Below are 133,531 nucleotides of genomic sequence, written 5' to 3'. Positions count from 1 at the left end.
AACTTTTTTGCTTGTTTTAAGTACTTTTATTAAGCAAAATTATCATTATATCCTTATCAGCACTGCAGTGACACTGATGTGATGGTGGTGTGTTAATGTGTGTTGTGCTGGTACAAGTGGATTAGACACAGCAGTGCTGCTGGAGTTTAAGTTAAATAATCTTATTCCTTCTGCCATCTCAAAATTAGATATATAGAGACACATTGACTAGATTTAAGATCATTTTAAATTTGTACAGTGCAAAAGATGCTCTTACTTCCCACTAAGATTGGCTGCCTTCACTTCAACATAGATCATCGTGCGCAGTTGTAGTCCAGTAGGTGGAACCACCAGTGGATATGAAAAGTTTGAATCCTAAGAACAAAATATATCATAGCATCAAAGTTGTGGCAAGGATTCTTTAAAGTAAGAAGAAATTTCGCAGGTAAATTGACTCACATTGTACACACTCATGCTTAGAGTGTTGATAAAGCTTCCGTTTTTGTCATTGGTAGCCACCGACACTGACGATCTGAGAAATGAAAGCAAATGCCACAATGAGTCACTGCTGCATTGCCTTGACTAAGGTCATTTGTTTTAAACGACACTAGGAATGGAAGAAATTAAGTAAAGACAATACGGACCAATGAAGGTCTCTATTTATTTACGACGATTTATTCATCAGCGCATTACAGCTTATGATATATACTATATAACAAATGAGGAGAAGGTATTGTGTGAGTTTATGAAGGTTTGTAGGAAAATCAATGAGCTTGAAACTTACGCCACTATCTTGGTGTTGTTGATGAGGTACTCGAGCGGGTAACGGCAGGAGAAGTGGTAGTAGAGGTCCGTGGAGTAGCTGATGTATCCCACTGAGGAGGAGGGCGTGTCAATGTAGCCGGTGATGATGACTGACTGGATGGTGGAGAACTGGCTGAAGGGTCCAGATGAGCTGGGGATCTCGTTTACTATCTGAGCCCCAAAGAACACAAAGTGACTATCAGAACATTTAAAGTGATCAGATTTTCACAATTGTCCCCTGATCCCTAATGTAGTCAATCATTCAAAACATGTTGCCTATAAAGAATGTCGCCATGGTCATAGCAGCCAAGGAAAATTGGTGAAAACCAATGGTCCCTTTCATCTGTTTAAGGTGAAAAGGACAAGGATGCTAGAATTTAACGCCTTTTGGTTCATCCAGTTTTATAAGAGCACTCTACAAATTATATTTTGTAACTTTTTTTTTCGTTATTGGAGGACTTTTTCTTTTGAACTGTCAGAAATCTGTTGAGGGCCTGGCTTCCACGTGAGACTGCCTAGGCCTCCCCAGGCCCCCCATAATTAGACCCCTGCTTTAAGACAGCTATTACAACTGTTTTAAGCTATGCAACACACCTTTGTTCATTTTGATTGATAGCAGTATGCCATACAATGTCAGAAACTACTTAAGCAGGCCTTGATTGAGATTACTTAAGAATTTGACACAGTAATGTAAGGTAATGAACATGTTTTGACTGTAATGTAATGAACATGTTTTGACTGATGAAATACATGGTAGACATTTGATTCTGTGCCAAAACTCTCCTTTAAAATAAAAAATATGAGAAATACAAGAATATTACATAAGAATATTACATAAATTAGATTTTTGCTGGTGCCTTCTCAGCCTTTATGATTTCACATAGTTTTATATCCATTCTCTTCTGGTTCTCATTTTGGAGCATCACTTTCCATTTATTTACACCAACACCCAAGATGTCCTCACCTGCAGGGACTGCCGGCATGGGTTGGCCTGACTGTCGTTGACAGGCAGTTGGAAGCGAATGACTGGAGGGTTAGCGCTGGTGTCTATGGTGCCTTGACAGAGGCTGTTGTTGTGCTCCCCGTTCATAGCCAGGCTCGCGGGATCAAAGCCGGCCCACTGCGCTGTGCAGAGGTTAACGTTCAGAGTGATGACACTAACCCCACAGTCCACCGTCAGGTCGTCATTGTCTGGGGTAAACAGGGAGAGAATTAGGAGCTGGTAACAAAAACAACATGGTAGATAAGATGAGTGTACATGGGTTTGGGACTCACTTGGGACCCTGTTGTACAGGGAGGAGCAGTTATACAAAGAGAGCGCTGGCTGCAGGGTCACGGCCAGCACTGAGAGACTCAGCCATACCAGCATCCTCAAAATATCTCAGATGTCCTACCTTACTGAGAAAAAATGGGAATTGTTACATTCTTATACACTATTGCAGAAAGTACTATTCCAATTATTACATCATTTGAACTAAGAGACATTATCTACTACACATTCAAATATAAAGACTATACTTTAAGCATCTATGCTCCTAAAAATAAAGGTGCCAAAATTAGTTATTTGGAGCAATTCCACACCAAAGAATGCCAAAAGAACCTTTCAATGGATGTTTCTTATGCAAGACGTGTGAGTGTGAAGAAACTTTTTCAAGGTTAATGAAATTCCACATAATGTACAGGTCCAATTAAAGGGCCAATTAAAGGGGTAACACTTTATTTTACAAGTACACTGTAGCTTTGTAGATGTTCAATTTGTCTTTAATTAAAATTCAACTAAACATCTATTAAACCCTAAATCTAAACCTACTCCTAAGCCCAGCCCTTACCCTAATTGTGTTGAGTATCAATACAAAGTTTGTTAATCATTTTGGTATCTGTAGATCATCTACAGGGGATGATCAAAAGAAAGTGTGACTGATAAATATTGTCAACAACCTTTTGCATCCATATAAGAGCCATTATGATCTATAATAAAGCTGTAGTTTGTTATTCAGCAGTTTTCCTGCAAATCGTTTAACCATTCAAATCAAGCAGTTCAGCGAGTGGGGACCTTACCTTGTGCAGTCTTGAGGTGGGTAGCACATGAGAGGCAGTATGAGATGCTGCTTAAATAGTAGTAGAAATATGATGAGTGTGAATAGGTGTGTTTAAGTACAGGGGAGTCCCACACACCTCACCCCTCCTACTGATCTGCTGTGTTGTAAGGTTATGAACATGAACACTCTGGGTGGCTCCAGGTTGGGTGACAAACAAATGACTGCAATACTGTGTTAGTAGGTTTAGACTTACTTTGACATACATGACACTGATTTCTATATTTGTCACACTAAATGGTTTCAGAATCGCATAGAAAATGCAATATGAGACAAGGGGAACTTGAGGAAACACAAAACTGTTTTTAAATGATCATTTCATTTATTGAAGGAAGTTTTGCAGTGCCTATAACACCCATGTGAAAAAGTAACTGCCTCCTTAAACTTAATAACTGGTTGATCCACCTTCAGCAGCAACAACTGCTACCAAAAGCTTCCTATAACTGGAGGAGGTTTTACATTACTGTGGAGGAATTTTGGCCCACTCTTTTTTTCAGAATTGCTTTAATTCAGCCACATTGGAGGGCTTTTCAAGCATGAAGTGCCACAGCATTTCAACGGGGTTTAAGTCAGGACTTTGACTAGGCCACTCCCAAACCTTAATATTGTGCATTTTGAGGCATTCAGAGGTGGATATGCTCTTGTTCTTCGTGTCGTTGTCTTGGGGTTTTTGTTTGTTTTTAAACATAATTTAATAATCATGTATATAACAATAATTATGTATATAACATAATAACTATGACTATAGCAAACTAGAAGACTTAACCCCACATCAAAAAACATCTGGGACACTAATCTATATGCAGACCCACGTCATGTTCAAATCAGAGATTTCTAATACTTGAGAGCAAAGGCATAGCCAAGGGGTGGCCACCATGTAATAGTTTATTCACGTGGAAATGATGGACAGATTTAAGCATGTACTGAGAAAAACCAAGGTGTTGTGTTTTATGGCAGTAATGTTATGTTTTTTCTTTTTTTGTTGTTGTTGTTGTTTTCTTCCTAGCAGTGTGCCACCTCAAAGAGATTCTTTTTTCTCAAAGAGGGTCTTACCTGGCCACACTACTCTGAAAGTTCTAGCTATGCACCTGCTAGAAATCCACCACCTAACATGCCTGACACCCGACAGGACGTTCAAAACCTGCAGCTCTGGCCATTTAAAAGTGAAAATCTAACAAGCTTGGTTGAACATCAGTTGTGTAAACTCATCCACTCCATTGAGATATCCTACAAAATACTGACGTGAATAAAATACTAAAAAAAACGTACACAAAGGAAAGATGTGCTAACGTTTGTCCCACTAATGTTTCTGTACCTTCACTTGCATTACTTACATTTTCAAATGTATATGGGGATCATTTTGGGTCTCAGTTAGTAAGTCTCCAAAAAGCTTTTTTGTGTTAAGAACATTTTAACTGGCTGAGAGAATGTTCAGTGTGTTGCTCGCTCTACCATTAAGACTCATTTTCGTGCTAAGGTGCTTTTGGTAACCCAGCCCTGGTCATTATTGCTGGTTATTTTAACTTTTGTGATAAATATGAATGAACAAACAGCAACTTTAGCTTGGAAAGAAATAAATCAGTAAGATATAAATTGTATTCAGAGAGTTACCCAAGACTAATTTTGAGTAAGTAACTGGACCGAGCGATATTTTAACAATTTAGTCATTGACTGTCTAAACTGTACAAGGCCTATAATGCAGCCATTTTCAGTTATTGCTGATTTTGAAGGGTTTTTTGCCTTAAGTTTTGACTTCTTTAACCCCATTACATGGCTATTGCCCACCAGCAGGCCCAAGGTGAATAGCTCAGCCAGTTTGCATGGAAGTCCCTGTAGGTACTGCATAATAAGCCTGTGTATGTAAAAGCCTGGGATTTTAAGGGGTAAAGTCATTTGCATACTCAGAGGTCAGTTGATTGATTTGGCCAGTCAAAGAGTGTTAAAACCATAAAAAAGCCATAAAACTCTATTGTTACCTGAAAAACCCAGATACCAGCTTCGGTGTACTTCAGAATTCATCCTGCTGCTGCCATCAGCAGTCACCTCGTCTACATAGAGAAGTGAGCCAGTTCCCAGTCATACGTGCTTGTGCCATCATGTGTTATAGATGAATTTGTGTGCTTTGGATCATGAGCAATTCTTTTTTTCTACACATTTTCTTGTACTATAACTCTGGTACTGGTTAATCTTCATCTCATCTGTCTAACAGACTTTATCCCAGAACTACACAGACTTTTTTATGAACTTTTAAGCAAACTGGAACCTGGCCGTTCTGTTCCTAAGGCTAATCAGTGGTTTGTAGTGAAGCCTCTGAGGTCATGCTAGTGTATCATTCTTCTGTCTAAGCATCCTGCATAGTGATTTTAATCTGTTCAGCATGGTTTTCTTACTCTTATTGATTTCTACTTCTCATTTCTTATTGAGAGAATTCTTCAGTCATCTACTATGTAAAACTTACTTCTCCTAAACCAGGTGAATATGAATAAAAAGGAATATGACTCTTAAAGTTCATTTTGAACTGACGTAAACCCTCCAAAGCTGACATTCCGTACTTTAACCTTATCATTATTGATTTCAAGTTCAGCAGCCCAATTACTTATGCATTGCACTGTGTTAAAATTGGGTAAATTCATTTAGACATCATTTACTTTTTATTGTGGCAGTGGTTTTAAGGAACATACTGTAAGGATTAACCTTAAAAATATGCTATATTGGTCAATATTTTGAGAAAACAGGGCAAGTGAGTAATGTACAATGTTCAGGCACTTCATTCTAAAATTAGATTCCATTTAAACAAATGTAAAATAATCTATAATGTCATGTAAGCAAGCTAGGATGTTGTCTATATCTGTTTAAATCAGTAATCAGAAAAGAAAGAAGACAAGAAATTAAATGATAATCTGGCCATTTGTAAATCTGCTTTCATTTGTTGTTACTGCAACCAACCCTAACCTTCTCTAGTAGCCAAATCCTACTAAATCAAATAACGAGACAATTAACAAGACACGTTAAATGTAGTATCATCTCCTGGGAATGGAAAGGCATGAATGTAGGAGATGTGATAGCATGCTACAATATACACACAACACCAAAAATAACCAGCATTACACTGAGTTTCATGCAAGCCCCCCACTATTGTGTTCCAAGAGATGACTGACTCAAGAAACCCTTGCTATGGGCTAAAATGTCTCTCTGAGTGAAAGGTTATTGTCTGACACAAAACAGACAAAGAAATAAGCAGACGTGTTTCTGCCAAAAAGCCCCTCGGTCAGAGAGCACATTTCACATTGTGCACTTCACCGCGTCACACTTTGACTCTCTTCTGTTTTCCGCTTTGCAGCAGAACTGCTCAGTTGAGCATTAAACTTTACTGCGATCCAATATTAAGCTCAGATTGCATTATTCCAAATGACTGTAGGGGGTCCCTCCCAGTGAGACAGTCATACATCATGCAATTGGCCGGACCAATATAAGCATTAATATCAGTGACGTCTACTGATAGAGGTCAAAAGTTTGTTAAGGGACAGAAGATTTTCTATGTAATGCAATGCAATACGGGCAATACCAGCAAGAACCTAAATGTACCAGAGGTAGAGATGCTCTCAAGTGGCACATGGGCGTTGTTCTGATCACAAACTGCACTTGTTTTTCTATTCTCAAATTGGTTTTGTGATTTCCACTAGAAACTGGCTGGGCGACAGGCTTGCAAAAGCAACTTCACAAAAGAGAACAAAAGTTATGGTGACAAATGTCAGTTAATGAGTCGCCTGTAATGAACCCAGCCAATTGGTTATTTATGAAATGAAATCTATCTGAACATAAAGGACTCTCTGTACCTTTTGTTATGACCTCCGGTGTATTCAGAGACACTCAACTGATATAGAGACGGGTAACAGTTTAAAAGAAAAATCAGAATAGATGATTGGAGAAACAAGAAGAGTGCATGCAGGCAGGTGTACTGCATGATACTATAAAGCAAGTAACACGCTACCCTGCTCTGCAGCATGTATAAAAATGCTGAGCTGACCTCGATTCTGGATCATTATTGGGGCACGGATGGGATAACAACTGTTCAACTGACTAATATTTCAATAGTAACAGTGACTAAAGTTACATCTGCATTCAGGTCTATGGGAAAGCAGCAGTAAAGAGTCTGAAGTTGTGTTCAAAAGCATATATTCAATGACTGTGATGCAAAAAAAACAAAAGATCAACTGTTCCTCAGGTGACTGAGGATGTCAAGACATGATCAGACTGTGTCAACAAGAATAGTCAATCCACAACTACATACAGAGTGAGATAAGTATGAATGCAGTGTATAAACACCTCATTATAAAGCTGAATGAACTTTTGAGAGCTTGTTGGTGCAAAAACTATAGGTGCTGAAAATGTGGAAAAGAGTGCTCGAATGAGTCATCCTTCATCATATTCTTCACAAGTGGGTGAATGCATGTGTGCCATACACTTTCAGGGCCAGATGTGATCTCACAACGAGGGTATACACCTGGGGATAACCTGTCAAACTTTTGGTGCTGGAGTGAGGCAAAGTCTGCCACAAACAAGGGCACAACTGCTCTTAAGCCAACCAAGTTCTTCTAGTCCAAGTTTTCTTTTTTTATCCTGTTTCATAATCGATCAACATTTGAGAAACCATTTTTCGTATAAAACAATATTTTTAAGAGGTTTAACTTAGAAAGTTGTATAAAACAGATTCATGTTTACTTTTTTATATCATTAGCATTATACTACATTTACAAAATATGTATTTTATTTAAAAAATACATTTGTCACAGAGATTTTGGTCACTGGTGTTAACAGGACTCTTATGTTACATTTTAACATAGTATTTTCAACTCTATTAAACTGCTTCTTTGGGTCAAGGCTCATCAGAGAGGAAGCATCTCAAGGCATGAGAAGGCGAGTCCATACTTGCTCATTATATTTCATGAATTTATTAATAATTTTGTTTATCAGGCAGCACATAACTTCTATGTGTCACTGGTGTTATGTGCTTTAATGACTGGATAATTAAACCTGTCAAAATAATGCCATATATAACTTTTATTACTGATTTTAAATAGTTGCACAAGGTCACCTGAGTGCCAGTGAGTCAGCCATTTTACAAAATCCTCAATTTTAACCAGATGGTCACTGGTGTCACTGCATGTCACTGGTGTTGTTCTCATTAAAATTAAGGTGACTAATGTTAATGTCATGAATGATCAAAACACTTAAAAAATTGGGAAGAACAGAAATTGTATCTTTAACAATATTTAAGGCTGTTAGTGCTTAGTCCCTCATTTTGCTAGCCTGGCTAGGATGGCCAATCAGAGTGCAGGAGAGAGGCTGTATAGGCAGTGTAGAGATTCAGGCAAAGCCGCTTACTTGGCATAACAAACAAGAGATGTCCCCTCCTCAGTCCTGAGACTGGACAGTTTAACAACAATTAGTGTTTTGTTTTGAAATATGTCCTCTGCTGCCTACTAAATAACATGATACATTAATTATGTTTTTCTGTTTCCCGGGAAACGTATTCAGTATTCAGTATACTGGACATTTGGACTGAAATGCATGAAATGTAAGAGGTTTTGAATAATTAACATGTTTATAATCACCAACGTAACAAGAGACAAAGCAAGCCCTGAACGTTTTCTGTGTTTACTGTATGTACATTAGCATTAAAAAGCTTCTGAACTCCTTTTTTTTTGATGAAATATTGACTGGATTAAGCGTATCTTACTAAAAATGTTAGAATAATTCTTTTTGCACTGATTTTTTTATGTCAGTAGATCAATTTCCATGTTTATTGTACAACAATTTGATCAAGTACTATATGAAGGTACATTAAACTGTATAAAAAACATTTTTTTGTATTTTTTAGTGCATGTGCATAAAAGAGCTTTGGTAATATGATTATTCAAATTGAATTACTTCAATAAATACAGTCACATTAAATGTAAATGAAAAATAAATACATTTATGGCAAAATGTCATTAGGGGTAATACCAGTCACAAATTAACTAAAACCTTGCATTTTATTTTTGTTTAGTTTTGGGATGAAAGAAGGATTTTTTAAAAATGTATCCACCAGAATTTCCTCACCACTGTCATTGGACAGTACTGACAAGCCCAGCATCGCCCCCTACTTTGAACTCCACTTCACAAGGGGTTCAACTAGTTTAAAACTTTTCCACCATTTTATTCCCACATTAGTAAGTATTTGTTCCCACAGTTAGCCCAAAATTTCTCATGGTTGTCTCCAGATGTTCTTGTTACAAGGTCATGTCTGGTACAGCTAGCCTAGCGTACACCAAGAGAACAAGACAGGCTTAAATGTTTGACCCCTCCAGTGAGGGGTCTTCTATACAGTGAGATCATTTTGCTGGCACAGTTTAGGCCCATTTAGAAGGAAAGGTCACTGTAGATCAATACATAGTTACTCTGACTGATCACCTTCATCCTATGATGTAACTTTTCTATCCTGATGGGAGTGGTCACATCCTCCCATCCACAGGACACAAGGGCACACTGAAGAGACTGATGAGTATGAAAATCATATAAATCATAGTATATGGCCTTCAAAGTCACCAGATCTCAACCTAATGGAATACCAATGGGAGATTTTGAACCAGCATGTTAGCTAGTGCTCTTCATCAAAACACTGATGGAGGGAATATCTTTTGGAAGAATTATGGTCCATTCCTCAAGTTTAGGTCTAGAAACTCAAAGAATCTTTGCCAAGGCACACTGAAGATGTTCTGGAGGCTCGTGGTGAACCAACACCTTACTAAGTCACTTTGTTTTCCAGATCTCCAGATGCATTCTTACAAAATATAAGTCCCTAACTGGTTCTTGGAATATCTAATAGAACAGCTCTCAAAACAACCATCCATTTAAATGTTCTTTAGAGAATCAAAAGTGGTTCTACTATGGCATCTCTCCCTTGAATGTAGGAAAAGTGATAAAGAAAAGATATCATTTCCTTTTTTTGTTTACCCTCTCATTTGAAACCATCCTTAACCACTAAACAAAAGGTCTACACAGAGGTTAGGTTAAAAAGTGAAGAGCAAAATAGTGTTAGACACGTCCATTCATATATCGTGGAGAGAGGAGAACAAACAGAAGTATCTGTCTGTACTTTTCACTGTATCCTTTTTCATATACCAACAACAGACAATGAAACATGATCACTTTTCTTGAAGGACCCGTGGCAGTCAGACTCCTTTAAGATGCCATCTTAATTGCGTAAGGAGATACGCTGGGAATTGTCCCTTCTAGAGAAAAGGGAGGCAGCTTTCTTCACTCTGATGCTATGAAGTGAAAGGGAGTCCTGACTCCACACCAGAGGCTCTGAAATGGCATCCGCTCAATCACACACGACCTGCAAATCAGCCACTTCCTACCAGGCCTAATCATGTGTCTCTCACAGTGGAGGCATTTACTCTCAAGCACAGCCATCTAATTGCACTGCACAGCATGGACATTTTTTCAGTAGGGATGCATCCATGTTTACCAAATGAGATCTGACGGTATTTTCCCATGTAAAAAAGTATGTCAGCACATACGTCATTCCTGTTGTACTTTTGCGTATTCTTTTCCCTGTTATGATGCGAGTCGACAAGCCCAGCTTGGACTCTTTCATCAGCCTGGAGCGCATGAAGGCTGTTGGTTTGGGGCTAAGCCTTCAGCCTTATACACTGATCAGGCATGACATTATGACCACCTCCTTGTTTCTACCCTCATTGTCCATTTTATCAGCTCCACTTATTATATAGGTCCACTTTGTAGTTCTACAATTACAGACTAGTCCATCTGTTTCTCTGCATACTTTGTTAGCCCCCTTTTACCCCATTCTTCAGCACTGGTCTGAGTGAATCAGACACAGCAGTGCTGCTGGCGAACACTGTGTCCACTCATAGTCCACTCTATTAGACGCTCCTACCTTGTCTGTCCACCTTGTAGATGTAAAGTCAGAGACGATAGCTCATCTGCTGCTGCACATTTTGTGTTGGTCATCCTCTAGTCCTTCATCAGTGGTCACAGGACACTGCCCAGAGGACACTGTTGGCTGGATGTTTTTGGTTGGTGGACTGTTCTCAGTCCAGCAGTGACACTGAGGTGTTTAAAAACTCCAGCAGCACTGCGGTATCTGATCCACTCAGACCAGCACAACACACACTAACACACCACCACCACATCAGTGTTACTGCAGTGCTGGGAATGATCCACCACCTAAATAGTACCTGCTCTGTGAGGGTCCATGGGGGTCTTGACCACTGAAGAACACGGTACAAGGGGGCTAACAAAGTATGCAGAGAAACAGATGGACTACAGTCTGTAATTGTAGAACTACAAAGTGCACCTATATAGTAAGTGGAGCTCATAAAATGGACAGTGAGAGTAAAAACAAGGAGGTGGTCATAATGTTATGCCTGATCGGTGTATATCCTCCCTCTTGCGTTTCCTTGCTTATTCTCTCACCTGCTAGTCAGCAATTTCCATTCACGTAACTGTAAATGGACACATTTCGCTTACATTTGTGTTAAATGTGGTGAAGATCCATCTCTGACCACCTGTGGTTTGAGTGATCAGATCATAATCTGGACACAGTGCGTCCTGCATATGGCTTTTCATGCGGTCAAGAAAAATCTGGACATGATCTGATGACCAAATTACATGATCATGCAAAGTATAAACAGGCCCATACTTTACTTCACTTATCATCAAGTGAAAAAAACAAACTTAGTACACAGGCCAATACAACAAAATGAACTACTGTTTAGTACAGCCGTAATTACAATGAATAAAAGATTTTGAAATGACAAGAATGATTAATTTGGTGGTCAGTCTCCATCTTGTTCTCCAAAATTATCTTTAAAATATGGCCATATTGTATTTCATCACTTTCTGTCACTGTCTGCTTAGTTTTATGGGTTTTTAGAACTTTCCAGGAGTTTCTAGTGAAGCACAGACATCAGTTAACCAGCCAAAACACTTCTAAAGACAAATGCTGTCATCTGGTGGACAGTAGTGAGATTATCTTAAGCTGTGAAAATATATAATGTACTATATCTAAACTACTGCTCGCTATTTTAAAGTGACCATATCCAGCATGTTTCTTGTATTTTTTTTTAATTTTAGTTTGACATGAGGACCATTAATAACATTCATAAGGGTTTTATGTGCCAAATATTAGTAACAATTCATTTTTACATGACCACTTCCCCACATGTCTTTTTCCTATAGACTCATATACACACAAGTGGGTGGGGCTAAACTGCATTAGGCTGAATAAGTGGATAAACATGTTGGTATCACAAAAACAGTAAATTCTTTTGGCCGTTTTTGCAGTTTAGTTTATATATAGAGAGACCGTATGAACTGGAGAGTGAATGGTATGTTTTTGAAACCTTAACCATAGTTATGTACCTATGTCAAACTCTGATTTAAAAACAAGCTTTTCCATAATATTGGCCTTTTGCCGGTCCAAGCACTTATTCCTCTCCAAACAAATCCACTGTTTATGGGAATACAATTCCTGGCAAAAGCTTCCCTGAGCAATGTCTTCTACAAAACATTAACAGCTGTCTTGTTTTGTTGACACAACCACAATTTGTACTACATTAATTACATAATAATATACAGAGTTAAATGGCATTAAGGCTTTAAGCTTTATTCTGTGATACAATATTGGTCTAGCCTAGTCCTGGACTAAACTGCAACACTCATTTTTGAGGCACTACTGAATATCCTTTTCAGACTAGGTTTCTTGATCTGTAACACTGCCCCATGATGTCCAGGTGGTTTTCTATTTTTTGTTAGACATGTGTGCCGTTTCTTTCCGTTTTCTGTTGGAGAACTTTATAAGATTTTACACTTAATGTGTACTGCCATAAAGTTTGTTGACAGTTTGTTAACATTTGTTCCAGCCCAAAAGAACAGCCCATTAGCACCACATGGCACACAAGGTTTTCATTAGACAATTTGAGTATGAGTTCATGCTGCAGACGCTCTTTAAGGCCTACCCTGTGTTACTCATAAAGGGACATGACCGGTCTCAAACCAGTCCTCAGGACCCCTGTAGTTCACATTCCAGCTCACAGTACACCTGAAGCAGGTAATTAGGGGCTATGGAGAGCTAAAGGCCTGTTTAGGGAGATACGATAGAACATGAACTTGAGCTGATTAGGGGTCCTGAAGACTGGTTAAAGCACCTACATCCTATGTTTTTCTGAGCTTTAAGTTTTGGTAGGCAATTATTACTGAGCCTAGAACCAACTACCAACACACCAACACATCTACTTCTAATGTGTCTCTACATTTTCATGTATACATATGTATATCGAGAGTTTTTTCATTTTACTTACATTTGGCAATAATTGTGTTGATGTAATGTATTTATTTGCATCACTGTTTTAATGGCAGTTGCACGAATGCATAGACCAGTGTTTCCTAATTTCATTTTCAATTTATATTGGTCCTTTTTCAGCAGGGAACTCAAGAAGAACCTTATCTAATGACACCACTTCAGGAAAACACGCAAAATCATGCCATGAAGATGGGCCTCCAGAACTTGTGAAATGCCAGCATGGCCTCTATATTCTTCCCTATTCTTCTTTCATTGTTTTTGGTGTTAATAGTTTTAAACTGGCACTCTAAGCTTCACTAGTAAGACCAGTTTATTATCTTTAACAGCTCCAAATGAGGCACAAAGCTCCAAAGAGGAATGAAGAGAGCAAAAGCAAAACAAATAGAAGAGGCAAAAAGGAAACGTGCTGCTGACAAAAATGTGCTTTCCTTCCTCGCCAGCTTCCTATTCCAAACTGGACGTGCAGCAGACTGGACTGTTTTGACTCTGTCCAGACAAACTCCCACCCAAATAACATACATTTATAAGCCTGATATGCTCTGCAGAGTGATATCTATGGAAGTCTATTAATGCCAGGTATAGGAGAAAAATGCTTGGCTGTGATTTTTTTCTGGCAGCAGGATGTCAAAGTTTTGACTTAGTATCTCAAAATAAACACTTATTTTTCCCCAAACTTTGATTTTTTTATGTCAGAATAATGAATTATTTTGACTTGAAATCATTACTTACTTTCTTGAAAACCAATAACAATTAACCAGTTTTAGTCAGGATTTGGTCTTACTAAGCCAAGTCATTTTTTCAAAAGTCTAAGGCAAAATTTCGAACAATGTCCTCATTTCAAGACACGTAGACAATATTTCGATTGGCATTAATTCGAAATACGAAGTTAATAGTCTGACGTATTACCAGAAAACAATGAAGAACACAGAAGAGCCTCAGACAGTTCAGTGAATGGCTGTGATGGTGCAGAAGCCTGAGGTGAATGTAAACTATTCGGGCTGGACGGTGAGGGTCTCAAAGCATTCTGTCTTCATACTGCCCCACAAAGACTCCAGATAAGCCCAAATCCCTACATTTCAGTATGTTTAGCTCAAATGAGAACTAACATGTCGGCGAAGTAAAACGAAAAGGGAAGGAAAATAAAGTGGTGAAGGATAAAGTGGAGAAAGTGTTTGTCTGGAAGTAGGTTAGCCTAGTGCCGCGCTGTTGCTGTTAGCATGCAGCCAGCCAGCCTCTCTCAGCCTGGACCGTCACACTGGAAACTCTGAACTGTTTGGGCTTCAGAGCTGACCGAGGAGGACGTTTCTCCTGTTTCTCCTGGAACAAACTGGACAGCAACAGTGCATCATCCACTCGCCTGTTTAGGGGACAAAAATATGTAGAAATGGATTTTATGAAACTGATCGGAGCCGTTCTGGCCGTTTGTTATCATCCAGGCTGCGCGTTAAGAGGATTCGCTAGTAAGTATGCGGATGTGTAAAATAAGTTATAGAGAAAAGCTAACGGTCAATAGGCCTATTCACTGAGAGCTGTCATGTGAGGGTGGGTGTTTTTGAGCTTGAAACTGTCCTAACATTTAAGGTGTGTGCTGTGCATTAAAGTAAACAACTAGAAAAATAAACGTGCTGCCTTTGTGTTCGGTTAGTCTCTTTCTCAGTGAGCTCAGTGAGTGAGTTTACAGTGCAGGGCTGTTAACGTCTTATGGTTTTGCTAGCTTTGTAGCAAAGTTTGCTATAATGCGTGGGAGTGCGATTTTTTTACGTTTAAGGTCGGAATTAAGTCTGACAAAAAAACATTAGACATTGGAAACTCCTGTTAACTTTACTGCTAGACACGAACTGCAGTCTTGCTTTCTCATATTTCTTTCAATTGGGTGTTAATGCTGAGATTTAGTCAAGGACTAGACCGCTCAACATACACACACACACATAAATATATATATGTGTTGTAAAGATTAATTCACATGATGTGGTGCAAACACTGTAAAAACATTTCAAGTGCAAATGTTTCTGATGGCAGCTTTGATTTTCACTGCTGGTTAATTCATGAAACAGGATTAACTCTGCTAGAAGTTGAAACATTGAGTAGGGGTGGGCGATATCGCAAAAACCACAACATCGCGATACATTTTCATAATACACAAAGTGTATCGCGATGTTTAGGGTTCTTTTTAAATACATCGAAGGTTTGAAAAGTTGGAGCAGACAAAAAGAACCAGTAAAGCCACAATTTAAAAAAATGATAAAAAACTACAAACACGATTTTTATTCAACATTTGACGTACTGTAGTGCTCTAAATCCAGTTAAACAGGACTAACTGTGCTCTCTTTGTAATAAAACATGAAGCTGGTCAGTGTGGACTGTGCAGGACTGATCTATGATGTGCTCAGAAAAGCATAATGCAGGACTGACTGACAATATTACTCAGAAAGCCTTGTTGTGGGACGACGTTATCAACGATATACTCAGAAAGACATGTTGTAGGACTGACATTATCAATGATATGCTCAGAAATCATACTGTAGGACAGACATTATCCACAATATGCTCGGAAATCATACTGTTGGACAGACATCCACAATATGCTTGGAAATCATACTGTTGGACAGACATTATCCATGATATGCTCGGAAATCATACTGTAGGACAGACGTTATCCACAATAAGCTTGGAAATCATACTGTAGGACTGACCTTATCCACGATATACTCAGCCAGGCATACTGTAGGGTAATGTGACATAATTTCTCATCATAACAATAAATATTGTCATATTGCCCATGACTAACTGTGAGATACCTCAAATGATTAAATGTTGTGTCTGTGCCCAATTCTGATGATATATGGTATGTGCTTCAGTTATCTGTGATTTCTTGACTGCATGACAGGTCAGAGGATTTGCCGCCGGGGCACTGAGAAGCCTTGCTATAAGATTTCACACCACCAGGACAGTCGGTTCAGGGTGGGCTTTGAGGAGGCCCGGCGGACGTGCAGGGACGATGATGGAGAGCTGCTCAGCATAGAGACGGAAAACGAGCAGAGGCTGATCGAGAAGTTCATACAGAACTTGCATGTCAGTGATGGGGATTTCTGGATTGGGCTGCAGAGGAATCAGGGCTCAGGAGCTGGAGACTGCTCTTCACAGTATTACTGGCTGGATCATAGCCAGAGCACCTTCAGGTAAGATTTAGGCTGCTGCCTCTTATTTGTAGCCAGGGGCTGTGAACCAGTACCAGTGAAAGGTCGCTCACCCATTTTTCCAATACAAGCAAAGTCTAGACGTCTGCAGAGCACAACTGGCTGAATTAGTGGGGACAGTTCTTCATTACAGACTAGGGATGCACACATCATGAATGGCCAATTCCAATTTCTTTACAGCCTAATTGGCTGATGGCTGACTTTTATTTTTTCATTGTTTATTGTTATTATTTATTTTTTTAGTTTTTAGCCCACACTTTGTAGGGGCTAAATGCACACACTAACACATTTCCAGTACTTTCTATTAACTAAAGTTGCAATATTAATAACATTGTTTGCACTTTAATAGGCACACAAACATTCAGATACAGTCCACTTAAGTGCATTTACGTGGCTCATGTTATTTGCATGGTAAAACTGCATAAAGATCTGCTGATTCCAGTGAATTCTGATTATATATCCCTACTATGGACACCAACTTAACTATGTGCTACTTTGATGTGAAGATTGGCATTTTCACATTTCCTACAGTTTGTTATAGAGGAAACGTCAACGAACAGTAACTATGCTTTGTGATGCAGGATTCATAAGGAGAGGGATTCTTCTATTAGGGATGCCGGATGTGAAATTCTTCACCAATAACTACATTGTTGCCGATACCAATGTTAATAAGGGATAATTTTGCCTTTTTGATTTTAAAAGAGCACATTCACACCATAATCCATACAGGGAGTACAGTGAGCATGAAACAAACTCAGACAAAAGCTCAGTTAAAAAGATAGCAATAATTGGGCACCAAAATTATCCATAATAGAGGACCAATAATATTTTAGTTTTTGCATTTATCTGCAAATAATGTATCAGCTACTGATATGTTGTGCATTCATAGCTTCTGTGCAGTTGTTTGCTTATGTTTGCAACAGTTTGTTGTTTATAGTTTGTGAGTGTTCCCATGTAGTCGCCTGCTAGAATATATTTATCATACAGTTTGGGTCAGTTGATTTGGGTCAGCTTGATACAGTTAATTTGGGTCTGTATCTAGACCATCCTCCACCAGTCAAGAGCTACTGCATTAGGCGTTAATAGGCCTGTATTCAGTGTGAGTTTTGTTATACTAAAAGTTTTGTCATGCACTGAGCCAGCCAAAAACACACAGGTGGACCTGGGTGCACCTGGCCCTCCCACCAACAACTACAGTCACTGAATAGACTTGAGCTAAAAGTGCAAGACCTAGGGCTCGATTTCTATCATCCAAAAAAAAGACATCATCCCTAAGTCATTACAAGACTACTAAACTACTAGACAATTAAACTGCCTTCCACCCCCATCTTCATTGGATTAACGGTATTATATTGCTGAAAATGTCTACTGCTGAAAACTTAATATCTGGCATATCTGAGATTTACACACACAGTCATCAAAATACATCAACGTCCATGAAAAAACAACACAAGTCACAGTAAGATTGTCACATGCTGTTTATATTCATTATGGCTGCAGCTGATGAGTCTAAGTAAGTTTTAATCGGGGCTTTGAATGAAATCTTAATTTTGCATGCATGAGTGTTCTGCGCTCTCATCTGTGAAACTCCAGTGATTTTTTTACTTCATGTACACATACAGAAGTGAGTTGTCCTGTGAGTGACTGTCACACAGGGGAAAACCCCATTGGAAGCTCTTATTTATAGTCTAATCTTTAGTCATTGTGAGGTATTTTTTACAGACCAAAAAAGCAGATGTGTTTTGATCTTCTACATAGGAGGATTTTTCTTTTAGACAGTGCAATTCAAAGCCACAGACACTGAGTAACGGCTCATTCTGCTACAGTGATCATCACTCACTTACGGACATGCATGCAAACCCCTCAGTTTTCAGTAAGACGGATGAACATGCCATTCATGTCAATTATGTTGATTTGATGAGTTTTTTGTTTCGGGAGGAGCACAGCAACAGTTGATCGTCATTATTCAGCCAGCCGACAGATATGTTTCATTTTTATGAGCCAATTAGAACTAAGATATTATAACCGAAAAGTGAAAAAAGAGCCACGTATCGTGACCGGTGAAGTGTGTTTTATTTTCCCATATTTGATTTTCCTTCTTCAGCAGCTTTCCAATGATGGGCAAAAAGTGTTAATATGTGTAAATTAACATTGTTGGCAACCAAGACAATAATTTTTATTTGGTTTTTGTGCCTGAAATTTATGTAGAACATATTGATTTGTGTGGATCAATATAGTTTTCTCCTTGGAACGATGCTGCTGGACCCCAGCTACAGGGGCTTGGTTTCTGAACTTCACCTTTTTCACTGCTCATGAGTTTTCATGTCTGCACAAAAGGTGCTCTAGAGCAGTCCAGGGCTTTGCTCTGGGCATTTAAAGGACTGAACAAAGCACAGGAGCAACCATAATAGAGTAATAGTGTTAATGTGTATATTTTTGAAACTTATTTTGATGTGCTTTTGTTCTGTACAACATCAAAACTTGGACTCTGTGTGAAAAGGCATTGGGCTTTGTTGCCCCACTTTGTCGCAAATAAGAACTGTCCTAGATATACTTAATATGCTACAATGTAAAATATACCACAGTATGATGACCTACGAGTCAAAACTACTGATGTCAGTAGATAGGAGGACCTCTAGTACTTTGTAAGATAAAGATTCAGGAGATAGATGGTATTTTGAATGACTGGTTATACAACATTATTAATGAATGCAGGTTCCATATATGAACCAAGAAACCACATGTGAATCTTTTAACAGTTCACAGCTTCTTCCCTGCTTTCGATGCTCATACTTTAAACAATTAGCTATTTATATAAGCAGAGTCAAGTTTTGGGACAGGGTGTAAACATCAAAAGTTTGATAGCAGCATAAAACAAATATGCTACTGTAGTTTTAATGAATGAAAACGTTAATATTTTGTGGTAATTTTATTCAGGATTTGGCGATTTTTCAAAATTGATCATCCCAGCCCTCATAGTTCCAATGCTAGAGGGTTTAAAAAAGTCTAACACTAAGGCTGCTGTGTGACGTATTGTATTGTCTTTTGCAGGAACTGGCTCTGGAATGAGCCCTCGTGTGGTAATAAGCATTGTGTGGCGCTGTACCACAGGCCCTCCACTAAGAACCGCTACATGTTTAAGTGGAGTGATTCCAACTGCAATACCAAGAACAACTTCATATGCAAGTACTCAGAAGGTGTGACACGTATTATGCTGAAGTTCTGTCTGTTAGTTTAGACTAGTAGGAGATTATATAAGTGAATTATTCGAGAATGTAAGCTCTTCTGTTCCTGTCTGTCTCCTTATGTGTTTAGAAAAGTCTCTGGTTCCTACTCCTGCAGGAAATTCCACTGCTCTCACAGGTACACGCAGCATTGCATGGCCACTGACTTCACTTTCATTCCTCACAGTCTGAATGGAGACTACTTACTTTTATACACACAGTCATGTCACTTTTAAAAAAGGTCTAATTTGCAGTTTTGTCTGTTACCATATACTGTCGTTTGTTTAATTAAATGCAATAAAATTACTATTAAAATACTCAGCAGAAAACGATTTAACACTGGACTTATTCAGTTAATATTAAAAAGAATATCAAGTGTAACCTTAATAATACATTTGACATTTGGCCTTAATATTACTATTTCAGTCTTTCCATAAACAAAACTTTGGTTTGTAAGATAAAGATTCAGACAAAGATTCCATATATGAAGTGTGGGACTTCCCTGCTTCAATGCACATAATTCAACTGATTAGCTATTTATTAAGACCTTTAAAAGCAAAGTCAAGTTTTGGGGCACCAAACGTTTGATAGCACTAATTTAAATGACCATCTTAAAGTCAGTAATATTGGCTGCAAGCAGATGAGAATCACAAGCATACATTATAGTACATGAGGTGCCTGATACATTTTTGTTAACAGATGTTCCAGCTGTTACAGTAATGCTCTTAAGTTGTTTATGCATATTAACAGCCAGCACAGCTGTTAAAGGAGGGCAGATTTACACAGTTTTCCAGATGTAGTCAATCAGCCAAGACAGGTTTGGTGCCCAATTTTTACTTCTTAAGTTTTAAACATTAGCTGCCAGGCTAACGTTGCTAAAAACAGCAGGAGTCAATAGTCACCCAAATATTTTCTGTAAATACATCCCCAAACGTTCTCTCAAACCACCTCCAGGGCTTCACATACTCATTGTGATATGCAGCAGCTTCATTGAACATTACATTTTATGTAAAACCATACTGACAAGCCTGTGCAACCTTAATGTAGGGGGTTTGGGGATTTACAGAAAAGATTTGGGTGACTATTGCCTTCTAGTGTTTGCTAGAAACATTAGCCTCGAAGCTTCAGCACTAAACTAAAGATTTGGACACTAAACATGTCCTGACTGATCAACTACATCTGGTGTAAGTGGAAAACTGTAAATTCGCGGAACATTTCTTGAATTAATTGACACTGTTTCTTTTTTTTCAGATATACCAAAGACTACTCTGAAAACAAAACAGCAGCCTGTCACGTTGGATTATGAAAAAATAAAAACAGGATTCTCCGAATCATCAGGTAATGCGTAGTACCAGTTTAATAACGTGACGTTAGTAACATGTCCTTGTTGCTTTTTGGCTTGTCTGTTTAATACTGTCTGATTTTATTAGGGGTTGATGTCTATTCGTATAATTATTATTATTTCGAGTGTATTCCTTCTCTTAGTGTCTCTTTCAGATGACATCAATGTGTACTACATCCTGCTGGCTACTGTGCCTGTACTGCTGCTGCTGATATTGGTGGTTTCAGGAGTTTTCTGCTACAGAGTCATGACCAGGAAGTGAGTGACGCAGCTTTTAAAGAATAGTTTATAGAAAAATCTAATCAACAGAATCTAAATTTACTCCAAACGAAGTTGAGCAGCCACGACATCATGTCTGACGTTAGCTTGTAGCTAACAAGTAATGGAAGCTTATGGCCGCATATAAATATTGTGTAAACTACATGCCTGAATTGTGTGAAACACTTGCCTCAAAACATGCCAGTTTATGTCTTTGTGCTTTGATACTTATTGGCAAGCAAAAGCAAACAGTGGCCACCAATGACTGTCTTGGCTGACTGACTAAATTTGGGGTAAGAGGGAAAATAAATTTGACTTTTGTCCAAACCATGGCTTTGCGCTACCATCTGCGTACACATGGTTGTCCGATAGAAGTGGCCAATATGAAAATATTTATCTCTGATAAGTTGATTTTTTGAGCATATCATGGATATCATCAGTACTTAAAGAGCGCTGACCAACTGCATGCTTCATTACAAAGAGAGCATAAATAGTCATAATTAGTTCAATCTAGTCCAGCATTGTAAGTGAAATGTTGAATAAAAATCATTGTATTTATAGTTTACTTAAAGCTGCACTATGTCAGATTTTGTTAAAATTGCAAGAAGTAGCATTACTGAGTCACAAGGATAAAACACTGAAATATGGTGTGCACTGCTGTGAGTCACTCCATAAAGCCTGAAATAATCATTTAAAAGTCAGAGGTGTTGGATCGGATTTCATGGAAGTTTTTCAGACCGCATCATTCATCTTTACATATTAGCGTCACATAGACTGAAAATGAAGGTTCGGCTCAATGTTTAAGTCTCAAATGCAAAATCAACATTATACTCGTGAAGATATGATGACAACAGTGGGTAGTTCGCTCACATCCTTGGAAGACACGTCCTTCACCAAGTTTTAACTGGGTCCTCTTTGAATACTCTTTCAATGCGCTTGCAATCATCAGATTCATCCACTTGCGGAAGGGGTCTGAATCACAACCTACGTTACAAAACACCTTGCAATTAACATTTCACAAGAGAGGTCTCCAAATAGTGCAGCTTAACTAAATATTGTGATACGTATCGCATATTATGAAAATGTCTGCAAGTGTCATGATTGTATTTTCTTCAAGTATATTGTTTTCTTGCTCTGTCTTTGCAGGAAGAAGGAGCAAAACGACATCTACGCTGTGCCTGGACAGTGGGTATCTGCTGGGGCCCTTAAAAACTGTAGCCACACTCCCACAGACAGCCCCAACCAGCATGGGGCCCACCTGGAATACATGAGCTCAGAAATCAGCAGAACATTTATTGTCAGGGGGCTCAGGAGCCGCTTTGAGGACTATGAGAATGTGCCAAGCAGTACGGCGGGATTCGTCACTAACGACATCTATGAAGCCTGCCGCAGTCCAGCAGCCGTTGAGGCAGGATGGGTGGAAAACGACATCTATGGGTACTGAGGATACTAAAGCTGTGCATTGATGGGACCAAAGCTGTGTTACCACTTTTCAACCTGGCTGTGCCCTCCTGGAACTCGCATCAGACCTTCTTTACTTCTGTTCTTGCTCCTGACTCTAATATGCCCTACAGTGACGGACACAGTGGTCATGTGAAGGGGCGTCGTTTTCGGTGGACAGTAGGCCCAGGTCTCCAAAACCCAGTACAAAGAAGAGGTGTCATCGCCTCGTAGCTTCCTCTGTGGACACCAGTGTCCGGGAACAGGACAGTCAGTTCGGAAACTCTCACGATAGTGCCCTGACCCTTCTGCTCATCTGAACAATGTCCAGTCCCGCCTCAGAGAGGGCCTTCTCCAACGGATGCCCATTGAAGTGCCTTTTGTTATTCAAACTCTAATGATTCTGGAATGGTCTCCAAGTGCAAAGGCAAAAACAGAGACAGTTTTGCTTAGCTGGGATATTCCGAACTGCTAAAGAAATCCTGCTCACAACACCCTAAAACTGTAAATGTTTCATCTTTTTCCTTTTTTGCTTTGAGATAATGCTGAGTGAAACATTGTCACAATTTCCTTTTGACTGTTCTGAGAAGTGTTCGTAACAGTTAGGATAAGGAATTCGGCTTTGAGATTCAAAGAAGCGATTTCTATGTATATATGTAAATATATTCTGTCATTTATCTTCAAAGATTTTACAGTATATGTGGGATGAATGATTGGTCTTTTGCTTCCAAAATCCATCTCTATGGTTGGTGGTACTATATAAACTTTCAACATGTCAGTCTTTCCTCATCATCTCATCAGTGCATCCACAAGGTTTGTAACAACAGCCAGTTTCTCAAGGAGGCACTTGGACTATATCTATCGGACTACACTAACCAATGCTTTTCACTGACACTCATATGTAATGTTTACAGTCAGTTTATGGCAAGCTATTAAATGGTTTATGGTGATCGTTTAGATGTAGTTAATTATGAAAATTGGCTGATCTTATAGCAGTATTATATACATAAGACATACTTCAGATAGATGTGTTGAAATTAATGTTATAGCATTTAATCGTACTTAAAAAAATAATAGACAGCTTGCAATCGCTGGTTGATCAGGTATTTAATGTTTGTGGCTATCAGTATGCTTGCCTTGACCAAATTACTGTCTGTTACAAAATTATTGTGTGGTTTTGTAAAATACTGTCTTCTGACAAAAGAGCGAAAGGGCAGAATGTAGTGTCGATGCATGTTACATAACCGAAGACTGCAATAATGTGCTCTGCCAGCAGATGTCACTGTTTGATAACAGACCCTTTTCAGTGTGAAGTCGATTGTCCTCTAAGTTGTCTAAGAGGTGAATGCTTATAGACTGATACACTTTTTATATGCTATAGTGCATTTTATACTGATGTGTTTGAACTGTATACATTAGTCTTCAGCAAATGGAGGCACTGTAATTTCACAACAGTGGATATTATACAATACTAATTGAACTAATGTACAAGAACTTCAGCGTCCCATGTACTTAAGTCAAATGTTGATGTACTTTTACTTTTCTGAGCATCTTAAATTATAATTTTACTCATGATCAAATGCATTTGTGAGGGATTGTTATTCAGTTCTACTTTATTCATTCACTAGGTCCTAAATGTTTTTTTTTGTTCAGTTCTGTACTGCTTTACTGTTGCTCACACATTTCACTATCGAGCTTTAGCATTTTATTTTACACTGAAAGTGAAGAATAGTGCCTAGCTTCAGTTCTTGTGCTGATAAATAACGTATGTGTCAAGACGTTTCACTGCTATTCTCTAAGCAACTCAGTATTTGAAGAGTTGTTTTTCACTTCTACTTAAGTTTGTCTCATTTACTTCTGTTTGACTCAATATTTATTATTTTACGAAGGGGAACGCCACCATTTTTTTTAAATGGTACGTAATTAAATGGTTGAGATGTAAACAGAGTCATTCAGAGTGGTTTGGTGTGAAACGCTCTGCTCTAGAGAAACTTGCCAAGTCAGTTGTTCACAGTGGTGGTGATAGGAACCAGACGTCTGAAAAGTTTAACGTCTCTAAAAGCTCCCTCACAGAAAGTTATTACATAAAGTGGTTAGATATATGCTACCTTAAGTCTGAGACATCGTTCTGAGACAAATGTATTTGAATCCATTTACTTTAATCCATTCATGGCGGAGGGGTACACGCAGGACGCTGTAAGGCAAAATAGTCCCCAAAGAAAATGGAAGACTTTTACCATCATCAACATTACATATAAGACAGAAGACACGTGTGGGTTCACTGGTGGTTTTGGTTAGTAAATAAAATGGCTATATTTGTGTTGTAAACATTGCGACCCCTGGTTCCCATCACCACCCCTGTAAAGAAATCTGAGTTTCTCTACAGTGAGCCATTTTTACGTCAAACCACTGAATGACTGTTTACATCTTAAGGACTGAATTATTGCTCGGATGACCTCAGATACTTGTTAATTTGGCTAATTAAATGTTGTCTCACTGAGCAGCTGTGCCCGTTTTGGTGCTATTATATCTGCTGAGTGCTGAAACTGAAGTCGTGGCCTGTCAGGTTTAACTTGCCCGGGGCTAAACTGACGAAAGCTCTGCTTCGCTATGGCCAGGTAGACTCTCATATACACAAGTTATACAATGTGGGTTTCGGCGACTAAACTCGCTTCCCGAAAGCACACGTTGAATGAGTGTGTCCTAATCTCGACTCCCAATCTGTCGAGCACGATAAATAAATCAATTTAACCGAAATTACTGCTGACCGGACTTCGTAGCCTGCTGAGCAAGAAAACACCGGCGATGTCCGGCTCGTGGATGAATCATTCTTTCGAACCGGTTCGCTTCAATAAATCGGTTGAACTGATTTCATCACATGAGTAGAACTTTTCGTAGTATTAAACATTTTGTTTACACAGTTTAGCCTCATACAATACCACATTGTATCATACGAACAACTGGCGTCTCTTCAGTCTATGTATTTTTCCCCAATCAGTCCGGCTCCAGCGGCGACACCAGACTCACTCGCTGAACCGAATCTCACCGTGACTCGTGAATCAACTAATCGTTTAATCGGACGGACAGTTCGAAGGAGTCAGAGTCGGTTCGGCTGAAAACTGAATCGACCTTCCAGTCACCAGCAGTCCAGCGGCTTTGTGTGTGTTTTTTCCTTTTTCTTTTTCAGAACTGTTAAAGCTGCCCGCTGACGTAAGACGTGGCTGCGGTCGCCCTTGGCAACGAATTGGCACCGAAGCGAGGAACGGCTTGAAAGCCCCGCCCCCTCTACAAATACCCCCATAGGCTCTGACGTCAATGTCACGTCAACGGAGAGAACACGACGCCTCCTCGCGCGAGTCCAACTCGTGCGCTCGCTCGCGCTAATGGAGCTGAAACGTTAGAGCTCTATTGTATCTGAGAGAGGAGGGGGAGAAAGAGAAAGAGAGAGAGGGCTGGCGTGACACTTTCTCAGTCCTCCTGAACGGCTCCTTTCTGCTCAGTGGACCAGCGAGCGCGCTGTCCGGCGGTCCGCGAGTCTTATTTACTCTGTGTTTATGCGAATAAACGCGTTTTAGCGGCAGGAGGAGCAGGAGGAGGAGGGGAGGGGGGTCGCTCAGCTCGTTATCTTGACTCGGGGCTGTCTGTCTGTGAGTGTGTGTGTGTGTTTGTGTGTGTGTGGCAGGGCTTCTATCTCCCCAATCCCCCAGCGCTGCTACCAAACAGCATGGTCATGGCTGACTGTCACCAAAAAGCAGCGCTCCGGGCTCCGGTCCGCGTGGGCTTCTACGACATCGAGCGCACTCTCGGCAAGGGCAACTTCGCCGTCGTGAAGCTGGCGAGGCACCGGATTACCAAGACCGAGGTGAGTGTGAGAGAGAGACTGAGAGCCGAACACGCCTGTGGGGAAAACTTCTCAAGTTTGGGTTGTTGTCGCTGCTGCTGCACATTTCCGTTGCGAGAACATATCGAGTTCCTCACAGAACAGCAGAGCAGCAGGTTGTCACAAAGCCACACGTGTGAAACAGTGCAGTCGCCTGCCTGCCTGCGCTCTCTGACCTTTGCTCAGGTGTATACTGGTGTGGTAAAGTCACTGGTGCGCATTCAGGGGGGGCGTGGGGGGCATATCCTTTCCACTTTATGAAATTGTGTCAGATCAATATCAGTGAGATCAAGAGCTGTTAGATATTAAATATTATATAGCTGTCAGTTACAGTTTGAAACTCTAATTATACCCAAAATAGATAGTAGTTTCATTTAGTTATAGATAATAACCACAAACAGAGAGAAGCACTAATCTCTCCTGGAATCATTTCAACACGTCTTGTTGTGATTAACAGTTGTTAATAGTTCTTAATTATCATCACATTTATCATTATTGAGGTATTTTGCTAAAATATCTACAGTAACATGCAGATAAGGCTGAGAATTTTAGTGAAAAATGTCACTGTACTGAATATGTTTGATGTTATGAATCCTGATAACAACATTATTTGTTTTTGCATTTTGAAGTTGACGTCAAAGCATGAGATATCAGTATGATTAAGTGTAATTGTATGCATGCTTTGGTTACACAGTTTCATGTTCGAGTTGCTGTAGGTAGGCTTGATGTTGCCACCTGTCAGCCCAAATTTGCACATTTAGGTGTAGTGCACTGAGGTGGGCTTTTCCCTGGCCTTTCTTTTGTGGTATGACAAGAATCTTATGGGCCCCTTATATGCAAATACCTTTCAGTCAATAAAAAATGACATTGTAATTTGCTTGTTTTAAACATGTTGATGCTTTGCAGTCATGCCATTCCATGCACTGGTATACAACATTAACCTAAATGTTTATGTTGGTCTACTTATGTAAAATTGAAAAATAAAAAGCAATGAAGGATCCATGGATGAGATGCATGATGAATAAGAGGGAGATAAATAGATGTCAGGGCTGTTTGGAAGCTAGCTGGTGTATGTTGTATGTTGTAGTCAGTGGGTATACAATTGTGTCGATATCTATATGAATACAACCAAGATTATAGGGCCATGGGCCCCAGTGTGATACCTCACCGTCCTCGAGTAGCTACACCTCTGTTTGCAGCTGCTTCTGGAGAACAGGTTTGAGATATAAGAACATTATAAGAATGCAAACCTCGCCCTCACTCACTGTTCACTCCCAGCAGGTTATAGTGAAATATGCCCAGCGTGTGAAAAGCACTTAGGTCAAACGCATGACCTTATTGTTAGTTCTTGCAGAAGTGATAGTGGGCTTTACGTGTGCAAGTGGATATGTGGAGCATGCTGCTGAATTGTGCCCTGGTTGCGTAACCAGCAATAGTGATTTTGTGATAATACGCCTTCCGTCACAAGCATACCTGGTGCCCATGTTCGTCTGCATGCCCTCATTGAGCAGCTGAAGCCTTTTTGTGCAATGGTTCAGAGACATATTGTCTAAGCCCTGAGCTTTATTTTTTGCAATTTTGATTACATCAAATACAAAGAATGCATTTTTATTACAGTATGACATTTTTTACGCAGCCATCGGATCCCTTTTGGGTTCCAGACAAGTCTGCCGAAACAGCATCTGCGGAGAAGATGTTGAATTTCACAGGGGAGCAATGTGTCAGGGAATTAACATAGTTAAGAGGATTATGTTGTACAGGGCTGACGTCTCTCTTGCTGCTCTTGACGTGACTCACACTAACGTGGGGCTGCTTGGTTTTTGTTGGAGAGGTACCGTTCCTTCATCCTCTCGTGTAATAGCCTGGTCTTCTTCACTTGCATGGATGACTTGAACACTGGCTTTCACTAGCAGGAGCTGAGTGCTTGTTGAAGAAGATCGCTCCACGCCTCGTGCCAGCGATGTCCATGACCTCAGAGGGCATTCAGTGGTCAGCTGGACAAGTCACCTCACTTACTGCTAGTGATAACTAGCTGGCTGTGCATAGTTCCGTTTGTGGCAGCATGATTAGCAGAATTCTAGTGAAAGTGTTTGTGTCACGATATCTCACGTTATGTGTTTAGACTGTTTTTGAAACTCAGTTCTGGGGAATTTCAGTTCAGTTCAAAATCTGGGACAAATTTAGGGCCTTAAAGGGATACAGTCAGCTCAAGCCTTAGAAATCGAGAGCTTTTGCTTTTGTTTTGCTATACTTTTCAAATGTAATTGTACATTTTATTACATGGTGAGTTACATAATGAATTGCATTTACATTTGAGTTATTATCTGTATTGAGATCTTCACTGTGTTTGTTTTGATGTCAAGAAATGACACAAATGTGGCAAAAATATAAAGGATGTTTTTTTTCTGCTAAGGAAGACTGTAAAAAACAATAATTTCCATCATATTTAAATTACAATACAGCATATCTGCTTCTACTTAGCAACATAATTATGGTATCAGTTGAAAGTTTAAAATTCACATTTTCAACAGGATGTCTTTGATTGTTAAATGAGCTACAAGCGAGAAGCAGTTAACAGTGAATAAAACGGTGCGTGTGTTATCTTGTGATAACTGTGTGAACTCCTTGAACTCTAGACTGATTATTCAGTTATTGTCTTTAAAGGGGAATTACGCTGATTCATAATGTCTATATAATTCAAATTCTGAGATGTAAACAAAGTCATTCAGGGTGGTTTGATGTGAAAAGGCTATTGTAGAAAAAATTACTGACTAAGATTTTCTGTACAGTGGTGGTGACAGGAACCAGGAGCCTACAACACAAATATAGCCATTTTATTTACCCTCCCAAACCACCAGTGAACCTACACATGCTTTCTGAGTCTTTATATGTTAAAAAGTTGATAATGATAAAATAGTGTAAAATTTGAAAAATTCTGGGGGACAATTTTGCCTTGCGACACACTGCATGTACCTCTCCACCATAGAGGGATTTAAAACATACAGTCAAAACGTATCTTAAAACCTTCTTGGGTATCAGGCCGCATATTCGTAATCATATAATGTAATAACTTTCCATGAAGCGGGTTTTTAGAAGTATTAAACTTTTAAGACGTCTGGTTCCTATCACCACCACTGTGAACAATACTCAGTACATTTCTCTAGTTACTTATTTCACATCACACCACACTGAATGACTTTGTTTACATCTTAATAATTTAATTATGCAGACATTTTGATAAATCGGAATTCGTCTTTAAGACTTATTATTCTGTAACTTCTATGAAAGCCTGGGGTTTAAGGGGTTAACAGTTAGAGAAAGCAGGCAAATGAATGATTATACTGTCTGCAAATTGATGTTGACATTGCCAATGGAACTAAAAGTGGACTCGTGTCCAGACTACAGGCTCCAGGTCACAGCATGCACCTCTCCTTTGACAGAGTTGGTGTCCTACAGAGCCTGTGCTTCTTTACACCAAGAGCGTGCTCTTATGCCTCTGCCTTGTCCTTTCTCCTCTGCTTCATCTGAAGGAGGTGGAGATTAACACTTCATCAAGCCTGGAAAATCAAGGAGTTTACTGCTTCTCCTCAACCGGTGATCTTTAGCCGGAGGAAATTATTTGAATTATTAAGCTAGTTAATCACACACAGGGCATTTAGCTTTGGCAGACAGGTGCGTGTTGGCACCTCTCACATGTGACCTGCCTTTCATCTGCACTGGGGACTGTGAGGACCGGTTCTGCTCACATCGCAGGCAGTGCTGAGACTAATGAATGCACATAGGCTGCAGCCTCAGGCATTAGTCTGGGTGCTAACTATAGTGTGTTTGCTGTGCCCTTGATTCAACAGGTGGCCATAAAGATCATAGACAAGACCCAGCTGGACTCTGTGAACTTGGAGAAGATCTATCGTGAAGTGAAGATCATGAAAATGCTGGACCACCCACATATCATTAAGCTGTACCAGGTAACGCTTAGCCCCTTTTATTTTATTAACGGTTTGAAGTTGAGACTTATTACTATCAGTTTGCTTTGCTACCGAAATGTTATTACGTAACCACATATTTATTACATTGTGAGTCAAGCAAAGAATTATATTTACATTCGATTTACATTCTGATTTACATTCAGCAGCTTTGCCTCTGCGTGTCTAACTTTCTTGCGTTACTTTGGTTCTGTCACAGTGACAAAAACTTGGCAGAAATCTAAAAGACCGTATGCACAAGAGAAACTTTTCTTTAAATTTAAATGGTAATAAAATATTTCCTCTTCTGCCTATGAACACAAATGCCTTTGCAAATAAAAGCTCACTCTTAGCAAAAGAGGTGTTTGTATAGTGCCAATAAAGGGTTCTGTGACAACAGTGGATCCTTTCTTGGTGCCATGAAAGAACCATTTTTAAAATATATATGTATACTTTTTCATCACACAAGAATCTTTTAACTAGGCAAAGAACCCTTTATGTATTCAGATGTTTCTTTTGAGTGTTCACAGCTATGTATTTAACCATTGCCTTTACTAAAGAACCCTTGATAAACAATTTTATGGCTGATGAGTGGAATTACACCATGTTTTTATTATTGCTGACAATAGCTGCGACTTCTACGTGCTAAGATGCTTGTTCTCCTGCTTTTCCTCATCAGCCGCTGATGTTTGTTGTATCAGACCAGTGTGGATGTCATCGGCTCTCAGGCCATAGTTAATGACTAACTTCTCCCTATCTGTCCAGACTTTCATAAGTCCTCATTAAACTCATAGCCCAACTGGATGTTGGCCTGTGTTACAGTAGAAAGTCAAGTTGCTCGCTGTAGTCTGGCTATAGCAGCAGACAAACTCTTCATGAAGAGATAACTCCTCTTTCAGAGTTACTTCCAAGCCCCATTACGTAAGGCCTTGGTTCACTTCGGTCGTTGGGAATGTGAACAGCGCTTCATTATTATACAACCGAGCGGCGTCAGTCCAAGTGTGGCTGTGTAATCGCGGTGTATCATTATTTCCAACAGCTCTTCCATTCAGGCCGCATGGGTCAATTAGTCATTTCCTCTTGGGCCACGTAAACAGAGGGCAGCTCGGCAGGCTCCCGCTGCCTCATCACAAACCCCCAGCTTCCCTCAGCCCCATCTGCCTGAAACCAGGGTCCACATACGCAAACACGTATTCATGCTCTGTACACTACAACAGTTTGTCAATATTTATCTGTGGCTCAGATCCCACGTCATATATTTACAGCATTACCCCGTAATTATCATTTTTCAGGCCTGTCTCATTGAACCATAAAACGTACAAAGGTTACATGCAAGGGAAAAGGCATTGTCCACTAGTTGCCTTTTTTTCTTAGCATCACTGTTTCTCTGGCTACTTGGGTATGTCATTGCATGTCTAATTGCTGCGTGATGACAGTTTCACAGCAGTGTTACCCATCATTAAAGATGAAGTGACAGAACACCAGTGGTTTGTCACGTCGAACCTTAGCAGGACAGTTGTACAGCGTAACGCTAACATTTGCATGAGATGATTCTAGTTATTTCCAGGCATTTGCATATTTGGCAGCTGATTTGGACCAGAAGTACTTTGTGGTCAGCATGTTATGAAAATTTCCTGAGATCATGGCTTCCATCTAGACAAGTTTCTGGAAAGGAAAACATGGCTTAAGAACATGATTCATGTATTGGACTATTCCACTGACTTTATTAGTCAACAGCGTATTGTCTTTAAAAGGTAAAATGTGAAAATCCTATAGAAAGCAGTTGTGCTCCAATAATGTTGATTTAAACAAGACCGTCTCGGCACAAACGAAGCAGATGTATCAGAGAATCCAATCCAATTGCCTGTGGAAAGGGCCTAGAGTAGTGTTTTCTGTGGGCCTGGCTGCACATATCAGATTTATAATAGATCCTCTCTCCTGCCTACATTTAGCCCTATTCATCTCTTTGTTTTCTTTGGCTAATTTTGGAGTCCTCCCACACATCGCTGGCTCTGTCGTGGCTTTATGAATCGAGCTTACAATCTGGCCAAGCAACAGCAAGCCAGTCTGATTCATGCCTACACCATTGTGCCGCTAACTAAATGAGACATATGAATGCTGCTACAGGGACAGCAGCAGGCCCTGTACATTTTGTCCGTTTTGAACATGGACCCGTTGTTCTGTCTTGTGTGTGAACCCACTGTGCTCTCGCCATGTGCTTTGTTTGTCTTTGTCATCCTACTGGATCATCTAGTGTGCTGCATGAGACACTCTGGGCCCGATGTACTAAGCCTTCTGCGTCAGTTTCAGCCGTAAATCGGACACATTATGGCCGTCTGCTATGTACAAAGCTGCTGCACGCACCTAAATGTGCATTTATGTAAAAATGCAAAACACGCTTCCTTCTTTCATAAATATGCATTTGAGGGAGGATCTCACAAAATGTTTTTTTGTCTTCAAAATTAAGCAAACAATTGTTATTGTGATACTTTTGTGATAATGTGATAAACAGTATGCATTCTGAGTTACAAAGAACACTGACCAATTGTATGTTTTATTTAAAAGACAGCATAAGTCCTGTAGAGTTAATGCAACACAGTATGTGAAAAGTTGAGTAATCATTTGTAGTTGTATTTGCAGTTTTTGACAGCAGTTTTTAAATTTGACACTTCTAGCATATTTTGTCAAAATATAAAAATAAATATCGTGATATATGATTTTTTCCATATTGCCCAACCTGTACTCATTTTGCAAAATAGCTGTGGGTGGTTTTCCATAGAATTTTCTCCACCTTTGAATCCAACTGTGATGTTGGGAGATTTCCTCAGACAGTGGCAGCAGACACGAATCAACAGAAGCACAAACATAAACATGTGCCTAAAGAATATATACCACAGATTAAAACTACTTCAGAATCAGATGCATGTATATAAGAAGACCCAGGGCAAAGTGATCCTTGAAGCAGCCACAATAAGCAGCCACAGTATGTACCCGTAATGCGGGTGTTATTGTCTTACAAATTCTTTTTTTTATCTGGAGTAAAGTTACATCCATGTCTGAGATGTTTTGGTGGGAGAGAACACCGCTCTCTCTTCATCACTAAACTTTCACTTTCTCTTTTGACTCAAGGTTGTTGACGGCTCTGCTTTTTCACCACTTTTTAAACCAGTCACTTCACAGACATGCAAGCATATGGCCTTAGAAACCGTTTACACCTGGTTGTTTTGTGTGTCTTGAGTATCAGGATTATATTCAGATAGATTATTCACATGAGAATGCAGGTGTAAGTGCACCCAAGACTCTTTTTAAAGAGATTTAAGTCCAATCAGGAGGTGTGTTTTAGCCAGATGTTATACCAGTCTAAATCATCCATCTCTCCAAGCCAGTTAAAAACTCTCCCAATAATGTGACTGTGCCTCCCTTTTGTTTTTTGCGTATGGGGAAAAGACTGCCCACTGGACCGCCACCACTGAACAGAGGCTTTTCTGCTTTTTTGGTTTAGCTCCTAACATGAGTTTCTCCTCTGAGTTTGATTCAGTTACCAGCCCAGACTAGTTAAAATAAAGCACCAGTTTGGTTAATCTTTGCCAGATATAGGAGACTAATTATTGTAAACAGACACTTTTTGGAGTACATAACAACATGCACAATTGTGATTTTTAAGGTGGCAATCATCTTTTAAATAGAATAGGAAAACAAAGAACAGCGCAATTGGTTGTGTATATGTGGTAATTTACATACGACAGAACATACAGCAACTGGATTTCAATCTTACTAAGTGGAGACACAATTAATCATCATCACATGAAACAATGGTCTTAGTAAATTGAATGTTAATTTCAGACTCATTGTGAGGCATATTGCGGTTGCATAAAGTTGCATTTTGTGTATGTATGTAGGCTGTAGTAAAGTACTACTGCAGTAGATTTGTTTGTTAAAAATACTTTATGCTCTTTTACAGGTCATGGAGACCAAGAATATGCTCTACCTTGTGACAGAGTACGCCAAGAATGGAGAAATTTTTGGTAAGTGGCTTTCACACGGATGCATGAATGGCTCAGGGATATTTTACAGAGGAAAAGCTAACGTTCTAAGAGCTTTTCTGATGTTACAGCTGAATATTTTTCAATGTCTGAGCAGCAGTTTTTTGTGTCACATCAAAAAGTCCCTTTGTCATAAAGGGGAAAATGAAAGTGCGATGAAATGTTCAAGCAAAGTTTTATGTTGAGTTCAAGATTTTGTCTACATTTTTATTAAGAAATATGATTGGGTTAGTACAAAGGATGACAAGCATATTTTTGAGGGAGCTAAAAACAACACGGTATATTATCTCCCTCACTGAGACCACTGGATAGTTCTGTGGTCTGTGTAGGTAGCCTATAGTTGTGTCAAACGCATTGTAATCTGTAATCGTATGCAAATTTTGGGCACCCCTAGCCAAATGACATCCATCCATCATCTAAACCGCTTATCCTTCTGGGTCGCGGTGGGGTGCTGGAGCCTATCCCAGCTGTCATCGGGCGAAAGGCAGGATACACCCTGGACAGGTCGCCAGTCCATCGCAGGGCAGACAAACAGACATATACATCCACACACACACTCACACCTAGGGGCAATTTAGCATGTCCAATTGGCCTGACTGCATGTTTTTGGACTGTGGGAGGAAACCGGAGTACCCGGAGGAAACCCACGCAGACACGGGGAGAACATGCAAACTCCACACAGAAACGACCCTGGTCACCCGGCCGGGAATCGAACCCAGGCCCTTCTTGCTGTGAGGCGACAGCGCTACCCACTGCGCCACTGTGCCGCCCCTGCCAAATGACATGTTTTGTTGATTTTTTAAGCGAAAATAAGTTACACATCCTCTACTGAGAACACACTTCTGCACATTTTAATGCACAGTTACTGGCTGAATTTAACAAATAAATAAAACGTAAAATGTAGCCTGTTCAAAGTTATGGCACATTTCATATTTTATGTTTTTTTTTTGTAATATGCTAAAGTTGGTAAATCCATATCTTAATGGCTTAATAAGTAGCTAAATAGCTTAAAGAGTAGCTAAATTTGCGCTAAAATTTACAGAAATGGCATATTTAAGTATCTTGTCTGTAGAGGATGTGATAACTTTTATAGAAAATTAACAATCATGTAATTTGACCAGGTGTATTCAAATTTTGCATTCTACTGTATGAAAAGAATAGCTTGACCAGGCATGCTAATGTGGCTAAAAATGAATAGAAGCTGGTAGCCACTGATTACCGTAACATAATTTTCATTGTACTACTTCACTGATGAACATTAGAATGACTTGACTGAACTTTTCCTTTAATGTTTCACCAGTTTTCCTCAAACATAAATAAAGAACCAAAATACATCCTAAGAGAAAACCACAGTGTGTTTATCTTGGTTGATAATGTTAGAGGTCAGAATGAAACAAGCCCAAAGACGAGACATAAACAATCAGTACTGGCGATTTGGTACAGATACCATCACTATTCTGTCTGCTGTTAGGCTCTTGTAGCCATGATTTTCATTACAAACTGAATATAACTGCATCACTGAGACCCCAAAAAGGTCTTAGCTTTCATAACTCAGTAGCAAAACAAAGAGTGCTCAAGTTGGTGCTTGAGTTTGACTGGGTAGCCTCTTCTAGCGAAAAGTATTATCATCTGGCATAACACTTACATAATATTGTTTTCTGGTTCATAGTGCGTGACCCAGTGTGGCTCGCTACCAGGAAACCGCTCACACGTCAATCATACAAACCGTAATTCCTGCAAAGCCTGACCCCAGCGCACCCTTTAACCTAGAACGTCTAGCTCTCTCGTTGGTGCTTTTTGGCATACCAGAATTGTTTGTTGTGTTGTTGGCCTCATCTGATAGGGGCTGTATTCACAACAACCAGAGATTTCACTTGTTGACAGTCGACCCAGCTCAGCTTTCGCATCCAGCTTGCAAGCTTTGGTTTGAAGCACACTCATAGCTCATTGAACCATATAACTCTGAGCCAGAAGCTTTTACCTTAATCACTATGAAGGCTGCGATTTTGACCACTTTGATCAGTCTTGGAAAACTGTTTTTGTCTGTAATGAAAAACAAATGTTACACGCGACATTTCCTCTAAATGACTGCAGTGGTATAAGCGGCCTGTGGACAGCTTGACCCTCATGTTAGATGTGGCAACAGCCCTTGTTTTGACAAAGCAAGATAAAGATGGGTGTTGAGGCTGGAACAGACTGATTGGCTGGAGACTTTTTGTATTTGGGGCTTAAGATGAGGGAAAAGCATCCAGAGGAGGCTCAAGGTAAAGACACTGCCCATTTGATCTATAATATAACTATATTAACAAAGTTGTTCTTCAGATGACATGTACTAGATTATTTTGAGATTTACAGGTATTACATACTGAAAAGCCATTTTGTCCTGCAAGATTGCTGGCTGCACAAGATAATACTGTTATGCAACCTTCGACAGCGCTATCAAGATTGCTGCCCATCATAGGCAGATTATGAAAGATTATTATTTTTCAAAATGAGAATGCTCTTCAGCCCTTTGCGCTTCTCATAGGCTTACATCACACAGCAGAGAGCAGATAAGTTAATGGAGAGGAAACGAAACGTTGTGTTCAGGTTGCAAATTCAGTCCAGTATTAATTGAAATTGCTAAGTAAAAATGACGACCAACTGTGAACAACCTTAAAATCAACAATTCCCCAGCCAACAGTTCCGCTGTGGAGCACAGAAAATGCCTTGTATGGCCTAATTGGGAGTTCAGACGACAGCTTTTCAGACTCTCTAAAACATTTTTCATTGTTATCCATGAAAAAACCCACACAGCAACTAAAAATCACTCCTCTATCCTGCGCAGTATGGTTTAAATGAGTGTTCGAGTTGAAAAGCTGTCAACTTTTGTACTGGTTGCCCATGAAAAATTCACAGCTGTCCAATCAATATCTTCTCTCTAGTCAGTCATTCATCAAACATGGAAGATTAGCTAGTTTTGGCTGTTTTTGAGCAAAGCGAATTGTATTCTTGCCTTTTTTCTGTGTCTTGTTATAGACATGTTATGCTGTTTCAAAATGTTTAGCGATCATCTCGGACGTTAACAATCTCATATATGTCAATCAAATGCATCTGACAAATTGTTCTACCTTGTCAAAAAGCGCTACCATAGAGTGTATTCATAGGTAGCTCCCTACGTAAATTGGTAGCCTAAATCACATTGTCAGAGAAATTGCATTAACATTATAATAACATTAAGCTGAGTTTATATAATACATTTGAGTAAGGCTGAATTAAAATTAAAAACACAATAAAATGTCAGGAAAGTGAAGATATTCTACTATACTATTGATATGTTCTTGCACAGTAGGACCTTTCGATGGGTACGACAAATTGCCATCGTGTGAACTCCCCCTAAAGCTGTACACATTAGCTTTATCTATGGGGCAAACAAACAAAGGAAAAAGACTATCAGTACCAAAAGCCATTGCACCATGTGCTTGAAGTGGTGTACCAAGAAAACAGCCTGGATATATCAGCCAGAAAAGTGTTTTGCTTCTGCAGTAGCTTGAAAAGTAGATCAGACTGATCCGTTTAGAAATTTGATGTGGAAGAAAAGCAATAATAAGCAGATTAAGCAGAGGAGGCCAGGCTGTACCCCTTTTTCTTCAGGCTACAATAGAAGCACCCAAGTTTAATTGGCAGCTCTCGACTCTCCACCTCTAAGACAAACAAAGAATGGCTCATACTGGTCCATTAAGTACTTGGTATAGTGTGGGGTGTGCTGAGTTGTGCAGGGGGAACCTGGCCGTGGACGAACCTGCCAAGGAAAGCCTGTCTGCCCCACAGCCTCAGAGCCAGCTGAGCTGCTGCAGTGGAGCAAACTGGAAATTGGGTCAGGCTCGAATAATGAGAAGCTGCGCAAAAGCACAGGCACAGCAAGAGAGAGAGTATAGCCTAAAGTATACATAAGAAAGAGAGAGAGAGAGAGGGAAAACAAAAAAGAAAGAGAGACTGTGAAAAAGAGAGAGAACACAAGAGAGCAAGAAGTAGAGAGAGAGCGACAACGGTTTGAAGTTGGGATTGGGATGGGAATGTAGGCCATGCATATTTTACAAATGCAGAGTACTGCAGAAAGTGGGTGTTTGGAAGAAGGAAGAGCAAGTCATCTGAGTCAGATCAGTTCTGACACTCCTGTTTGCCCACGGCCAGTCTCCTCCTTCCTCCGTCCTCTAACGGCTCTCTCCAGTCTCGGAGGGAACCTGAGGTTCAAGCTGCTGCAGCTAGGTCTCAGTAATGGGATAGAAAACCCTGGTGTTCTGCACAGGTATATATTAGGTCCATTGGAGTTTTGTCCCATAGGTTTGATTATGTGTCCAGATGCTGGGTCAGTTTTACATGGCTTGGCAGCAAATGACAGGTGAAGGGCATGTCATCGCACATGCAGTCACTTAGAAATTTGATGTGGCATACTGTAAGTATGGCTAAATGCCCTGTACAGAGCCTTAATTCTGTGACCTGAAGTCTCTTTTGCTCGCTTAGAGTATTTAGCCATGACATTAATGTATGTACTGTATGAAGTGCCGTGAAGGCTTAGTGTGTACTGAGGGCTCTTAAGTTAAATTCTTTATAAAGAATACAATGCTATATTTAAGTACCAGTATTGGGGCTGTTACAATACTGAACTGAAAGACAGTACTGTCTTTAAGTGCCAGTATCGGGGGCCAAACAACATTGTATTTATGTACCAGTATTGGGGCCGATACCGATACAGTATTTAAGTGCCAGTATCAGGGCAGATACAGCGCTGTATTTAAGTGTATCAGGGCCGATACAGTGCTAAATTTAGGTGCCAGTATTGGGCCCAATACAATACTGTATTTAAGTGCTAGTATTGGGGCTGATACAATACTGTATTTAAGTGGTAGAATCGGGACTGATACCTGTACAGCATATAAGTGCCAATATTGGGCTGATAACTATACAGCATTTAACTGCCAGTACCAGGGCCGATACGATACTGTACTTAAGTGCCAGTATCAGGCTGATATGGTACTGTATTTAAGTGCCAGTAACGGGGCTGATTCTGGTACCGTATTCAAGTGCTGCTGTCAGGGCCAATATCGATTGTGTATTTAAGTGCTGGTATCGGGACCGATACAATACTGTGTTTAAGTGCTGGTACCAGGGCCGATACGATACTGTATTTAAGTGTGGGTATCTTTCTGATACAGTACTGTTTTTAAGTGCCGTTACATTGCCGATACTGTATTTAAGTCTCACTAACTCTAAGTATTTGTATGAACGAATATCAAGTTAATTGCAGGGAAGGAAAAAGGAACAACAAAACATAACTTTTGCATAGAAATGTTACTTTTTAGATGACAACACTGGAGGTTGAAATTTGAAAATATGTTTTATTAAAATTTAGCTAACAGCTAGCACTAACCAGTACAATATTGGGTACTGATGAAGACTTCTTGTCTTCTTACAGGTGGTCCTTTCTTCTCAGTGGATGAGGTGTCAACAAGTTACTTTGTCAGAAAAATATATCATTACTGTTTCTGAAACTAGCCAAAATCAGCTAGAGTAATTGTCCTACTTAGCTAAAATGCCAAGCTAGAACTGAGTGGGCACTGTATGCCTTCTCTGTCACATCTTGATCAACACAGTCCTGGCAACATGCTCACGTTCAGGCACTCGTGTTTCGTAGTAGCAAAGTACAATGTGCTTACATGCAGAACTGTCATATTTTACAATCCTGTTAAAACATAAAATCGGCATTTCCCTGAAGTGTTAGCCTGTACTCGAATGGTTAACAGAGGACTCAAGTACCCGTGCACATCCCTAATCGATACTGAATTTAATTGCCAGCACGTTTCACGTCAGTGTTGGTGCACAACTAGCCTTTACTATGCACCATTAAAATATGTACTTTATACATCCATATTGTGTATACACAGTGGATCTATTGCATTAATGCAGATAATATAATGATACACAGAAAATACACAATATTTATATTAAAGAGGTTCCACTATCTTTCATATACTACTTTCCCTATATTCCCTCTCCTTCTCGCAGATTCATCCCTCCTGACTGAGTTCTCTCCTCGGCTGCTCTCTTGCTTCTTGCCTCTTCTGACAGCATGGCTATGAGTCAGTCGTGTGTATGGTGGTGTGACTGCTCCTCTTTTGTGTTTGGCTGAGTGAACAGCAAGCCCAGTTGTACAGGTGCTAACTGTTTTTTTTAGGTCAGCTGAACGGCTCGGACACGGTGAACTTTGACAAAGAGAACACTTGTGTTTATCCTTGGAGCTCACTTAATGCCCAGGGGTAAATACACTTGAGATTAGAGCACCGCAGTGCAGCTCTACTCAGCCCACAAGTCCCACACACTCATGCCAAACTGATATTTAGTACCGCTGGCTAGTGATTACCACCAGCTGAGCAGCACTGTGGAGAGAGAGAGAGCGTGTGCATGACCATGTATTCAACTCTTTATGGAGATCAAACGTCCCCACGATGTTGGGAAACATGATTTTTTTGACATTGTAAGGACTTTTGGAAGGTTTATACAACAAAAAATGTACAAACAAATTAAAGTAAATAGTTTTTGAGGTTAAAGTTGGGGTGGGGTTAGGTGTAAGTACAGCATTTCTGCAGTATTATTATCTAGCATAGCATTATCTACAATAATAGAGACGTTCATGAAAACATGCAGTACCTCAGTGCCTGCTTGCCAGTTCAGAGGAGTATGACACATTCCTTGGTCAGGTGTGTTTTTTGATTAGCGACATGATTCAGGAATGGTTTGTTCGAAAGGAGACAGTTGATGGAATGTTGCACCTGATCTCTAATCAGTTTCACATCAGTTTGTATTCTTCTGAATTTCAGTCTTTATCCATTATGCTTCATATTTGTTTTTCCCGCTAACTAGGCCTAATGTTTATTAAAATGTTGAATGTAGGATAGCAAAAGTAAACACTCTGAATCTATAGTCAATATTGGTACAGGATCTGTTGTAATTAATAATACCACGTCATAGCATGTCTAGGCTTTAAGTATATGAATTATTTTAAATGATCATGCAGTTCACAAATGTAGATGCTTTATATAAGCCTATTTTTGTATGATGTGGTCGAAGCAGTCTGCTCTTTTTCTGCTTTGTCATGTTTGTCCTGTTGTCTCGTGCTGCGGAGGAAGCGGTGGTGTGGCTGCCGCGCTGTGGCACAGCGTGCACCGTAAACACGCTTTGCCCACATTTTTAAACACATTCGGGCTGGCCCAGCGCGGCTTTCGCACCCGCCCACAATCTTGTCCGCTCGCATGTTGGCTAAGGCCGGATTTATGGCTGTCAGAGTAAATATTATGGCCGAAGCCGCGATGGAGGCCCTGAATTGTATTTATTGTGTCCACCACCACTGGTGTTTGCGAAACAGCTCACGTGGAGAATGATGCCCTGCGTGCGTTACCCCGCTGCCAGTGTGGCCCAGCCGGAGCCCCGGGGCGGGTGCAAAGCAGGGCAGGAATGTGTGAGGGCTGCGGGTTTGGCCATGGGCCGAGGGCCAGGGGCTGACCTAGCACTCCTGGGCGTGGTGACCGCATGATTGCACCATCCAGAGGGATGTTTACCCTGCGCCCACACCACAGGGCCTCCCTACTGTGGCTCATCGCTCTCCGCCACCACCAGCACCACCTCCATGGCCTGCACTCATCTCCAGGGAACGGCTGGTGTCTGTGGTTTAATGTTCCCTTCTCTTCTTTTTATGAAGTGACACTGGGTTTGTGAATCATGAATGGAAGCCTGTTCTTAAGGCCAATCTGATAGAATTGTGTTTTCATACCGTGTACATCGCTAGTGAGGTGTAGTTGTAGCATGCATTATTGTATTGAGATAAATTTTTGTGAAGCTTTATTCGGTTTACATCAGTGTATTCCAGTGTACATTATTGGCGAGATACATAATTGTATCATTTATATAGCATGCATTTTTGGTTAGAAATGCTATATATTTAGTGTGCAACTTCTTGGCAAAATACATGATTGTATACATTTATGTAGGATGCATTATTGGTGAGATATATGAAAATTATATAGTGTACACTATGCGGCATCGGTGAGATGTTATGTATATTCATAATTATTAGAGCTGCTACTGTTAAAGCGGTAAATTTATTACAGGGACTAATTTTTTAACACTTATAATGCACTTTTCTAATGTGACCCTTTAAACCATCTGTAGTAGTTCAGCCTGAAGCCCAGCTGCTTGCACGCTGTATATTGCTATGATTGAATCCCAAAGTGTGGTCCCCTTTCAGTCAAACACAGCTTTTTAATGGCTTTTAAAGTAATGTCTTCCACAACCTCTGCAGACTATACTGGACAGTGCTTGCAAGGGGCCTATTGATAAATCAACAAGCAGCATATTAACAAATGTAACAGCAAAATGGAATGATCCAGTTCCCCTCAGTAGCCTCTACTGTAACAAGAATCCACAAGCTGAATGAACAAGAGTGAGAGAAAAAGTCTACAACTGTGAAGGAGTTGGAACCATTGACTGTTTATATGATCTAAATGATATATCACTCAGTGTTTGGAACATGCAGCTGCTGTTGCTCTCACCAGACAACATGATTTTCACGTTCAGCTCATGATGAAAATACTGTTATTGAATTATTGAAAGTAATAAATACAAAAATGTATCATTTTAAACAGTGTACACGATTGGTGAGAAATGAAACCCCCTTTGGCTTGTGTTGTAGACTACCTGGCCAAACACGGCCGGCTAAGTGAGCCCGAAGCTCGCCGCAAGTTCTGGCAGATTCTATCAGCGGTGGAGTATTGCCACAACTGCAGCGTCGTTCACCGGGACCTCAAGGCTGAGAATCTGCTGCTGGACGGACACATGAACATCAAGATCGCAGGTAAAATAAAGAGTGACTGGCGGTCTGGTGCACAAGTGCTTTGATTGATTGATTGGTTTTGTTTGGTGCTTAAAATGCATTACACACATTGAAATCACTGAGAATGAAAAGCTGTGAAGCCTTTAAAGCTTATTTCCATTGTGGCTCTCGTCACATAAAATAGCAGCCTCAATAGCAGACGGTCACATGCAAAAGTTTGAGCGCCCCGGTCAAATTACATACTTCGTTGATTACGTTTTGACATGATCTACAGAGAACTGCAAATTTAATGCACATCCACAATCAGTTTATTTGCTGAATTTAACATATTGGGCAAAAAATAAAACATAAAATATGTGTAAAAGTAAATATGCAGCAAAATGCCATATTTAAGTGTATTTTAGAGAGAACTTTTTTTCACTTAGAAAATCAACAAAACATGTAATTTGACTTTTGCATATGACTGTAGCTTCACAGCCAGGCTGCAGACACAGCTGAGTAAAAAAAAAACGTGCGCTAGACACACTAGGCACAGGATCATTCTGCCTGCACAGACAATAGGGTTGGGCTGGGTCTAAACCTTCAATACCAGGTGTGATTCTTGGCTACTGCTCCTGAAGTGAATTTTACTGTGCATGTGAGCTAAAACAGTGCATAAGTCATTAATTCCTTGCACAACTGGCCAATCTGTATGAATGTCTGTCCTGGAAGTATATAACAAATATGACACTCTGCTGTTTTTCCCAGGAAAGCAAATCAAACATCATAAAAGCTTTTTATTATGAGAACGATGATGTGCAAACCACAGCGTGACTTTATGACAGTGTGGAAGAGTAATTCTCTGGTATTAGTTCCACACCCTTGTGTACAGTATTGCTTATGCGCAGTCACATCATCCTCCTTCGCCTATGATGTATGTGCGTGGGTGTTTTGAGCTAAACCTCTTCGCTGATTATAACCCAGATCACTGACTTCATCCTCGGCTGCATATCAAGTGACATCAGCAGGTCATGAATCCCTTTTGGCCAGTCAGATTGCTTCTCGCTGGCACCGGCTCTGAGTATCATTGCTCCTCCAGGAATATGCGTACTCTAAACATATGTTGCTGTTATTAATACAAGTTGTTGTCCGAAATGAATCGTGTGGAGAAGGATAATGATATGATATAAGCGCTGGTTCCGGGTATTGGCTTAAGGGAGGTCCTGGCTTGGTTCAAGTGAAAGGTTGCTTGTCATATCCTGCTTGACTGCAAGATGAGTGAAAGGAGGCTTAATTTAATCAAGGCTGCCGTCCGTAGACCTGATGAGTAGGTGTGCTTTGATTAGGAAGCGGAGCTCCGAGAAACAAGATTTGATATGCTGGAGGTAATGAAGTCAGCCGAGGGCACGGGCACATCCTGTGCTGGGGCCGGACGAACGGATGCCCTCTGCAAACAACATTTGCTCTCAGCTGTGAGGTGTTTACGGCCAACAGTCCAGCTCACCGGCTATAAAGACAGCTCTGCTTTGTGGATGACGGGTATATGAGCTTTCCTGGCAAGTGAGAAAGAGTGACAGAGAGAGAGAAAGAGAGAGAGACTTGCATGGAGCACAAACACATTTCTGTGAACATTTGTTTTGAACATCTTGGCCTCACTGGATATTACAGTAATTCTACTAAATCAGAAATTGTTTATTCTTCCCTGCTGGGTTTCAGGCACACATGAACACAAACACTCAGACTGATGAGTCCACATGGCCTGTCCTGTTTATTCGATGAAACTCAGTTACTTGATTTAAAAAAAAAATCTACTTTTTTGATGACCTAACAATGATTACTTGGCAATTTGCATGATGATAATCCATATTTTAAATTCTCCTTCTGCTCTTGTTTTTCAGTGAGAAAAAGAGCATATCATTTGTGTGTATTTTGCCACATGGTATTTTTATGAATATTTTATTGAGATCTTCATAAAGTCTTTTTCCAGTAGAACATTTTAGAATCTTTCAGAGGTACAGTACTATGCAAAAGTCATAAAGGCCTTGAAGTACAAGTTATTCATTTTTCAGGAGATAATTCTGAGTGAACTTAAGTCAAAGGAAAAATAAGTGAAAACACTACTTTCCCAAACAGAGAAGAGTTCCACAGAGTTCAAAAAACAATTAAAAGATACTTAGAAAATGGTTGATATGTGGAGTAAGCTTTTATGGACTGATGAGTCTAAATGTGTAATTTAGATTGCTTGGATTGTGAGAAGCAGAAAATGCAACCAACTTCTAAGACTGAACTTTGGAGGTGTGGAAAAACATCCCTGCAGATTTCTTTGAAACTGAAAGCGAATCTCCTGAAAAGACTGGGAGCTGTAATAAAGGCAAAGAGTGAGATTTTTTTGTTAAATATGTTTTTTGCCTTTTTTTCTGGTGCAAAAAAATTTATAATTTGCACTCAATGGCCATTTTCGCTGGACATTGTCAGTTTTATTGTTTTGCATGTTTTAAAAACTCTGATTACTCGCTTTTTAATACAATCAGTAGTGAAAAATTTCAAAATCCTCGTGCTCTGCCTCTCAGACACCTGTCACCCTCAGGCTGCTTTCTGAAGTCATGTGTCCAGGGGCTGATGTTTTATCCAATTAAAGGTACAGTGGTTATCCACAGAGGGGGGTGTTCCACCAGGCTCTCCCAAAGGTCCCCTCTCCTTTGGCCCTCTCTCTGATGCTCTGCCAGGCCCTCAGAAGTCAGGTAGAGCCATGGACACGCACAGAAAGGTCATGCAAGTGAGGTAGCCTTTATTCTTTAGCTTGAAAGAGAGACATGTCTGTGTGGAACTGAGGGAGAGTTTAAACTTAGCACTGAACTCTGGAAGTGATCAATCAACCCTGACCATACACACATGTGCATATTTACTGTGTTCCATAATCACTGACAGTGATCAGCCAACCAACACCCAAAACTGTTGTAACAAAACCTCATATCTCCAAAATGGTAACATTACAGGACAAGCAAAGAAAAGCTCTTTAAACAACATTCCAACGATTTTTCTAAATTTCTGCATAATTTAATTGTTGACGCGTAAACAAAGTCATTCAGAGCAGTTTGATGTGAAATGGCTCATTGTAGAGAAACTTAAAGTTAGATTTTACAGTGATGATAACCAGGGCTCGCATTGTGTACAATGCAAATATAGCCATTTTATTTGAACCTAGGTGTGTCTTGACTTTTTGTATGTAGTGTTAACAGTAAATTAATGGTAAATGTGAGAAAAGGTTTTCTTTCCATGTACCTGCATGTATCTCTCTGTCGTGAATGGATTTTAAACACTTCTTTTTAGGCTATAATTTTATCCCAAAACTGTTCTAATGCAGTGTCCCAAGCATCAGGGAGCATGTTTCTAACAATTTCACATACATTCTCAGAAACAAAGGTACTGAACAGTCAGTGGAGTGGCACCTTGCCCGTACGTCTTCAGTACCTTCAGTTTGGGAACATAATTATACCATATTCTACTGCAATTATATATTTTTAAGTTCAGTTTAGTCAATACACCATGTCTAGACCCCAATGTGTTTATTTTAGATCACTATTTTAAAATAGAAAAGGTATGAAAAGGTACATAGGCACCTTTCTCGAGGAAAGTGAATGTAGTACTTTTAAAATGCACAATAAAAATGTACCTGTTCAGTACCCTTTTTTCTGACAGTGTAATCATTTTCAGTGATGTAGCGTTTAGTGGCTTAAAACTATGTCTGGTTCCTATCATCACCACAGTGAGCAATCTGACTCATTACGTTTCTCTAGACTATGTAGTGTTTCACGTCAGAGCCACTGAATGACTTTGTGTATATCTTTAATATTTAATTATACAGAACTTTTGTTGAAAGATCGAGGACTTTTGAAAGGAATTCTCCTTTATCTTTAATGCACTTCAGAGTGCCCATATCGTGGAATATTATCTGCAGTTTTTTAAATAAGAGTTTGATGATGTTTGTAAACATTGTTACATTTTCAAAACGTGCAGTTCACTCTCCAGTCCATACACTCCATATATGGAAACTAAGCTGCAAGAACAGCCCATTTTGAATTCATTGTTTTTGTGATATGTATCTACCTATTCAGCCTACTTCAGTTTAGTTGTGCCCATTTCACATTGAAGTTATGAGGAGTGTTTCAGCCTAGGTTGCTTTTTGAATGAAGCACAAGACAGCTCAGCCTTCAGAAGAGAGATCGTTTACACATATACACAAAAAGGTTGAAAAGTGATCATGTACAAGTGAATTAGGACAAACATCGTAAGTTGACCACAGCAAGAAAAGATAAATGTAGGATATGGGCCCTTTAATGTAATGAGATTTTATCGCAAGTAATTTTGGACAGTTTCTATTGGTCCATTCCTCATGACATATTCACGCAATGTAAAGAGCAACTGCTGTTTTCAAATGATGTTAAAAACTAAAAGCAGAAAAAAGTTTTATTGATAGGTATTAATATTCTGTCTTTATTTTGGGAAATACTGACAGCATATAACAGTACATTTCATTTAGAGACATGTGCACGCACACACTTCCTATGTTGCCCAGTGACTCTCCACCGTCCCATCAAAGCGTGAAGCAGATGTGTCCATCTTTCCCCCCCCGGATCGACTTTAGATTGGGTCATCCTCTTGAGCAAACGTGTAGGAGTGAGAGATGTATGGTGGACATTGGACGGTTGAGAAACAGCACAGAAACATTTCGTGATTGGATCCTGAGGGGCTTACACAACCAAGCCATGCTTACACTATGCAAAAAGTCATTGTGAACCCAGTACACAGAAAGACAGCCAGGCCAGGCGCGTCCACAGAAAGGTTCCATTATGAAAGCCTGCTCTGACCTCTGTATGGGCTTTTGTTAGCTCAGAGAGCAGTTTGGCTGTTGTGTTGTACCAGCCACTGTTACGTGGTCCCCCTTTAATAAGCTCTGGAGTTTGAGGCGAGATTGAGCGATTCCGGTATATGGAGTGTTCAGGGACTCACCCCTGCAATGTCAGCCTCTGGGCAGGCTGCAGCATTGACGTCAATCGCTGCTGCTCAGCATTCAGCTTGTGAAGTGGGTCAGCCCATCTGAGGAGCACTCACCATGCCTGCTGCCGCTCACATCTTAGATGTTTTTTTTTTTTTCTTCAAGCCTTCAAGCTTTCTTTCAAGCCGCAATAACTCTCACCTCCCTTTCGTATTATCCCTTCATCATTCCATATCCCGGCCTCGGCCCCCGATTCCATTACTCACTGGAAATGAGATGAAATCGCCGTGCTGACGTCTCGTTCATCTTTTGACCTCCTTCGTCTGAAGCTACTTTTATAAATCACACATCCTACATGGCCAAAGGGAGGGGTAGAATGTAGCCCAAGAGCAAGACGTAGCAATGCCCATATTTGCTGAGAGAAATGGATGTCAGAGAAATAAGAGAAATGAAAATCAGGCTGCATGTCAGGAGAATTGTTCCTGAAGAGCTGAAAAGATAAATAAACAAGCAGCATATCTGCCTCCCTGCATGTTCAAATGTAGGTCATTCCAAGAAAATATCCATCCTCACATAGAAATTTCCTCTATTCTGCACTACCACTTCCAGTTCTCATTGACTGCTGGTCCACTTTTGGCACATCCGTAGAGAAATACAGTACATTAAGTAGAATGAGAGGCCATAAATGAAGTAGTCAACATGACAGACTAAATGTCTCAAGGGTTTGGTAATTTTAATAAGGACACATGGCTAAACCCAAGTTCACCTGTTCTCGGTGACCCAGTTAAGAAAGTTTTAGTACCACTAAACTGTCTCTGGGTTTTGTTTTTCAGGATTATCCCTAAGAGCTTTTTTTATTTATTAACCAGTCATATGACATTCAATGAAAGTGTTGATTTTTTAGGAGAAAATGATTGGGGTCAAACTAAAACAGTAATCAGGTTCTCCAGCATGGTAAAGTACACTGCTCTCCTTAGGAATCACAAACAAATGGCTAAAGAAGCGGATTAAGGCAAACACCCCAAATCCTGCAAGTAAGCCGTCCATGAAAATATGTTTAGCTGGAACCACAGAGGTTCAGAAGATGATCTAGTGATTATGCTCAGGACAACCGTATCTGCTGACATTCAAACAACTTGTTGACATATAACTTACAGGGTTTTTGCCTAGTAGTATCAAATGTTTGTTTTACTACATTCTTTCACACTGCTAAAGTAATATTTGCGTCGTGCGACGTGCGTACATGTGTGAACATTTCAGATCACCAGATGAGTAAAGTATTTTAGCAGTACTGTGCAAAAGTCATAGTCACCCAAGAAGATCCTTTAAAACTATTTATCTCAGCAGGAAGTGTGTTTATGTCAGTAAAAATGCTTACATTCAAATAAACTATGCATTATAATAAATACAAATAAACATAAATACAGTAAAACATTTGTTAAATTTCATTTAATGTAATGAAGTGTTGATAAACCGACACAGGTACTGGATAGTAACTGTACTAAATATCCTCACAGACAGCTTTGGAAATGGTTAAGCTAACACACACATCAAATCACAATGTGTAGTTTATTTGTATATTAACATGAGTGGTACTGTTTTTGAACATATACATGATTACAGCCCAGATACATAGCTGTACGTATCAGAAGGTGAAATTAGTGAAGCGGAACCAGTTGTTGCAGTATGGGTATTTGATTTTTGGTTGGGAGGGGATTTGATTAGTCCAGGCTCTGTTTGCAAGCCACATTTGGCAACCTTGCCCTATTGTTCTGCTGGGAACGGGCACTGTATCTAATCTACAAGCACTTTGCCCAGCTTGTCTGACCATGTTAAACCCCAGCCACTGTTCTGCAGCGAGGCTCTTTCCAGTTTTGCGCTTCAGAAAGAGGACAAGCTCCCTCTCTCCGCACAAACAGGGAGCTGAAGGATTAGGCTTTTTTGCAGCATGATGTGTAGTCTTTCTGTAGAGGGGCCTTTCCATTCTCTGTTGGTATCATGGTGTGATATACCATATATGCCATCTGTGTGTGGTATGACATATGTATGCAACATGGCCCATGCCAGCCAAGCTAGCATAGCATGGGGCTTATAGATCCAGTGGCCTTATGCAATCAGTTTTTTCACATGGTGAAATAGCATGTTGTTTAAAAGGTCAAAGAGCTCTAGTTTGGGAGGGGTAATGGACCATATGCTATAGATGTGACAGTCAGAGATTAGGTTGAAAACTCTTAGAATATTCCTTTAATGCCCTAAATTTTTAATGCAGTCTTAGCCTGTCATAACTTATGCCCAGGGCTGGGATGTATTGGAATACAAGTGTTGGGAATACGTATTCAAAATACAGAAATTAAGTATCTGTATTCAGTCCAAGTTGCATTTTGTAAAGGTAGTATTCAGAATGCAGTTACTTTTAAATTTTAGGAGAACTTTTAGAAGACTTGCCCTCTAAATGTAAAAACTTTACACCATCTTTAAAACAAACACCGTGAATGCTTGTTAATTGGCACTAAAATCACAGTGTGTGAAGTCCCAGCCAAAGCCTGAGTAAACTGATAAACCCATGTATTGATCAGTTATTAATCTCAGCATTACTACTGAGGGGTGATTGAAGTTCACTTAGCATTGGTGTTGTACTGGACTTGTGCATACATTTCTTGGCAAGTTACAATCATACTTTCAACCGAAAGTCACAATGCTACCTACTTTATAGTCAGGTTTACAAGATTTTGTTATTGTGATACAGCAAATTGTGTGCTTAGTTCATGAGAACACATTTGGATTATGGGGTGACGAGAGCTAAAATATTGATGAGCATTTTAAATAAGTGAATGTTTCATGAAACATATTAACAGTAGAATTACATTAAGAAAACTGCCACCAGTAACAGTGAGGAACAGTGTGAATTCAATAAAAATTACAGCAGAGTTTTACCCATTTGCCTTATTAATATGCATTCTAAATGGATTCTAAATGGATTCTGAATGGATTCTGAATATATATATATATATATATATCATTCCATGTTTATATCATTCAATACATTCCAAAAAAATTGGAAAAGGAATATGTTATGCTTCATAATGTGCCACACTTCATCAGTGGGAGATAGATGTGGACTGCAGGCAGGGCCATCTAGCTCTCACACTCTCTAGTTATGCAGCCATGCTGTTGTAACACATGCAGAATATGGCTTGGTGTTGTCAAGAGGTTGTTTAGAAGGCAGCATATGTTGCTCCAAAATGTGTATTTATTTTTCGTTTATTTTATTTTCATGTCCTCACAGATGTGCAAACAGGCATTAATACCTCTCTTCCCATGACAGAGCCTCACTTTTGAACTTTATGCTGGATGCAGTGACATTGTTGATTGACAGCTGTTTGTCAAAGTATTCCCGAGCCCATGTAGTGATATCCATCACAGAAGCATGGTTGATTTTAATACAGTACCATTTAAGGGACTGAAGATTGCGGCCATTCAGTCAAGGTTTTTGGCCTTGCCCAAGAGAGATTTCCTCAGATTAGCTCATCTTTTGATGATGATATGCACTGTAGAGGGTAAAAAACTCAAAGACCTCATTGTGTCTTAGCTGTGGGCTTAACTCTTACATTATTCAGTATTGCTGCAAAGCAGCAAGCCTGAACCCATTATTGCTCATGAAGGACTGGGCCTTTTCTGAATGCTATCATCACCTATTGTTTTTTGAACAGTTCACAATTGTCTTAAATTGCCCCATCACAACTTTTTAGGAACATGTTTCAGGCATCAATTTCAAAATGAGTGCATATTTACAAAAAATCAAATGAGGTAACACTTAAAATATCTTTGCACAGTTTGAAGTTGATTTACAGATCCAAGCTGATTTACAGATCCAAGCTGATTTACAGATCCAAGTTGATTTACAGATCACTGCTCTCTTGCATTTGACACCTGTGGGTGAAGAATACTTTTTTTGTCAGTAGTGATTTGACAGTGACCAATTCAGTACAAGCTCTGACTGTGGAGAGAATGAGCTAATATCACATCAGTGGTAAGACTTTGTTGTGCAGCTTTGAGTTATAAACTGTGGAATGAGAACAGAACCTTCTGCTGAAGGTCAGATGTGAAGTGTTTGTACTGTGCTTGGTGCTGAAAGCCAACAAGGGGACATAAGGCAGAATGAGCAGATGTCTGAGTGTAATTGGTGTGACAGACTGATGGCACACAGGTGTAAATCTATTATCTCTCCCATTTCCTCAATACCTGAATCTCACAGTCACACACACACACTGCTGTGATGCAGGCTGCTGTCTATCAGGGTGGGCTTAATGTGAGTCAGGCTTCTAATCCCTCACCCACCATCTTCCAAAGCAGTCTGTCATCCTCGTCATCCTCATTCATCTCTGCACGGACATGAAATTGAAGCGTGAACCCAGCCCATACCCACAACTTTAAGACCCGACCCAACCAGGCCTGATTGGTACTGCTAAATTTAATCCCAACCCCGACCCAAACCCGCTCGCATGTACTAAAAGAGATGGACTGTAGCGAACATGGTTTTTGCAGTGCTTTACTTTGTTAATAAGTGCTTTAGTTGATCAACAGAAAATGGTATTATACATATCTGTAATATATGAACAGTATTTAGTGTCACAATATTTTTGTGGAATTGCTGATTGTACTTGGAAGAGAACAGCATCCACCCTCCTCTGCTGAGCTATTAGTCTAGCTGCGCCAAAGTTCCTCTCGCTGCTGCTAGTTGCAGAAATGCTTTTTCACACTTCAGGCAAACTTAACAAACAAAGAGGAAGATCCATTATGACCGTTCCACCAACCCAGCACATCCCTCTTATCAGCCATGGTGTTGAACTTCATCCCTGGTTGTTCAGGGGCACGTTCACCCACTCCTCTAACTAGAGCTGGGGCTATTCTGGAGCTAATCTGAATGTAGCAATAGATGTTGAAGGTGTACAAGAGAGGAAATGCGAGAGTGTGCAAAATTTAAAAGGCATATTGCTTCAGTTAAAAACAAATTAAATAGAACTTTATATTTCATAGAAAATCACTCATTAGAAAAAAAAACCTGAGCCTAAACCCAAGGCTGATGTTTTATGTGAAGAATCACCTAGAACCTGATATTTTGTCAAGCCCGACTTCTAATCATCAAAGGTTAAAATGGAATTAGGAAATGGGGCCCCCACTTCTTTATACTTCGGTATGTCTTGCTCTGTTTTATTTTAAAGTAACTTCAGCCATTCTACAGGAGCGAGTAGGCTACATACCATTACAACATCTAAAGCTGGTAAAAAGTTTAGCCAATCAGTCAGATGCTTATAACTTAAAACCACCTTGATTACATGACAGAAAACCTACAACTATTCTATGATAACAATGTGACCTGGAAACACAAAATAAAATTAAAATGATAAACAGACGCTAAATTTTGCTACTTAGACAAAAATAGTACCATTTTTTATTTACTTGAATGGGATTTTTGCCATAGTTCTGTTAAGCTTGTTCAGCCAGCAGCAGTTGCTATGAAAGAGCATGTTGGCGGAGCCTGGATAGATCAGTGTAGTCCCTGTTCATCACCTAATTCTGCACTCACTCTGTCTTCCTCTATCTCTCTCCCTCTGCTGCAGATTTCGGCTTTGCGAACTTCTTTCAGACAGGAGAGCCCCTGGCCACGTGGTGTGGCAGCCCACCATATGCAGCCCCTGAAGTGTTTGAGGGACAGCAATACGAAGGCCCACAGCTAGACATCTGGGTAAGTGTCTTGCATCTAAACAACAACACTGTCACAGGATAGCTGGACAGCGTCCTGTGGGCTGCACAGTGTTTGTCTTGGTTTCTTTGGTAAATGGTTTGTTAGTCACCTGACAGGCTGTTTGTGCGAGCTCCTTTCCAACCTTTTGACCTTGCCTGACGTCAGCATGTAAACCAAATAGTCCCTGCTGTGCGTGAGAGAGATAGAGAGCAGGTCACGTGAGCTCCTCTTCTCATTCTGTTTACTGGTTTACAGTTAGCACACCTGTACCTTGACCCTCAGAGCTCATCACTTCTGAATTAATCTGGTTATTTAATATCAGTGATTTTTTTCACCGTTTATGTGTGTGTGTGTTCTTCCAGAGCATGGGGGTGGTCCTGTATGTGCTGGTGTGTGGCGCCCTGCCTTTTGATGGTCCCTCTCTACCCGTGTTGAGGCAGCGTGTGTTGGAGGGCCGTTTCCGTATCCCATACTTCATGACAGAAGGTGAGGGAGATTCTCTTAGCCAATGGTTTTCAGTGACGGACTTTAGGTACAATAGGCATTTGCCTAAGGCTTCCACATCAGTGCTCTGCATTGACGAGTAAATTAGTATTAACTTTCTTATTAGTTGTCACAAAACAATGTGGGCCTCTTAATGTTTGAAGAGATCTGATAGGCTCATAGAACAAGGCCCTGCCCCCTCCTCTCTATCTAGAAAGCAAACATTACCACTGCTAATGGTATGATGGCATCAACAGAACAGGAATGTGGGATCTAAAGGTATTTTCTCGATTTTTGCATATCTTCTTAAATTCACCTTCAAGGTCACTTGCATATAAAATGATAATCATATGTTCCACATTAAAATGCTCCATAATCTTCGTCACTACTTTACAAAACCGCTGCAGCAACTTCAGCAGCTGTAAACTTTTCACATGCCATTTCACATGTGTATCCGATGTCGACTGGATGAACAATGAAGCGTTTCCGATGTGATGGGTAAGTCCTTAGTGGTTACATATCCATTGGTCAGTTTCACACAAAATGTAGACGGACACACGAATCCACCAGTTACACACAGTGAGAGGCAGATGATGTGCAACCCTTATTCATAGCCTCATAACTCTGAATGTGAGTCACATACAATCTCACAATACGATGGAATCAAAAGGGTAGACTCTACAGATTCAGGAAATATTTGAACCATATTTCTGCTCTGTATTTTCACAAAGACAGAGAAAAATATAGAAACATCGACCCAAGAGGGTTAATGAGGAGCTGCAATGATAAAATGATAAACACACTCAAACTAAAAGAGCTGCACATAATACAGGTACACTAATGTATTAGTCATATTACTCAGCAGGATTTAATTTCTCTGAAATATTTTGTGTTAGCTGCTTCACAATAGTCTGCTGAAAAAGTGCAGTTCTTCTATTCATGTCTAATCATCGCATTACAACCTTTAGAGTCCTGCACTTTTTTCTCTCAAGAGAAAAATCAACTGTATGTTAAGTCATTAACTGATTCTACAGTGTAGAGTAAAAAAGTGAGAAGGCAAAAAAGGCTGTGATGAGATTAAATCCTAGAAACTGTGGATGTGTTTAACCATTTTTGCTATTTTGCATTTTCGCTATTATGCAGAAAATATTTGATATAGTTATAAACAGACAGTGTCTCACTTGTAAAATATTCAAACAACATATCATTTATCTTGTATGTATCAGTATTGCTGATAATAACTAACTGTGACAGATCCTGTTGGTATGAGCTTTCTTTCTTTCAAAGACTCAAGACCTAATGCACAGAGAAACTTAAGCCTGCTAAATGTGTGCAAGTTCCATGACAGGCCAGTGAGGTGTTTGTTATCTAATAAAAAAGATTTAACATTTCTTTATTACATGGAGTTACCATATAAGGGTGACATGACCCTCATAATTTATTTGATTTAGAGGTTTATGTATTTTAACACAACCGCAGAAGGATATCTAAAGCACAACTTATACCGTATAATATTTTTTTAATGAAATATTTTCATATATAGCTGTTAAATGTGTATATCAGTTGTAGCCAGACATTCTATGTCACACATGAAGTAAAAAGGACACAAAGTAATATATGGTAAACAGAAATGTTAGATTCACCTGGAGGGAAGGAGCCTCCAATGCAATATCTTGCCTAAGGCCTCTTTTAATCTGAAGGTGGACTCCTGCTCATTAACCCTGTGAGGATAAGGCATAAAATCTGTTGTTTCAACTTTTTAATCCTCTCTTTCTCCTTGAATAAGGTGATTTCTCAGTGCTGTTGCTGGATGTATTCTTACACACGAAGAAGATGATCTAACAGAGCTGAAAAATTGCAGATTTACAAATCACAATTTTGATAACACAAACATATGAATAGGAATATACACACTTCCACACTTTGAGTGCCTTTTTTGTCTCTCTGATGAAACAAATCAGTAATAAGCCCTTAGAGGTCCAAATCACCTCTGAATGTGCTTGTGCACTCAATCTAAAGCTATCGCAGTGCATCCAGCAGTATTTTTATATATAGTCATAGAAAACACGGTAGCACCCAATAAGCTATTGTTCCACATGCTGATATATTTTATTATGACCAACGTGGACATGCACACAGCCCAGCTACTCTGCCAGGTGATTAAAAGGGGACAAAGCCAAAGTCTCAGAATGTATCTTTGATGATGTGTTAGGCCCTTCCTGAGCAAATGTGGGTGCATTAGAGCAGGAAAAACATTAAAATGTGTAAGGCTCTGGTATTCCAAGATCAGAAGCCCCTTCTCTAAGCCCACCATAGCCACAGGCTAGGTCAGGGGTGCACAACTCCGTTCCTGGAGGGCCAGTGTCCAGCACAGTTTGGTGATTTACCTGCTCCAACACACCTGATTACACTTATCTGTTAATTGCCAGGTTTAGTGGGTGTGTTTGAGTTGTGCACTCCTGGGCTAGGTGTTTCACATATGCAGTGTTCCCCAGTTAGCTAGATAGCTTCAGCCCAAGATGAAAGCCTCTTGAATAAGGAAAGGGGCCTGTTGGACAATCCACAACTTTTGGCTTATGTAGCTTATTAAGAAATCCTGCTTTGTGAATACCCCCTATAGATTGTGTTCTGTTCTGCTCAAAGCTGAGTAAATGAGAACATTCCAGTGCCTGGCTCCTGGAAGTGCATCTCTGGGCTCTATTAAGGTAAATGGAACAGCACTGCTAGCCTAGGGTCTGTGTGCTACAGGCTGCAGCCCTTTGGACTGAGCCTCAGCCCTCACTGAGCGAAAAACACGTTTCCTTCAAATTCATGTACGCGGCAGGATCACGCCAGGCATGAATGAGCAGGTTGTGACAGATAGAGATAAGGAGAATGGGCAAAGGACACGAGGTAAAGCACTTTAGACATCCGGATGGCCTACAGGGTAATTTTTGGCAATTTTCCTTTGAGAGAAAAAGAGAAAGAAAGAGTTCTTGACGCAAAAGTGAAAATGTCAAGTTACCTAATCCCGTACACCAGTTTCTTCCAGGACGCTTTCTGCGTATAATGGGGGAGCGTTGTCAAAGACCTTGAAATGAGTTAAAGAGCTTCAGCCCCCACAACTGCCAACCCCCTCCCCCCACTAAACTCGCGCAACGTGAGCATTTCACTGAACAAAAAGAACAGAGTGTGCTTTTCCTTTACATTTCCTCCCCGCATGTCCTCACCGCACAGGACTGCATCCCCATGGAGCGAGCACATTCCACCTCACACACACACACATACAGCACAGCACACTGTCCTTACAGACTTCAGCACGACTACTCAAGGCTTTCTCTTCATTCTCAGAATTTTCTTCAGTTTTTTTCCTCCTAGTTGTATTTTTTTACACAGGAGAGTTATGCAGTACTCAGTCGTTAAAGTCGTTCAAAAAGTTTGTAAATGAGCCCTGTCCAAGCCCTTACGTAAGCCCTATCCGAAGTGCTCTCATAAGTGTTCCTAGGTGAAGAGAGAGAGGCTAAGAAGGAGTTTGGAGCTGGATGTTTTAAGCGTTGGGTCATTCCATGTTAGTACAAGGGACTGAAAACAAGTAGCTCCAGTTCCTCACTGCCATTTTTGCATTAAAGATGCTCAGAGGCACAGAAAGAAGAGCTCTTGCAGCAGAAAGAGAAGGGCAGATGAGCAAGAGGAGACGTACTTGAGAGACCACAGAGCCTCAAATGTACTCGATCAGCCAGGATGTCTGGTGTCTGCCGTTTGCTTCTTTTGTTTTGCGCTGATCTACGAGGCTATAGCTAATGGAAGCTTATGGCTGCTTATTTGCCTTGTGCCTTAACCATCACACACTTGCCTCAGACGGTCTCAGTTTGTTATGTAATATTAAACAGACTTATGTGGTTTCTGACACTATATTATATATTATTATCAATAAAAATGCACAGAAGTCTGTTGCATAGCTAAAAAAACAATAGTAGCAGCTCCCATAACTGGCCTCGCTCTCTCTGAAAGGGTAGGATGGTCCTCCCCCTCCTCCATCACTCAGCGCAATGCTTGCCAACATGGGTGTCTATTGACTGATGTAACAAAACTAGCAGTTTGCGTTCTCCTCCAAGCTTGTTGAGCTGTCCCATGATGATGTGTTAACAGCAGTTTGAAACATTTAAACATGTCTCAGAGGACACACATGTTAACACCCACCTTCCCAGCTTGTTGACATTGTATGGAAGGGAAAATAAAGTAGCCATCTTAAACCTTATCCTGAATTTTCCTGACTTTGGTTCACGGTTATAGACACACAGGTTGTACAATGCTAATTGGTGTACATTAGCTTCCATAACTCGCTACACTAACCTCTTAGCTCCAGTGCCACACACTCCAAACGTGTCTCGGCTTAATATAGGGTGAGGGGAAAATTGTGTATATTTGACTTTTTGCCAGCCTATCACTTTAATCCCTTCACCACCAAGGCTTATGACGTCAGGTTAATTAGTCCCATCCGTGTCTGACAGCCATCCATCGGGCCGCTGACGTTAGACAAAGGGCCCTGTGCATTCCTGGATGAGATAATATGTTTGAGTTAGCCCATGTCCAGCCACTCATCTAGTCTCATCTTGTTCGTCTATAGAGCCGTGTTTGTCAGGGTTCTCCCAGCTGCACTTCACACAGCCTGGGGATGGTACGCACTGTCGCTCCTGTGTGGTTCCCACACAGCAAACACACACTGGCTCCTTTAGGTCAAGCACACTGTTAACTGTGACCTTTTTATCACTGCCATAGAGAGTGCTTCATGTTTGTCCTTCCTCTATCTTTTCCTCGCTTTGTATCTTCTCTGTATCTATCCCACTCTGTCTGTCTCTCACTCCCCCTCTTTCTGTACTCTGAGCCAAGCGACCCATTCAGCTTCCAATACTCAGCAAAAAAGAACAGAGCAGAAAATCGGAGCTGTTGTTGGTGCCTCTATTCATTGCTCTAGTAAAGTCAACAGTGTGGATTGATTTTAGCTTTTATAAGCCCAAATAGCGTGGATAAATAAGTGATTGTTACCATGGCTGATAAAGAGCTCATTTTAGCTAGAATTTTCAGTCAGGTTATACATGCTGTATTACGAGACAGTGTGTTACATCATACATTTTGCACTGTATTGTTAATACCTGTTAAATGTTTTCATTTTTCTTGAAACTAGTGAAAAGCTTTTTGTTGTGCAGTCCACTTACACTTAAAATAGACTGAAGTAACCTGAATAAAAGTTCCAAACGTTTCTCTGCTTTATCACAGACTGCGAGCACCTGATCAGGCGGATGCTGGTTCTGGACCCGTCTAAGCGTCTTTCGGTGGCTCAGATAAAGGAGCATAAGTGGATGGTGCTGGAGGTTCCTGTGCAAAGACCACTGCTCTATCAGCAGACAGGGCAGGCTGAGGGTGAACCTGGCCTGGGAGAATACAGCGAGCAGGTGCTGCGGCTCATGCACAGCCTGGGCATTGACCAGCACAAGACTGTAGAGGTGAGGCCTGTGGAGAGTTCTTGTTTAGCCCCTTATTATTCAGCAGTTACCTGGAAAACAATGGAAACTGCAGCCCTATTCAAGCTGGATTAGTTTCACTAGAGTAGTCCGGTAATGTCATTTGTAAGAGATTTTCCTGACTGATCGGTACAGGATAAACTGTAATTTTCCCAAATTACCCCTGATAGCTCAAATTGAAACGTCATAGCCAGGACATTCACGTCAGGTAAGATTAAAATTAAATGAGTCCAAACAAAACAAACAACAAAAACTCCCAGTTAATTCCAGATATAATAGCATTAGGCTAGTAAAGTGGGCTCCTTAACAAATGTTTCCTAACTGGACAGAAATCACACTGCCCTGTGAAGAGGCGCTTTCAAGATATTTAATTTTATTCTCTTTCGAATTAGGACATCAGAAGAAATGCTGTGGATTACAGTAGTCCTGTTTTGAACTTGTGGAAGAAACTGTGCTCCATTTTAGTGGTTAGCTGCATCTCACAGCTGCCAAAAAAAACAGAAGTGCTGTTGTATATAAGTGGGTTCTGTTATTACATTACAGTGAGGTTGATTTAAACATTGAAATTGATACTTAGCATGCTCGTAAAAGCTGCAGACATTGCCAATTCGTACTGAATTACAGAAATACAGATCTCATCAGTAATTACTTAAATGACAGCACCTTCCCACGTTAAATAGGCTTGACTGAGTTATAAATTACATGTACCCTAGGTCACCCACAGGTCGATAATGTTTAAATGGTTGATTGCTCCAGTTCAGCTTCAGTTCAGTGTGATTTTCTTGCATCTTCCGTGATAATCAACATTTATAATCAACCTTTCTGATGCCCTGTAAAGTTCATTTTGGTCGCTGAACTGATTCAGTTTCTCATTCCCCCAGCTGCCAACTGTATGTGCACATAGGTGTAGTATCACCATCAGTATCAAGAGTTTCGGCCATTGTTATGATTTCTTCTTCAATTTCTTTATCTACTTACTTGCTGTTAGTTGACCATTAACAGAACAAGCTGATGTGCCTGACTGTCATAGAAATTAGTTATCCCAGTTATGACAATGCCTCCCTGGACCAACATAAAACTGAAAAAAGCTTTAGCCTAGCAATTAACAGTCCTTCTAAACGCCACTGACACATCCATCATTTTCAAGTATTCAGTCTCTGAACTCATTTTGCGCACAGACTGAGGACAGATACTTAAGATGAATTAAAAGTGTTTGTAAATGAAAATTTCCCTGTCTGTTACAGTCTCTTCAAAATAAAAGCTATAACCACTTTGCTGCTATCTACTACCTGCTGGTGGAGAGACTGAAGGCGCACCGCTGCAGTTTCCCTGTGGAGCCGCGCCTGGACGCCCGCCAGCGGAGACCCAGCACGATCGCTGAGCAGACTGTGGTTAAGGTAACTCAAGATATGTGATATAAAATCAGCTTTTGCCATTGGTCATACACTGCCCCTCAAAGGTTTGGAGATACCTCACCCTTCCCTTGAAATTTGAATTTCCTTGCTGCTACTTCAAATTATGATAAAATAACTGCAAAGGTTTTGTCAATGTAACAGTGATTTACTGATTCTTTCAGTATATTTTGCTGCTGTCTTACTTGGTATGAGCTGAGTGCTGATGAGCAGGCCTGTCATGATCCCAAAATTTTATCTGATGATTCATTGCCATATAAATAATTTCACTTTTTTTGAAAGACAGTAACACTGTAGTAAAGTGCAAGCATAAGTGGTAAACCATCTCGCTTCCTAGCTGTCGATATTTAGCAGCTCCAACTGATGACAGATAAAACTTGAAACTCAAATAAATAAACATTCACCACTGGCCTTTAAAGGTGCAGTAGTACATCATTAGTAGAGATCATAACTTTTATTGTTCTATTGTTTTTTGACCCATGATGTCTCAGTTAATGCATTTTCTGCTTTCTCTTATTTAAATGTATTTGCCTTAACCTAACAGATGAAAATTCACCCAGTTCACATTCAGTTGCAGTGTAATGATCTATGTAGTGAACTGTGGGCCATGAGCTTAATAATTGGGATCAGGCGATGATGTAAACATTTCAACAGGCCTACTGATGAGTGATATCACAAGGGGATAAATGTGTATTTTTTCCCAAGTTATAAATACTGTTGCTGATGTTTACATATGTGGTATAGATTTCCTCACAGTTGACCTGGTTGGTCTGTATGTCTTTACAAATTTACAAATTACAAATGCTCATTAATATTAAGACATTTCTTCCCCACTTTTGACAGGCAGTGTTTGATAAAGTTGAACAGGCAGAAACTGGACTATGGAACGTTGCATCCACATGTGATTTTTCACTCTGATTTTGTTCTGCCTCGTCTCTGTGTTGCAGTCGAGCAGCGGAGCTCCACAGGTGAGCCTCCTCACCCAGAATGTGCGTCTGCTCCGTTCCCCGGCCGTGGCCCAGGCCTCCGCCGACTCCTACAGCTTCCCACAGTCACCCTGTGCTCCAGAGCACAGCCTCATGGAGGAGGAGGTGGGAACTCCCAAAGTAAGTGATGGGCTATTTCATCTCTTCTTCACACTCCAGAACAGAAGCTTTGAACACACAGCAGAGCTGAAACACCATTCTTCTAAGCATTGAGTTTTCCCTTAGGCCGACTTTTTATGTGTCATGTATGTCCCATGTCAAGCTGAACTGAGAAAATATGCCATTGTTCAGTGCTCAGTTCAAAGGAGCGATAGGAACTTCACTGCAGGCTGGAAGTGAGACAGCTCTCACTGTCCCAGTTCCACATGTCCATGTGTTGGTAGCACCCAGACGAGCTTTCCAGCGAAATCCTCCCACCAGGCCTTTACACAGGCCGTTACACACAGCTGCTCACTATGCACTACTTCAGCTGTGGACTGCGGGGGCTAAAGGCTGGCACACACAGCCTCTCTGACAGCTGAATGGAGTCCCTCTTTCTGCAGCCGAGTGCTGATGCACACCCTGCGTCTCCCCAGGGCTGTTAAGTAACTCAGTCCATCCAGGGTCAGGCAGGGCCAAGGCTGTTTACTTTAACCCCCTCACCACACCCGCTCAGTGGGAGGGCTTTTGTCCTAAGCTTTATTTCACGTCACTCCCCAGCCTGGCACCCAGAGCAGGGATAACAGCAGAGAAGCTAGACCAGTGGTCTGCAAATACATTACGTGGCCAAAAGTATGTGGATACTTGACCATCACACCTATATGAGCTTGTTTGACATCTCATTCCAAAACCATGGATTAATATGGAGTTGCTCCTCCCTTTGCAGCTATAACAGCCTTCACTCCAGACTTAACAGACTTTGGAGTGTGTCTGTGGGAATTTGTGCCCATTCAGTCAAAAGAGCATTTGTGAGGTCACTTATGTTGGATGGGAAGGCCTGGCTCGCAATCAGCATTCCAATTTGTCCCAAAGGTGTTCAGTGGGGTTGAGGTCAGGACTCTGTGCAGGCCACTGGAGTTCCCCCACACCAAACTAGTCAAACCATCATATCCATTACATTCAGTAATTATGTCTGAAAATTCTTGCCAAACATGTCAGACCACTACAAAGAGTGAAATGATCTTGAATCTAGTCGATATATCTAATATTATTTTTCGAGATTGTTGTTAGTTATTAAAAGAATAATGATATTATTTCTGGAACTTTTTGCTTTTTTGCTCATTTTGAATTAATAATCTCACTGTATTGTCAGATCATTTTGCTTGTTTTAGGAAATATGCTTGAAACAAGCAAACTATCTGCCAGCACAGTGAGATATCTTCGTTCAGAGTAAGGTAGAAGTGATCAGTAATGAGATTACTTTTTTCAGAGGTAATGTAATCCCGTTAATTATATAAATAATTTTTGAGTAATTACCCCAATGTTAAAGCTGTTTATTTTAACATAAACTCTAGCATTAATGCACGGTCTGATGAGCCTGTGTGTCGCTCTGTTCCAACTGAAAAACCAGAATTAGTTTTGGGGGTGTATCAGCAAACTTTTTGTTTTTCTCTTTCTTTTTGCATTTTTCTGCTGCAATTTGATTAGACTTTCCCTCTCAACACTGTGAAAATCACATTGAAGGACCTCCTTCACTTGATTGCTTTTTTCATACCAGTCTGTCTTTACTCAGTTATGTCATCATGCAATATCATGGAAAAGGCCATAATTACCATGAGTTGGGGGTGGGGCTACATTGACATTACTGAAATTAATCGATACGATCACATTAAGCAGCTATTAATATATTTTTAGATATAATTTGTATTTTCTTGGGGCCCTTGGCTCATGGGGGCCTAATGTAGAGCTCCTGGGGGGGGGGCTCTATTGAAGGCTTTTAGACACTTGCTTTCATCTCTGTCTCTCTCTTTTTCTCTCTCTTTATTTTTCCGCTGGTTCTCTTGCTCTCCAGTCGTGGGGGGAAATGCAGGAGATAGATAAGGTCCATGCACAGCTGCCAGTCTTACATAAGTGACTCAGGCCGCAGTCATCGCTGGCTGTGGCACACATCGGACGTGACAGCTGCCCATTCGTCCCGGCCCAGTCATCCACCCCTGTCTCCTCACACATACACATACTCGGCGCGCCCATGTGACCCTCCATACAGACGATCTGTCTGCCTCACTCACCCCCTCGATCCCAGCGCTAGATTCATTCATCCACCCACAATCACACATATACACACATTTACACACATTAATACACAGTGTGTCAGGTGTGGTGTTTTCACTCTGTTAGAAAGCGTTTGAAAGCATTCATGTTTTTGGTTCCCGGCATTATCCCTCCCTGCAGTTTTATTGTTGTGCTTGTGAGCTCAAAGTACTGCTTCCTCATTCACATGGTTCCTCACTGTTCTTGTTAAATAATAGACTGAGAAATGTTTCTCATTGGTGAGGGAACAATGAGCTGTACAATTTGTAAGACTCAGACATAAAGAAACAAATACAGCTGTCACAATTAAAGAAAAAAGCCAGTTAAAATGTATTGTCCTGACGATCAGCAGAGAATAGTGGAAGGGTGTACGATTCTGCTACTGATATTTCTTACAGTAAGAAACAAAGCCTGTTAGAAATGTACAGTTACATTAGTGGTGTCAAAGTTAATGTGTTAACAGTGCGTTAACACCATAAATTATTAACGCCACTAGTATTTTTGACGTCAGCACATGTACTAGTTCGAACTTTCAAACCTTGTGTAATTGTGAAAAGTCCCGTTGCCTTGACTCTGTGAATGTAATCCTGTCATTCAAATACAGCTTTTACATCGCAACTTCCACTAACGTTATGTTCAGCTGCTGCCGTGAATTTGTTTATCACTGAAGTACTTCAAGTCTTAAGTAAGCAAAACAGCGTTGATGCAGGCAATATCAATGACATCAGTGAAGTTAGCACCAGATGACACCATTGGGAACCTGGTATTTTGGAGTCTTTCTTTGAAAGGTTTATTTTGACATGGTTTGTTATTGCTTAGTTAAGTGCCTGTTTATTGTTTGGCCTTTTTTTAAACCTCTGATTACTTGATACATTGTCCAAACAGTTGGTAGATTAGTCAATTGATAGTGACCTAAATGAATATACGATTTATTTGAAACGAGCTACAGTAACTTGTTCAACAAATGTTACTACATGTTTATGTTACATTGAAATTTAGTGGAAAAAGTTGTGTGCAGCTCTTTTATAAATGATCTCATGGAGGACAGTGTGACTCCTTGGGCGGGGATTACATAATTTGTCCTATGATGATGGTAATCTTGAGGCCACATGATCTGTGTGGAGCAGGCCTCATGATGAGCTGGTGTCTGAAGGCAGAGCAGAAAGGGGAGTAGGGGGGCAGTAACTTGCCTCACATTTTCTCTCTCTCTCTGTGTGTTGGGTAACAGCATTCCTGGCCCAGCACGCTGCAGGAAACTGCGATCAGGAGTCGTACAAAAGCTGCTCTCTCTCTCTCTCTTAAGCAGCTCCGGGGCTCCGGTTTCCCCGGCAACTCATCCAGATGATCCGTGTCAGTTAAGGATGTGCGTGTGAGCCAGAGTGTGTGTGAGATTGCATGTCTCAGTGGACTTGGGTCTGCATGAGGCTCTGACTGCCCTCTCAGCCAAAACACACTTCCTGTCCCCACATTCCAGACTCCTACCACCACCCCCCCCAGCACACACACTCGTCTGAGCGAAGAGAGACAGAAAACGAGAGAGGGAGAGAAAAAGAGAGCAGGAGGGGCTGCAGACATTTGTTTTCTTACTCAGTCCTACAACCATGCATTAGCTCATGTGTTCTCAGAGCTTGTGCTTCAGCAATAAGCCCAAATTCGCGGCCCTCTTGATGTATGATTGGGTGGCGGTGTGACTGTAGACCGTGGGTGATTGACGAGGAATAGTAAGATAAGATAAGAGAAGATAAAGTAATAACTACTATATAGGAAAAACTCCTTTCAGAGCCATGTGGGTGAAAAGGCACAGTATGTAAAGTACCGGTGCTGACAGTGAGTTCATCTTTTATGGCTTATATTGTTAAAGATCATGGCAGAGGCACGTAGCCATGCACTCCAGGTAGGGCTGCAATGATGAGTTGACAGTTGCATGCAGTACATTACAGAAAACCTATTGCTTCTATTGGTTGATGCACCTAAAAGAAGGAATCACTTGTCGCATAGCCAGAACTTTATGTTGATATGTTCATATGTTGACCTTGTTAAAAACATTGCTCTGTGCTTTACAGCAGAAAACAGCGACGGTGCGCAGCTGACAGTAGCAAGCAGTCATGTAAATGTTGCCATGGTGATAACATTAGCATTCTTGCAGGATAACGAAATCAACTGTCTGTCTTACGTAATGCTCTAAACAATGCAGACGGTTTTTTAATACATCTAATGATGTGTTTTCATTGAAGTTCTGGTTTTGTTATGTTCATCAGTGAAGCTTACAGAAAAATCTACATCGTTTAATTTTTTTCGATGGTTTATTCCGCCACCGCAAACAACAGAAAAAGTTAGGAAAGTGTAAGTTTTAGAGGAACATTCTGTTGACTGATTCTCTGTTTGTTTCCACTGATGGTGGTACAATTTTCCAGTGCTACTTCAAAAATCAGGAACACTAGTTTTGTCTATCTATTGTTATAATGTCAACACAGCATAAGGCCTGTAGTCCTCATCAACTCTACACTTGTATGTATAGTTTAAGAGACCTTGAGGGCATCTTGTTACTTCCAGTAAGATTATGTCATTGATTGTACTTGTATTTTTAAAATGTGCTAATTTGCTTATTTATGGTGTCTGAATAAAGCAGCTCAATTACAAGTGAAATTACTGAAGAATTCTGTGTTCCTCCATGTTGGTTAGGCTGATCCCCTGTATATGAAGGAATGTTGAGTAAGAGGCCATTCCTGAGTCTTCGTCAGTCTGGTCCTTGCAAAAGGCAGTGTTAAAGCTACATAGAAGGAACTCATGAGCAGCCCTTTGAAAACGAGAGGAAACTGCAATAAAATATAATTGTTCAACTTAGTGATTAACTGAATAATAGTCAATAGATTTCAACTATAGAAATAATTGTTAGTTGTGGCTCTAGCTCCAAATAATCATTTCAGGGAGTTGCTGCAAAATGAGTCATTGTAATATCTTCTGATTCCGCAGTTGCGCATGAAAACATTACGTTACAGCTCACGCACTAATAAACAAGCAGATGTAGGATTCAAATGAAACTCCTTTATTGTCTGCAGGTTGACGGCTGCATGCTGGACCCTCTGCCTCCAGTGACTGTGCGCAAATCCAGCACCTCATCCCCCAGCAACATGATGGAGACCTCTATAGACGAGGGCATTGAGACAGAGGACCCTGACGCTGATGAGGACCCCGCCCACATCTTCAGTGCCTACCAGACGGCGCGCTTTGGCCAGCGCCGACACACACTTTCCGAGGTCACCAACCAGCCAGGAGTCCTGACCAGTGCAGGTGAAGGCTTTTTTACACCGTGGTCCAGGACATGTCTGCAATATGTAGATTTCTTAAAGGGCTAGTTTTCTCATGTCATCACTGATGCTATTTTTAAAGCAGTGGTTCAGACAAAAATCTAATTTACACAATTGTCAACTTACATCAGACGTGGTCTCCCAAAACAAGTTTGTTTCCTTAGTTTTGCTATAAGTCATCATACATTTTCCTCAAACCATATTAAATTGTTAAGTAAAGTTAATTTTATGGGGTTTGAGGCAAGTGTGAGATGACTGTTATTCATTCAAACCTGAGGGCTATAAGCTTCCATTATTTGTTGGCTTTATTAACTTGGAAGCTCCAGTGCAAAACTAAAGAATGCTTAAAACTATAGCCTTGCACCAGTGATAACATATGTTACATGTTATGTTATATGAATGTGTATACTTACTGTACTGAATATGTTGTAGGTAAGCTGTTCAGTCTGGGTCACAACCCCTCCCTGGGCAGCGTGGACTCAGAGTATGACATGGGCTCCATGCACAGTGACCTGAGCCTCCTGGAGGACACTTCCTCTCTCAACGAGGCTGTCCTAGCCAACACGCCTATCAGCCGGGTGACCCCGCCATTCGCACGCCCACCTAACCCGGCCATGCAGGCACTGAGCTCGCAAAGGAGGGAGGCCCACAACCGCTCGCCTGTCAGCTTCCGAGAGGGCCGCCGAGCATCAGACACTTCTCTCACGCAAGGTGAGAACGCCCTCTTAGGCTACATTGACATTCTGACGCATCTGATTTTTTCAGAGCTGTGTGAACACAACAGCCTGATTATTTCAAATCAGATTTGAGTGCTTTCACATGTGGTCATAAGCAACACATGCAACAACACTTGGCCATGCAACTGTAAGAATGAGAGAGAACAGTCAGGAAGTCGTGTTTTTTCATGTGTGGAGGAAAGAGCAACAAAAAAAATCCTAAGTGAGCAATAAGGCTTATAAATGTCTCGTCCAGTTTCCTGCTGGGAGCATGCCTCCACCTGAGAAGTGTCTTGGCACTTTGATCTTACACACATTATTCAACTGAGTCATTCTCTAAGACCGATTCTGATACTTATCTAAATAAAGCCTTCTAGTCAAGCTCTTGCTCTCTTTATCTCTCATCTCTGTAGTTTTCTCTTATCTGTGTCCCTCTCAGCACCGCCTCCCCTCAGTCTGATGATTCATTGAGTGAATCAGAGGCTGCATTGAAGCTCCATCGTCCTGTCGTGTTTGCCTATATAATTATCCCCAATCACTTCAGGGCCCGAAAATAACTGGAGAATATTGTATCAGCCTGGCAACCTCTTCAGTCCGAACAGCGGAGGAGTGAAGAGTCACTAAAAATGCTGAAGCACTCTCGAAGCAAGGGTGAATCAGTCATACGGTGCGAGCGCAGGCCACAGGCTCTCCCAAAATAGCCCGATTAGCGGCGTGAGTTGGGTCACATGGGGCACCAGCAAATGAAGAGTCAGAGGTGGTGTGGGCGAAATGGCAGCGATGCACCTGAAACATACTAGCGTGAAAAGCAGCTATTTTAGAAACACAGATACGGCATGTAAATCAGAGACGGAGATACTATCTCTGCCATTCATGTAATAACAGACGGCCAGCTATAATGCTTTCTCTTTTTTCACCTCTCTCTTTCTCTAGGCCTGGTGGCTTTCCGGCAGCACTTGCAAAACCTGGCTCGGACAAAAGGCATCCTGGAGCTCAACAAGGTCTATGAACAGATGGGCTCTGGGGAGAACCCCTCTTTTGGGCCTCTGAGTCCCCAGACGCACCCACACGACCTGCTGGACCCCTTGATTCAGGTCAGTCCACCCCAGCTGGACCATTGCCACAGTTGGCTCTTTTCCTGCTGACTATAGACCAGCTTTATGGTTTCATTCTTTAAGGGTTAATGCTGGGGAAGCTGGCCTGAGTTCAGTGTTTAAGGATAATGGGCACCTGGCTCTGCCCCAGCTGCTCTCACCCCCATACACCACCCCACTGATACACAGACACCGCGCCTTATGTAATACCCGAAGAAGAAGCAGCCAATTGTCAGTTGTTTACTGTCCATCCCGGGAGCTCTGTGAATGCAGCCATTGTTAGAGTAATAGGCCTCATACTGGTGACTGGTGCCCGCTGCTCCAGCACTTATTCGCTCCACACAGGGCTTGATAGTGTGAGAAAGACTAATTCTTCAAATATGAAAATAATGCACAAAGTTGGCATCGCTGTCTAAACGTGTTTATTAATCTTTCAGTTTGAAAAAAGGTACATTGGGGAAAATATCCTTTTCTGTATGCTTCAGGAAAAAAGTGCTGAAAATCTAAGGTATTTTTAGTGAGAGGATTATTTAGTGGCACAGACTGGCATGTGGCTCACAGGGTCCCTCTGGCTGTTCACTCCAATGCATATTTAGCTCCTTTATACAATCCAATAATGATTTTTTAAATTTGAATACTTTATCTCTGTCTTTTTTCCTGGTAAAGCTGACATCCAGCTTGTATGTGTGTTTGTATGCAGGGAGAGGGAGGCCACCAGCACAGCATAGCACTGTATTCAGGTGGTCCTCAGCCTCTGCTGTCCAGGAGACAAAGTCTGGAACCCCAGTATCCCTCACACAGGATCCCGGTAATGCTGGACTTTTGCAACATGAATCATATTCCAAATAACGCGAATAACGAATATCATTGTCTGTTTATGAGCTGATCATCTACTGTGTTGGTAGTCTGATTTCTCACAGTTTTTCTCACCACTTCACAGAAACCTAGTCTGATGGCGAGCCCTGGCAGCTGCCAGATGTTCTGTAAAGAGACTCCACGCAGCCTAGAACAGCAGCTGGCTGAACACAGGTATAAAGACGCCACATTGCTGAATCTCTCAGCCTTTTAAGCCTGAAACCGCACTGAATGGAATGGAATGCTGTTTATTGACATTGTATAAGCACAACAAAATTGGGTTTAGTGGCTCTCCAAGTATGACATCAATGACAAATATGCATCAATCAGAAAACTGAGCACTTATAAAGCTGCACATGTAAAAGTCTGTGAGATTTATCTCATGATTGGTGCAGTGAACCGAGCGACCTGCTAGCTCCCAAGGAAAATGCTTGGTAGATGAGGCTTTCTAGGCAAGACTATTTAACCTGGCCTGTAACCGGTGGTGTTAATACCAGCAGTGCAGGCAGGACAGTTATCCTTCCTAGACCCCGTGCAGTGCTAATTTTATACCCACTTATCGGCAACTATGGTAACTCTATAATATTCAACCATGAGCCTAGTCTCTCATAGCCAGATGTGATCTCGTATCACAAGAGAAATTTTAGGCTAATTGTGGGTGGGGAAAGTAGGCTTATTAGGGTGGGAACAAATTCCTAAACCAATCCAGCGCCTCATGAAGGCAGAGTGCAAAGTAGATGGGTGAACCCATCAACATTGTTTGACAGACAGCAAGCCTGTTGTTAGAGGCCTAACGTAAATTAGCATGGCTGAAAAGTCCCCTAATACTTCCAATAAGGATGTAGATGATTTTGCTGCAGTCCAGCACCAAAGTTTAGCAAATTGTCCTAAGATGTTCATTCTCATTAGTAGATCTGGCCTCACATGAGTACCATTAGCCTACATTAAATCTTGTGCCCATAAGATCCTCATTACGCCATTGCCTGTATCCCATTATATCTTCCTGATGATGTTGCTGTATGTCATTTGTAACATGTCCCTGTATTCTCCAGGTTGCAGCAGAAGAGGCTGTATCTTCAGAAGCAATCCCAAATGCAGGCCTATTTTAACCAGATGCACATAGTGGAGGGCCCGTACGCCCCTTGCACACCAATGAGCAGCCAGGACTCTGCCGCACCCCCTCAGGTCCAAGGCTCTATAGCCCCAGTGCACCAGCAGCAGAGCCCCCAGGCCTCGCCCCCGTACACCCCACATCCCCAAACTTTCAACCCTCTAATGGAGCCCTACCTTGCCCATTACCCACACTTGCAGCCTTCAGCCCTGCCCCCTGGCCTCCAGGGCCAGCAGCCGGAGGCCCTCAGCTATGGCTACCCGGTCCACGAGCCTGGGGCACAGCGTCCCCCAGGAGACGTCCTGTACCAGGAGCAATACAGTCACCCACTGGACCCCGGGCAGCCCCCTCCTCCTGTTGCGGCAGCAGGAGCCCCTGCATCTGGGTACGAAGGTCTGGCCATAGCTGACCCCTTTCTGGACAGCGAGATGATGGAGACAGTAGACTCCCAAACCGGCTTTGTGCTGGTAAACTGAGCTTAGTCGGTCGGGGCAAACAGTATTACCCTTGAGATCTGCTTTGCTGCTGGTGGATGGGAGAATGGAGGAGAAGGATACAGGTACGGGAATGGACCAACGATTTGCACCAAGAAGAACGTTTCGGTTGTAGTGAGCCGCAGATGTATTCTTTTCCGTTTTTCATCCCGACTCCTCCCCACCTCCCTTCTTGTTCTCCGGTGCCTGCATTTGCTGCTGGGTCTCTTAGGAGAAGGCTGGCAGAAGCGGAGTGGAAGCTCTTCTCTGATGACTGACGCTGAGCTTAGCACAGCCACGTCAGCTGGAGCTGGATGTTTCTTGTAGCACACAGACAGCTGAGATGTGCCCAACGGAGCCTGGCCAAGAGCACAAACGTGACAGGTTTTGTATTAACACAGGACAAATACTCGGCTCCCAGCGTTTTTTTTTGTTTTTGAAAACGAAAGGACGATGCATATTAAATTTGCACGCTTGTGAAGTGCAGTGTTAGTAAAAAAATATGTATATGGCAATACAGAAGCAATATAATCAAGCTGGGACTGAACAAAGCCATAAATGGGACAAGGTCCAGCTCGAGCATCGGCTTGGTGGGAATAATCGGACGTCACAACCCAGACACAAAGCCAGAGTAGAGCATCCTTAGAGCTGAAGATGTCAATCCCATCCCACAGTCCATAAGAACACATTGTCTGGCCTTTAACTGTAGAATTGTTACTTGCTCACAATGTCCACAGCATGAACTCACCACTGTTTTGTACAGCAAAGTGATGTCGAATGAATCATAACATTCTTCTCAGCCTGATTAGCAGGGAGGAGCTGTATTACAGATGACATCGTTAACCTCCAGGGGTGTTGACCATGTAGTCGTGCATGTTTGATTCAAAATAATTTGATGGAATTACCCTTGACACTAAATGGGTCCGAATGAATGAATGAATGAATGTGCGGATTATAAATGTTTCAATGTCAGAAAGCTTAGTCACTAATCACTGGATTATAGCCAACTGATCACGTTCCTCTTACAACAGGCTGAAAATAGATGGGGTTTTATTTTAGCACTTAGCAAATCTACTTGAATAGGGTATGTGACTACAGATTTCTGGTTAATAGAAGAAAGATGGTGGTAAATGTTGTAAACGGCTGAAGCTTTGCAGCAGAGACCAGGCTATGGACTCCTGGTAAACAAAATACTGGAGCACTTTTTTTCTTGTAATTGTAATTTGTTTTTTTTTTTTTGAGGAAGCAAAAGGAAATGTAGCGAAAGTGGAAGTAGCAGTCAGGTGAGTTTGACCTGCTCTGCTAGTTCTGTCAACTAAAACCAAGAGACACATCAATTCCTGCTCTCCCCAGTTATGTACACAAGCCGTTCTCTCCAAGGACACGTGAGAGATCCACTCAGTGGTTGTCGTATGTGCTTTGTATAAATTAGGGGTTAGACATTTTTGGAAGCGCTTGCAAGACGCAAGGAATTATTGTTTTCAGTGTGATAGTGTTCAGTGTGCCTTTTCTTTATTATTTTTAAATTAAGATCCGAATAACGTTTGGTTTGATTCTGTTTCTGGTTTCGTATACCTTACAGGATATAAGTAGACCCAGGTTTTACAAAGGTACAAAACCAAAGTCCTCTCCGAAGTTTCCCTGTACAACCCCACCATGTGGAGTTTGGAGCTTCTTGGTTAGTTCCTAAATAGTGCTTTTTTCAATCAGTATATGACGTTGAAAAGTATTAATAGCAATATTTGTTATGAATAGTTATAAAAAAAAATCATGAATGTGTTACAGTATCATAATCACAACTCCAGCTGCCAAACACCATTCTTTAGAAATCCAATTCTACATTTACCCTCATTGATGTGACCACATATAAGCTAACTTTGCTGTTGAGATTAAAAAAAGGTTTATTGAACAACTCTGTCGCGTGTTTTATTTGCATGTGTACAAGTTTCATTATCGGAAGTAACATGACTGACGTGAACGTGAAACTGTTCTCAGCTGACTGGACAAAGTGTACATGTTCTGCACTTGAGTGAAAGAGATACTGTTGGCAAAATATTACTCAAGTGAAAGCAGAAGTCCTGTAATTATGTTGTTTAAGTTTGAGTACAGAAACACTTGAATTTAAATCCGCTTAAATTATCAAAAGTGTCTGTATTATAAAATACACTGACAATCCTACATTTCTGCTTGTGTTTTCAGTGTAGGAAGTGGGTAATATTTCACTCCCTATCCAAACTCCTGAGATTACTGCTATGTTCTCAGATATGCTGGTTACAGTTTTAAGCTATTATTGGTCAACTGGTATTTATCCAGTTTTCTTACACTTCCATGTAACAGCACATGCTGCAGAACATATTGAAGTAACAAGTAATTCAAAAAATAAAGAGTTAAAATACCATAGCAAAGTACAGAGTCTTGGAAAAAGTACTTAAGTACAGTAATGACATACTTTGTACTTTGTTACTGTCCTCCACTGTTGACTGCTTCCAGTATTCAGTGTCAATTAAGATAAACATGCCATATTCCTGCTGAACAGGGAGGGTTAGAGGAACAGTTTAACTCATCTCTGCACGCTCAAAAGCAGAAATGTCCCATTACAACATTTCAATGACTTCCGCTGGGCTGAGAAGCTGAGATGAGGTCATTCTGTGGGTTATGTTCTCTTACGCTGACATGCTGAACTTCTCTGCTTTTGCTGAGAAATGAAACCAGTGGGTCTCCAAGTGCCGCTTCAGCTGCTCCTACAGAAGCCCTGACCGCTGGAGATAAACTAAGCAAGCAATGAGGCAAGAGTCATATCTCCAGGCTGTTTTCTGGACAAGAATGCTCAAAACAGACCTCACAAATGGAGGATGAGAAACAGTTGTTCTCTCATTATGCACTTAGCATCAAGGTCTCTAGGGCCATTTCCTTTAAACAATCTCAGACTTCTGGGCCGGTGGGGTGACACCAACTCTCGATTCTCTTTGTTTTCTTTCAGTTTACTTGGTTTCACTCACTGCAGGGCAACAGACAGTAGCTGTTCAGCTCATGAATAGTGTCACTACATGTTTCAGGATGGCTCAGTGAAGAAACAAGACCTGCAGATCTAACTAGTTACCTGGCACTTTGGTCAGAGAGGGATATGGCACAACTGGGGGGTCGAGTCTGAATCTCTGTGGTAGATCACATAGCTCTGTCCTTTGACTGTTTGACCAATTTTACACTCTGAACCTCAAAAATCCATTTCAAATGTCGTGCGCTGTCCCCACCACATCATATTAATGCAGTGTCAGCGAAACTGAAAGGAGGGTCTAGTTCAGGGGTCAGCAACATGCAGCTCTTTTACTGCCCTGTTGCGGCTTCACAGCAGAATTAGGTTTTTAGGTAAAAATAACCCTCCTTTGCAGTAAAATAAAGCTCTGCTGATCGTTCTAACACAGTTTTAACAATAAATGGGCTTAAATGCTGGGATTAATGTATGACTGCTAATTCAGCCTTTAACCCTGAAGGTTGGCGCGCAGACTGCTGGTCACATAGCAACAAAGCAGTCTCGTCTAGCAAGTAGCTAACGAAAAGGCAAAGAGAAATATTTAACACAAACATCGATAATTTGGATACGAATCGACTTATTTGCAGTTATAAGCACTTTAGCTGGTTTCCTATGTTTAATCTGCAACGAGAAACTGTCAAACACTAAAAAGTCACAAAGCTGAAGTCAGTTTCTCATTCACCAGCTTCTAGTTTGATTTTTCCTGTTCCATCTTAAATCGTGCAGCATTTACATTTTGGCACCCCAGGCACCATTTCAGGTGGAAGGGAAAAATTCGAACAAGAAGCTGGCAAATGAGAAGCTGACTTCAGCCTCGTAAAAAAAAACGTTAAGACATTTTACAAGAAACTGTTCTACTTTTGCGGAAAAGTTTCCTGCCAGAGATGTGAGAAAAGCAGCTAAAGCTTAAACTAGGCAAAAGTAAGTCTGTGTTTTGGTTTATATATTTTTATATATACACTTACAGCCAAGATGGTAAAATGGACATAAAACGTTGTGGCTCCCAAGATGGTTTGATTTTTGTTGAAAGGACAAAATGTCTCTTCTTAACATCTGGGTTGCGACCCCTGCTCTAGTTATTTGATGTGATCACAACAATGAGGATGCTATTTAGGAAGAACAGCTGATCTAAACAAATAAATAATTTACATTTAGCCCCAACTGCATCTAAGCCTCAGGCCACATGTATTTCCTCCTGGTAGAACATGCTGACATACTTCAGGAAAATTTCAATTCAGTATATAAATTACTTCAACCCAGTGACCACATCAGAAATTGGTTCTATTCATTCTGCATTAATGTGATTCGTTGCGCTCCTATAACATCCTGCTGCGTCCCCGTGCGCTTTGCTAGTCGTGCTGTTCAATTCAAGCGCAGTTCCACAGAGGTGGATTAAGTGTTCACGTTCCAGGAAGCCCGCTCTCTCTCTCATATCTCATCAGCCTGGACCAGAGCTCAGCCTCCGGGCCCACCAGTAATTAATCTTACATCAACCGTCGCCATGGCAACACGCCACTGAGGAGCACTGTGCCACTGCCCTCCAACTGATTGGCATGCTCGCTGCCTCTAACCTCTGGAGAAGACAGTACCTGCCTGAGAGCAGCCTGTCAGACACATCTTCCGAAATGTCATCAGCACTACACAAACAGCATCATGAGAAGAGGCTAATTAATTAAAAAACCTCAGCGTAAAATAAATGGCAACAGGGAGGAAATAAAGGGTGGCGTGTCACTGTGATGACTGCATTGGGGTTAAACTGAACACCATCATCTGCTTGCAAACTCATCCCACAAGCATTGTTCACAAAGCCGTCTCATACTGGCAGAGCTGCAGAAAAAAGCAGCCGCAGAGATGAAGAACATGAGACCGGAGATAAAGGGAGATGCGGTGCACTTGAGTTTAAGGACAGGAAGACTTCTGGAGAGTGAAAAGGAGGGAGGGAGTGGGCAGTTGTCCTTGTCACTTCAGATTAATGACAGGAAGGAGGGTGAAACTTTTAAAATCATTGTTTTAAAGTTTGGCATTCATCATTCTGTGGGCAGCAGAGCTACAGGCAACTCCTAACACTCAGAGGCAGTGTTTTTGAGTCCTGTCACAGTGAATGAGAATCAGAGGGAAGCTGCTTAGTTGTTTTTCCCACCTGCAATCTTTATAAATAATAAATAAAATAAAAAAAAATTTAAATAATCATAATAATAATGGTTCCTAAATGGCTCTTGGCTTTAGTATATAAACGGTTTCTTTCCAAATAGCAATAAAGCCCACTTTCTATTTTTTTTTTTTTCAAGATTATACTGAGAGTGGGCTTTAAACACATATCAATGCTATATTATGATTAATACCACCTTTATTAGAGAAATGAAAATGTGTTCCATTACACACCAACTGTTATTCCTTTAAAAAACTCATTCTACCCAAAATTGTTACAGATATACAGCACTTTGGAATGAAACTCCTTAATGTTTCAGAAAGAACCTTTAATTGCCATGACAAATAAATATTACATCTCTCTGTAATGCTAATGTAGGTAGACCCTGTCGCAATTTCTACATTTTTAGGCCGACAAGTACCACATCGGTGCCTCCCTAAACGAAGGTTCTTTTGGGAAAAAGGATGTGGATCTACAATGGACAGGGGTGTCCAATCTTATCCAGTGCTGGTGGTGGCAGGTGTTCATTCCAACAAAGCAGGAGCTTAAGATTATGTGACCCTTATAAGTCCCACAAGAGGGAAATTTCACCTCCGCATTCTAACCCATCCGTGCAGTGAAACACCACATTCACACTAGTGAATGCACACACGCTATGGGGCAGTGAGCACACTTGCCCGGAGCGGTGGGCCACCCTATCCGCAGCGCCCGGGGAGCAGTTGAGGGTTAGGTGCATTGCTCAAGGGCACTTCAGTCACATACTGTCTGTTCAGGGAATCAAACGGGCGACCTTCTGGTCACAGGGCTGGTTCCCTGACCTCCAGCCCATGACTGCCCCTTGATAAGGTGTTGGAAGACTAAGACCAACCATGAGATAATTAATCAAATGTAACAACTGCTACATAAGGAAACATGACCAGAAAAACTACACAAAGAAAGGGCATTTCTATCGCTATTGTACAGGAATATGGTTCCTTCTACATATGCAGTATTTTTGCAGTGCAGTTTCTGATGATTTGAGATTCTTGAATCTCAACACAACACTAAATTCCACCTACAGCACACTGTTAAAAGCGAACCTGACAGCACTGCACCACAAGCACAAAGGTCATTCCTCACAATCAGTCCAAACCAGCACAGAACATCTGCACTGTCCAAAGCTTCACGGGTGTCTCTGTCTCTCTCTCTGTTGGCACAAGAGAGTGAAGGTTATTTATATTTCATCCCTAGCGCAGCTGTCATTGCGTAATGCTGAAACATGAGCAGAAACATCTGAAAACAATCGGCCCTGGCGGCCCACCCCGAGCGGACAGGAAGTGGAAGGCCTGATCGCTGACGAGCGCTGGGCCTTCCCAAGCTCTCACAGACCCACGTCCACCAACTCGCTGCACGGCAGCAGCTGAAGACCTGTCTGTCTCCTGAAGCTGGTAAAATAATCTCCACAATCCTGTAGGACTATATGGAACCCCACAGAATAGGAGCATGCTGAATTCCCTACGAGACAAGTGTGCCAAAGAGTCTGAGAAGATCAAAGAGCATCGCTGCTGAAAGAAGAAATCTGACTCCGTTAGACAAGCGCCAGTGCTGTGTGCGCCCGGCCAAATCCAGTGACGAAAATGTGCAATCCAACACTGCTGATAAGATCATTAGCTGTAACGTTAGAATACTGCTCATCGCGACATCAAGGACTTGAGCGAACATCAATTTTTAACATTTATATAGAATAACAAACATTGAGGAATTATCTAACAGGATAGTGACGCACAGAGCTTCCCGAGAAATTATTCAAGGGGGTGTGTGAGTGTGTGTGTGTGTGTGTACGTGCAGACGGCTGTGTTAGCTCCAAAAGAGCCGAGAAACAAAATTTTCTTAACCACTTTATTTAGTTCCAAAAGTACAGTAAAGCCCAATTTAAACTAGTTAAAAAGGGGTCCTGTTGATACCTAACGTGAACAAAACGTTTACCCTAGATCTGATGCTCTGGCTGTGCAGGCTGCTTGTGAGGTGCTGAGTACTGTGCAATGACGAGTCAACAGACCCCATCCCATTTTCCCATTTAAAAGAATGGACAGCCTTCCAGAGGTTGTTGCAATTGAATATCTAACGTATGAGTGCTGATCTAAGAACAGCTCTTGGCTTTTACGTTCTGATGAACGTTGTTATAGATCGGCAAGAGCTGAACGTATACCAGCACTCTTACTCAAAGTCTGACACAAGCGGGCCCAGGACAGCCAAAGCAGTCACAACTGCCCACAGTAGCTACAGAAAAAGAAGCTGAGGTACAGATTCCTCAGTTTAGGCTTTAAAGAAATGCAGGATGTAATAGCCATGCACTTCCATCATAAAACTAAGATTCAAAACTACAAAACTTACCAAAACAACCTTAAAACGTATATTCATTTCTAGACATTATTGGCACAAAATTCTCTTAAGAGAAAGATGGCTGTAAAAAGGGGGCACCAAAACAGAACCAAATAAATGTGAAATCAGACAAGCAGAAACACATGAAAATGAGGCAAAGAGAAAAATTGTTGCTGAAGAACGATACATTGCAATGGTCCCATGTTGAGTAGCAGTAGGAGCACAGAGTGAAGATAGCTTGCTGTCTGACCAAAACAAATAAACTAGCATTTCCCATCATCAGCTGCAGAGGCATGAACGCCCGTCGGTGCTCTAAAGTGGTCACGTTCTGGGCTCTACATTTCACCGGAACAGCTGGAAACCAAGGATGGGGGCTAACTTGGGAGCCTGATTTATGAAAGCAGACAGCACATGCAAAGCTGGTCTGCTGGTACAAAATGAGAACGTTACTCAGTAACTGAGGCATTTTCCATTGTCCAGGTCTTCCATCATGTTACAGATAAAGCCCTATATGTGCTGAAGGCTCTGATAAATCAGGTCCCTAGTGCTGCATTTTCCAGTCTTCATCGTCAAGTATCCTGAGAACGCACATTTTAGTGTTTTCCCAGCTCCCAACTCAACAGCTAATTATGAATTTTTTAGTGTGTTTAAAACAGGGTACAAAGGGGAAAACCCAAAAATGACAAGCAGGGACACTTAAAGATCAGGACTGGGAAAACACAGCCCTAGTGCACACTAAGTAGCATGCAACAGATCCAGTGTCACTGTGTTTGAAGCAAAAGATTTACAGCATGACAATGGATGCACCCTTTGATCATTCAATATCACTGACAGTAAATAGGAGCTACACAGACGTTAATACATAACCATTCAAAACCACCAATAAATAAAATGCAACAAGTCTTGCTTTGTCATGGTTGTTCTCTGGAAACCCCATGGAAGATGCTCAGGCCAAGGCGAGAACTGAGGAGAAAAGCAAAGGAATATAAGGTGAATGAAAGAAAAAGAAGGTTCTAAGAGGATTTGTACTAGCAGGGTGGGAAGAGGGACATACCACTTATAGCTTCCTGAGCGAAGTACTTGACGTCCATATCTTGGTCAGTGGCTAACTTCTCCAAAACTGGTTTCACCTCTGCCTGCAGGGCGCTGAAGAACATGACCATAAGGTATGACTGCTGTAAGCTTCAAAAGTGGACACTGATGAGCAAGAAGATATGGATTTACAGTTGACTTACTTGCTGTCTATTACAGGTCCGATTTTCTGTAGGCATTTGGCTACATTGAAGCGCACGTTGGCAACCTGGTCGTTGGACATTTTTAAAACTACAGGCAACATGTGCTTGGTGGTGATCTCCTGCCCACAAGCCTCAGAAAGGGCCTGATGCACAAAAAAAATGAGAACAGTTAAGAAAAAACATCACTGCAGAAAGATGTTAAAATAATACTGACATTGGGGAACTCATGCTGAAAGATCCTGGTCCCAAATGGGCTGAACTTACATTGATGCAAAACAGAGTGGTCATCCTGTGTAAGTAGTTAGGGTCATTAGACATGCCAAGCACTTTAGGCACGATGGTGTTCTGGGCCCACTCTGCTCCAAACTTCTCCACTAGCTTCATCAGGTTGCAGGTGGCCGCCTCCCGGATTGCATAAACTGAGAACAAGGAACAGGCCACCCATGAACGTTTTGATCCGATCTGAAATTCTTCTCTAAGGCAGGAATGCAGCTAAAACTGACAGCAATAATAAAACAACCTTGAAATGTTTTAATGTTTAGTTGCCAGCCATTGTGGGATTTTTTTTGCTAGAGTTCAGTGGTTTCTTTTCCAAGAGGTTTAAGTTTGGTAACCTGAAATTTGATAGAAAGCTAAAACTAAAGCACAGAGGACACACAGCCTCCCTCGACAATGCATTACAATGGCAAGAAAATGTAGTCTCGCAGGGCCAGACTCAATCTTGTAATTAAAATACATATTTTGGGACAACTTTTGGGGATAAACCTTTGGAGCTCAATTGCTTCAAAATCTGTAGATAACAAGGATGCTCCCCCTCTAAAACCAATGCCAACATTCCTCTAGTTCATGCTCTTTTAAAATTCGGAGTAATGGATTACACAAGCAAAACAAGCTAGCCAGTGACACACTACCGTTAACTAACGAAATGGTTTTTCTCTCATAAGATGGAAAGCTAATTTTCACGCATGTAATGTGCTCTATACACACACGTGATATACAACTACATGCCTAATTACAGTTTTGGAGGATGTTCAAGCCATGCCAACTTACATTACATGCACGGTCTACTGTCCAACAAATAAGCCTGTCAATGTTGACACGTGTACTATCAGTCCACTACTTTGATTTCCGCCCTCAAGAAGTGCTGGGATGGTTCCCACCCTAATAAGTCTAGAGTCCCATCCACATTTAACCCAAACTTTCTCATGGATGTTCCCAGATGTTCCCATTATGAGATCATGTCTGGCCACATGAGACTAGAAACAACATATAGATGGCATGTCACTTTTCTTTTCCCATACAGACACAAATCAAAATCTTGAAAACATTAATATTGAAAAAAAAAGAAACTCCTAAGCTTTAAAAAGAGCTACACTTAAAGTAGTCCATCTTGCTGAAACTACTCAGACACTCTACTCCCCCACAGGAAAAAACACACAGCTAACATCACACAATGTGAGTGTGTGCTAGTTAAAGCTAGATTTGTGTTATTGGAATAGATCAGATCTGATATCAGATATCCGAGCAGGAGGAAATGCTGGATATCAGCTCAATAACGATATCAACACACCATTTCTAAATGTTATTTCATGGCTCCAAAACTGTGCATGTGCTGTTTACGTAGGGTGAGATATTTGATACAATGAAAACATGCAAAGGAAAAGAGGGAAAAAAAAAAAAAAGATGCTAACAATTGCAGAATGAACAGAAAACTGCAGCTCTGGTGTGCTTATGTAAAACACCTGGCCTGCTGCAAGAGGGATGGACAGGAAGGTTCCAGTGATGTAACCCACCTGGCCCTTTGTTTGAGTGTGTGTGGTGCATCTGTATGCGCTCAGTGAAAACCTCTACAGAAAGACCTCTACAGCTTGCAGATTTGCAATTAAAACATCTGGATAATCAAAACCAGACTAATTAATTCACCTAATCCAGTACATCTAAATGAACAGCTTATAACATTAACTTCGAATATGAAGACCAACTAAAGTATTAATCCCAGTTACTAGTGATTCAGATGCGAATGAACTAGAATCAGAAATAAGTGAAGCAAAAATAACTGGCAGCACTTGGAGGAACAAAAAGCGTATCCACCAAAGTCAAATCCTATTTCCACATCCAGCCCAGGAGCAAAAAAAAGCAGAGACATGCATCCAGGGCTCTGAGACCTAGTGTGTGAAATGGAAGTGATGGAGACACGGTGGATCATCAAAGCTGCTGAAGCAGAGAAGCTGGGCCAGGCCACTGAGCTGACCTACATTCTGAGCAGAGGCGATAGTGAGCAGGCTTTCCTGTGAGCAGACCACACAGCAGCCAGAAAAGCAATTAGAAGAAGAGAGTGAAGAAGTGTGAGAGGGAGAACTGAAAAGAAATAAAAAAAAACAAAAAAACAAAAGAATAACTGAATGAACAAAAGAGCAAATAGCAAATAGTGAGACAGGGCAAAAGGAAAGGAGAGAGCAGCGTTTATAATAGGAAAAAAGACTGAGTGAGGAAAGGGGCAGAGCACTAAGGCATTTCCTGGGTGCTGCTGGATTCTTATCAGAGCCTCGTCATTAGCAGAGAGGAGAGCGGGAGCTGCCGTGAAGCACGTCTCCCTCTCTCTCTCTCCCCCACTTTGGCAGAGCAGTGGAAAAGGGAGGGGCCAAGCAGAAGAAACAGCAGCTCCTGTCGGTAATCCTAGCAGCTGCAATGTGATAAGTATGCTAGTGTGCAAGCAACGTGTCTGCTGGAGCTTTGGATAGTGAGAGGTGAGAAAACTTACCATGGTCTACCAGCCATGCCATGCACAGGGAGTTCAACTTCTCATCAAAGAACTCCACTCCCTATGAAGACATGAGAGAAAGAAAAAATATTCCTCACACTAATCAACTCGTGAGAAACCAAATAATGAAAATGAGAAGAAAAAGTGCTTTGCTATTATGCCATGTTCTTCCCTAAGTTTTACATAATAATCTGCTTCTGTTGGTGACAACAATGATGACCAATAAGCCAGTAATAAGAAGTGGAATACAGTGATACAGTGAAACAATGCTTAGTCCACTTAGTCCACAGAACAGATACAAAAAAAATTAAAAAGAAAGAGCCAAACTCACCAGCTGGCCTGCCAGCAACGGCATGTACTCAATGATGGCCAAGCGTACCCTCCATTTGGCATCCTCTGCCAACTCCACTATGGCAGGCAGCAAGGACTGAGAGAGCTGGCGGATGCCTATCACCTCGTTCACACAGTCCAGGTTGGAGATGATGTTCAGACGCACCTCAGGACACTGCAGGAACATACATAAAACTTCCTTACCTTTCCCACCAAACTCAGGACAAACCTTTATTATTTTACCAACACATATATGCAAATGTCATTCTAGAAGGGCACACGAGAAATTTTAGACATGGAGTCAAACAACATCAGTTATAAAATTTCTAAAATACTTTTTAAAAATCCTGTACATGTGCAACAATTCATTATTTAGCTTCAAATGCACAAAGATTTAATTTGTCTTGTATTCTAAACAACAGAAGATACTAGAAGCTAAAGCCCCATTACTTGTTTCATCTTATATCCAAGACCTTTAAAGCATTCTACTTTTTGGCAAGTGTGACATGTGCAGTCTTTTAAACAAAACCAAAGAGGATTTAAAATTTCCTTATAAGGTCCCTTGAAGACTCCCTACTCCGGATATTGTTACAGCTCGTACATGTATGTTGCCAGACATTTGATGACTTGCTGCCAAACGTGCTATTGTGATGAGTGACTCGAACCCAAACATCACGCTCGTTAGCCAAACACAGGATCGGCCAAAAGAGGCCAATGGAAACATACTGCAGGACAGAATTTGCCAGAATCCAGGTCTAAACATTTTCAGACCAAATGTTTGACATTCAAGAGGACACCAATAAAACAGAAAAACACAAACACAGGAGGCAGGCTTTTGGAAACTGCCTCGTCTGAACGCTTCGATCTTGGCAGGCGATCGCGCTCAAGGCAGGATCAAAGGTCAATACAGTTAGAAAACAAATGTGGAGGGGGGAATAGGGTTCATTCTGTGAAATATATCTTAAGGGTAACAAATTCTATTTGGTGTGCAAAGTGAACAGAGATAGTGCTCAAATTGTGATACCTACAAAATCTAATTTTGCTAACAGAGTCTTAATAGACTGGGAGGTAATTAAGGGTACATCAATCAAGGGCTCTAGGGAGGATAATAATCATCAGAACCTCCCACAGGCTCAGGCACAAGGTGACACTAAACCTGCCTATTCACATCATCTCAAAGCAAAACTACAGCAGAGACTAATGTACATGCATGGTCCAACAACAGAGGGTGTTATAACGAGAAAGAGGGGAAGAGAGAGAGGGGGAGAGAGAGAGAGAGAAAAATGGGCAAAGGGCCAGGTGTTTTACCTCGTCCTTCAGCTGGACCAGGAAGAGGGGGAGCAGATGCTCCACAGTGTTGTCCTTGCCCAGGATGGTGGAGAGGCCCATGATGACAGAGGCCAGGGCAGACTTCACATGCTGATTTGTGTCGGACACCAACTCCTGTTGGGGAAGAAAATCAGCCAATTCATTCTCGAGTGTTTCTAATCAGAGACAAGGTAATTATCTTCATCTTCCAGTTAAAAAGAACACAGCCTGAGAGAGCACTCCACAACATTTCATTAGTAGTCATCTTTGTAACGTTACTTGGAAAAGATTTGAGAGCCAGACTGGACACAAGAGAAAACAAACATTTACAATTATTTCCACACCAACATATAAGCAACCATTAGCAGTGTTCTGGGGGAATGAGTCGTGTACTTCTCATGTTTCACTGAACAGCTTAGAGGCTATATTCGATTGCTGATCAGGTTTGTTGACAAGGTAAGCTTAGAACCGTTTGAAGTCAGAATGAATCACCCTTACATAAGCGAGCTAATGGATATCAAACATTGGGCAGTGGAGTCCTTAGGCAGGCTGCAAACCAAAACACATTCCATAGCTCCAGAAAATGCACCAATGCCTATGGTCCTATTTTAAAGATGTATTTTAGTATAAAACCACAAAAGTTGGGATGCTATGAAAATGTAAATAAAAACAGAATGCACTGATGTGCAAATCATGTATACTCTATATTTAATTGAAAATACTACAGACAACATATCAAATGTTGAAACTGAAAAATTTTATTATATGCCCATTTATCAACATATCAAATGCTGAAACTGAAAATTTTTATTATGTGCCCATTTTGAATTTGATGCCAGCAACACGTTCCAAAAAAGTTGTGATAGGGTCATGTTTACCACTGTGTTGCATCACCTCTTCTCTTAACAACACGAAGCATTTGGGAACTGTGGAGACCAACTGCTGTAGTGTTAAAAGAGAAGTGTTTTCCCATTCCTGTTTGATACAGGATTTCAGCTGCTGAACAGTTCGGGCTCTCTTTTGTCGTATTTTATGTTTCATAATATACCAAATGTTTTCAATGGGTGACAGGTCTGGACTGCAGGCAGGCCAGTTTAGCACCCGGACCCAGGAATTGCCTACTACAGAGCCATGCTGCTGTAATACACGCAGAATGTGGTTTGGCACCGTCTTGCTGAAATAAGCAAGTCCTTTCCTGAAAGAGCCGTCATCTGGATGGCAGCATATGTTGCTCCAAAACCTGTATATATCATTCAGCATTAATGGTGCTTTCACATATGTGCACGTTACCCATATCATGTGCACTAATGCACCCCCATACCATCACCAACGCTCGCTTTTGAACTGTACAGTATTAACAAGTCAGACAGTCTCTCTTCTCTTGAGTCCGGAGGACGTGGCATCTGTGATTTCCAAAAAGAATTTGATTTCTTCTTCCACTTCCACTTTTTGGGTTCAGTCAGGGCCCAAAGAAGGCGGCGGCATTTCTAAATCCTGTATGGTTTCTTCTTTGCCTGGCAGAGCTTTAACTTGCATATGTGGATGCAGCGACAAAGCAGTGATTTCCACTTTAGAATCGCATCTGTTTTTAAAGCAGTGCCGCCTGAAGGCTTTCAATGATATTATGCACCATAAATGATGAAATCCCCAAGTTCTTTGTTATTTTACATAAAGAAACGTTATTCTTGAATTTGCCTGCATAGTCTTTCACAGAGTGGTGAATTTCCCCCTCCCACTCTTCTCAAAGACTCAGCCTCTCTGTGGTGCGCTTTTTATAACCAATTGTGTTACTGACCTGTTGCCAATTAACTTAGTTAGGTTTTGGTTGCCCCTGTCCCAACTTTTGGAAACATGTTGCTGGCATCAAGTTCAAAATGTGCATGTATTTTATCTTAAAAAACATTTTAGTTTCAGCATTGGTTATATAGTGTTCTATACTTCTATAGTTGTCATTTTCATATTTTTGTCCATCAGTGTTCTGGCACTACATCAGCCAGTAAACATCACACAAATATGTCATAGAGCCACTTGGAATCCCTACAGCAGTCAACCATTCCTGACAACCAGCCATGCCACTGACCTATAGGCTAATAAAAAAAAAAATACCCATGAAGGGGCAAACGCTAAAGCACTTGGCTAGCAGAGTAGCTAGGACAATCACCTTACACACGGAAAACAACGGTTCAAATTTTGCATGAGCTGACAATGGCATGGTCAATTACTGGTAGTTACCATTTATCACGATCAATTTTAATGTCTGAGAACACACCGTTCATGGCTTTAAGAGGCCCTAAAGTAATTATGTTTATCTTGCAATCTGTTTTTTTTGTTTTTACATGTAAGTTTAGCCCATGTGCACAATCAGCTCTGATATGTTGTCTGGCTTTAGAATAAAACAAAAAAAAGACAGCACATAGCTACAGTATCAGTAGCCTTCAGGCAACTTCACATGGTTAAACTTTCACCGTTTTATTATTTTAACCAAAAGCAATTAATAGGCAGTAAACACATTATTTATTAAACCTACAGTAAAACTACCAAACCATACTAAAAACAAAGTTGGCTTTCTGACTAGAAAGCATGTTTACTTCCTCTGGTTTAAGCGGCAAGGGCAGATAACATGGTGTGACCAGATAAGCTGCCGTGCTGGTTAGTGGAGAAAGGTGCTGCGGATAACATTTAAGATGACCCTCAGTCACGATCAAAAGATGGTACATGCTCATGACAATCACAAACCTAGTTCAATTTCCGTATCCTACTTTGCTTGTTGTCCTAGTCATCTGACAAGAAATTTCTGTCGGTTGAATAATCCATGCCCTTCATTGTTTACAATGATTTGCACACAGTTCAAAAAGTTACATGACTGCAGAAAGACATTTTGCATCTAAGCAGTAAGAAGATCACATATCAGAATGGGGGTTTTCCCTATTACAACAACTGGGAAAACATCCTTTAAACTACAGGGACATTACTGCAGGAGACAAGTACACCTTTTACTATATCTTCTGTCAGGTATCACTAGACACTATAATGAAAAATGCTTAATTATCTCTGCCACAGAACAGCAGTCACAGTGAGGAAGTCTTAGTAGACTAATTAGTATCTGCCTTCGTGACATCAATTATGCTTGATTGGGCATGCATGGCTTGGTGAACCCAGCGACCTTCCTTCTGAATATGCTGATTTTGGTTTAGGACATAACCTAAAGACCCAAAGCAAAAAACACACTCTGCATGAAAACAACTCTACATTCTAGCCTTCCCTTCCCTAAAATGTAACATAATTTGACAATCACTAAATTATAATTGTCTTAATATGATTAACTTTTAAGAAATAATAATAAAAGTAAAACTGCACTGAAAAAACACAGCAGTGAAAGAAAACCGAGCAGTTCACCATAACTTTAGTTGTTTCTTTATTTTTCCACTGTCTGAAAGATAAGGCAGGCGGTATAATGTATTAAAGTACTGAATAAGCTGATCCCAGCCTGAGAACGAATGAATTGGTAGTCTCAACTTGGAAATAAACAACTACAAAATGTAGTTACAACAGTGACCCCTGCTGCTCATGGGCTCCTGGGAGACTAAACACTTCTCTGACTGAACTTTCAAGAGTGAGTGACCTGAAAGCAGTAAGATGACTGACCTCTAAGCATGCAGATGTAAAAGGGGGAGGGGAAGTACACAGTAAACATGGAAAAACTTCTACTGGCCATGAACAGAAAAGGGAAATGATAACCTAACGAACTCCAGAAAACTACAGCTTGAAAGGTAACAAAACAGAAAAAAGAACAATGACTGCATGAAACGCAAACATCTTGATAGTATTTAACTCAATGACTACTTACTCTGCTCTGTGCAGGACATGAAAATAAATAAAATCAGTCATATACAAGACTTGCAAATATCACGTTGTCACTGCGCTATGTATTAGTGTGACGGGTGAGAATCTGACTCAGAGTAAGCCCACCAGACAGCATTTAAAACTTTGTTAAAGTGCTTCTTTGCAAACTGTGGCATTCTCTGAGAACTTTTACTGTTGCACTAACTTTGAGTTTCAGCCTCAAACCACCTTTTAAAGTTATTATTCCTGCTATGTAATAATCTGTAGTAGGGGTATAACGATTCTGAAACCAAGATTGAAACTATGATACAAATGTCCATGGTCCTGTGTTGTGGTTCCGTCTTTCGGACTCCCTGCCACACCACCAACCCCAACCCGCTGCTAGTTGAGCTCTCATTATGTTACTAATGTAACAAAACTTACTTTTCCATGTCACAATCGACACTATAACAAATCACAAATGCACCCCTCAGCCTTATCGGTTTGACAGCATTCGCAATTTTGTATTCTTTGTGTTTTGTTCTCTCACTAAAATCTCCAACAAGCATTACACAAACATCACAAATCCTGGAAATCTCAACAGATCCTGACCGCTAGCCACTGATCCTGAGACCAATGAATACATAAGTGGTGCCAGCCATCATTAGTGATATAGCATTCACTACAAATGGCCGTCAAGCCATTTTCACTGTTAGCGGAATCATTCAGTTGAATAATATCAGACAGCCCACCCCCAAGTACCCACCCCCAAGTACTTGTCTTTTGAAAATTGTTATGTACTGTAAGGGAAATCTGTCATTTTGCTGCCTTACTGTATCCAGCCTTGGAGCAGCACTTTCACCATCAGAGCAACACGGTCTGAGGCAGTGGGGGTTTTAAGTGCTTTGCCCAAGGGCACAACCACGTATACCAAATCAATCCTGCGATTTGAACCTTCTCCCTTCTGGTTGCTGGCTCACCTCTCCTACCACTAGGCTACCGATTACTGTGGCACTGCTGCAAGAGCAGAGTAGCCACGTTTACAACAAATGTAGCAAGGACTACATTGTTCATAGCTGGAGTGCTCACACACACTGTATCTCAGGCTGCCCCAACATATGCATTCAAATACTATAAGCCATTAAAGCACATTACCTTGACACAAGGCAGAACATGGGTCATGATTATGGTCTCCCTGCTGTCTTCTGGCAAATTTTCACAGAACTCTGGTGTAGAAGTAAAAAAAGAAAAAAGGTCATGAAAGACAAATACGTGCCAAACTCTGTTTCACTTATTTCTTTACTTCAGTTTAATAAGTTATAAACTGATTCCCTCTCTTACCTTTGACTTTATTTGCTGCTGCAGCCCGCACCTCTGCCTCACAATCTTTCAGCAAGTTCTGAAATGCTGGGACCAGATCGTTCTTGGTGATCTCTGGGCCAACTGCTTTTTGCAACTTTGAAGAAGGAAAAAAAAGGAACCACAGAAATTATTTCCAAAATTCAACCAACAAATCTACACATCTTTGTACATGACCATTTTCTAGCCTCTCTTTTTCATAAATACATGAGAGCTAATTGGCTGTGTAGCATTGTCCCTCATTCAAAAAGTAGCTCAGGTTGAAACGTTCCTTATGACTTCAGTGCAAACGGGCAGGTCTAAACTGTAGCCAGACGTATGACATCACAAAAACAATTTACTCAAAATGGGGTGTTTTGCAGCTTAGTTTCCATATATATTCCGTCGACTGCAGATTAAATGAGTGTTCAAACTTTAGCAAATGTTCACATATTACTTCAAACCTTCATTTAAAAGAAAAAGTGAGGAAAATTCACTTTTCCATGATACAGGCCCTTTAATTCTCAGTTGTTAGTTGTTAATAAAATCAACAAGTTTTAAAAACCTACCTCTGAGAACTTGTCCGCCACCATGTAGCGCACCCTCCAGGACTTGTCCTCAGCTGCCTGGCGCAGGGTTGGCATCACCAGAGTCTCCAGGTCCTCCTGGGGCAGCAGCGTGGCGATGCTGACACAAGCTTCTACTGCCAGTAGTCGCACAGAGTCCTGAAGAATAGCAGCGAACACTACATAAACAAACTTTTACCTACAAGAGTGGTTTATGGCAGTGCTTAGAAGCACATGAGTATGTGTACCTGCTCGTCAGAGGCCAGTGCTGTAAAAAGTGGAATGATGTCACTTTTGACATAATCTAGCTCCAGCACTTTGGCAAACTCGCCCAGTTTAGAGGCAGCAGCACGTCGCACCATCGGAGTTTCATCTGAGCAAAGGGTACGGAAGTGCCTGCAAAGAACATCATACATCAGTACCTCAGTATACAATGCAGTAGTCATCTGGGAGTTACTACCATAACTACTAGCAGTTCAACAATACACAATCCCAGGTTCAACATGATTTTCGATTCTGAGGTCAAGATTCAAACTGATTTTCAATATTTCATGTGCTAATGTCTCCTACAGATCTTTTAACTAAATACTACTCAAATTTGCTTGTCTCAGATAGATAAAAGTTCCAAAGAACTTTCAGTGCCTGACACAGAAGCCCTCTAACAAAACAAGTCCCAAAATATGCAATTCCTAGAATTTATAAGTGATAGCTATTTGAGTGTAGGTGAATGTATAGCATAAGCCCCCCCCACCTTGACAGGATGCACCCAGATGCTTAGTTTTGATCAGTGGTTTCCACAAACAATGGTAAACAACAGAACCTGAGAAAAGACCACTGCATGCATTGGCAATACAATTTTAGTACATTCCAGTACCCTTTTAGTACACACATTTTTGTTAATCTCATATTGAAGCTGTTACACCCTTGGTAACCATGATTTCAGTAGTACTTACTGACGGATCTCAGCCTTGACGGTGCTGGAAACGCGTGGATAGCATACGCTAAACAGGCCACAGGCAGATGTGCGGGAGGTAAACCAGTCACCGCTGGCCAACCGCTTCACCAGGGGCTCGAAGTGCACCTCCAGATCCACAGGAGAATGCTCCTGTGAGATTTTCCGCAGAGACTCCACAGCTTTGTCCCGCACTACCGTCTCCTCCACAGTGGCCAGACTCTCCAAAGGTGGCTGGGGACATGAGGGCAGAAAATGTGAATGCATATACAGTGAGCATCACACTGGAATAAAAATGCATACTGGCAGCTAAGCTTTCATAAAACAACGCCACTTGTTGTTTTAGATGACAAGAAGTCATATTAGAATCACAGGACATGTCTTGGGAACTGCAAAACCATCCGCTTGCACCATGTCTGTTCACACCAACAGCGGTTTGGGTTATGGGTTTGTTTTTTTTTTTTTCTTCAAGTCTGCTTCCCAGTTTGTGCAAGGGGTTCTATTTGCCAGTGAAAGTACACCTAGTCAAGTGAGTCGTGACAGTTTCCTGTGATGTTTAAAAACACTACTTAAGCACTGACTGCACCTGCTTGGGGAAAATCTTTAGCCTCCTAAATGTGAGTGAGGAAGTGAGTGTGTTATAAATTAATTAATGGATTTATAAAGTTAATTTATGATCACAGCATTTCTTGCTGTTACTGAATGTTATTTCAGCAGCTTCAAGAAAAAGAATACAAAGTGCAATTTCTCTCTTGCTTATCATTTTTTCCCTATACATACATTCTTACAGCAACAATAAGTAAAAACGTAAAAATCTGAATCAAAAAATAAACCATAAAAAAAAAATGAGTTTACGAAAAGATAAAACTTTCATAGCTCCCTATAATCACAAAAAATATTAAGCAGTAGTGGGAGGCATGGGCAAAAAGTTATGTCACAGTATAATTAAGATTACTGATGATTTTGGCATTAATCATGGTATAGTGTATTTATGTATATTTTTAAAATAAACCCACTTTTGGTCGCTTAGGTAAACCTTTTTTGCAGATTAACAATAATGTATTATTCCGATGTCCCTTTACCACATTTAAAAACTGAAGTTAGTCTAAAATATTTTTTTGGCTAAACAGTTAAAACAGAAATGAACTGAAGTCAACTTCTAATTCGCCAGCTCCTTGTTCGAATTTTCCTGTTCCATCTTAAATGGTGCAGCAGTTACCGGTATAACGGTAATGACAAAACTAATACTTTAAGAAGAATTTCAACCGATGTACAAAACAAACCGGTATATCACCCACTACTAATATAAGGTACGCAAAATACATTGTCCACTAGAAATGTGTGCAGCAAAACAATAACAAACTGGATTTAAAAACAGAAACATAATAATAAAGTCTTACCAAGAGACAGTGCACATACTCCGGCCCTCCGACCAGCACGGTAAAGTTACCCAGCTGCTCAGCCAGAGCGAGAAGCACCTCATCCTCATCATAAATAGTGTCTGCATAAGAAGAGAGAGGAAAGCTTAAAGCACTCAAAACTACATTTAACTGCTCAGATCAATTTTAATTTTAAAGGCTTGACAGCTCGAAACTAAAATACAAATGTAGAAGCTCTCATTACTTCATGATCTGTAGATGACTGTGGCAAAATGTGGTCAGTCAGCTGCAATTAGGGGTGCGGGAAAAAATAGATTCTTAGATGCATCACGATGTGGACGTGCACGATTCTGAATCGATTCATTCAATGTCAAAAATAGATTTTCTAAATATTTAATTTATAACGTAATGTTGACGGAACGCAACGGGCGGAACTTGGAAGTTCGGAAGTGCAGCACCCAGACAGTCTGTGACGGCACAATAACATAAACGAAAACGCAGATTTACTCTGCTCTGCTTTAAGCTTCAGCTATAGCCACTTTTCTTCCATCTCCGCCAGAAAACTTTTCCTCAAAAGTTGAATAGTTTCTTGTAAAATGTCTCTCAGCTTTCGGCTGTTTTACGAGGCTGAAGTTGCTTCTCATTCGCCAGCTTCTTGCTGAACTTTCCCGTTCCACCTTAAATTCTGCCTGAGGCGCCGAAGGTAAATGCAGCACTATTTAAGGTGGAACGGGAAAATTAGTAAGAAAAGTGACTTCATCTTCGCAACTTTTTAGTGTTTGACAGTCTCTTGTTGCAGATTTAACGTATCAGGAAACCAACTACGTTGCTTATAAACACGAATAAGTCCATTCATTTCCAAATGTTCGTCTGTCTTTTTCTTTTCCTTTTTCATTCGCTACTAGCTCGGCAAAACCTCGTTGCTAGATGACCTGCAGTCTGCACGCCAATTCTCAGTCGTTGAGAAACAGGGCTTTCGCGCTATGCTGCACACGCCCCGTCCCGAAGATATTTTATTTTACTGACACAGTGATCTCCCCCCCCCCGGCTCTTCCACGAGACCAAAACCGAAGTTATAAAATCACTAAAGAAAACGGGCAGGACGACTATAATGTGCTGCGTGGTCCTCCATCACCACTGGATCTTATTTCACCCTAACAGCGCATTTTATCACAGATGAGTGGCAGCAGCGTCTCCAAACAAGAGCAGTAAATGAGAGCGTTCTAGTTCACTTGCCTCATCACTTCCATTTGTTTTGTTAATAAAAGATATTGGACATAAATGCATTATGGATCATTACAAATACTTAGCTTTAAAAGTACCAACTCTTCAGACAGTAAGAAAACAGAAATCATGTATAGAAAAAAAGATGCATCGATAATCGTTTTATAATCGCATTGCAGCCCTCTGAATCGTAACCGAATCGAATCGTGAGGTGCCTAGAGATCCCCAACACTAGCTGCAATGAACTAAAATTTCAAAGGAGTGAGTGAAACACGACAGGGCTGTATTTCTTTACATTAGTTTTCAGGAATCCTGGTCCTGCAGAACCCTTTTAGTATACGCCTTACTGTTTTAGAACTGTTTTAGCGCCAAGCCAGTTAGCTGTAGTTTTAGCTTATATTTAGAGGCAACCTATGTTACTCATTCAACACGAAAACTACTGATATTCTTCAGCTTTTATTGAACAATACATTTTATTTCAACTGTATTCCTCGGCTTGCTTGCCGCAAAATTTGCACTACTAAGTTTTAGCTCTTATCAGAGCTATCATATAAAAGCGTAAGCCTCCGAACACACATTAATTTCAGTCCAAGTACTTTTTTCCCCCCAGTAACTACGGAACTACGGATTGTTGTATTTTTCTATTTGTATATATGCCTGTAGATAGGATTTTTTTTTTCTATTTATTCTTCCTGTTATATTGTTTACATCCTCATTAGTCCTGTGTTGTGTGACTGCTACTGGCTGCTAAATTTCCTTTGAGATCAATAAGTTATCTATCTATCTATCTATCTATCTATCTATCTATCTATCTATCACCGGATATCCATCCATCAAGTCTTGCAGACACTCACATATCAAAACTTGTCAGAATGCACATCCTTGGTTGGGGGTTTAACTCTGCGTTGTGTGTGTATTTAGTATCACCATTAAACACTAAAACCTCTTCTTACTTTAATATGCCAGCGTTGCTGTCTCTTCACAAGATCACACAAACCCAGAGGCAGCCGTTATGTGGAGCACTTTGTTTTACTTTCTAAGTTCTGAAAGACTGTGGCTGTGTATGTACAATAAAGGTTCTTGTACCATAAAGCAAAATGCAAAGCAAACTGGGGCCATTTTGTTTTCACAATGCATAAATCAACTGGACCAGAAATCAACCACAAACGAAACATACTGAGTTTGGATTATTTTGGGACTGTTTAGTTCATTTGATGTGCTCACACATGCACAGAAAACCTTAACTCAGAGGTCTGAAACATTAAAATGGTCAAAATGTGAAAATGCCCTTAGAGAGTAGTTCTCAAATATGATCAAGGGGAACCACTGCCCTGTATGTTGCTGTGTGGCAGTGGTAGTCCAGGACCATGACTGAAAATCATCATCTTATCATCACAACTGCTCAAGGAACAAATTTTACATTATGCAGACAAAGAGGACCAAAATGTTTTAACTAGATATCTCAACACACTTAAAGGGATGATTCCTGAACAACAGACATACCAGTGAGGAATGGTATGAGCTCCGTGCGTGTCCTCTCCACGCCCAGGGCCAAGGCAATAGTTGACAGCTTTTTGATGCTGTTCAGTCGTAACTGCAGATACAAAGAAGTAGAGTATTTCAGCTTAGATTCAGCTGTTATCTTACATTTACAAGTACAAGAACTCATGTTAATTTGTCCCAATACTTAAGCAACCATGCACACATTACAAAACTGTATTAACTGTATTAAAAACACAGTATTAAATGTCCTGTCTTTAATTCCAAGTGAGTTGACAGCTTATGGAATTTCAGAACCCGAACGCCCTGAAGGAATAACGTACTGTGAGAAGATCCAGATTTCACTCCAGACTCCATGTAAGAGACTTTATATTACTATTTAGAAAAGTAGTCTTTGTAGCGCTACACTGACCGGAAAAAAAATGGAAAAGAGAAGAGGACAGGTTTCTTCCTTAGCCCTTCTTCAGATATTACACACATGCCTAAGTACTAGACTGTAATTGTTCTGCCACTTTTAACTTATCCTAATGTGCAGCTCGAGTGCACATTTGTCTTAGACGTCTTTGCAGCTACATCTTCACAGCTCGACATTCTTGATCTTAAATATAATAATTTCTATCATAGTCATTATTATAACTATTATAACAAGAAGAATCCGTTCTTGTTATTATTATCACTATTAACTACTATTATTTCTATGTACACCCGTCGGCTGGACCCCAACAACTACATCTGACTGCCTGGTTTGCTAGCTGGGTTAGCTTAGCGGGATGGTCAGCCAGTAAACGAATAAACTAGCCAGCCTACGGACACGACTTTAAACACAAAAAAACAGAAAGCTCAGACGAAATATACGTCGTAGTGAACTCACTGCCGAGGTACAAAAAGAGTTATATTTCACAGAGTAACAGTTTCTCCGTTGCGGAAAACAGGCCGACGCCTCCTCCCCTACAACACTGTGTAACTAGCATTAGCCGAAATTAGCATCAGAGCTGTTTCGGACTGTGAAGACGGGCTCTCTGCTTCACAGTTCACCGCTCTGAACGGACAATAGCACCTCAGATGTTATCAGAAGAGACTACAAATGAGCTTATAGTTCACCTGAACGTCTTCATTCCTTAACTCGTCGATTAAAACCGCAATAGGGTAAAGAGAATCGTCTCCCTCCGCTCCGGCCATTTCGGCTTCCAGACTGTTTCCGGCTACACTGCGCAGCTTCTAAACGGCGCTGGAGGAAAAAACACCCACCAAGTTAAAAGCGTTTCTTCAGCATAAATGAAAATGACTTCTAAAAAATAATGAAAATTTTAACTAAGAATATAATTCTTTATTGAATTATAATTATGATAATAAAAATATAGTACATGTATTTATAATATTTAAAAATATTCTACCTTTCTACTGACCGCAACACACTGTTTATTGTCAATGTTTACTTAAAAGAAGAAAAATAAATTGAAATTATAAGAAGAAAATTATTAATAGAATATCTTTCAGTGTCTTTACATATGTTCATTGTGTACTTGTTTTTTTTTTACTAATACCAACAAACCACTATGACATGATCCCAAGTTAATAATTTGCTTTCCTTTAAATATTTAAAAACATTTTTAGTGAAATGGACCAAAGTTAAGGCTTCACTTGGGCCTAAACTACTTAACTAATGATGAAAAATTCAAAACACGTAAGTTCAAAAATATTCTTCAATTGATTTTTATGATATAATTAAGGGCTAAGGGCTTTGTTCACACAGCAGGACGAATTGGACAGATACATGTGACAATATCCAGTTTCTGTAGTCAGCTTTTACCACATTTGCATAGTCGTTAGAACGCACATGTGAGTATGCTGACTAGGGAGGGACGAAACTTGGATAACCAGTTATAACTAAAAATATAACCAGCTAAAAAAAGGATCAAGACATATTTTACAGCAGTGTTGCACTTTTTACCAACTTTAACATGAACAAAACATGGCTAGAGTAGGCTGAGCGGGTCAACAGGCTAACAGGTTCATCCAGTAATATTCAGAGACACGCTTTCAAATTTCAGATCTTTACTGAAGCGGTCAATGCAACATACCAAGTGACAAGGACGCACAGTGTCACTGATGCGAAACACTGCTCTTATGAAGCATCAAAAGATTTTTGACTGCTAATTGTGCCCCTTGTAGATAAGTGAGTGAGTTACAAGACAGTTCCATGAGGTGGTTTGCACCTAAAAAACATTACCTGAAAGTCTGTTATAAGATTCAGAAGCTAGCAGAAATTAGCATAGTCATAGTAGTAATAATCACATGTACAAGTGCTAGTTATAGTACAGTTATAGCTACTTATCTTTCCACAGTTCACACTGCAGACAATTTATCCTGCTCATTTTGGGGCAAGCAGATTTGAGGTCCCTGTCTGAGCAAAGCCTAAACTCACTGACAATTTCATCAAGTACACATCCTTTTTTCTATACTCTTTGTCCATTTTATCAGCTCCACTTACCGTATAGGTGCACTTTGTAGTTCTACAGTTACAGACTGTAGTTCATCTCTTTCTCTACCACTTTCTATAGTCAGGACCTCCAAAGAACCACCATAGAGCAGGTATTATTTGGATGGTGGATCATTCTCAGCACTGCAGTAACACTGACGTAGTGATGGTGTGTTAGTATGTGTTGCGCTGGTCTGAGTGGATCAGACACAGCAGTGCTACTGGAGATTTTAAACACCTCAGTGTCACTGCTGGACTGAGAACAGTCCACCAACCAAAATCATCCAGCCAACAGCGTCCTGTGGGCAGTGTCCTGTGACCACTGATGAAGGACTAGAGGATGACAAATCTGTGATGATCACACATTTTGTGGTGATTTCCACTACCAAGTGACCGGCAGCACACCTTAGTACCCATGCAGAATTTGGTTACCCTTCTTGCCGGGAAACCATCGGTGCTCAACTGGAATGTATGGGTGCACATTTTATTACATCTCACACTGTCCACAGTGCTGTCTTAAGTCATGAATAAAGAATTTCAACCAAATAACGCAGAGCTTATGCCTGCAGATCAGTCCGACCAATCAAAAGCAAGCAAGCATGTGCTGTGAACATGACAAGGCAACCACAACTGACTGGCAGTCTGGCACACTGCATTCAGCATTCAAGCTTTAAGACAGAAAATGTATAGAACATTCACAGAAAATAATCACAATTTAAATCACAGTCATAATATTGGTCAGGAAAATTGCAATTAGATATTTTTCCCAAATATATCAGCCCCCAGTATTGGTCCTGTTTACAAATGATGCAGAGAAACAGATGGACATTCTGTAATTGTGGAACTACAAAGTGCATATATGTGCAAAATGGACCTGATACAATGGACAATGAGTTTAGAAATAAGGTGGGTGTACCTTGTGGCAGTGAGTAAAGGTGTGATTCATTATACTACTGTAGCATCCATTATAATCTCAATCAACATAATCTAAACACCTCCCTAATCACTCAGATTATACAGCCAACTTGGGCCCCCCTTGTGAAATTGCATTATCCTAAGTGAAAAAAACTCCACATTTCAATGCACAATTACTCTGTATTTGCAGAATTGAACATATTGGGGGGAAAATGCAGGAAAAACGTGACCTTATGAAGTCATGTCATATTTTATATTTCATGTTTTTTCCAATATATTAAATTCAGCAAATAAATATAATTGTGCACTACAATTTGCAGAAACTGTCATATTTGAGTTTGTTCCCCTTGACTAGGGGTGTTCAAAGATTTGCACACGACTGTACGTTACTAGGACATCATGACTTCTCCAGAAAATGTGTTTCATTAAGTGGGGGTTTGTAAGGAGACTAGAAGGGCACATGCTGAGCAGAGGAGGAGGGGGGTTGTCAGCTGTTAATAATCAAGGAGCTGGAGGCCACTGCGGATGACGTCAAGCATTCCTCTCTCCCAACACGCTGCCTCTGATCTAGCCCTGCCGCCAGTGAACTGTACACTTCTCTTCACATGCCTCCCTCATACTTTCCGCCTGGAGCTTATTAATGTTAGCACAGGAGTCCTTTACGCTCGCCCTCTCCGAGCCCCAGGTGTGTCGAGGCCGCCGCCGCTCCCTCCTGTTTACATAACACCCTGCTAAGCTCTTTCATCTGTTCTTGTCTTCCTCTGCTGATCGGAAAGAAGCAGCTCTCAGAGGAACTGCTCTGGTTGAAGGGGCTCAGGGTTCGCAGTCTACTTCCCATCCCGTACTGTTCAACATGACCATGAAAGAGAGGAAGTACTGTGGCTGATGTTGATGACTAATCAGCTGTACAACCGATTTTGCCCAAGAGAGTGCAAAATATATCCTAAGTCACAAAAGGTTAGAGATGGAGGAAAGGCTGCACAGACAGACAGCCATTTTAGCAACAGTGGGCTTTTCTCTGCGTCTCTTTCGTATCATGGAAAACCTCACCTGTTTGAAATAAGAGATTGATGTAGTGTGTTTACATTGTTAAAGCCATTCACTCCCCAGTTTATACAGCCCAAGCATGGAAATTAAGATGCATAAACACTGAGTTTTGAATGACAACACACAAAAAAAACATTGCATTTACATATATCTGTCTATTTAGCCTGCAGCAGTTTAGCCCCACCCATTTATGATGGAGTTATAAGGAGTGTTTCTTTGACTGTTTGTTGAATGGCAGCCTGTTTAACTCTACACTCTTAAAAATAAAGATGCCAAAAAGGGTTCTTTGCACAATGCCTTAAAATAGCCACTTTTGGTTCCCTTGAGAACCATTCGGCGGATGGTTCTTCAAAGAACCTTTTTTGTAAAAGAGGTGAATAGGTGTAAAGAACCTTTTCTTAAAACTGAACCTCCACATAATGTACAGAACCCTTAAAGTTGTAAAGAATCTTTCCATTACATAAGGTTCTTTAAACCTTTAGAAGGTTCTTCACACTCACAAATCCCTTTTTCCTTAAGGAACCAAACAGAATGGTTATCCTACGTCAAAAATGTCTCAAAGAACCATTTGTGGCACCTTATTAAGAGTGTAAGGATGAAGAAAGTTTGGAAAATGGTCAAGTGAAAATGAACTATGACTGTTTTTGGTACAAAAAGCCACATAAAGGTCATAAGTGGACTTTAAGGGGAGAAAGTAAATACAAGGTACCAAAAGCAGTTCTTTGGAAATAATACCAAAAAAGAATCACCTTCTTTTCCTTAAAGAACCTTTCAATGGAGAATTCTTTAAAAAAATTTAGTGAGTTTGAGTGCAAAGGTTCTGGATCATTTAAAGGGTTTTTCCAAGAACTTAAGATATCCAAGCCAAGAACCATTTAGGAACCTGCACCATTATCCCTGTAGCCACTGTCTTACATTACAGATGTGCAGATGTTCCTCAGTGTTCCAACAGTGAGGGGGTACACAGATTACTCCATAATGTGTGAGGCCTACTTCTGCTTCTGTGTGTGCCTTTTAATCATAATGAGAACATTTGTTCTCCAAATGAGTCTCTTTGTTGCTCTTTTTTTTTAGTACATTGGCACTAAAAATATATGAGAGAGCCCTAAGGAGCAATTTTCTCCAATTTTGCAATGTAGTTTTCTCAGCATGGATGCCCATTAGTAATGGTCGAGGGAGGTTTAGTCTTTATATAAGAGTTCAGCGGCTGAATGGATCCTTGTAAACCTCCTGGTAATGCTTTTAAAGAGTAACGTACTGGTGTAGCAGGTAGAGTACAGCTGTTTCTCAACAAGCACATTATTGACTAAAAAATAGCCAAGGTCTCCTGCCTGCTGCATAGCAGGGTCTCCCAGTTCACTGTGTTGTCAACATTTTGCAACAGCAAATACATCAGCAGCCACTAGTGACTTACAGGTAGTCATTTTTGTAAGGATAAGCCCAAGACGCAGAATAATGACCAGTTTACATGACCTAGTGATTACATGGAGCATCTCCAGACATATAATATAGGACCAAAATGTAGTGCAGGAAGATAAATTGTGACATTCTGTATTATGTAATGTCAAAATAATTAAAAAGATTTCGTTTTTTTCCATATGTAATGTCATAACATGATCTAATTTAATCTAATCTAATAAAATAATATTACTCAACAATAACATGTACAGGACAGTGCAGTGGGAAGTCACAGGGTGGTCACAGGCACAGAAATAGCTTTTCCTTTCCACAGAGGTCAGACTGACAGTGGCCATCAGTCCTCATACTTATGTCACGACAAACCATGGAAATGGAAGTGAACCAGTTGTGTACAACTAAGAAGCACAGGGTCAATGCTGATAGGCTGCCTTATGATCTGGCTGCTTGTGAATTCTTAGTATAGTCAATGATGATTAAACAGAAGACTGAAATAATCAACATTGAACATGTGGATTTTAAGGAGACTCAAAGGCCTGAATTGCTGTTTCACAGTAAAAATGTAAATGAATGACTGCCAAATGTAATGAGTGACCTACCTACAGCATCCACTGTCATTAGAGGCAAACCTTAGAGGTCATGTGTAAATGACCTGCTCATAAACAGCCTTGACTCATCCTGCTTGTTTCGGGTGTCTCGCCACAAAGAAAATACCGCTCATTATCCAGACCTGTAATCATTTGTAAATTGATAATGTAAGTTACCTGAATGTGCTGACAATGTGCCACATTTTCATGCTGTGAATCTCCCGTTCTAGCACATCCCAGAGATGTTCTACTGGATTCAGGTTGATGACCGGGAAGGCCACTGATGTTCATGAGACCAGTTTGAGATGACAATTGCTTTCTGACATGCATCATGCTGGAAGTAGCCATAAGAAGATGAGTAAATTGTGACCATGAAAGGTTGCATATGGCCAGCAACAATACTCAAACATGCTGTGTCATTCAAGTGATGGTTGATTGGTAATAATGGCCCAACACCATTACAAAACCTCCACCAGCCTGGATTGTTGACACAAGATAGGCTGGGTTGATGGATTCTCGCAGCTGGCGCCAAATTTTGACCCTACCATCTGTGTGCCTGTGTGCAGAAATCAAGATTCAACAGACCAGGCTACATTTTCCAGTCTTCAGCTGTCCAATTATGGTGAACCTGTGCCCACTACAGCCTCAGCTTACTGTTCTTAGTGACGGAAGCAGAATCCGATGTGTTTTTTTGCTGTTGTAGCCCATCCACCTTAAGGTACGATGTGTTCAACATGATGCATTTTGATATGCTTTTCTGCTCACCACTTTTGTACAGAGTGGTTATCATAGCCTTTCTGTCAGCTCAAACCAGTCTGGCCATTCTCCGTTGACCTCTCTCATCAACAAGTATATATTTTATATTGGAGTATTTCAACCTGGGCTGATTTTTGAACAAGTTGCAATACAGGACAGCCAATCAGAACAGAGATCATTTAGATATTAGATGTAAATGAAAAGTCACAAAAACAGCCTGTTTGATTTTCTAAAACATTTAGAAAATGGTCTTGTAAAACCGAATTATTTGGAACATAATCTTGTACAAATGTCGTAAGTGGACCTCATAAAAAAATAAAAGAAAGAAATATGTGGAATATGGGTCTTTTAAGGCTGCAGTTTGACTTAATCTACAATACAAAAGGCCAAAGATTCATAAACACATAAGACCAAAAATATTCACCCACTCAACTATTCATTATTCACCAAGCAAATAAACGTGTAAAATGTCTTGTGGAAAAAGGGGTTAACCTCCCCATTAACAGCAATGTGAGAAACTGTGAGTCACCACTGTGAATGCACACAGAATAGTACATTATCCAACATCCTGAAGCAGCCACCCTTAACAGTCTATAAACAAGCCCATACTTCCAGTCTATGTTTGGTCTCCCAAGTGTAGGGAAAATGCCCGTAACCCAGATCACAGATGCACGAAGAGGAGTGCTTAAGGGCCTCCTCAGTCGGCGGTCAGATGATACATAGGCCTCCTTGTGTTTATACAGCTTCTGAAAATGGGCCACTCTGTTTGCTTGTGACGTGAGGTGATGTGAGGAGAGGCCCGTAACTGAGCAGCTGTTGCAGTGGCCCAATTAGCCCCAATCCTCGCCATGGCTTTCGAAATCAATGGTTGTGTCTTAAATCGACCCCTAGTTCTATACTTGAATTATTATCTATGGAACAAAAGAGAGCTACCTTACTGGGCCATAAAGTAGACCAGCACTGTTTCTCAATGCCAAGAACACAAAGAACAGACTTTTTTTCTGCAAAGAAAGCTCTTGCCAACGTACCTTGCAAGACTGAACTTGCAAGAATATGAGAACAGAGAATACATCTAGAAAAGTTTGAGATGTTATTGCGGGTCAACTAAAGCCTCCTCCCAACTTTAAACAAGCTTTTAAATTAAGCATTGTTTGTTCCAGCTTAGCAAAGATTTGATAACTTATATTGCCCATTTTCAGTTTTAAAAAAGTTCTAAAAAAAAAAATACATGACTCCTCCACCACCAGGGCCAGCTCTAGACTATAGGAGGCCGTAGGCAAGATCAAACTGGTCGTTAACTGTTACATACAAAGTAAAAAGTATGTTATCTGAATATTTTGTAAGTGAGACACTGTGTGCCCTTGTTTGTTAATAACTATATAGTCTCATTGGGACATGCAAAATAGCAAAAGCGGTTAAAATGCCCATCAATAGCTTCTATGAATTACTCTCATCAAAGTCTGTTTTTGCCTTCTTACTGCTTATACCCAGTTAATCGCATAAGCTGCAGTTGACATTTCTAAAGCAATTCTTTGACATTAGAATGACCACACTTTCACAGCACACTGCTGTTGAGGCATCTAATGCAAAACATTGCAGAGAAATGTCAAGTAATATGACTAGTGTACCTGCGTTACATGCATTTGTTCAAGCTTGCTTATTATCAGTAACATTTGCATTTGGTCAGAGAGGGAATGGGGTGGGATCTTGATCAGAGGAGTATTATGGGATGTCATTAGTCAATGAACGTTCTAGTGCCCTATCCTAGAAAATGGCTGAATCATCAGCTAGTTTGTACCTACAAAACAAGGGGTGGATTTGAGACACACCTAATTCACGGCTGGCGCCATTTAGAGGCAGCAGCAGCAGCAGGGACTGAGCTGGCACTCACTGACGTCAACACAACGTCCCATAAGACCGGGCAGACGGAGGTGTCTGAAAAAAAGCAAAAAGCGGGAGGGGGGCAAAGGGGGTGACGATTCAAATCCTCTTGAAAGCACTGAAAGCTCTTTTTTCCCCTCCTGGATCACGCACCTTTTTTCGCAGGGAAAGGTATTGTCGTCACACTGTGCCTTCTGTGAGAGTTTAATGGAGATGACAGAAGTGCAGGGTGCTGATGGGTGTTTTTTTTTTTTCGTTGAGACTGTGTCCTGGATAACTTTGATTAGAACACAAGGAGTGTGTTTTCTTATGCAACCCCCCCCCACCCCCACATCCCCCCCCATTACCCGTTATGAAACAGCCTAACAGTGTCATGTCTGAGGCAAAGGTCAGTGTCGTGCAGTTACAAAAGCCCGAATGTAATGACTGCTCAGTCTCATTTCTAACAATAGATAGAAACTGAAGCTTTCCTTTCTGTTTTTTTTTTGGAAGCAATGCCAAAACACATCTTATTCAAAGATGCTTTGTCACCCAGTTATTAAAGGCAAATTTTCTTTGCTGTTGATCCTTTCATCATTTCTTCATCTCAAACAGCTGGTGATTCAGATCCCTTGAGAAATACCTTCTCGGCATACTTTTTATAGTCTGTTCATTGTCCTACATTCAGGGACGGATTGCTGACTGGGCCAATGAGGCCAGTGCCCAGGGGTCTTGGACTGCAAGGGGCCTTGGGGAGTCTCAGACCACAATGCAGTACAATGACTCTGGACAATCCACTGTAGAAGGCAGTTAACAACTTTCTCTGTTATTCCAGGTTCAGATACTTAAGTTATAGTCAATCCTTGAGCATGTGCACATAAAAGTGTGACATGAAACATGAAAAGTGATCAAAAGGCTTATTTTTTTAAAAGAAGGAAAAAGAAATCCACATAAATATGTAGAAAATACAACACTTAAGGGTAAAAAAGCAATGTTGTTGCCACTGCTACCATGTTGGTGCTTATTGGAGTAACAATTGCTTTGCTTCCTCTGCTAAAAAAAACGATTCTTCACATGACACGAAATTAAAAAAAAATGTGGGAGGGGTCCACATCAGCTCCGAGTGGTCCAAGAATTGTCTATGGTCTGAAATCCTACAGTTTTCCTGGAGCAGGTTAGATGTGCAGTATAAGTTGCCAAGGCTAGTGCAGGCTCTACCTAATAAGCGATGTAAGCAGCTGCCCATGGCCACCGGGGGTCCCCCTAACAACAACTGGGTTATTACTGTACCATTATGTTGTCTACGATGCTCGAGTGAGGGGAAAAGGGAAACTGGTTAATTAAGTCTTAAAAAAACATAAGCATCTGGAGCCAAAAAAGTGGAGAAGAAAAATAGAAGATGAAGAAAAAAAGTTTAAAGATATATTTTTAAAGGCATATTTTGTTTTTTGTGGTGTTAATGGTATGTCATTTGTTTTGGCTTGTAGTTGGACAACAAGAAGTAGTGGATCTGGGGTCTGGCTAACATACTAACTCCATTTCCAAAGAAAAGTTGGAACGCTGTGCAAAATGTAAATAAAACTGCAATGATGTGCAAATGATTTAAACCCTACAATGAATTGAAAATAGAAAATAGTACAAAAACAGCGTTTTAAATGTTGAAACTGAGAATTAAAAAAAATACAAACAAAAGAATGCTAGGCTATGAGCAGAAAGCTCTTCACTACTGTAGGCTTCAAAATTGTTTCTGTCTCTGGAGTTTCAAGTTCAGCTTGTCTCCCTGCCCACGTGTTTCTGTCTCCTAGGTCTCTCTCTGTCTACTGGGGAAAGAAGCTCATATTAGTAGGGAAAGAGCAGAAAGAAAAATTAGCCACAGGTGTAAGCGTTTGCCAATCAGTCCACGTCCTCACTCTGCCCCTGCTGCCACAAACATGTTTTAAAGAAGTTGGGACGGGGGCATGTTCACCACTGTGTTTCATCACCTCTTCTTTTATCAACACTCTATAAGCGTTTGGGAACTGAGGAGACACTGCTGTAGTTTTGAAAGTGAAATGTTTCCCTATTCTAGCTTAATATAGGACTTTAGCTCATCAGTTTGGAGTCTCCTTTGTCATGTTTTTTTCTCCTTTCATAATGCACCAAATGTTTTCAATGGGTGACTGGACTGCAGGCAGGCCAGTTTAGCACCTTTTACTATGAAGCCATGTCGTTGTGAAAAAGATGTCATCTAGATGGCAGCATATGTTGCTCCACAATCTGTATATATCATTCAGCATTAATGGTGCCTTTACAGATGTGCAAGTCACCCAGGCCATGTGCGCTAATGCACCCCTATACCATCACAGATCCTGGCTTTTGAGCTGTGCATGAATAACAAGTCTGATGGTCCCTCTCTTCTTTTTAGCCTGGAGGACATGGTGTCCATGATTTTCAAAAAGAATTTCATAATTTCAGTGCTGTCGCCTCACAGCAAGAAGGGCCTGGGTTCGGTTCCCCGGCTGGGTGACCAGGACCCTTTCTGTGTAGAGTTTGTATGTTTTCCCCATGTATGTGTGGGTTTCCTCCAGGTACTCTGGTTTCCTCCCACAGGCCAATAGGACATGCTAAATTGCCCCTGGGTGTGAATGTATGTGAGGATGTATATGTCTGCCCTGCTATGGACTGGTGACCTGTTCAGGGTGTTTCCTGCCTTCTGTCGTATGACTGCTGGGATAGGCTCCAGCTCCCCCTGCAACCCAGAAGGATAAGCGGTTTAGAAAATGTGTGTGTGATTTGTCGGACCACAGGACACTTTTCCACTTAACCTCAGTCCATCTTAAATAAGCTCAGGCCCAAAGAAGGCGGTGGCATTGTTTCTGGATTCTGTATATATGGTTTCCTCTTTGCATAGTAGAGAACTGTGTTCACAATGGTTTTCTCTATTACTGTGACATTTATAACAAACAGCCAATCATGTGAAACATAAGGAGGAGTCTGTCAACACTGTTGCCACCAGGGTTAGATCCAATTAAGCTTAAAGTTAGCTGGGTAAGCATGAAATATTGAGTGGTGAGCATATTATTATGTAACATATTAGAAGCCCAAACAAGCGTATAATCATCAGCAATACACGTCAGCCAGTTATAAATGTATATAATTTAGACAGCTTGCGGTGATCAGTGTTATTAGTTAGTCTCTACTTTTACAGAACGTCAGCTAGCAAGATGGGGGACCCACAAAAAATCTTGCTTAGAGCCACCAAAAGATTAGAGCTGGACCTGGTCATGGGAATGTATCCCTATAAATGTGATCCACAGTCATGAGACAGAAAAAACAGGGTTGGATCAAATTAAGTTTAAAGTCAGCTGGTAAATAATAAATTCTGCTCTGTGAAACGGACCCCCAGGCATCACTTTGGTGCTTAATAGACACGAAAACATGCGAAAGTGACTAATTGTCACACGGCCTGTTTGAGGTGAATGGACGAGTGCACTGCTTTAGCCCTGAGAGACTCTTCATACACGGACCTGTCCATAACAGAAACTGAGGATCCTATTCCAGTGATTTGTGATCAGGCATTGCAAAAGATAAAATAAGCAACACATGATGTTTGTCTGAGTCTTAGTGAGGTCTAAGAGCCCATTTCTCTGCTCTGCTGCTGGACCAAAAATCATTCTTCTGTCATAAGAAAGGTCTGTTCTAGGAGCACAAATCATAAACAAATAATCTAATCTGCTACCGAGGTAACCAGTATAAATAAAACTAGGGCTGTCAATTAATTTGCTTAAAACAATAATAATAATAATAATAATAATAATAATTCATCAAAATGTACCTTCATGATAATTTGGCAGTGGTCAATTAGCAAATTGCACAATGGTAATTTTTTATTTTGTATTCTCTCACTTGGATCTTCCGCTAATATATTTTGGAGTCTTTTAAAAGGCCATGCATTTTTATTGCTTTGCATTCTTGAAAAACTCAGTGCACTCAATCAATTCGCAAAAAAGTACCTGATTACTAGATTACTAACAGTAGCAGATATAGACAGTCCTTAATAAAAACAAAGGCTGATTGAGTCAGGCACAGTCCACCAGTTAAGGATAAAGGGAACTGCTAAGAAGTATCACGCTTCATGACCTGCTGCTAGGATGATTAATGCTTCCTCTAGGTGCCCAACCACCTTATTACTCAGCATATGATGTCCAAACCCCCCTTTAACAACTGACCCTCCCCTGCTCTGCACCAGAGCAAGTCTGGATAAGGCTCAGACACTGGAAGTAAGAAGGACAGAAATCTGAACACTCTCCTGCTCAGCCTCATTCCTCATCATGCATAATTCAGTTACATCATCTCAGATGTAATTAATAGTCTGCAAGATGCTCTGGGTGCAATTAGGGCTGGTTACCGTTCATTTCTAATCCATGTACTGCACAGCGCAGTGGAACAGCCTTCGTGAATGTGGACCTACACTCTTAAAACTGAGGTGCAAGAAAAAATTTTGAAGCGATGCCATAGAACCACTTTGGTTCCCTAAAGAACCTTTCAGTGGGCGGTTCTTTAAAAAAAAATAAAAACATTTGACACATCACGTTTACACACCTACAACTATTACATTATGCCAGGTTTCCTCAGATCTGGTCCTGGAAGGCTGGTCTCCAGCACTATTTGGTGATTTCCCTTCTCAAACACACTTACTAAACCTGGCATCTAAGAATTGAGTTAAATTGGGCATGTTTGAGTAGGGAAACCACAAAACTGTGCTGGACAGCGGCCCTCTAGGACCAGTTTTGAGGAACCCTGCCTGATACAGAGACTCTTTACACTTAAAATGTCCCTCACAATTGCACATCCCATTTACAAAAATGTTTTTTAGGGAAAAAAAGGGGTTCTTCCATAACGTCACTGGCATCTTTATGTTAAGAGTTGAAGCACCTCATAAACCTGGCTTCTAACTAACTGACTGGCTAACTAATTAACTAAGTATTTAAATAACCGACTACCCCACTAACTAAATAACTGACTGACTAAGTAATTAACTAATTGGCTGTCCAACCAACCAACAAACCAATTACCTGACTGACTGACTGACTCACTTAAACACGTTTAGCAGGCTGAAAATTCTCCACAAGGGGGCACCATTAGCAGTCAAATAGCTTCTGATGCTTAATAAGAGCAGTGCATTGCATTAACTACTCTGTTACAGGTTTTCCATCCACCTTTTACGCAAATTCTGAAAAAGCGTGCATAAAAACATCTGGATGGAAAAGTCAGAAATTCAGAAAAATGCCTAAATATCACAAAAGAAGTTTTATGCTCGGACAAATGCAAAAAATGGTGATTCAATTTTTTTTTAAATAACCGTTTGTATAGTGTAAACAAAAGTCATGTGTTTGGCACTTCATCCCTCAAGAACTGTTTGCTGTAGTGTTGTTCACAGGGGTTTGGGGGCCAACGGTGAAGTGGGACAGCAACTTCAGCCCTCTTTAAATGGGCCAATGCCCGCTCCACCCGCCGTCTCTGAACCGTTAGGGCTTCAGCATTCTACAGCTGACCAAGAGTTAATACAGGTTCGAATCCCTCCATACACAGTGAATGAGACTCGTCTTCTGCTACATGGCACAAGCATGTGACGTCATCTTCAGGAATTTGTACAAAACAGTAGCAGATGGATTATTATCTGGAAATTAGTTTAAAATTTGCCAAACGTTTAAATGGAAACTCCACTTGCGTGGACAGCGTACATTCAAATAAAGCCCTAAAACAGTGGGTCCCAATGTAAATCCTAGGGGATCACCTGACTGAACCTATTAACACTTCATGAATCTTATTGGGTCTGTTAGAACAAAATAAACACTAAACTATTTAGTGCTGCAGTGCCCCAGCACTGGGAATGAGAATCGCAGGCCCAACTGACTTTTGTTATGGTTTATTTACACCTCCAGTAGTATCAAAATGTACACCCAGTGTCCAGCCAGCAGAACTGAATAAATATGGATATTCAGATCAGGGGGTGAGATGGTAGCTACCACTAAATCACAGATTCTCAATCTTGGTCCTAGGCTACCCCTGACATGCACATTTAGTGTTTTCCTGCTCTAGCATGAATTCAGGAAGGGCTTACTAATTAACTAATAAGTTGGATCAGGGTGTATTTGAAGGGGGAAAACAATAAAACATGCAGGGCAGATGTACTCCAGGGCAGGGACTAGAAAGTGCCACATTAAATGAAATGAATGCTGTTTCAGTTAAAAGTTCACTGCCATCTGTGCCCATTACACCCTTACTTTTGTTGGATTCACGCAAAATGTACCGGGCCATTCAAACAGACCCAAAACCCCACAGCCGTTAACAGATGAGGCTGAATCTCGCCTTACCAAAACAAGGCCCATCTGCCCGTACAGCATGTTCCGCAGAGCAACGTGCTAATGACTGTGTGTTTTACTGAAAAGACAGAACAAGACAATCAGCACCAATAAAAGCTGGCTACATTTAATTTGATTCGATTATGGACCTTGACAGCTCAGAGTGTTTGATAATCTGCCGTGCTGTTTTGAGTCGCTGTGCCAGGCAGTTAAGGCAGGCCAGTGTTCATTACCATAGAGACACAATGTTCTCTACTGTGGGTACCCCATGTTTACAAGTAAAGGTGGCAGCCAGTGATCCAGATAATGACTTGTCACGGCACAAAGCTACAGTACATACAGTGCACTCTACGTGAAAGTTAGCAAAAACAAACAGTGTAGATACACACTAATGGGTAAAGCTCCACTGAATTGGCGATTCTGTTCTAACCCAAAGGGTGACAACAGGAAAATAAATGATGGAAATAAATCGCACATGTCTCTCCCTAAAAGAGTCAACTAAATGGTTAGGATGTGAACAGCCATTCAAAGTGGATTGATGTCGATGTCTAATCCTGCCAAATCATTTACAGTGGTGGTGATAGGAACCAGACGTCTGAAGCACTTAACGCATCTAAAAGATAGTTTTACGTCAGCTTTTGGCCTGAAACATACATTTAAAATCCACAGTTAACAGTCTGTATGCTTTCTGGTCTGTTTAATATGTAACGTCATACATGTTTGCGCTCATCAAGACAAATTCCTTGTATGTGCAATATACTTTGCACATACATGCAAAATATGATGCAACACATATTTTTAAAAGATTTACCATTTTACTATTATCAGCACTGCATATTAAAACCCAGAAAACATGTGGATTCAACAGTCATTTTGGATAGTAAATAAAATTTACATAGTAGGCATTGAAACCTGTAGAGAAATCTGAGTAAGTTTCTCTATTAAAGGTCTTTAACATCAAACCACTCTGAATGACTTTGTTTACGTCTAAATGATTGCATTATGCATTTTGAGAAAGCTGATATTTTAAATTCCCCTTTAAACATACAAACAACCTCATGAGGACTGTTTTAAAAAAAAAAGCTAGTTCTTCCAATGTCTTGCATAAATACTGTGCCCTAAAAGCGTTTCATTTTCGTTAAAATGATCTCAGACTTAACATATTCTGAATTTGGAACAAGCAAGAACACGAGCTCACAATAAAAACAACTGAAAAAATGCATGGAGCGTATGAGTTCACAAGAAAAACTGTGATTGAACCACTGAATCAGTTGAATGTGCACTTTTATGGTATTTAAGTATTTTTCATGAGGAACTTTAACTGTTGCAGCCCACCAGGACTGAGAAACCAATACCACTTCTCCCATTTTCTCTGGTGTTAGCTCTGCTGACACACAGAAGGGTTGATTCCAGCTAAAGAGCTCAATTTTAAGGAGAACTGTGAATGCATGCTGAGAGTTAAAAAGGGCCAACAGCACAACAGTGCCACCTCCTGGGCTTTTCCTTCCAAGCATTTTCAGCTCTTCGCCCGACACAAACTAAAAGGCCTCACAGCTCAGTTTGATCAAATAATAGATCTGCGGTACGACATATGTTCCTTATGAGAGAAAAACACCTGAGTCTTGGTTATAAAACATACGAAAATTTTCATTAGAATGTGTATAAACACTAGAAATCATTCATAACAACATGGCAGGATTCTTAAAATGATATAAAAAACATAACATTACAAGTTAGAAAACATTTTTTTGTTTTCAAAAGAACTATCAAGTTTCAGTTGAGTGAGGTATTGAGATAAGGGCGATGACTCCACGCTAACAGTTTGCCAAATCTAAAAATAATGCGTGGGTTTTTAGAAAAATAGTTCTGATCAAAGATTGTATAAAAACACGTTTCAGTCCTCAGAGCTCTCCTCTGATTTCTCTTCATTTACTTTCCAGTTTTTCCTCTTTTTCCTTTCAGGCTCTGTCTGAGCGTCTGCAGTTCTGTGTCTTTTCCTGTGTTTGACGTCTCTATGTCTGCCCGATTCACTATCCTCCGTGCTGCTGTCCTCCTCTCTCGCTTTGCTTTTGTGTCCCTTCTTTCTACTGTGTTTACTTTTGCCACTTTTCCTCTTTTGCTTCCTTTTGACACTGTCCGTTGCGCTGCTGTCAGACTCCGAGTCTGACCCTGCAGTCTTCTGCCTCTTTTTCTTTTTCTTCTTCTTCTTCTTGGAGGATTTCTTGGAGTTCTTCCGTCTGTCAGCTGACATTTTTTCCTTGCCATTTTTTCTGCTGCCTTTAGTGCAACCAGTCTCTCTGTATTAAAAAAAAATACATTTCTTGTTAGGTAGTCTGCATCAGAGATCTTCACATCCATACCTTGAGTCCATGTTCTAGTCCAGAATTTGGTACTCACCACTAGCTAACTGAACTGTTGATGTAAATCAGTTGGGTGCCCAATCCTGGTCCTGGAGGGCCAGTGTCCTGCATAGTTTGGTGAATTACCTGCTCCAACACACCTGATTTAACTGTCAACGGCCAGGTTTAGTGGATGTGTTTTAGTAGGATGTGTCTAACTGTGAGGGACACTGGCCCTCCAGGACCAGACTTGTGCACCCTGATGTAACTGATGGGACACCTACTGAAATTACAAAATCCAGGACTGGAAACTGGATTCAAGGTCCAGATTAGAAGAGCTCTGGGCTACATAATATGCAAAAAAGTGAGTGCCAACATTAAGGAGTATTTATACAAAACAAATGGGTGCATTTAATACATATACAAAAAATACTAAAAAAAATGGAATTCGTCGTCATTGGAAATGGAAGCACATGGAAAATATTTTCTTAATACAAAGAATTCCATTATTTTTTAGTTGTACTTTGCACTTGGGCTGTCGTTTGTGATTTTTTTTTGTTTCATCATTTCAAAAACTATGGCTGCAGATGACGTTGTTGTGCTTGTCGGGACTTTCCTTTCTTCTTCTTCTGTTTGGCAGTATCCTGTGTATCAAGTGGGATGTTGTGTTTTAAAGTGGTATCAAATATGTAGTGGATAAGTTCTTGAGCGCTGTGCTCTCTTGCGATACCCAGGGTTAACCATGATTGTCTAATATTCCTTGTAGAAACTGTGAAGTAGTTCCACATAACTAACTTTTTCCCCCACTGTTTATCTGCTACTGCTCAAACTGAATGCGTTTGAACACGTCTGCACTGATGAGCCAAAAAGAACAGTGTTTGATCACTGTTTCTCGTTTTCATCATTATTCAAATGATTTGTAATGTCTTAAGATTTTGACGGTTGTAGTTCTGTTTCATCTTTCGGGGTTTTTTCTCTTCCTTTTTTCTTTTCAGTTGAAAACCAAAAGTTTCAGTGGCCAAAATTTCAGTGCGTCCCTGTTACATTAAACAAATTAAACAGCTATTTGAAAGTGTACTGTTGCACTCTACAGCTAATTTCCATTGCAATATAGCACTATTGGTCATCTATTCAAATAAAAGTTAACTTACTTTCACAAATGAAGGTTTATGCTGCACAGTTAAATATTTCAATGGGTTCATCCCTTTGAGTGTTGACTGACATTTTAGTGTTTCTGAAGTTATATTCCACATTTGCAGCATGTTTCTAAAATGTAGTGCTAGTGTAGTAATTTAGCTTGAAGTGTTTGAGTTTGCACAGCGTTTGTAAAATGCAGCACATATGCCATTTTGACATTTGAAAGTGTTTTACAGAACGTTGGGTCTCGTCAGACAACGTACTGAATAAACTAATAAAGTGAAAATGGAAACATTAACATATTAATGTAAGGCACATTTTTAGCCACTTTCTATTTTTGCTGCATTGCAAAATGTATCAAATTGAGACGCCACTGTATCATTTCGATTATACCCATAGTTGAACTAGTAAACTGGCCATGGGACTCAAGGAATTGGCAGAGACCTTCCAGAAATATTCAAATTGAATCTTTGAGACCTTTAACTGCTTTTTAGATTAACAACTATGTATACAGGGGTTGTATGATCATGTAGCCTTGTTCTACCAGGCACTCTAATACAGTGTTCATCTGTTCAACTCTAGACTACTACAGGTGTGAGCGGATGTTGAAATGGGTCACCAGCTCCCCCAGTGAGGTAAAGTATGTCAAAATTTCAGTGACTAAACAGCCGTCCTTTCCCAAGACCTCACAGACATTACCAGAACATTTTACCAATTTTCTCATTTTTAAGGTCCACATAAGGACCCTAATAAAAGATTCAAAATATAAAAGGAAGCTTCATACATAACGATGATGTTAAGATGAGTGAACTTTACCCATCTGACTGAAACTCCTCTGGATAAAGCTCCTTAAATCCACTATGACCCCATCTGAGTGGGAGAAAAGCAAAATATTTATGGTAATTATGGTGAAATACTCCAAATTATTGTGATTTTATTAATAATTTAACATTAAGCATGAGCGCTCACCTGTCTGGATCATTGGCCTCAAATTCATAGAGTTTTCGTGTCCAGTATCGAGCCTCTCGCTCATCTTTTTCAGACAGACATTTCCGTTCTCCAAGCCTGTCTCGCGCAGATCCTTCTGAGTCATCCAAGTATCTGTCGCAGTGCATGTTGCTCCTGTGAAAACGTAGCATGTGGTCATCATAAGAACTGGACATCACACATCAGCAGACACTAGCAGTAACAGGTGCTACGGTGAGAAACGGGGTGGGCTTGTACCTCGCCAAATGACCGCTCGTCATCCATCTGTGCTTCGAAGCTTGAGCAGATGAGGTTTGGAGCTCCATGTCTCGAAGCTTCCACATCTCAGACTCTTCCTGAATCTTAATGGATTTAATAGCCAACACTGAAACTATTTTCCTAACATTTCAACACAAACTATATTCACACCATTTCAACATTAAACCTATATTCATGTTTATTGCATCTAAAACCTCTTCATATTTGACGAGCAAAATCAGTAACAGAAACACAATCACACAAAAGAAATGTGGACAAACCTTGTTGTGGGCATCTGTGTGCCTGATGACATTTCGGAGCAATACTTTCCCCATAGGAACTTTCGCCATGATGACCTAAAAACACAGCAAACAACCACAAATTACAGTACGACTTACGACAAGGCGAATATATTTTTGAGAAAATACAGAACAAAATTTCTATTTTTTTAGCTTTACTTATGATTTAGATCTATTCACTCTTACTGTAAAAATAAAGAAACTACCTAAACTACTGTAATGATCATTTTTATCAAACTTTTTTCAAATGTTCTGCATAATTCCATCACTGAGACATAAACGAAGTCATTCAGAGAGGTTTAGTGTAAAATTCTTCATGATAGAGAAATGGTACACATTTCTTTACAGTGGTTGTAAGAAGAACCTGGGTTGTGATGTTTACAACACAAATATAGTCATTTTGTTTACTATTAAAAATGACCAGTGAACCTACACGTGTCTTCTGAATTCTTAAAATTAGTGGTAAATCTTACAAAATAAGTTTTCTATAGGGATTATATTGCATTACAAGGTCCTACACGTGTCTATCAAGAATGGGCTTTTAGAAATATGTTTTAGGCCAAAATCTTCTCTCGAAACTAGCATAAACAGTGTCTCGGGCATCAGGCAACATATTTCTATCAATTTAATGTAATGTTTTTGATGACAATAACCCGGGAATTCCAATGATTTTTCAAAATTTCAGTTTAATTCAATCATTGAAATGTAAACATAACACAATCAGAGTCATTCAGAGTTCCGTGACGTGCAATGATTCACTGTAGAGAAACTTACCAACCGATTACGTTACAGTGGTGGCAATAGGAACCAGGATGCAGAATAAAATAAGATTGAAAATCAGATTTATACAGTCTCTCTCTTAAACCCCAGACTGTAGTCACACAGTCAAGACATGTTTAGTATCTGAAGTTGGCTTCTAGTTTTGTAGATGTTATGGGGTTAATGTAATAGAAATCTGTTCCCTAGAAGAATTTCAGCGACATTAAAAACAACATACTAAACATGTCTACAACACAAATGTAGCCATTTTATTAACTATCCAAAACAAACAGTGAACCTACACGTCCTCTGACTATTCTATATGTGATGTTTTTAACCTATATGTCACAGCTCCGCCATGAATAGCTTTTAAAAATATAAGATTTAGCCCAAACCCTCGTCTCTAAACTTTATGTCTCAGACCTCAGGCAGCATCTTCACAATCATATAATGTAATGTAATGTAATGTAATGACTTTCTATGAGGTAACTGTAGAGACATTAAACTTTTCAGACGTCTGGTTCCCATCACCTCCACTGAGAACAACTCTGACTCGGTAAGTCTCTCTAGAGCGGAGCGTTTCACACCGAACCGCTCTGAACGAACTTTGTTTACATCTCAACCATTTCACTATCCACGAATTTTGAAAAATCTATGGAATTCTCCTTAAACTCCTTCGGACATCTGATTTCTTTCATCACTGTGAGCAGTTCTGACTCGTTAGATTTCTTTTGAGGGTTAAATCCTTCTAAATGTCTCTTAAACACTTAATTATTAGGAACATCTAAAAAAACAATAGAATTTCCGATTAACATCCAAAAACACACCGTCAATGTAAATCTCTCAAACTACCTGCTCATGGAAAATAATACCTAAGTAAATATATCAAGGCCAGTTTGTAGCGTCTTACAGTAACTAAAATCTGGAAAACTGACAATGCTAGTTAGCTAGCCTAGCCTAGCCTGTCTAGCTGACGTTGACGACACTGAAGCTAACCTACCTCTCATGCTAACGAGCTATTTGGCTACATTAACTCAGAGCCACAGCCGAAGTCTGACATTTCGTGACACACACGTTGTTGTATAACTATGACCGTTCATTTCCTACACGGAGTCGAATCTGAACTCGCCTTTTCTTCCCTACAAAGAACGAACTGAACGCGGCGTCTCCTCACCACAACAAGCTCTGACCGAGTCTGCTGCTTCTTCTGCTCCTCCTTTTCACGACGGGGTAGACACATTACTGCCGCCTACTGGAGAAGAAAACCGGGGGGGTTCAATGATGAACGGAAACCACAGACCTACAGACTTATCTTCAGGTAATTCACTCTGATCTGTGGTGGCCCGCCGAGTCATATTAAAACAACATTTACAACGCGAACAAAAGCGGAAAGCACAACAGCATTAAGGGAGAAAATAATAACAGCAAATACAGAAAATAATAACAGCAAATACAGAAAATAATAACAGCAAATACTAAACAGTGAACGCGAATAGAAAAGCGAGAGTCTTCTACAATTTCTACAAATGCAGCGTGTTTAAATTCTTCATTTCTGATGATGTATTTAGGGTCTTTCCTTTGTATTTGCGTTCTGTCTCTTGTATTTGTCTTTCGTTCTCCCTTAATGCTGTAGTTCTCAGCTTTTGTTTGCTTATTAAATATTGTCATGTGTGATATGACACCATACTGGTCTCAGACATAGACAGGCATAGAAAAAGAAAAGACTGCAAAGACATCTACTGCATCAACATGGAAGTCAGACAGACGCATCCACAGTACCTTATTTAACGGCTGTAACAGCGATACTTAGAATATATCTCGTGAATTTTTTTCTTGTCTTATTTGTTCTCTGTTTATGTCTCACTTGTGTTCCGTAGCATTTTAACATGGAAAAGCAAAATAAATTAAATTAAAAATAAAAACAGTATAAAAATGGTTTCATTTCCTTCTCAGCCTCCGTTAGAGCGGAACTGTGGGACAGAAAAGGTGGAATGAGACGATAAACACAAAGCTTTTTCAGTAAGAAGACATTAATAATAGACGTATCTATAGGTTAGTAAACTGTGCAGTGAGCGTGAAAGGCAACCAATATCAGTCCTTGTAGTACAAATACACAATATTAGCAGTAAAGTAAACCAGCTATTATAGAGCAGTTCGTGTGAAACTGGGGGGATGCTGGTACGTCTGGGGGGCTGGTTTGACTCATTATTTACACAGAGGATGTTACAGAATGACACGTGTCAAATGTTATTAGTGAACTACAGTTTTCTATTTTTAAGCCAAAAACTGCATATAAAGTATGGGCCATTTACATTCAAATATGGAGACACATCACTGCTTCTTATTACACGAGTTACGCCCGTCATGGCGGTTTGTTTCTTTATTTATCAGAGCTGGGTTCGGTTTCGATTCTGGTTGGAAAAATAATCTTTTTTTCTTTTCTCGATTTCCGTTTCGTTCTTACAGAGCAAACCAAACTCCTCCTTCTATTTTGAGCTCCCGCTGCTGCTCTCGACTCTTGCGGAGAGTTGAAGACGCAGTGCACTGTGGGTATTGTAGTTTTTGCGACGCGTGCATAGAGCCAGTACAATCGAAATGTCTCAGTTTTGAAACTACAATCTAACCGAACGCGACTGCTGAACTATTCATACGTCGAAAATATCGCAATTTCGGTACCGCTCACCACTGATGAGGCTCAGAGCTCTGAGGGACTCACAGTAACACTGTACAGTTCTTATATTATATTTGCTGGTCGATTATTATGAAGTGACACCTTAAAGGGGAAGTTCTCTGATTTTTCAAAATATTTGGGTAATTAAGTGGTTAAAATGTAAACAAAGCCGTTCGGAGTAGTTTGCTGTGAAGTGCTCTGCTCTAGCGAAACTTACTGAGCTAGAATTGTTCACAGTGGTAGTGATAGGAACCAGACGTCTGAAGAGTTTAAAGTTATTAAATGAAATGTTACGAATACGCTGCCTGTAGCCTGAGACACTGCTGAGCATAGTTTTTCAATGCGTTCATTTTTTAATCCATTCATGCCAAAAAAAAAGGTACATGCAGTGTGCTGTAGGGCAAAATTACCCAAACAAAACTTTTTAACACTAAAAACAGATTTAACACTATTTTAACATTTCACATTACAATACCATAGGTAACGTGAAAAAACAGTCTACACCAGCATGACTGGTCACCATCAAAACCAGCATATCGTCGCTGTCCAAAGAAAAACAAGTATCTCCAAAATAATAACTGAAGAAGGCAAAAACACTCTCACCTTTCAGTGTAAGTTAATGTAAAGAGATTTTATTCCAAGTGATTTTAGAGCAATTCTGTTGATCCATTCATCATGAAATTTTCACAAAATGTAAAGGACAGCTGGTGTGTTGAATGCTGGTATGCTAGTCAGCCAGCATGACCATACTGGGTGACCAGCTAAACCAGCACCAAACCAGTACAATACCAGCATAAACCAGCTTAGACTGCTGAGGTATGTGCTGTTTTCCACAGCAGGGTCACTGATTTAACATAAAATGGCTATATTCGCATTGTAGACATTGTGACCCCTGGTTCCTATCAGCACCACTGTAAACTGTAGACTGTGTGTGTTTGTCACTTTGGACTAAACAAAGAATGCACATGTGGTTCTTCACTGCTCTTATGGCAGCTAAACATGTTTAAGAACCTCTAATAATAATATAATAATAATATATCCCTAAAATCCTATCAGCTTGATCTTACACTGAAAATGGACACTACTTTGCAACTTGGCTTATGCATTTTAATAAGGTTTAGATCAGGACTCTTGAACGGCCACTGCAAAAGCTTGAGTCTGTGACCAATACGCCGGCGATGTAATATTTTTTCTGTCCTCTGGAATGCCATGCTGTGTGCTGACGTCCACAGTGGAAAATGTTTCTAGAGGTACTTTTTTAAACTGCTCAAAGAAAAGTGAAAGAATCCCAACCTGAACTGTTAATAAGAAATGTGTCTCACAGATCAGTCGGGGGGGAATGCCACAAAATGACTAACAGATTGCCATCTAAACAGTAAACAGTAGTTCCTCAACTACAGAGATTAGAAAACAGTGTTTTATACGTTATACTTATTATATCAGTAAAATCTTTGACCGTCACTTTCTGCCAAAGAATCCACTATAATATGACATAATTATATATATACTATAATGCCTACTTGGGCTTAAATTGGATATAATAACCAATATTAAAATATTAAAATTAACCTATGTTACAAACTGCTGATATTGCAGCCGGTGAGTCAGCGTATTATGACTCTGTACTAGGTTTCACTTCCAGCCAGCCTACAGCCTTAAACACTGAAGTGTTTTCTTTCCATGGCAATGAAATCTACCATGCATGTGCTGGAAATCTATTTCTGTCATTTTCTAGTGACCTCACCACAAGAGAGGAACCCATATGTGCCTTGGAAGTGATGTTCAGTGATCTGCTTTGCTTTTTTTCACATTGTGCTCGTTTGTTATGTATACTTCATTCCACGATAAATGAATCTATTCACACTAAATATATAAGTGTAAACTTTGTGCTGATCACCTGATCTGACTGGTTGAAAAGTGGTCAGTCCGTATTGTGATACCTGATAACAGCATGTTTTTTTTTTCACTCTACTTTTTGAAATTTGTGACGATGTTCAGGGCTCTTTTGCAATTTCTATTTTTTTTTACTTCACAAAACTCTTGAAATAGCTGTTGAAAACCAAAAGCCAAGAAGTATCCTGAACATTACAGATGCAATAAATGCTATGATGTTATTCTTAATAACACACTCCCTATCATGTTCTCTGGCTTAATCAGATACAGTACTGTGAAAAGTCTGAGACCTTTATTTGCCTAATTTTCAGACAAAACAGCCTTTAAATTATTAATTTTTCAATCTTAGAACCCAAAAAGCAGGGACTAAAAATTACTTTAACATCCATCCATCATCTAAACCGCTTATCCTTCTGGGTCACGGTGGGGTGCTGGAGCCTATCCCAGCTGTCATTGGGCGGAAGGCAGGATACACCCTGGACGGGTCACCAGTCCATCGCAGGGCAATTACTTTAACAGCTAAATATAATATTTTTTGTTTTGTCCCTTACTTTTATTATAGCTTCCTTTCTTTTTGGAACACTGGGGCTGTGACTACAGTGGAACCCTATTTGCATTTTAGGGCACTTTTATGTACGTCGGTCATTTTTCTCTTAAAACCTGAATAATTCAAATGGAACTCCGGAGTGATTTTAAGGACACTACAATCAAAACAATCAAACAAAGTTTCATTTTCACAAGAAAAGTATTTCATTATTTCAGGAAAATAACGTTTGTTGTCTCATGATGATCTGCCCTGTGATGGACTGGTGTCCTGTCCAGGGTGTTTCTTGCCTTATGCCCAATGGGCCTCATTCACCAACTGTTCTTAAGAACATATTTCTTTTCTGAAGATTCCGACTAGTGTTTTCTTATTTGAGATTTGTAAGAACAGAGTCTACCCACACTCAAGAGCACAAAGTTGAGAACAGACTTTTTTTTGAGGACCTTTCTCAAGAACACATTTAAGAAAAAACTTGGTGAAAGAGGCCCAGTGAGTGCTGGAATAGGCTCCAGCACCCCCTGCAACCCAGGAGGATAAGTGGCTTAAAGAGTGTGCGTTGTGTGTGTGTGTCATGATGATGCCATGAATAAATAAAGATCTCAAGAAAACGAATAAAATTGGAGTAAATCAGAGAAAACAAAGTAAATAAACTAAACTTCCCTAATCAACATCTGAAAATATATCCTATTCTGTGTCCTCTTCTCTATCCTTTATCATAGACACTTGCATGACAAATGCCATGCAGCTGCAGTAAAACAAGGCTTGTCTTGTCTTGTTTCAGACATGAAGCAAATGTGGACAATGGCTCTAGTGGAGCATGACATTCTCTAAGCCCTCCTTGATGAAAGCTTTAAGTACTATTTATCTGATGGCAACAGTTATGATGGTCTGCCACGTCTGGATGGCTGGTAGTTCCATTTTCTCTACAGCTATTAATTTTTTTGAACTCCAGTTTTGGAAAGTCCAGTTTTTTCTTTGACTCTATTCTTATGCAAATGGATTATCTTATACCTAGTCTTCTCAGAAACATCTCCTAAACAATGAATAGCTTGTACTAAGTTGCTGTTTTGACTGGAAAGTAAAAAAAAAGGAACTATTTTATGCTGTATATCAATGTAAACACTATTCCACATACCAATGTAGACTCTGTTTAGCACCAATTACATGGGAATCCCCTTCACACGTATCTCTTAACCCATAAGGGGACTCCAGATGGTGAGGAAGTTGATGGCAGGATTAATGAAATCCTTTATTTTATGCATACAGTCATCGAGATACAGTAAAACAGCCAAAAGCAGAGTGAATGAAACCCCTACTGCATCTTCCAGTTCTGAAAATGAAGTACTCCAGCAAGGTTGACTGTGATGCAGATGAGGCAAAATCGAGGAAAAGTAGTACCACTTTACATTTCTTTGCATCTCTGGACATTTGTGGGTACTGGGGGTATCTGCTAATGCATTAAGAATGCAATGTGCAAGGAAGGTGATGGTGTTTTTCTGTGGTTCTGTTGAGAACCTTGTGACATTGCAGCCCACTATGCTCTGGGTGAGGTCTGTGAAGCAAGTTTTTAAACTGAAAAAAGGTTTCAGTCAGTTTCCAGGTGATTTGATGAGAGTGCAGGAATTCAGTGTGCAACCAGCAGTGTTATTGTACTGAGGAATGGAGCAGACACTCCTGCATGTCACATCTGAAAATAACAAGCTTCCTCAGGAAAGTTCATTCTGCTGACGTGAGATCACACACTATAGCATGGACACTGATGTCAGACAAACTCTTTTCATACGGCACGTACATGACTCTACACAACTTCTTCTATCTGGAGTGTAGACACACAGTCTCATGAACACCAAACCTCGATCACTCTCTACACAGACAGTGAAGAATCTTATGACACCACACCTGCCGCTGAGCAGATTAATAAAACCTAAACACCAAAATAATTTGAGTAAGTTCTAATTAACTGGCCTAGTTATTTTAATGTATTACTCTGAAAAGAAATGTTGGATTTACTGAAAAATGTGTTAAGTAGCTTCTCTGGGAATTCAAACAAATCACTAGCATTGTGGTCAAGACTTCTAGAGCTGAGTCCGAGTCGAGGCCAAGATCAGATTAAGAATTTTTCAGCATATAAAAATTAACTGCATAATCTAAAATAGTATTAATTATTACATGATAGTCAGACTTTGCTTTGCTTTATAACTAGAATCAGTGCTGAGGTCATCCTCTGTTACTTTCTTCTCTAAAACATATTCAGAATTATCACCCAAAGTTATATGAACATAATCTAAGCCACATTTGTTTTTATTATTGAATGAAAATACAGTAATAATAACATTCTGTTCTGCCCTCAGGGGATGTTTGAATTTTGGAACCAATCAGTGTGTTATGTAAAATACCCCCTAATATTCAGGGGGTCCCATGATGGCTGGCTACTCCAGCTTTGACTGGCTGCGAAACTTACATGCTCTTCCACACATTAATTGAGATCACATCTGCTCTTCTGGGTTTGGTATGAGAAATCAAACAATTCACTCTTTCCACCAACGTCTTTGTTCAGATTTACCAATATTCTATAGTGTATTATAAAGTATTTCAGAGATATCTACATAACATCATAATAAGATTATTTTCAGGGATCCCCCACAATTTTGATTTTGAGACATTCAGGGAGTCTAAGAGGTTAATTACAGTGACCTGGCCCCCACAGGACCCCCAGACTGATCACACTGCGGCAGAGGGGTGGGAGCGGTGGTGGTATGAAATTCTTCTATCGCGCACACACTGTAAGCAGACAGACAAACAAAGATCACCTTACCTGAATAATGAGCGATTAGAGACATCAGGGCATAATATTCAGATCATTGTTTGGTCTGATTGTAGAAAAAATACAAAGTTACTGTAAAAAACTGTAAAGTTACCGCACCTGACCGCACACTTACTTAGAAATTAATTTACAAAATATATTTAGTCCTTGACCTCACTGCACAGATAATACTACATCATCAGAGACTTTATTCAGTCAGTTCATCAGAGACTACAGCCTCTCTCTCTCTCTCTCTCTCTCTCTCTCTGCCTTTGTGTTTCTCTTTGTGAGAGGCTGTTTAGCTGATTAACTTTAACTGTGAACTAAAATGAAATGAATGTCTGTTTTTGTATATATAACACTGGAAATAAAATCAGCAATACTAAATTGTTGTTGTTGCTGATGATGTAACACCCTGTCTTGCCCTGTCCTTGTCTTTCTCTGTTTCAGTCTTTGTTTTCTTGTTCCATGTGCTTTTGTTTACGTAGGCCATGTGCTTGTGTTGTTGTTCTAGTCTTTGTCTCCTCCTGATCCTGCCTTATTGTCATCTGTCTCACCTGTCTGTTGTCTGTAGCTCCACCCTCTGATTAGTCCCAGGTGTTTCTGATTTGTTCTATGTGTTTTTATACCCCTGGTTGTGTGTTTTGTGTTTGTTTGGTGTTTTGGCTATGGTTTTCTTTCTGTTCCAGTATTTTATTCAGTAGTGATCAGTTTTTGTTTTGTCACCTTTGTGGACACCCTTTTGTCATGCATTTTTAATAAAACCAAGGACTTGCACTTGTATCCCGCCTCTTCATCTCCCTTAACATTACAAATGATTTTAATGGTAGAAATGTTCTATACACATAATGTCTACTGTCAGTGTAGGTCGACACCTATGAGTCATGTAAGCTATGTAAGCTAACATTCAGGGAGCTGATAGGCAGTCACTAAAAATTACATTATTAATTAAGTAGTTTACCTGTTATTTTCATTCATAATCAAGTAATCATTTTTTTAAAGGCCAAACCAAAAAAACAAACAAAAAAAATAAAATTAAACAGTAACAAACTCTGCACAGCCTTTCAGAGATTCTAAACTACTTTGTTGGAGACAGATAAACTAGAAGGTCTTAAATTATCATCTAACCCTGAAATGCATGTAATTTAATGCAAACCTTGTTCCTCACACAGTGGAGATGGGTGAATGTGCACTAGCGGAGTGTGATATGGTGATCAGTCTCAGCACTCAAAACTTTTTTTCAATAATATCATGGTTTGTTTTAGTTTTGTTTGTACAGATTATTTCCAATGATATCGCCCAGTCAGTTCAGAAATATTATTTTGGTTGTAACTTGGTTCCTGAAGTAGTTTTCCAAAAACTACTTATTTAATCTTTCATCAGTAATTTCTATTATTAATACTTTTACTTGCACTCAAGTAAATTTTCATTACAGTAACAATACTCTTACTCAAGTAGGGATTTTAAGTACTCATTCCACCCCTGTCTAAATCAAATACATCAAACCCTAAATAAGTAGTCCTGTTATCAATCTGGGTAGAAAGAATCTATAATAAAATATAAATAAATAATAAAATAAATCTCAGCAAAAAAAAGGCCAATCAGGGCCATGAATTACTCGAAACCCATACGGGGTAAGCCTGTACATTAAATCGCCCCTGAAGACAATCCTTCTGGCCACTTCAGTTATGGAAAGTGAGACAGCCATCATTAATACAGCATTAATTATGCTTCATTTAAAAAAAAAAATCTACCATCAGTTACCAGTTATAAGAGTATGATGATGGTGCATTTAATGATTAGCCTATCTTGTTCATTTTATTCAGCAAGCAGGTAAGTTAAAGTGCACAAGGTCCCTTCAGCAGTTATGCTCTGTGAGCTACATTATGAACTGGGCGATGGTAAGATAAGTTTTTTAAAAAGTTATAATCATTATTATTATTATTATTATTATTATTATTATTATTATTATTATGCTTAGTAGTTACATTTTACCATTGAATACATACATGTGTTTTAGGTTGACTCAAATACATTACTTCCTCAAAAATTACTAAAATATGTTACATCAACATAGTTTGTCTTTTAGTTTACTTTCAGCAGTAGTTGTATTACCAGTAGTTGATAGCTAAATTAAGTTATGTACAGAGATAAAAAGTGCATCACTTTTTATGTCATTTTAATATGGTAGTGCTATGAAATCTCTGGGTTTTACCTGGCCACCCCATTCTAAAAGTTAACTACACCCCTGTATCTGACGCATTTAATGCTTCTATTAGATGAAGCGGTTATGAATATTACCAGATGCCTGAGACATTTTTCAATAATTTTGAGATAAGATTTTAGCCGAGAACGTACTGTTAAAACCCATTCAAGGTGGAGAGGTACATGCAAGGTGTTGTAAGGCAAAATAGACCCAAACAAAACTTATTTTTCACCCTTACCATTATTTGACCATATTCAACATTACATATGAAAACTTAGGAGATATGTGTAAGTTCACAGTTTGTTTTGGGGAGTAAATAAAATGGCTATATTTGTGTTGTAGACATTGTAACCCCTGGTTCAGCACTACTGTACAGACATCTGAGTCAGTAAGTTTCTCTACAATACACCATTTCACACCAAACTACCCTAAATTGCTTGGGGTATGAATTTAGAAAAAAATTTGGGAAATCGATGGAATCCCCCATTAATAATCCAGAAATTTAAAAAAATGAGTGTAATTCCCCTTTAATGTGGTTCAGTGGAGCATGATGAGCATCAGCACTTTGTTCTGTTTTCTACACAGCTTCCTCCCACACAACTGAATACAGTCTTTCCTGTTGTAATATTCCAGTGTTAATAATAATATGGTGCATCAAGGTGTCTTTTCTGGTCAACACAGTAGAAAATGTCTTCAGTTTTTAAACACCTCAGTGTCACTGCTGGACTGAGAATAGACCACCAACCAAAAATATCCAGCCATCAGCGTCCTGTGACCACTGATGAAGGACTAGAGGATGACCAACACAAACTGTGCAGCAGCAGATGAGCTATCGTCTCTGACTTATCTCTCTCTGATCTACAAGGTGGACTGACAAGGCAGGAGTGTCCAATAAAGTGGACAGTGAGTGTTTAAAAACTCCAGCAGCACTGCTGTGTCTGATCCACTCAGACCAGCGCAACACACACTAACACACCACCACCACGTCAGTGTTAATGCAGTGCTGAAAATGAACCACCACCCAAACAGCACCTGCTCTGTGAGGGTCCATGGGGGTCCTGACCACTGAAGAACAGGGTAAAAGGGGGCTAACAAAGTACGCAGAGAAACAGATGGACTACAGTCTGTAATTGTAGAACTACAAAGTGCACCTATATAGTAAGTGGAGCTGATAAAATGGACAATGAGCATAGAAACAAGGAGGTGGTCATAATGTTATGCCTGATCGGTGTACAGTTACAGTTGCATGATGATATGGGGTTAATCTTTGATGTGTACATGGTCACTGACCGACACAAATCCTGAATCATCAGCAAAGAGAACGATAACCTTCACTTTTAGCCAACAACACAAGGTCACACAGCTGAATATGAAAAATCTGTCAATGGCAACAGACTAAACTAAACAGTGATGAATTAATTTAACTCAAAAATGCCATTTGAGTGTACAAAATCATCAAAAAGATTCGCTTAACTTAAAATTGTTGAGCAATATTTGGGATATACTGAGTTGTATGTACAACAGACTTAATTTATTTGAGTTAAAACAAAATGCAGGATTACAGTGTAGCTGGCAGTCTACACTTCACCTCTCATAGTCTGTCTATGAGTTTCAAAGAGCCAAAAAATAACTGACTCTCCAAATCCTTGCAGAGCTCACTGTCGGTCTGTTGTAACTTATAGGTAAGACTTTTCTTAGATGTCAGTAATAAGGTTGAAATCTCTCTCTTCATGATGCACACAAGGAATGACATTTTCTCAAGAGGGCTGGCTTTCTTCAGCCAGCTGTCACCTTGGAAAAGGCTCGTTTGCTTCCAGCTACTTAAGTTCTGTGACATTTCTTGTGGGTTGCAATTAAAAAAGGGGAAAAAAAAACAGTCATGAACAGTCTTTTGATCAGTTCTGGTAACAAGTGAATGAAATTCCCCAGAGAAAACGCGTAGCTGTACTCGTGTACAGGGACGGTGATTCCAGCCCTCAGTTTAATCCACCATACTTTCGTTTTCAGTCAGAATAAAAGAGTGAGCCCTCCTCTGACTCTCCAGCAGAGTGGAGGCACTGACTCTGGTGAGTGGACTTACATTCATATAATCATCCCTGTATTAATCTTAGCAGTTAAGAATTCATATCTTTAGTAACTAACAGCTCTTATTGAACGGTATAATGCATTTTACCAGTCATAGTTATTTAGCCTAATAACTGAATGTATTAGACATGTAGACAATGTGATGATACAGCCTAAAGGACAAGGTCATAACTAGTCATTTAAAACGGTTAATCGGGCGGATATGGGCCCAGGTATGTTAATGAAGAGTAAAACACTAATCTAATTTGTTCAGTGTGGTTGAGCTTTGAGTCGGTGTGGGAAAATATTCCCCCGTGAGTCTGAGACCCCACACCGGGTTCTTATAACTCACTGAGAGAGCCGCCTCACACTTCAGAGTCACCTTACTCTAATATGGTGATAAAAGCTCGGAGAGCTCCTCTCAGACTCTGATTTAACCTCATCTCTCAGCGCGTAACGCGTGAACCAGATTAGCCCGCGGTCTATAAGATGGTGAGTAACAGTTTAGCTGAGAGCTAATCAGGCAGAGAGAGCTGCTGCACCGAGGGACACCTAGAATGAACTGAGTTTGTAAAAAACGGATTAAACTCACTACTTTACCTCAGCCTATCCTTAAAAAGGTAGTAAATTAACTATTTTTGTCTTATTTTGTAAAATATATTTGACTTTCACTTAACAGCACAGCTAATATGAGAGTTTAGCTGTAGTTTAAACCCAGAATATGAACTTGCTAACGGTAACGTTACCTCAGCGTTTGGTTAACGGATGAAAAATAGAAAAAATACTATTATTATTATTATTATCACTATTTTTTTATTCAAGATTTTTTTTTACTTTAAAGTGCCATTGCGAAAAAAAAAACTGCAACAGCGGTTCGTTCACTTGCTTTTATTTTGCATTTCCTCGCAAAAGTGTTGAGTTTCCATGAAAAATCATTCGTTTTTAAACCTTTGCGGCTCCTTAGGGGCACTTTGTCACTTAAAAACACACACGAATTCATGTGAGTGCTGAGCGGGAGATGTTAAAGTAAAAAGATGGTCTTTGTTCCTCCAGGTTTTTGTTTGCTCAGAACGGAGGGTGGGCTGGAGGAGACGGCTGAGGATGTGCTGGTGGTCTCGGGGGAACATGTCTCAGGACTGGGGGATCTGCCGCCTCTGTAAGTAGAAATGAAAATAAAGACGCCGTTTGGTTGTGATGGTTAAAAACGACTTTGTAATTCTTTATTTAGCGCTCTGTTTTATTCAGATGACTAACCTCCTCCTCCTCCTCTTCCTCCTCCTCCGCTTCTCAGAAGTTCCTGTTAACGACTAAATGAAAGTAAGATCCTCCTGAGCGCGCTGTGCTCAGATGAGAAATAGAAACAGTAAAATAACCAAATGCATGGAAACACTTTCATTTTCTGAAGTACGTTATACAAAAGGTGTCAGTTAGGCCTACTGATAGGAAAAGACATATAAAAATAAAATGGTCAGAAGACTCTGAAGACTCTGAAAAGCCTTTTCCTTCTCTGCTCTGTAGTGGTATGAATGGGAACACACGCTGGCTGGGATGCTCAGCCCAGTTCACTGTAGAACTGTATATACTGGCAGATCATCACCCAGTGTTGGGTGTTATGAACTAAACCATAAAAACAAACAAACAAAATAAGGAACCACTGTAACACTGATGCTTCTGTTAGTTCTTATTTTTAGATTAATGTGATTGTTTTAAAGTGGAGTAGATTCACCTTTTTTTACAGAGCTTTCAGGCACTCACGCATGCATTGTCCTCCTTACACTCTCTCTCTGTCTTGCACTTAAGACCACCATCCTGACCACCTTACATGAAACAATCAAGATGACGCGAGTGCGACACAACTCTAGCAAGACTCTCATGATTTTATTCCAACATTTCAACGGTGAAATCGCTTGAAAAGTCGTTTGTTAGAAGCCCAGCATGTGGTGTAATTCTGTATTTTTTAGTGTTTGTGGCTTTCCTAGCTAAAAATAATAATACAGAACAAGACATTTTAACCAGTGGCACCTCCAGAAACCTTTCATAACCAAAAGCTATTGCTAAATTCCTATTGTATTTTATTCTAGTTGAAAAATATGTCAACACAAGAGTTAAGGAATTGCATTCTGATATACGTTGGTTTCTGATTTTACAATGAGTGTTACTAATTATCAGTGGCTGGTTGCATCCGCTGTGCATAAGTTCAAAAGTAGGCTAGTTGTAATGTAAGTTTTTACTAAGTTCAGGCATTGCTAAATCAGAACGAGTTGGTGTTTGATGGGGTTGAGGTCAGGGCTCTATGCGGGCCACTCAAGTTCTTCCACACCAAACTTACCCAGCCATGTCTTCATGGACCTTGCTTTGTGCACTGGGGCTCAGTCATGCTGGAACAGAAATGGACCTTCCCCAGACTGTTCCCACAAATTTGGAAGCATACAGTTGTCCAAAATGTCTTGGTCTGCTGAAGCATTAGGATTTCCCTTTACTGGAACTAAGGGGTCTAGGCCAACCCCTGAAAAACAACCCCATAGCATTATCCCTCCTCCACCAAACTTTACAGTTGGCACATCGCAGTCAGGCAGGTAATGTTCTCCTGGCAATCGCCAAACCCAGACTCTTCCATCAGACTACGAGATAGAGAGGCGTGATTCATCACTCCACAGAATACGTTTTCATATATTATATAACAAGGTGCAGATGGTTTTACATTGACATTATTTACAGGTATTATTGCAGTGTAGCAATGAGAATTTGTGCACTTAAACTAGAAAATGTAACTAAGAATCAGTTTAAAATCAGTTAAAACATTCAGGTTTACTTTTAATTTTTCAACCAGGCATTATTGTTTGTATTTCCAAAAAATAAATAATTAGGTTTAAACTTGTATTTTTCAAGTAGTATTTGTCATGTTTGTAAGAATAAGCCTAATCATTTCATGATTTGCATTAATAGTGAAAAAGTACATTCAACTTGACCATCTATTTAAAACACACAAACTTCTACAGTTCAACTCTACAGTTGAAGAGCCAATGCTTTGTGCTGTGCTTTGTAGGTTTATTGGATACAGAAGGGACCATTAGAAAAAGTCTCATTTTCAGTTAATTGTGTAGTACCTCTCTACTCCACTAGTTGCCAGTAATTCCCACTCCCCCCCAAATGTGCATTACTCCGCCTTCAGAGTATGAGGAGTATGTACTTTTTGTGTCAAGTTCAATCAAGATTCAGTTTCATAAATATCTGTCTTTATGTAGTTCTATCATTGTTTAGCTTAGCATCATTTTTATGCGTATACACCCTTTATATATATATATATATATATAAGGCTGCTGGTTTCTGACCCTCCAGGAACAGAACTGAATATCCATGGATTATAGTTTGTAATTGTACACTTACAAAGATGTGGCAGGAAGACCTGCAAGGGATGCCATCAAAAAAAGACAGGACTGTTGTAAAATTGCCATCTCGCCTTTAATTCCCCTTTGGGTTCATGTTGTTATGTAATAGTGCTTAAGATATCTAAATATCTATTAGCGGTATTTGTCCTGTTACCAGTAAGTTGCAATTAAGGCAGAAAACACGTTGGTAAAGTAGTGGGGTGTACAGTTCAACATTAAATCATGTTCAACCTTCAGATTCAGAAATGCTGAAGTAAAAATTAGCAACACAGCAAGATCTGTAGAATCTCCTAACAACCAGCAGAATTGAACATTAGTAATCTCAGGAGATTGTTTTAATATCTAAGATATTACATTTTACTCTATTATATTGTAGGCTGGTTATATAAAGAGGCCAAACCAGCAACTGCATTTCCATGGAATTTGTTTTGCTGGCTGAAGAGTTAACTTGACACCCCCCCCCCGCCACACAGTTTTGTACAGCTCACCCACTG

At 40.3% G+C, this 133,531-nt stretch overlaps 6 protein-coding genes across 8 annotated transcripts in view; 3 read left to right on the top strand and 3 right to left on the bottom strand.

Moving 5' to 3' along the window:
• LOC118797752 (zona pellucida-like domain-containing protein 1) overlaps positions 1 to 2,900 on the bottom strand; it is a 3,717-nt gene extending 817 nt beyond the window's left edge. Inside the window, exons 1-6 of the mRNA XM_036557020.1 lie at positions 2,842 to 2,900; positions 2,059 to 2,181; positions 1,748 to 1,974; positions 764 to 954; positions 439 to 511; positions 257 to 354 (exon numbers count right to left, since the gene is read on the bottom strand). Of these exons, the coding sequence (XP_036412913.1) occupies positions 257 to 354; positions 439 to 511; positions 764 to 954; positions 1,748 to 1,974; positions 2,059 to 2,152 (683 nt within the window). The 5' untranslated portion in view covers positions 2,153 to 2,181; positions 2,842 to 2,900. The remainder of the gene's footprint in view (positions 1 to 256; positions 355 to 438; positions 512 to 763; positions 955 to 1,747; positions 1,975 to 2,058; positions 2,182 to 2,841) is intronic.
• An 11,351-nt stretch (positions 2,901 to 14,251) lies between these two features.
• laynb (layilin b) lies at positions 14,252 to 24,289 on the top strand. Its single transcript, XM_036560781.1, has 7 exons — positions 14,252 to 14,708; positions 16,136 to 16,427; positions 19,497 to 19,642; positions 19,761 to 19,808; positions 20,921 to 21,007; positions 21,155 to 21,269; positions 22,416 to 24,289. Exons 1-7 carry the CDS (start codon positions 14,633 to 14,635, stop codon positions 22,711 to 22,713), a joined length of 1,062 nt encoding a protein of 353 aa, XP_036416674.1. The 5' UTR covers positions 14,252 to 14,632; the 3' UTR covers positions 22,714 to 24,289.
• Positions 24,290 to 26,046: 1,757 nt separating this feature from the next.
• On the top strand, positions 26,047 to 74,258 carry sik2b (salt-inducible kinase 2b). The gene is made up of 15 exons (XM_036560768.1): positions 26,047 to 26,571; positions 30,438 to 30,554; positions 34,513 to 34,576; positions 43,320 to 43,481; positions 54,057 to 54,181; positions 54,544 to 54,667; positions 59,921 to 60,147; positions 61,410 to 61,562; positions 62,525 to 62,683; positions 67,852 to 68,083; positions 68,533 to 68,811; positions 69,750 to 69,910; positions 70,611 to 70,718; positions 70,851 to 70,939; positions 71,818 to 74,258. The coding sequence occupies exons 1-15, from the start codon at positions 26,434 to 26,436 to the stop codon at positions 72,350 to 72,352; spliced, it is 2,673 nt and encodes an 890-aa protein (XP_036416661.1). The 5' UTR covers positions 26,047 to 26,433; the 3' UTR covers positions 72,353 to 74,258.
• A 5,651-nt stretch (positions 74,259 to 79,909) lies between these two features.
• On the bottom strand, positions 79,910 to 97,518 carry ppp2r1bb (protein phosphatase 2, regulatory subunit A, beta b). Its single transcript, XM_036560755.1, has 15 exons — positions 97,407 to 97,518; positions 96,309 to 96,399; positions 93,603 to 93,703; positions 92,204 to 92,436; positions 91,499 to 91,646; positions 91,254 to 91,409; positions 90,688 to 90,802; positions 90,502 to 90,572; positions 85,525 to 85,659; positions 84,218 to 84,391; positions 83,887 to 83,947; positions 81,390 to 81,544; positions 81,126 to 81,268; positions 80,945 to 81,036; positions 79,910 to 80,853 (listed from the first exon to the last, which is right to left on the bottom strand). The coding sequence occupies exons 1-15, from the start codon at positions 97,482 to 97,484 to the stop codon at positions 80,837 to 80,839; spliced, it is 1,770 nt and encodes a 589-aa protein (XP_036416648.1). The 5' UTR covers positions 97,485 to 97,518; the 3' UTR covers positions 79,910 to 80,836.
• A 15,098-nt stretch (positions 97,519 to 112,616) lies between these two features.
• Positions 112,617 to 118,697, bottom strand: nkapd1 (NKAP domain containing 1). 3 transcript variants are annotated; one of them, XM_036560738.1, is made up of 6 exons: positions 118,597 to 118,670; positions 116,691 to 116,765; positions 116,410 to 116,513; positions 116,155 to 116,307; positions 116,002 to 116,055; positions 112,617 to 114,006 (listed from the first exon to the last, which is right to left on the bottom strand). In XM_036560738.1, exons 2-6 carry the CDS (start codon positions 116,757 to 116,759, stop codon positions 113,604 to 113,606), a joined length of 783 nt encoding a protein of 260 aa, XP_036416631.1. In that variant the 5' UTR covers positions 116,760 to 116,765; positions 118,597 to 118,670; the 3' UTR covers positions 112,617 to 113,603. The 3 variants fall into 3 exon arrangements, with proteins under 3 accessions (XP_036416631.1, XP_036416637.1, XP_036416627.1); XM_036560744.1 differs by having other exon boundaries at positions 118,468 to 118,607; XM_036560734.1 differs by having other exon boundaries at positions 112,618 to 114,006; positions 118,642 to 118,697.
• Positions 118,698 to 129,608: 10,911 nt separating this feature from the next.
• Positions 129,609 to 133,531, top strand: part of LOC118827317 (L-amino-acid oxidase-like) — a 9,938-nt gene continuing 6,015 nt past the window's right edge. The window contains exons 1-2 of the mRNA XM_036598632.1: positions 129,609 to 129,650; positions 130,702 to 130,804. Of these exons, the coding sequence (XP_036454525.1) occupies positions 130,750 to 130,804 (55 nt within the window). The 5' untranslated portion in view covers positions 129,609 to 129,650; positions 130,702 to 130,749. The remainder of the gene's footprint in view (positions 129,651 to 130,701; positions 130,805 to 133,531) is intronic.

Source organism: Colossoma macropomum, unplaced genomic scaffold (genome assembly GCF_904425465.1).
Source record: "Colossoma macropomum unplaced genomic scaffold, Colossoma_macropomum, whole genome shotgun sequence".
NCBI classification, from domain to species: Eukaryota; Metazoa; Chordata; class Actinopteri; order Characiformes; family Serrasalmidae; genus Colossoma; species Colossoma macropomum.
This window is presented reverse-complemented; position numbering and strand designations above follow the sequence as displayed.

Coding starts and splice junctions, on each gene's coding strand:
- laynb (XM_036560781.1), top strand. CDS start 14,633: ATGGATTTTATGAAACTGATCGGAGCCGTTCTGGCCGTTTGTTATCAT. Junction 14,709..16,135: donor CGCGTTAAGAGGATTCGCTA/GTAAGTATGCGG, acceptor ACTGCATGACAG/GTCAGAGGATTTGCCGCCGG. Junction 21,270..22,415: donor TACAGAGTCATGACCAGGAA/GTGAGTGACGCA, acceptor CTGTCTTTGCAG/GAAGAAGGAGCAAAACGACA.
- ppp2r1bb (XM_036560755.1), bottom strand. CDS start 97,484: ATGGCCGGAGCGGAGGGAGACGATTCTCTTTACCCTATTGCGGTTTTA. Junction 90,803..91,253: donor TGGCGGACAAGTTCTCAGAG/GTAGGTTTTTAA, acceptor CCTTCTTCAAAG/TTGCAAAAAGCAGTTGGCCC. Junction 84,392..85,524: donor TGGTCCAGCTGAAGGACGAG/GTAAAACACCTG, acceptor ATGTTCCTGCAG/TGTCCTGAGGTGCGTCTGAA.
- sik2b (XM_036560768.1), top strand. CDS start 26,434: ATGGTCATGGCTGACTGTCACCAAAAAGCAGCGCTCCGGGCTCCGGTC. Junction 61,563..62,524: donor CTGAGCAGACTGTGGTTAAG/GTAACTCAAGAT, acceptor TCTGTGTTGCAG/TCGAGCAGCGGAGCTCCACA. Junction 70,719..70,850: donor ATCCCTCACACAGGATCCCG/GTAATGCTGGAC, acceptor ACCACTTCACAG/AAACCTAGTCTGATGGCGAG.
- nkapd1 (XM_036560734.1), bottom strand. CDS start 116,759: ATGGCGAAAGTTCCTATGGGGAAAGTATTGCTCCGAAATGTCATCAGG. Junction 116,514..116,690: donor ACACAGATGCCCACAACAAG/GTTTGTCCACAT, acceptor AAATCCATTAAG/ATTCAGGAAGAGTCTGAGAT. Junction 116,308..116,409: donor ACGAGCGGTCATTTGGCGAG/GTACAAGCCCAC, acceptor ACGTTTTCACAG/GAGCAACATGCACTGCGACA.